The 144,179-nt window shown below is 45.2% G+C and overlaps 1 protein-coding gene and 1 long non-coding RNA gene across 2 annotated transcripts; both read left to right on the top strand.

The window, feature by feature from the left end:
* Positions 1–24,911: 24,911 nt before the first annotated feature.
* On the top strand, positions 24,912–96,245 carry LOC142923780 (uncharacterized). The gene is made up of 3 exons (XR_012940834.1): positions 24,912–25,455; positions 26,336–26,414; positions 96,146–96,245. It is a non-coding gene; the product is annotated as an uncharacterized LOC142923780 (long non-coding RNA).
* Positions 59,384–61,616, top strand: LOC142923760 (exosome complex exonuclease RRP44-like). Its single transcript, XM_076064744.1, has 3 exons — positions 59,384–60,133; positions 60,485–60,675; positions 61,511–61,616. The coding sequence occupies exons 1-3, from the start codon at positions 59,996–59,998 to the stop codon at positions 61,614–61,616; spliced, it is 435 nt and encodes a 144-aa protein (XP_075920859.1). The 5' UTR covers positions 59,384–59,995.
* Positions 96,246–144,179: the final 47,934 nt, after the last annotated feature.

Genomic DNA, 144,179 nt, shown 5'->3' with positions numbered 1-144,179 from the left:
GCGCCAGCAGTAGTGCACAAAAAACAAACGCTCGCCGCATCGGAACGTCAGCGGGCCGAAAATTAATGACACAAGCCACAGCATAGCGCTTGTTGCCATGCAACCCAAACTGTGGGACCGTATAGTAAACCCATAGAGACACAGAGATACATAGGAGATACAGAGAGACCCATTATGATTCCTAGAGATTCATAGAGACTCATACAGATACATAGCAGTGCATTAAAAACAAGCTCCTGTACGATTGTGGCCATGCAACCCAAACTATGGACCACATTTTACACCACTGTAGTCTGCGCTCCTTCAATGGAGGGGGTGGCAAGATGACACAAACTCTCTCCTTAGGCTCTCCCGTGGCTATCAGACCCATCCATTGGCATTTAGCCCCTGAACTTAATACCCTTATAACACAGGAATAAAATATAAACTCCGGTCTTGGATGGAAAAAATATATGTATAGCTAGCATTTTGAGCTGCAGTCTGTTGTCCTATACCTCCTGTAACTGGCAAATTGGATATAACGCGATGATGAACGTATGAGGGAACGCATTTTTTTGTATAACGCGGATCTGAACTGGATTTAACTCGGTTGAATGAATGGAACTACGTCGCGCGATTAGGAATAAGCGGTTGTGTAACGGCTGCCTCGGCGTAGCATCACACAAGGCGGGATGCTGCTGGATGCTTCTAGATGCTACCCACGTTCCTTAGTCTTTGTTCAGCCTGTGTTACGCATCTCACGCGTTATTGCGGAATGCGCTTTACCCCATATAATATATTATTTATTATAACACGATTTTTCCAAAACGCGGTGTTCTTGAGGTACGCAACTACCGTATTATAGAACAGACTGTATATCCAAAGACTATGGGACACTATCCCTACCTATATCAGTTGTGACTGTTCGTGTGTTTAAATCCAGCTTGAAAACGTCGTTATTAATTGGCTTTTCCTGGATTCTGATTGGTTATTACTGTGAGGGGAATCATTATGATTAGCTTTTATTGCATTTTGTATGCTGTGTAAAGTGTCAGTATCACTGTCATTATTGTTATTATCGGCTTTTACTTTATTTCTATTGGCTTGTATCTATACTTGAGTAGTTTTTTAATGTCCAGTGCTTTTTTGAGATATTTCGATATCCAAGGTGCTGTATAAATTAGATTTTTATTATGGCCCTAGTTCATTGCACAAGAAGGGCCATTATCTGTAACGTGACCTATTTAAATGATCGTTTGGGGCTGTTGTTGATGAATGCGAGTTCTCAAAATACCAAGCTAAGTCAGGGTGTGGGAGCCTTGGTAGATATCAGATGTCTTAACAAAACTCCATGAGTCTGTTCTGCATGGGTTTCCTCCGGGTTCTCTGGTTTCCTCCCATATCTAAAAAGAATCATGCATTGAAACTGGTATTAAGGTAGTTTACGTATCGCCATGGGCGGCAGGGTGGCACATTGGTAAACCCCTGCGTCTTGCAGCAAGAAAACTGGGTTTGATTCCCAACTAGAGTGTTACTGTGTGGAGTTGTCATCTTCTCTCCCCCTGTTCCTCAAAAGTCTTCAGACTTGACGAAGTTTTTCAGTGTTAATAAGTGTAATAATAACGTATCACTTGTGTTGGAAATACTCGCATGTGTGTGTGTGAGAGCATTGGTGTAGTGGTTAGCACGCTGCGCTATGAACCCGGCAACCCAATTCCCACTCACCGCCAACACCAGTGAGGATTATCTGAACTGCTGTTTTGCCTACCCAAGGTCAACTCTTTCTTAAATGAGTACCTGGTGCAGTGTGTAAACATCAGCACTGGGGAGAGGTGTTGGCCACTTACCCCCTCGTGGGCCATGCCGCCTAACAGCAGCACAGTCTGTTAAAGGCTTATTTGGGTGACTATCTTCGTTGTACGTTTGTGCCATTTGTGTGTCCGCTGTCACAGATTCCAGGCTACAACCCTGCGGAGTCCACCCCATGGGGCTCGCCTTCTCCCCGGCCTAAGAAACCCAGACAGCACTAGTGTATCGTGGATGCGGTGTCAACAAGATGTCGGAGGAGGTGCATGAGTGGGCACACACTCTGGGTTTTACATCTGCAGAGTTAATTAAGTGTACATTGTGCTCGCAAGCAGAGGTGAACAATTGAAAAAAAAGCAGTGGCGGTTATGAGAAATGTTACCCTGAAGTAACAGACGGTTTGCACTCTGAACTTGCAATCCAGAGGTCACCGGTTCTTCGTTCTCTTGTCGCAGCGGTTCAAATGGTAGTACAATCAGCCAATGAAGGTGTATACGCGTCAAGATGTATGAAAGGTTTAGGATATCTTATGCCCCACTTCTTTGCCAGCCAAGACACTGACCCCCTTGTGATGAAGGTGATTTCACAAAAATATTGGTTACTGAATCGGTGGTGTTTATTGACTAACGCAGCAGTGTCCAACCCACAAAGCACTGTGATCCATTCTGGTATATCTCAACATGTTCCGTGATCTACCAGCAATATATGACCAACAGTTACCCGGATGGATTTAACCGACTAATAGAACACTGTAGACATGCCAAGTGCTAGTGCGATCTATTGGTTTAAGATATATATTATTAATCCATTAATTCTTAGTCGGGGATTTTGTTTTGCCATCTGCTATAACAAGAATTGCTTTATATTAGAGGTGTTAATTCCTATTTGTCCAGAGATCCACAATCAAATCTTTTGCGATCATCCACCCATGGATCGCGATTCACATATCGGCTACCACTGATCTAACAGTTGAAAACCAGTTTAACACGTAGGCTTTCGCGACCAATATCCATAACACAGGTTTTTTGGGTTAGATCGCGTAATAAATATTTAAATGTGTCGGTAAACCCACCACCACCCGACACAGCCAATTCGAAAGGTTTGTCACATTAACAGAACGTGCCAATTCGTTACTAGTAACATCACACCAGTGTCTTGGAGAGCAAAGCCCCAACATTTACAATCTGAGTACAATGTTTCACCAGTAATTACAACCAGCTTCATCAGGCGACAGCCAGATTCGTGGAGAATCCTCGTTCCTTAATGCGCATGCATAATGTGTGTTGATTAACATATAAATAACCCAATCGTCAATGGATACCCGTAGTCATATGCATTCATTGATTCCCCTCCCAATTCGCGAAAGAAGTGCTCACAAGTGATGGCTGTCGCTTGATGAAGCTAGTTAGTGCTGGGGAAATGTTGTACTTAGATTGTAAATGGTGTGGCTTTGCTCTCCAACACACTGGTGGACTGTACTAGTAACGAATTGACATGTTCTGTTTATGTGACAAACCTTACTAATTGGCTGTCGGGTGGTGGTGGGTTCAACAACACATTTATATATTTAAACGATCTAACCCATAAAACGTGTATTATAGTTGAAAACCTACAATTGTGCCAAGTTTGGCCTGTCGGAGTGGGCCATTAGGGTGGCCACTCGGAGGGCAAAGCTCTGGGGAATCCGAGCAAGAGCTTCGAAGTATGATTGTGCACGGTGACACCCGCAGGGGTCTCGTGATGGATGGCAAATGGAAGATATTTTTTTATCGCGAGAGGATTCCCTGCAAGGGATGTTAGGTTACTTATTCTTGTGAGGATGCCATTTACTGTATGAAGGGGCAGCGGTCAGCTGCATAGAACAGAGTATAAAATTCCCCGAGCTGTTGCTGTTTAAATCGTCGGTTTAATGAAGAATTTCACCTTAGGTATTTTTTACACAGCTACCCCACCCCTCATCAGACTCTGTGCAATCACACAAGGAATGTTTTTGGAAAAGATGTCGGTGTCAGAAAAATCGTTTACAAATGCGCATTTCGTTACAGCTTCTCTTGTCCTTTAGACGTGCAAAGATAATTTCTGACAAAATATTGACACGTTTTCAAATTGTTTCGTAAATGGTTATAACTTTGCTCACGTATATACAGTACTTGGGCAATAATTCTGAGCTCCTGGAGTAGTGGTAAAGATTTAAGGGAGTTGATGTCTTTGCGACTTTGTGTAAATGTGTTTTACATTTTTTAGCTGAATCGTATATTCACAAGCATGTACACATGAGTTATACGCGTTTATATACAAAATTAAACCGATTTCTTTTCCATGCATCTTCTGTTATTTTGGTTACTTTAAGTTACGTTTTCCACTGCTGGATGAACATCTCGCCACGTGATGTTGGATGTCAGGTTTAGTTTGACCATACTTCACCATGCTGGTCACTGTTGGATGATAATAATGTCCACTTGCAATGCACCACCGCGCAGTATTCACTCGCCTTCGAATCGAGTCCTGCACCGCCGTTTCACATGCAAATTTGATTCTCAATCCCTGGGCCAACTTGCTCCTGATTAGCATGCGATTTGCCACATTTCGATCTCGGAGGTGATTAAATGCGCCGGCTTCCAGGCTTGTTGAGCCGCTCGGAGCTCAATTAACGAAAATTGTTGCCAAAGCAAAAGCGTGAGCTCGAATGTTTGTCCGTGTTCTTTTCAAACCACCAGTCGAACGCCGGCCTCTGCCCACTCCGACCGTGCGCAGGCCCTGGCCGTCGGGGAGGCCCTCATGGTGCCTCACGGCAAACGTGGGGCCCGGGTGGGCGCGTCGACGGTTGATCGCGTACAGGCGGTGCAACTCCCACAAATGAAACATCACACCTTGCTGATCTCGTGTCCAGGAGCATAAACGATCATCACGCAAACTCCGGTCATCCTCGCAGCAGCAGCTCTTGGCCATCGAACAAAGACGATCACCGCTTCCTTCCAATATTAGAAGCCACGAGCTATGAACGACTCGGAGGTTCGAGCAACCACAGCCGAGTGGGAAGGCAGCAGCAGCCCAGGCGGTGAGCCAGCTCCAAAATCCCCCAAGCACTGAAGTTCTCAATTTAGTACATTGAAAAACACGACGGTAAGTGAAACAACGTAAATCGAAACCAATTTTGCCATTCACTTGAGGGGCCGTCCATAAATGACGTCACGCAATTTTTGACCTCTCGTCACTCGGCGTCACAAAAAGTCAGACCCCCCCCCTCAAATATGACGTCACAAAGCTCTGCCCCCCCCCCCAAAACCATATTTCCATTTTGAAAATAAAACATGCTTCAACTATTGTCATTGTAGTGCGTGGCGCTGTACTAATGTTGTAGGAGTGTTATAACAATTAGTGTTATAACAATTCTATACTTAAAGTTGCGCATTTTGATGTGACGTCACATTTCTCGAACCCCCCCCTCCCCCTCGTCACAAATGTCTGAACCCCCCCCCCCCCCGAGGTGCATGACCGCGTTACCGTGTTCATTCTGTGGTGAAGGGATGAGGAAAAGGAAGAGGGAAAAGCATCCAGTGTCGCCGCACGCAGGCAACGTGTTTATTACACAGTGGTCAAAATATAAAAATACATATATGTAGTGGGTTCCACGGACACTGGAGACGTCTTTAGAGGCAACACGGTTTATTTGTAACTTTGAACAGAACTCCCCTTAACTCCCACTATCTAGGGAGGTACAGCCTTCGGGCTAGCGTGCCCTCGCACTGATCAAACCTGGCTCTCAGCCCTCTGGCTATCTATGCCCTAGGGGAGGCTAACTGACCCGACCCAGCCAAGGTACGGGTCCTGACCACTGGTCCGAGCTCGGCCCAGCCCTTACAAGGACGTCGGACTCGAGGTCCCAGGGTCCTAGCTAGGGAGGCTACTCTGACCCGACCCAGCCAAGGTGCGGGTCCTGACCACTGGTCCCCGCTCGGCCCCGACCCTTATAAGGATGTCGGGTCCCAGTGTCCTAGCTAGGCTGGTCTTCTGTTCTTCGTCTTCGGAGCACTGCCCCGAGCTGTCCCAGAGGTGCCCCTTTAATACACCTCTCGGGGGCTCTCCGCCCCCGGTACCGCCCCCTCTCTAGAACCTTCCAGGGGGCTCTGGAAGAACCCCCCAACCCCTCACCTGGGGCCTGGCTGAGGGTGGCACCCCCTATGGGCTTGTGCCCGCAAATGCAGGTAAGTATACCGACGGTATAGGATGTGCATTTATGACGCTACATATATGCGAGAGAGTTTGTGGACAAGAGTCTGCTCTGCGGGAAGCAAGCATTGCCATACGAATGAGATGAGCTCGCGTTTGATGCGGGCAGTCTTGAGGACGACTGTCGACAGGCACGCGTGGAGGCACGCCGTGGTCACAGCGCAGCGCCGACTCGTGTAGGTGGTGATGGCCCAGTTGTAGAGAGGAATGCCGGAACTTGGAGCAGATGTAGCCGAATGTAGGATAGAGCATCTTGAGGAGCGTTGCCCTCGACCCCCTCCGGGAGGCCGTATGGTTTACTTGGCACTCCCGTCCCTTAGAGTCCAGTCTGATGTAGGCCTCCTCAGGTTCCAGCAGCCTGGCTTCGTAGGTCTTCATTGCACCGCTCTGCTCGTCTAGCATAGTCTGAAGGGTCATATGTGACTGCCTCCTGAAACTTCACCGTCCTGCAAACCTTACTCGACATCTCGTTGAGGACCCGAAGAAGGGCAGTATTCTCTTTGTTTTGTTTTTTACAAAAGGGCTTGTAAGAGCTCTCGTTCCTCCCACCGCGATCTGTGGTGTCAACTTGAACGGGGGGGGGAGGGGAGACAAAGCTATGGCTTTTTTCCCAGGGGATCTGTCTTCCATGGAGCACAAAGATACAGGCGGAAGGTCCCGTTGGCCTAGCCATGAGGTGAGGCTCGAGTTGCTTACTGAGGACCCTACACTTAAGGAGGCTGTGGATCGTCCTAGGAAGCTCCAAAGTAGAAAACCAGCTTTCCAAGGCCCCCTATAAAGTGCCTGAGTCCAGGTAGAAAAATAGGAAAACTATCAAACAGGAAAGCGAGTGGTTATGTTGGGTCGAAAAAGGTAATGTTCTAATAATGTAGGGGTTGGAGCGGTCATTGCTGCTTACTCGGCCATGACGTCACTGCAACTCGTTTGATTAACACTTTTAAAATAAAAAATCACGACGCGTACTGAACATATTATTCCGAATCGGTTTTACCACCACTACCACCATGACACAGTGGCAAGGCTGGCACATCGCAGTGCAGCTGCTACGCTGAATCATATGAATAAATATAATCAAATCTAGAAATATCCTTTCTGTACCCAGGAGAGCCACATTGAGTCTCGAGACTCATTATTAGCTCCGTGCTGCATTGAGATGTTTGGACAATTTCAAGCATCAGGGTTCGGCACGTAGGAGGAAACCGGAGAAACGCGCAAATGTTGTGAAGCTGGCTTGGTGGTAGAAGTCAGTCCAGAACATTTGGCCCCACACCTATCACTGTAACGAATCAGTGTTCTACGGGGGCATTCTAAGCGAGGACTGATTGTATTAAAATCTACTTTGATCTACGAATCGTAATGTATCAATAATGTTAACGTGTAACATGCCCCACGGTTTTTCTTAATCTGGAAGGAGAGAACAACGGATGATCTGTATGCTGATGATGTTGGTGATGATCTCGTAATGGCTGTTCACTTCGAGGAGTGGGAGAGTCTGATGGTGAACCTGGATCGTGCCAATAAGAGGTAGGGCCTTACCATTTGCCCTACCAAATAAATCAAAGCAGTACCTGCCTTGATATTTTGTATGTCTTCAAGGACTCCACCCCCTCAACTCCGCATGATAGGTAGTTGTGGAAAGAGTGGAGGTATTCCCATATCTGGGCAGTTGTTTATGACCAGCTCCGATTTCAGAGCGGAGGTCTTACTCTGAATTAGTTCAGTGGCATATCCTTTTTTTCAGCTGTTTAGCGCCGTATAAAAGTTACATGGCCTATCACTTCATACAAAGCTCTGGTTCTTTTCTGCCAAACTTGTCCTCTCCCTCCCAGCTATAACCTCCCGAAAGCAACATGTGACCTTTGTTTTGGCGTGACAAACACCAGTGAAAGCAAAACACCGAAAGTGTAATGACTACACATAATGCAAGAATCTCAATTGTATTTCTCAACGGGTATTGAATATGAAGTCCCAGGAGTGGTGAAGGTGCATCAGCCTGCAGACCCACAGGTGGCAGCGGTGGATTGGCTTGCAGACGTTAGGGTGGTGGTGGATTGGCCTGCAGACGTTGGGGTGGTGGTGGATTGGCCTGCAGACGTTGGGGTGGTGGTGGATTGGCATGCAGACGCTGGGGTGGCGGCGGTAGATCGGCCTGCAGACGCAGGGGTGTCGGTGGTGGATCGGCCTGCAGATGTAGGGGTAGCGGCGGTGGATCTTCCAGCAGTAGCCGACCAGTGAAGTTCTCGAATAAATTTACGCAATTTGCCGAACCTGGTGGCTTTGGCACAGGCGGTGGTGGTGGTGGATCTCCCAGCAAAAGCTGGGGAGGCAGTGGTGCATCTGCCAGCATGAGCTGGGTTGGGATGACAGCGTTGGATCTCCCGGCAGCAGCCGGGGTGGTGGTGGCGGTGTTGGAGATGCCAGCAGCAGCTGGGGTGGCAGCGCTGAATCTGCCAACATCAAGCGCCATGGCGGTGGGGGTGAATAATATGCCAGAAGCAGTCGGGGTGGGGGTGGCGATGCATCTCCCAACAGCATCACTGGTGGTGGCGGCGGAACTGCATGTGGCTGCCAGGATGGCGTTGGAGGCAGTGGTGGTGTTGGTGGAGACCGTGGCCGTGGCTTTCTCCAGCTCCTTGAGCTATCGACGCATCATTTCCAACTGCAGATGGCGCTCCACATTCTCCCGTTTGTATACTTGAGTGCAGGGAAATCATCGACAGTTTGGTCAACATTAGCCCCTACACGAGCCTTCTAATCATCGCAACTCTTCAAACTATATCGCTTATATAATGTACATAATTTCAGTCACAACAAAAATTACATATAACACATCGGGGCTGTGAAAATTACGGCTTCGTATTGTCATGCGAACGGTGAGGAATCAGCCCAGAACTACACGGGAGGATCTTGTCAATGATCTCAAGGCAGCTGGGACCATAGTCTCCAAGAAAACAATTGGCAACACACTACGCCGTGAAGGACTGAAATCCTGCAGCGCCTGCAAGGTCCCCCTGCTCAAGAAAGGTCATATACATGCCCGCGTGAAGTTTGCCAATGAACATCTGAATGATTCAGAGGACAACTGGGTGAAAGTGTTGTGGTCAGATGAGACCAAAATGGAGCTCTTTGACATCAACTCAACTCACCGTGTTTGGAGGAGGAGGAATGCTGCCTATGACCCCAAGAACAGCATCCCCACCGTCAAACATGGAGGTGGAAACATTATGCTTTGGGGGTGTTTTTCTGCCAAGGGGACAGGACAACTTCACCGCATCAAAAGGACGATGGACGGGGCCATGTACCATCAAATCTTGGGTGAGAACCTCCTTCCCTCAGCCAGGGCATTGAAAATGGGTCGTGGATGGTTATTCCAGCATGACAATGACCCAAAACACACGGCCAAGGCAACAAGGGAGTGGCTCAAGAAGAAGCACATTAAGGTCCTGGAGTGGCCTAGCCAGTCTCCAGACCCTAATCCCATAGAAAATCTGTGGAGGGAGCTGAAGGTTCGAGTTGCCAAACGTCAGCCTCGAAACCTTAATGACTTGGAGAAGATCTGCAAAGAAGAGTGGGACAAAATCCCTCCTGAGATGTGTGCAAACCTGGTGGTCCAACTACAAAAAACGTCTGACCTCTGTGATTGCCAACAAGGCTTTTGCCACCAAGTACTAAGTCATGTTTTGCAGAGGGGTCAAATACTTATTTCCCTGATTAAAATGCAACTCAATTTATAACATTTTTAACATGCGTTTTTCTGGATTTTTTTGTTATTCTGTCTCTCACTGTTCAAATAAACCTACCATTCAAATTATAGACTGATCATTTCTTCGTCAGTGGGCAAACGTACAAAATCAGCAGGGGATCAAATACTTTTTTCCCTCACTGTATGTGAGGAGTCTGTGGGTCGCAACATCACGTACGGCTGGAAGTAGGACATTCCAGACTAAGAGGGTTCATGATGGCAATGTCAACGACACTGAACCAGCCAGCACAACTCACTGCCAATAACACATATCACATAATTCACTCTTAAGCAATTGTTCAATCAATTAATTTAATCACTACAATTAAAACCAAAGAATCTCCCAGAACAAACACTTCGCACTCTCCTCCGTCAGCCACCTGCATCGACAATAAAAACGCATCAGTCCAGCAGTGGATAAAACCTGGTGTGGGAGGTATGGGGGGGGCGGCTTACACTTGCGGTGGACAGCAGGGGGGTGTCTGGATGCAGTAGCCATCGCAGATCAAGCGGTAGTACTTGTCATCGACTGCCATGCGCCAGGGTAATGGGCCTCTCCTACACCCACACACATCACACATCCAGCGGCACGCACGTCACACCGAGGAACACGCACGTCACACACCGAGCAGGTTGCACAGGGCTCCTTTATCAAGACAAACGTGGAGCAGATTACAACTACAACTCTTCTACGCCTGTCACAATGCCCCCCTTTCCCCCCCTCCCCAGTTTATGGGGTGGCGCGGGCCTCACTCCCCCCTTCGCGTCAGCCCCTACTAATAAATGGTCCGGTTGCATTGTGAATGCACCACTCGAATGACGTGCAGTCCCGTGGCGCACTGTAACGGGCTCGTGATTTACTCACTAAAATTCAATGTAAAAAAATGAAAACGATCCCAAGACATTATGTAAAATAAAGGATGGCCATCGTTTGTCAGCATCACAGGCGAAAATTGGCATGTAAAAAAACTTCAATGGGAATCACTCAATTGGGATTGCTCGCAGCAAACAGCACTTGACCTGCTTGCAGGTTAGGTGCTGAATAACCGTGTGTCACACAGAGAACAGTTGCCACTGAGGGTGCCCTTTTCAAATGTTTGAGATGATATGTGATTATCGGGTGTAACTGTGCACACTTAAAAAATTATAAGCGAACTATTATCGTTTCAGGTGGCAGGGTGGTGCAGCGGTGATCTTTGACCCTCGCAACAAGAAGGGCCTTGGTTAATTATCCGACTGGCACTTTGCGGAGTTTTCTACGTTCTCCCCTTTGTTCTGTATGGGTTATCCAGTTTGCTCACGTAGCTAGAAAACACACTATCACAATGTAACTGGGTATTGGCCAAGGATCCCAATGCTAAAGTTACCTGCAAATTACTTCACTGGGATGACACTCGGCAGCAGAGCCGGATGATGGCTTGCTGGGGCCCTATGCCATTGTCAAGCTTAAGAGGCCCCTTCTATGAATGCCTGTATATTTTTGTAAGCAGAATGAAAATCACTGCTTTGGAGAGTCTTTTTTTCTCACCGATCTTAATTTTTTTAAACAATTATGTTAAAACTCAAAACCTTGAGTCCATTTCTTGTTTCGTATTTAGAGCCCCCCCTCTTAATGCGAGGCCTTAAGCTGTAAGTGTAGCCGGTGTGAGCTCGCCTGTGATGAATCACACGTATAATTGTGCACTCTTATTTTCTATGGGTGGCCAGGAGAATTTATTATTATTCAAGTGAATGCAATGGTGATCAGGGGATTGGACCCAGAGCCCCACGTACACAGTAGAGTACAAGGGAACGCCCACAGTACAGATTTGAGCTGACCTCCAGATTGAGAAATTGAACTGTGTTATGACTTGGAGGGTGTTTCTGAACGCGATTGTTACCGACCCATCCCGAAGGGAGGAGAGGGGACAGGGTGGACCGGCTGCATGAGCTTACTCTTTGGCACTGCACAGCACAACATCGCCTGCCTACTGCAAAAAACTCGGCAGGACCTTCCTGAAAATAAAAGTCTTCGGAATCAGTGAGGCCTGTCCTTCGGAGGACAGGCGTAGTCTTGGTCGTCACAAGCGAACATTTGTTTCTCCACATTAATTTGTATCCCCGGGTTACCATCAGGGCTGGGCGCTGCAAGCTTAGCTTCTGAGATCTGATGAGACTGGTAGCCGTTTTTTAAAAGGTAATTTCGGCATCTGGAGCCCAAGCATGCAACAACTTTATGCAACTTCTTGGTTCTTTCGGTAAAGTCACGTAGAATGGAAATAAAATAATAAAAATAAAACATAATAAAAAATAAAATTCTCACGACGTTTCGGCCACAACACAAGTAGCCTTCTTCAGGTGAAGGAACAGAACTGTCGGGACGACAGCGCTTCAATAACTGCTGCTAAAATTCGCAGGGTCTTTTAAGTTAGGTGGGAGAGGTAAAGCGCCTTGACAAAGGAGTTTACATATCAAACAGGATAATTTAGCATTGAAATAGCTGTGTTAAAGTGTTGGATCAGCAGGGTGTTAAAGTCAGAAATTAGCATGTAACTGGGAGATTAGCATGATGTTAATGTGAGGGATTAGCATGCGACTGGTCACGGAAATAGCTATGTTAAAGTCAAAGTTTACATATCAACAGAGGCATTTAGTATATGGACGCTAAAGGACTGCAACAACCTAACTATTATACAATGAAACCGATGTGAAAAAAAACTAAGTATAAACTACATCAATATAATAAATGTACTCAATATATTCTTCAATAAGTTGAGCTATAAACATAAAGTAACTGGGTATACACTACACTATATAATGAATACCATATAGTAAACGAATTAACAAAACTAAAATATAAACTACATCAATGTTATCAATAAACTCCATATACTCTCCAATCAGCTGAGCTACTAACAATAAGTCATTATACATTACAATGCCCTATGGCGAAAAAATGGGTGGCGGTTTTTTCCTTCTTTCCAACGTTAGCACCACGGAGAGCGACGAGCCTCGTTCAGACGGACGAGTCCATCCATGCTCGGAACGGAGGAGGGGGGAGAAACAGCCACGATGCGCTGCTCTGTCCTGTGTTGCGTTACAACCATGCCATAAACTAGACTACTATATATTGTAATGTTATACCTTCCAATCTAAACTACATTGTATTATATCGTATACACAGCCCAATGTAAGCTCTAACATTATGCAGTATATTGATATGTCTCCAACTAAAATTTTCCAACATTACACGACTATTCACCATAATATACACTACCATAGACAAACCCACCCTTGAATTATAAAATGCGTTACTTTACACTACCCTATACTTTAGACTGTAAAATGTTAGACTTGTAATATTACACTATGTATTATTCTACCAACCCTACTGTATACCACACTGCTGTATATTCACTATACAATTACGATACTATATATTGCCTTATGAATTATGTTAAACATTACAATGTTATACTATTTATTATTATATAACATGCTATAAACCATACCATTGACCGTCGTGTGAAAGGTATTAAGAGGCAGTGCCAGTGAATGGACTGCGGTCTGAAAGTCACCATAAAATACAATCAATTAAGAACCGAAATGGTTTATAACATCTTTCCAATGGTTACTAAGCCAGAATCCATCTTCTCGGTTGAAATTGTCTCTGTGTTTGTATATGTGGATGGCCTCATGAACGAATCTCTCATGGTAGCCGGATGGCTTGCAGAGAACGTCCGTCTTAGAGAAGTCAATGTCATGTGAGCCCACTGAATTATAACAGTGATCTGCCACGGCTGAGGTGTTCTTCCTACCATGTTTCAAGTCTGCTTTATGTTCACGGATGCGGTCCGAGATGTCGTTTGTTTTCTCCAATGTAACTGCTACCACAGAGGCAACTTAGTTTGTAGACGCCCGGGTACTGTATGTCTGGAACCACATCTTTTACAGACGGAACCAGATCACGGATTTTATGTACTGTGTTGAATCGCACCTGGATCTAGTGTTTATTCAGGATTTTGGAGATCTTTTTTGTGACCCCCGCAATGTAGGGTAAGGTGATGGTTTTGAATGGCTCCTCAAGAGGATTCTTCTTCATGGCTGGAGTGATGGCTTTGCGGATTGTGTAGTCGGAGTAACCATTAGCCTTGAGAGCTTGGTGTACGTGCTTGAGTTCACTGGCAATGTGTTCCTGGTCGGAAATGCATTGGGCACAATGGTATAGAGTCTTGATGAGGGAGTTCTTCTGGGATGGATGGTGGTGGGAATCCGGTTTTAAGTAAGCATCCGTATGGGTAGCTTTCCTGTAGACAGAGTGGCTCATTGAACCATCAGGTCTCCTTTTAATAAGGACATACCCAAAGGGTAGCTTGCCATCTTTTTCGACGTCCATGGTAAATCTGATGGCTGGGTGTATGGAATTGATGTGGTCGAGGAATTGGTCTAGAGCAGGCCGGCCATGTGGCCAGATGATAAAAGTGTCATCCACGTACCTCTTCCATAACGTCGGGCGTAGAGTGGCAGTCTGGATGGCATCAGTTTCAAATTTCTCCATGAAAACGTTGGCCCCCGTGGTGCCTCACCACAAACGTGGGGCCCGGTCAGCCGCGTCGACTGTCGTGATCGCGTACAGGTGGTGAAACTGCCACACATGAACCATGATACCTTGCTGATCTCGTGTCAAGGAAAATAAACCAGCAGCCCGTCGTTAGCAATGGGAATGATCGGTAAGGGAACACATTGGTCTCTACAGAGGCACTCCACTATTATACACCACTACTATACAGTAAACATTGGGCTCTATGGAGGCCTATCGTTAAGGGATTACCCGTGAACATGGGGTGGTCGTTAAGAGGGGTTCTATTGTATATAACAAGTTTAAATATTTAATAAGTTAATAGAGATTACTCAACTGAGATGGCAGAGGAGTTTGCTAAACTCACAATACAAAGGCCACTGTTCCAGCCTCTGTGGTTGGACCATCTCTAGCTCCACCCACCTACCTTGATGCACCTATCTCAGGCCTATATAAGACCTTGTCTCAGCAACTTTCTCTCTCACCTGACCTGAAGACGATTGCTTGTGTTGCGATCGAAACGTCGTGATATTTTTATTATTTTTTATCCACGTGGCTTTACCAAAGGACCCATAGAATATAATCATAAACAGGTTACGTCCTCTACATGGACCCCCCCCCCCCTCATTATTAATCATGAGCAGGTGACGTCCTCCAAATGGACACCCCCCTCCATTGATAATAATTAGCGGGTGACATCACTCCACATGGGGGGGGGGGGGGGGGCGAGGTGCCTCCTCTCCCCTCCTAAGCGTCAACTTATCAACTCACTACAAAGGCAGAACCCTCACGTAACGCGATCTCCATAACGCTATTGAGACATCTAAGTAAAAAGAACGTCATGATGAACAAGGGATTATAACCTTTAAAGGAAATAGGTCTGTCACCGCGGCCTTAAAAATTGCACACAAATGGATGCAATGAATATCACTTTGCGGTCTGCTTTGCGCTTGCAAGTTTCAGATTTACTGCAATACACCCATGCTTGGACGGGCAAAAGGCTAGTAAACAAATAATCCCCTCGCCCGCTCCCCACCACGATATCACACAATGATATAGTACTTCCTTGTACAGTATACCCAATAAAGACCAAATCTAATCCCCATGATAGGTAAATTGATATACATAGAGCTTGCCGGCGATAGGTCTAAACCACGAACTATGAACTCGTGATATTCAAGGGTCTCCCGTATTTGGAATTTGCATGTTCTCCCCATGGTCACGTTGAGATAATGACTATGAATTTTCACATAAGCCACATCGTTGAGCAATCATATGTGGCCAGGCTGCTTCTGGAAAAGAGCTATATATCTCAGTGGGCCTTACCTGGTCAAATAAAAATAGGTTGCTTACAGGAGTTGAATGGATTGCCACATCACAGGGATGTGAGGAATCGCAGCATGGAGAGGGCTTCATCCAGCAGTGGATTGAGTGTTCTTGTTGAAACGTGTGTATTTAATATTTCTCTGATGTTCTTTTAGTCTCATGCTGATCATTCGTCCTGTTTGCCCAACATAACATTTGCCACAAGTGCAGTTAATCCTGTACAAACCTTCTGTTGATAGCTTAGGTAATACATATTTTATACCAGAAGTCGAGTTCAAGAAACATAAGTACGTTTTTATTTCAACTGAAATGTATATATACATATATAAATATTCATGTCCATACAACCACGTCTCAATGTCTATGTCTGGGAGAACATGCTAGTTTCTCCCTCTGTGGAGTCTCCACCACTTCTCTTTCTTCTTGTTTCCCAGCTCCTCGTCTTGGTGCTCCTTCCCTCTGTCTCCTCCTCGTTCATTCTCCTCTTCATCTTTCTCCAGCTGCCGTGTGCAGCACATGAAGCTCCAAATTGCCCAACGCCAGAAACTGTTCTTTCTCTCTCCCTTAGTAGATGGGATGTGCTTAATCTCTTTCTTCTCTTCCTGAACACTCTCTGCCCTCCAAGATTGCTCACATCTTCCTTCCTCATTCACCACTTCCTGCTTTGTATCGTCTTCAATCGTGTCGACCTCCTTCAGCTCTACCTCATTTGCCTCTAACTCAATAGCTCCTACTTCTTTTGCGTCTACCTCTATTGCCTCTACATCATTCGCCTCTACCAAAATCACCTCACTCTCCTCCACCTCAAAATCCCTTACCTCCACTTCTACCTCAATCACCTCTATGTCATTCGCCTCTAACTCATTCGGCTCTACCTCCATAACCAGCTCCTGCTTGGCCTCTCCCTCAATCTCCTCTACCTCTTTTGCCACTTCCAGGATGGCATCTACTTCATATGCCTCGACCTCATTTGCCCCTTCCTGCTTTATTTCCTCCACCACGTTCTCAACTTTTTTTGCCATTTCCTGTTTGGCCTTTAGCTCATTCGTGTCTACCTCATTGATCAAGACCTGCATGGCCTTTTCTTCGATCGTGTCGACCTGAATTGCCTCGACCTGTTTCACCAACTCCCGCTTTGTATCTCTCTCAATCCCTTCTACGACATTGGCAACAACCTCTTTCACCACTTCCTGCTTGGCCACTGCATCTACCTCAATCACCGCTACCTCTACCTCACTCGCCACTTCCTTCTTGGGCTCTACATCATTCCCCTCTCCCTCAATCTCGTTTTCCTTCATCTCTTCTACTTCCCGAAATTTCATCTCAGTCCTTCGTAGCTTCCTATTCCTACGTTTCCTCTGAACACCATCCTCTCCTTCTTTCTTTGTCTCCACAACATTATCAACTTTCTTAGCCACTTCCTGTTTGGCTATTCCCTCATTCCCATCTACCTCACTTGCCTCTACCTCTTTCCCTAAGTCCTCCTTGGCATCTCTCTCAATCCCTTCTACGACAATGGCCACTACCTCTTTCACAAATTCCTGTGTGGCCACTGCATCTACCTCAATCACCGCTACCTCTACCTCATTTGCCTCTACCTCACTCGCCACTTCCTTCTTGGGTTCTCCATCATTCCCCTCTCCCTCAATCTCGTTTTCCTTCCTCTCTTCTACTTCTCGAACTTTCATCTCAATCCTTCGTAGCTTCCTATTCCTACGTTTCCTCTGAACACAATCCTCTCCCTCTTTCTTTGTCTCCACAATATTCTCAACTTTCTCCGCCACTTCCTGTTTGGCCATTCCCTCATTCTGATCGACCTCATTTGGCTCTCCCTCTTCTGCTAATACCTGTTTTGCATCTCTCTCAATCCCCTCTATGACATTGGCTGCTATATCTTTCACCACTTCCTGCTTGGCCACTGCTTCTACCTCAATCATCACTACCTCTGCCTCATTCGCTAATTCCCACTTGTCATCTCCTTCTAATACCTCTACCTTATTCAACTCTACCTCATTCATCACATCCTCCAAAGCCACTGCCTCAATCATCTCTACCTCAATCGTCCCAACCTCCACGACTTCCTGCATGGGCTCTCCCTCACTCCCCTCTCTCTCAGCCACCTCTTCTTTCACTGTCTCCAGGACTTTCTTCTTGTTCTTGTGTTTATTCCTATTCCTACGTTTCCTCTGAACACCATCCTCTCCCTCTTTCTTTGTCTCCACAACATTATCAACTTTCTTAGCCACTTCCTGTTTGGCTATTCCCTCATTCCCATCTACCTCACTTGCCTCTACCTCTTTCCCTAAGTCCTCCTTGGCATCTCTCTCAATCCCTTCTATGACATTGGCCACTACCTCTTTCACAAATTCCTGTGTGGCCACTGCATCTACCTCAATCACCGCTACCTCTACCTCATTTGCCTCTACCTCACTCGCCACTTCCTTCTTGGGTTCTCCATCATTCCCCTCTCCCTCAATCTCGTTTTCCTTCATCTCTTCTACTTCCCGAACTTTCATCTCAATCCTTCGTAGCTTCCTATTCCTACGTTTCCTCTGAACACAATCCTCTCCCTCTTTCTTTGTCTCCACAATATTCTCAACTTTCTCCGCCACTTCCTGTTTGGCCATTCCCTCATTCTGATCGACCTCATTTGGCTCTCCCTCTTCTGCTAATACCTGTTTTGCATCTCTCTCAATCCCCTCTATGACATTGGCTGCTATATCTTTCACCACTTCCTGCTTGGCCACTGCTTCTACCTCAATCATCACTACCTCTGCCTCATTCGCTAATTCCCGCTTGTCATCTCCTTCTAATACCTCTACCTTATTCAACTCTACCTCATTCATCACATCCTCCAAAGCCACTGCCTCAATCATCTCTACCTCAATCGTCCCAACCTCCACCACTTCCTGCATGGGCTCTCCCTCACTCCCCTCTCTCTCAGCCACCTCTTCTTTCACTGTCTCCAGAACTTTCTTCTTGTTCTTGTGTTTATTCCTATTCCTACGTTTCCTCTGAACACCATCCTCTCCCTCTTTCTTTGTCTCCACAACATTATCAACTTTCTTAGCCACTTCCTGTTTGGCTATTCCCTCATTCCCATTTACCTCACTTGCCTCTACCTCTTTCCCTAAGTTCTCCTTGGCATCTCTCTCAATCACTTCTACGACATTGGACACTACCTCTTTCACAAATTCCTGTGTGGCCACTGCATCTACCTCAATCACCGCTACCTCTACCTCACTCGCCACTTCCTTCTTGGGCTCTCCATCATCCCCCTCTCCCTCAATCTCGTTTTCCTTCATCTCTTCTACTTCCCGCACTTTCATCTCAGTCCTTCGTAGCTTCCTATTTCTACGTTTCCTCTGAACACCATCCTCTCCCTCTTTCTTTGTCTCCACAACATTATCAACTTTCTTAGCCACTTCCTGTTTGGCTATTCCCTCATTCCCATCTACCTCACTTGCCTCTACCTCTTTCCCTAAGTCCTCCTTGGCATCTCTCTCAATCCCTTCTATGACATTGGCCACTACCTCTTTCACAAATTCCTGTGTGGCCACTGCATCTACCTCAATCACCGCTACCTCTACCTCATTTGCCTCTACCTCACTCGCCACTTCCTTCTTGGGTTCTCCATCATTCCCCTCTCTCTCAATCTCGTTTTCCTTCATCTCTTCTACTTCCCGAACTTTCATCTCAATCCTTCGTAGCTTCCTATTCCTACGTTTCCTATGAACACAATCCTCTCCCTCTTTCTTTGTCTCCACAATATTCTCAACTTTCTCCGCCACTTCCTGTTTGGCCATTCCCTCATTCCGATCGACCTCATTTGGCTCTACCTCTTCTGCTAATACCTGTTTTGCATCTCTCTCAATCCCCTCTATGACATTGTCTGCTATATCTTTTACCACTTCCTGCTTGGCCACTGCTTCTACCTCAATCCCCGCTACCTCTGCCTCATTCGCTAATTCCTGCTTGCCATCTCCTTCTAATACCTCTACCTTATTGAACTCTACCTCATTCATCACATCCTCCAAAGCCACTGCCTCAATCATCTCTACCTCAATCGTCTCAACCTCCACCACTTCCTGCATGGGCTCTCCCTCACTCCCCTCTCTCTCAGCCACCTCTTCTTTCACTGTCTCCAGAACTTTCATCTTGTTCTTGTGTTTCTTCCTATTCCTACGTTTCCTCTGAACACCATCCTCTCCCTCTTTCTTTGTCTCCACAACATTATCAACTTTCTTAGCCACTTCCTGTTTGGCTATTCCCTCATTCCCATTTACCTCACTTGCCTCTACCTCTTTCCCTAAGTTCTCCTTGGCATCTCTCTCAATCCCTTCTACGACATTGGCCACTACCTCTTTCACAAATTCCTGTGTGGCCACTGTATCTACCTCAATCACCGCTACCTCTACCTCACTCGCCACTTCCTTCTTGGGCTCTCCATCATTCCCCTCTCCCTCAATCTCGTTTACCTTCATCTCTTCTACGTCCCGAACTTTCATCTCAGTCCTTCGTAGCTTCCCATTCCTATGTTTCCTCTTAACACAATCCTGTCCCTCTTTCTTTGTCTCCACAACATTCTTAACTTTCTCCGCCACTTCCTGTTTGACCATTCCCTCATTCCCATCGACCTCATTTGGCTCTACCTCTTCTGCTAATACCTGTTTTGCATCTCTCTCAATCCCCTCTATGACATTGGCCACTATATCTTTCACCACTTCCTGCTTGGCCACTGCTTCTACCTCAATCACCGCTACTTCTGCCTCATTCGCTAATTCCCGCTTGCCATCTCCTTCTAACACCTCTACCTTATTCAACTCTACCTCATTCATCACATCCTCCAAAGCCACTGCCTCAATCATCTCTACCTCAATCGTCCCAACCTCCACCACTTCCTGCATGGGCTTTCCCTCACTCCCCTCTCTCTTAGCCACCTCTTCTTTCACTGTCTCCTCCAGAACTTTCTTCTTGTTCTTATGTTTCTTCCTATTCCCACGTTTTCTCTTCATACCATTTCTCTCCCCCACTTTCTCCATCTCTTCAATCTCGTTCTCAACCTTGTTGCTATTCTGACATGTCTGCTTCACATCCTCATTATTGGTGCTGACTCCTGCCTGCTGCTGCTCTTCTGCCTTTTGCTGCTGCTGCTGCTGGTGGTGGATGATGAAGCTCTTCAGCTCGGTGCTGTTCTGGAATTGCAGCAGCTCCCGCTGATATTTGGCCTGCTGCTGTGCACAATGATCCAGCAGGATCATCTCAAGCTCCAGAATCTGGCGCTTAGCTTCTAGTCTTGTGTCAACGAGGAACCTCTTTCGCTGCCCCTTCGAGCGACGGTCTGGGGAGTCACATGGGGAGGAGAGAGCAGCACCACAATTGATTCGTTAATGGGTATTTGAGTATTTCCTGTATGATAATAGGTTTTTCCCGTTTTTACTGGCAACAAAACAGGTGTTAAGATGTTAAAACACCAAACTGAAACCTTTTACAAGGAATCATGTCTGCATTAACCATGATGCTTGTGGTCAGAATGCAAACAAAAAACATACTCTGATAATATATGCATTGTCCTTGAAACTGATTGGTCCACACCAGGGACAGCTTTCTTTTGAGCCTCGTCTCAAACGGTGTTAGACCAGAGGACGCTAAAAGGCGTATTTCCTGTATGTTATTTTGGTAAAGAAACTTGGCACCATTGACAGGAATCTAACTTAACTTGAGACCGATGTAACAATGATAACACTGTAGGGAGGTCTGGAGGTTGACTCATGTGCCGGAGACACCTCCTCCTCCAAATAACCTCATTAGGATTATGGGCTGGTTGGGGAGGCCATATTAAGTTTGCGAGGTCTGGAAACTCCAGGCCAAACATAGAAAAACTTCCGTTATCTCAGAAAAAGTAAGATGGATTTATGGGCAAGCTGTGGAGGTCTGGCTAAATTTAAAAGATGTCCATTGTTTCACAAGAGAGAACATGAATTGGATAAGAAATACACTATTAATTCTTATACACTGGTCCATTCATACAATTAGTATATTAGTGGGCTACGTTAGAAAAGATAAAGGGAGGAGAAGAGGAGGGTGAACAAAGGGGCCAGAGAGCCAGGGGCAACCCTAATGTTTATGTTGGCTGGATAGCATGTGCTCCCGTGCATGTGAGGTTGCTCTCAACAGAAGTCATTCCTTGCACGAGAATGGCTGAAACGCTGAGTAACCACTCAGAGGTATAGTGGTTAAGCAGTGGAGACGGTATAGTGGTAAAACAGTGGAGATTTTAAAAGCAAAGTTTAAGATTTGCATTTGTCACTTTATATTGAGCCGATACATATGGCAAGTGAAATTAAGAAGACTTAAAGTGAGTTTTACAGAAAGAGAGGATACATGTGTGTCTCTTGGAGAAGGAAAGGCATTGCTCAAAACTGTGCTGCAAGGTCACGTGCCATGAATCACATGAGTTTAGAAAAAACGTGACTGTAAACCAACAAGCCTGTGAATAATTATCATGGTGAAGACACCTCTATACGTTGGATACTGAAGGAAATCCATCGTGCTACACATCGTCAAAGCCCGACAACACCTGACATTCGAGAAAGTACAATTGCATCGTTCTACACATCGTCAATACCCCACCACATCTGGAGAGTCACCAGCTGCATCAAGCACCTGACTGTTGTATTGTTCGAAAGACACTGTGTGTAACGACTTTACATCCGCCGGCACTGCGGGTTTCTAAACGCCTGCCATGTCACCTTCTCAACACTAGCGTCTGAGACCGTCTGATACAGACTGAAAGCTTATTTCCTTTGTTGCACTGTTTGTCTTTTCATGAATGTCATATTGTGCACTGGGTTATGCCTTATTAACCTAAATTCTGAATTTAGCTATTCATGTATTTCTATTACAGTATCACATATTCTTTGGACCAAGTGTCAATTGCCTATTTGATGACTGGTACTCTGATTCTTTTTTTACAAATCAGGGACTTGTTTTAATTAAAATGTGTCTGTGTGTGTGGTTGAACGGTGTAACAAATCCATGCGTTACATGTGTAGTGTTGCAGCGCCGACCTGGTCAAGGCCTATGATACAATCAGTAGGCCAGGGCTCTGGATTGTTACTCGTATTTCCGGAGTCCCTAACCCTCTGCTCACAATCATTAAGTACCTTCACGATGGTGGGCAGGCCCGGATAAAGTTGCGTGCCCGGGAGTCAGAGCAATTTCCTGTTTACAGTGGGGTGCGACAGGGATCTACTCTGGCTGACACATTATTTAGCATCATCTTCGACCACATAGTTCGAGAAGTTTTTTTATGGCTGTACCGGTGGATTTTTTAATATTTGCTACAGATACAATGGGAGGCTGATTGATGCCTGGGTGAGGTCAAGGGATGGCTCCCTACTGGTCAACCATGTTATGTACACTGATCATTTGGAAGTTGATGCTCACACTGAAAAATAGTTGGAGGTTCTGCTGCTAAGCCTGGAGCGTGTGACAAAGAGGTGGTGCCTTACCATCAGCCCCACCAAAACTAAGCACCCGCCTGAGTATTTTGTGTAATTTAATACTCCGCCCCCTCAACTACTCTTGAGTGATGGGGTAATTGTAGAGAGAAGTTTACGTACCTGGATAGTGTGCTTATGCAAAAATTCTGGTTTGGCAGCAGAGGTCTCACTCCGAATCGGTCAAGTGGCATATTTTCATCAGCTTCGTAAGACTTTGGGGTATCTACCTGGTCTGTCACTCGACACAAAACGCTGGGTCTTCTTGGCCAATGATAGAATAAATGAAAAATCTGAACCAGCTTTACACTTTCAGACTGGCCTGCCTACGATCCACCCTGGGTTTAACTACGCTGGAATGTGTGAACAGCTCACAGTGAGCTCCACTGGTGGGCAGGGCTGCATTGCCTGGGTCATGTAGCCTGCTTGCTCAGCCACCGCATCCCCAAGCAGCCTCTGTTTTTCCAGATAGAGGGGGCTAAATGGGCGTGGCACGGCCTGGAGAAGAGATGGACTGATGCAGTACAGGAGGATACGGAACTAAGTGGACTTGCCAAAGACTGGTACCACTGGTGTCAAGATCTGCCTCTATGGAGGAAGCTCGTGAAGGATGCTTATGGGAAGTTGGTGGCAGTTGCCCTCAAGCAAAAAAGGAGGGTGAGAGGAGCGACGCTCACAACAACAGACGGTGCACTGGATGACTAAAACGCAGCAAGTTGGCACAGTAGGATGCAAAGGTGGTGCGTCTGCCAGTCATCTCAGTCAGTCAACCCATCGCACTGGGGTCTGTCCCCTGATCTCCTGTCGGCAAGCCTTCGACACTTCAAGTGGCCTCGGAGTGCACCAGGCCTGGCACAAGCGCCATGGTGACGTCTCCGTCACTTAGTGGCGAATGAGGGCTGTTGTTGTTATCTGAGTCGGTTAGGGGCCTCCCCTAGGTCCACTCAGCCTCAAATAAGTATCTGATACGGTGTGTAAACATCGCCACTTGGGAGACAAAGACGGACAAGTGTGGTGCTGGCAACCCACCCCTCGTGTGCGGTGCCGGCCGTCATAGGTGCTCACTAACAGCACTTGCTCCTACAGTGTTTCAAGGCTATACACAAGATTTCTGTCTTTGTTTGTGTCTATGTGCAGTGTCTGTATGAGTGGTTGGGAGCAGTTGTGTCTGTGGGGATCGACCTGAGTTCGATTCCCATTCACAACCATCAGTGACTAATAAATAAAACCGGTCGTGTGCGTCTCCTACATCTACTCAAACTTAAAATAGTACCTCGTGCAACGTATAAACATCAAATGTGGGGAGACAAAGGCATCCGGATGCGGTGCTGACCACCCACCCCATCATAGGTGCTAACTCGCTAACAGCACTTGACTCAATAGTCTGTTAAGGCTATACGGGGATCTGTCTTTGTATACAGGTGCATGTGTCTGTGTGTATGTCTGTGTGTGGAATTACAGTACTCACTTCCCGTCGGCTTGCTCATCTCTCCACCCTGCAACAAAATCACAGCAGCGCACGTGAGACTCTAATCATATCACAGCTTACAACCACCACCACCATCATCATTACCGTCCTCATCATTAAACATTTCGAACAGACACACATTCACATATAGATGTTCTCTCAGATTAATGTTATCCTGATACAGCGCGCGTGTGGATGTACTCACGGAAGACATCGCCTTGAAGGCAGAACGAGAAGTCACGGATGGCCACGTTTTGTCAATAGATTTCGTTAACTGTGTTAATGAAGTGTTCAACCTCACGGATGTTTGTCAATGAGGTTTACGAAGTAATTTAACCGCGTTATCGATGTTCACTGACAACGTTGTTGAAGTGTGCTCCCGAATGCGATCGTTAAGCACACAGAGCGCGCGTCCACCTCCGTCTGTAACGATCGACCGTTGCTAGGGAAGTGACGTCACTTGTTAAGGTAACGAACCCCGGAAACCACGTGGTCCACTGTATCCTCCAGGCCTGATTAGTTACACGACTGTCAAATTTTTACTTTAAACTTTCGTAACTTGCAGGAATTCATATTTTTGGTTCTTTCGGTAAAGTCACGTAGATAGAAAATAACATTTTAAGTGAAGGCAAAAAATCCACGAGGTTTAGGTGGCAACACAAGCGGTCTTCATCACGTGTTGCGATCGAAACGTCGTGGGTTTTTTGTTTTAATTTATTTTTATTTTATTGTTATTATTTTCTATCTACGTGACCTTACCTGAAAGAACCAAGAATATAGTAACGATTGTACCCTGGTCGCCACGGATGAAGAGGCCGAGCGGGCTCGGTTCAACTGTTGCCAGGTACCTCCACCACTCAGCTCGCAGCACACACACACACAGTGTCCACTATGTAAAAATCAGGCTAAACTAAACCTTTCTAGAAGTTACTAAAATAATGCTATAAAAACAATGCAACAGTGATCATAAGACATGTGATTGAAAGTTAACAATAGCGACATATATAACATATATTACTAAACCTAGCATCCTTCGCTAGCTGCTTGAGTCAATCCATAATAGCAGGAGTAACAATTATGTATGTTGATTAACTGCGAATAACCCAATCAATAACAGATATCCATTGTAATTTACATCAATACATTACCCCCCCCCCGTCTTCGTATCGGATCTGCTTACAAGCGACGACGTCACATTTATCCCCCGTCTACGTCTATTAAAGACCGAAACAGGGGAAGGATTTCACCACAACTCTGGCTGTCACCTGACGAGGCGGGTTGTTGTTGTAGTTACAGGCGAAACGTCACGGTACTTGAATTGTAAATGTTGTGGGTTTACTCTCCAACACACCGATGTGCTGAAATAGTCACTAATTGGCATGTTTTGTTTACGTGACAAACTTTACTAAGATTTACGCGATCTAACCCAAACAAACAAAAACACCCTCTAATCAGTAAATATTTGTATTCCACGAATGGACCTTGGCCTGGGACTGTGGGGATTGAGAAGTTATGGATGCAGCTTCTGTTTGTGCTGCCATCAGAATGACCAACAAATAAATAAATAATACACACGGATTGGTGACTACAGTACTAGACCCCCAGTGCTTTTATATTTAAAAGTGTATGTGCTTTGTGGTTGCTTTATTGCGCATGTTGTTCATACTGTGTAACACTTGTTTGAACGCAGGTGATGGGGTTGTCCATGTTGGGTGTCATTACAGCCAAAAACAAGCAGCAGTACGAAGACCAGGACGCCGTGGCAGACCATGAGGACGGAAATTGGCCTCGCCCGGTCACAACGTACGACAGCAGTACAGGTTTCCCTTCACACATGCACACACCTACGAGTTTCCCACTACAGAGACGAAGATCCCCCATATAGCCTTAACAGACTGTTGTGGCAAGTGCTGTTCGCAAGCACCAATGAAGGTCGGCATGGTATACCAGGGGGTAGGTGGCCAACACCAAACCCGGCCGCCTTTGTCTCCCAAGTGGTGACGTATTACACACACCGCTCCAGGTATTCATTTGAGGTTGAATCGACCCAGGACCAGTTCAGATAAATAATCGTTATTGGTGTTGGCCATGAGCGGGACTCCAACTCGCATGTTTGCGGGGTTCGGAGCGTAGCGTACTATCCACTGCGTCACTGCTACCCTCACATAACGCACACAGAAACAACACACACACACAGGGACCCACACGCACGGACACACAGGGACCTGCTCAACATTGAAATGTGCAGCCCTTGTGTGGCGGCCTGCGTTGAATTTGGGCGTTCATCTCGTCACCCATACAAAAGGTCTCGACAATCAATGGCAGTCCCCCTTGCCCTGCCTGGCACGCACATCGGGCCAGTCACCCCACGCACAGCGCACACAACGTGCGCGTCGCGTATGCCAAATCAAGAGTCGTCCCCGAGTGTCCGGCAAATTGGACCGACTATCCCGGGCCCCGCGCTTCGGGGGAGGCCCCACGTGTAGACATCAGTGTCACATGTAATGCTTCCGGTTTAGTTTGAAGGCATCGGGGGGGGGCCCACGCACCCCCTATGGACGGCCCTGGTCAAAGCACACGGCAGCGCGGAGCACGCGCGTCACGCGCACGGGCCACGTGCGTCACGGGTACGTGACATCTACAAGGCAAGCACCTGCATCGCGTGGTCATCACTTGTAAGGCATGCCCTTTGTGCATGGGACGTGCGTAGTGTGTGCAACACGTGGCACATGTATGTCACACATGCGCATCGCAACGTGATGTCATGTGTACGTGGACATTTGAATCGCATGTAGCTGTCTGGTGGGCAGGACGGATCTACGCGTGGGCAAGTAAGGGGGTGGCTGAGTAAGACTGATACGGAGACACGTCAAGCCACACACTCACCACACACTCACCGGCACACTCACACACACCACATTCACCGCACACTCACTTACCGGCACACTGACTGCACATTCACACACTCACTGGACCCTCACTGCACACTCACCACGCACTCACCGGCACACTTACTGCACATTCACACACACTCACCGCACACTCACTTACCAACACTCTGACTGCACACTCACACACACCGCACTCACACCGCATTCACACACACTCACACACACTCACACCGCACTCATTCACTCACACACACTCACACACGCACTCACACAAATTTACACACACTCACCGCACACTCACACACAATCACACTCACCGGCACACTCGTGTGCAAGCACACTAGTGAGCTTCCACAAAATGTGCTGCACATTAGTGAGGCCACACACCAGCAGGTTTAGACATCAGTGAGCTTACACACTAGTGTGCACACACACAGTCGTAAGCTTACAGATTAGATAGCGTACACACCAGCTCACCGGTGAGGTGAGCTACACACTGGTGAGTTAACACACCCACCTGTTTATGTGCGCAAAGCTCTTAACCCTAAACCTAACATATCCCAAATGTCATGGCTAAAGTTATTTTACACACGCACGTGCATACACACGCACGTGCATACACGCATGCGCTTATGAAGGCATGCATGCACACATACGTGCACACAATCACACATGCACGCACATGTTTAAACATATACAATTCCATGGCGTTGGACTTGAGACTCCCAGAAGTGGAATCAGGACTCCTGAGTGTGCGATATAGCTCAGTGGGCCTTTCTTGGTAAAATTGAAATAATTAGTTTAGTTTCAGGATGTAGGGTTCTGAAGATATTTCATCTTTCAGTCCTTTCTGACCGTTTGAGTGTGGGTGAGTGAGTGACAACTACTTATGCATTTTTTTTATTACAACTACAAGCATTTCCAGCTATTGACATGAAATGTATTAACTCTGGAAGATGATGGTGATACAGGTGGTGGGTAGCGGTAGTGTAGCGTTTAGCACGCTGCACTACGAACCCGGCGACCCGAGTTAAATTCTCGCTCATGCCCAACGCTGGTAACGACTCTCTGAACCGGTCATGGACCTCCCCTAGGTCGACTCAGCCTCAAATGAGTACCTGGTGTGGTGTAAACATCACTACTGGGGAGACAAAGGCGGCCGGGCGTGGTGTTGGCCACCCACCCCTCGTGTGCCATGCTGACCTTCACAGGTACTCGCTAACAGCACTTGCCCCAACAGTCTATTCGGGCTATACAGGGAGTCTTTGCTTTGGTGGTGATGATACAGATGGTGATTTATTATACAGATGGTTAGGATGATGATAATGATACATTTGGTGATGATGGTGGTGATGATGGGACTGTAAGAGTCGTCCTTGAAGATATTTACTGTGTAATATTAAGACACACTAATATAAAATGTAATCATTAAAGCACAATATATAACATTTGTAATTTCTGTTGAAAGCATGTGCTTATAATTGTGACGTGTATTTGTACGTGGTTGTGCATGAATGCACGTGTTTTTTATTTTCTGTATTAGGTGCTTGACGACAGCACTTGGCCCAACAGTCTATATTGGTTGTACAGGAAATCTTTGTGTTTTGATTCATGAATGTTCCATTCACGAAATTTAGTGAAAACGAAATTGACAAATTAAGGATACTTTTCGACTTACGAAATAGGATTTCAGCGGAAACAATATATCACATGGCACGCACCATGAGATCATCAAGCAAAAAGCTGTCATCCATCCACGACAGTGTCACGGTATCCCCATAGTGCAAAAGTAATGCCTCGTCACCTCTCCAGTCATTCCAACATGCAGATCTTTTGGTGAGTTCCTTGAAGATGTTAATTATTTTTGTTTTAAATTGATTATTATTCAACCGTTGTAATATTTGTTCTTTATTATTTTTTGCATTGTGAAATGTTGGTGTTTATTTTGGGTTTATAGTAGAAATGACTGTCTGAAACACATCGCAAGTTTTTCGTATTCAATTAATGGGAAAAGCCATTCCGATTTACGATATTTTGTTTTACGTGCGTTTTTCGAAGAACGCATCCCTTTCGTAAGTAGAGGCATACATGTACAGGAATCCATTGCCAACCGCTAATTTACCAACCACGAGATTTTAGTAAACACGGATTGACTACTGGACACCTGTTTACTAACCACGAGCATCTCGCTTTGAGTATTCGCGAGTCGCGCCGAGTCGTGAAATCAAAACAACACGATGTACCTTATGGGGGGGGGGGGGGGGGTTCTTGTATTTGTTCTTGTATTTGTACGAGCTGTTGTTTGTTTATGTTACTGATGTTTATGGGGAGCGTTAATGCAGCGGGTTAGCGAGCTGTACTATGAATCCATTAATCCTGGTATAATTCCTGCTCATGGCCAACACCAGTGGCAATTATCTGAACCATTCCTGGACCTACCCTTGGCCTCAAATGAGTACTTGGTGCATTGTGAAAACATCAGCACTGGCAGAGACAAACCCCATATGCTGTGCTGGCCTGCATAAGTGCTCATAACGGCACTTACCCAACAGTCTGTTACATGGGGGGATCTTAGTCTTGGCGTGTAAGTGAGAGTTTGTGGACTTTGCATGTTCTTCCCCTGTTGTGCACGCCGTTTTCTCAGGGTTCTCAGCTTTCAAAAAAGAACAACCAATACTAACAGTGAGATTTTACTTGCAAATTACTTAAACAGGGATTACACACCGTGGCAACATCGCCCCCTTCTGTGAAAGCTGGACAGGACCCTCCTGCAAAAGAGTGAGACTTCCCTGAATAAACAAGTGTAGCACGGTAATCTTTGAAATAATAAAATAAACTATTCACCCCTAGAGTGGACAGGGTAACGAGGGCGATCCTAGCAAGTGAGGGAGCTGTACTCAGACGGAACGGACGACGGCTCCCAGCCGACCTCTTCGCCTTTGTAGATCTTGTCATCGTTGGAGGCCGGTCTCAGCTCTGCGAGGATCGCCTCAAACGTGGGGCGCTCTAACGGCGCGTGGCTCCAGCAGTGGTGCATCACCTTGCGGCTGTGGGGTGAGGGGAAGGTGCGGTAAGGGTGCGAGGAAGGCGAATCGTGCACAAGCTCGGACTGCGCTTTCACCTCTTCCAGTGCGCGTTCGTTCTCAGAATGGTTGAATGAGTGCCGATGATGTTAATGACGTCACGGAGGGGGATGAAGGGGGTCAGGTGGCGAGGGGGGTGAGGGGGGGTGTGAGTAGGTAGAGGGTCATGAAGGCATGAAATATCTACAGTATGGATTCACACAGCGGCGTCTAAATGCCACTGCATCTCCATACGTAGTGCAGAAACACTGGTCATGTTTATCTTGTAGAGAGAGAAGAAGTATGTGGGTCTCTACAGTGAGGGAAAAAAGTATTTGATCCCCTGCTGATTTTGGACGTTTGCCCACTGACAAAGAAATGATCAGTCTATAATTTTAGTGGTAGGTTTATTTGAACAGTGAGAGACAGAATAACAACAAAAAAATTCAGAAAAACGCATGTCAAAAATGTTGTAAATTTATTTGCATTTAATGAGGGAAATAAGTATTTGACCCCTCTGCACTTGGTGGCAAAACCCTTGTTGGCAATCACAGAGGTCAGACGTTTCTTGTAGTTAGCCACCAGGTTTGCACACATCTCAGGAGGGATTTTGTCCCACTCCTCTTTGCAGATCTTCTCCAAGTCATTAAGGTTTCGAGGCTGACGTTTGGCAACTCGAACCTTCAGCTCCCTCCACAGATTTTCTATGGGATTAAGGTCTGGAGACTGGCTAGGCCACTCCAGGACCTTAATGTGCTTCTGCTTAAGCCACTCCTTTGTTGCCTTGGCCGTGTGTTTTTGGTTATTGTCATGCTGGAATACCCATCCACGACCCATTTGCAATGCCCTGGCTGAGGGAAGGAGGTTCTCACCCAAGATTTGACGGTACATGGCCCCGTCCATCGTTCCTTTGATGCGGTGAAGTTGTCCTGTCCCCTTAGCAGAAAAACACCCCCAAAGCATAATGTTTCCACCTCCATGCTTGACGGTGGGGATGGTGTTTTTGGGGTCATAGGCAGCATTCCTCCTCCTCCAAACACGGCGAGTTGAATTGATGCCAAAGAGCTCCATTTTGGTCTCATCTGACCACAACACTTTCACCCAGTTGTCCTCTGAATCATTCAGATGTTCATTGGCAGGGAAAAAAGTATTTGATCCCCTGCTGATTTTGTACGTTTGCCCACTGACAAAGAAATGATCAGTCTATATTTTTAATGGTAGGTTTATTTGAACAGTGAGAGACAGAATAACAACAAAAAAATACCGAAAAATGCATGTCAAAAATGTTATAAATTGATTTGCATTTTAATGAGGGAAATAAGTATTTGACCCCCTCTCAATCAGAAAGATTTCTGGCTCCCAGGTGTCTTTTATACAGGTAACGAGCCGAGGTTAGGAGCACACTCTTAAAGGGAGTGCTCCTAATCTCAGCTTGTTACCTGTATAAAAGACACCTGTCCACAGAAGCAATCAATCAGATTCCAAACTCTCCACCATGGCCAAGACCAAAGAGCTCTCCAAGGATGTCAGGGACAAGATTGTAGACCTACACAAGGCTGGAATGGGCTACAAGACCATTGCCAAGCAGCTTGGTGAGAAGGTGACAACAGTTAGTGCGATTATTCGCGAATGGAAGAAACACAAACGAACTGTTAATCTCCCTTGGCATGGGGCTCCATGCAAGATCTCACCTCGTAGAGTTGCAATGATCATGAGAACGGTGAGGAATCAGCCCAGAACTACACGGGAGGATCTTGTTAATGATCTCAAGGCAGCTGGAACCATAGTCACCAAGAAAACAATTGGAATACACTACGCCGTGAAGGACTGAAAGGTTCCCCTGCTCAAGAAAGAACATATACATGCCGGTCTGAAGTTTGCCAATAAACATCTGAATGGTTCAGAGGACAACTGGGTGAAAGTGTTGTGGTCAGATGAGACCAAAATGGAGCTCTTTGGCATCAACTCAACTCGCCGTGTTTGGAGGAGGAGGAATGCTGCCTATGACCCCAAGAACACCATCCCCACCGTCAAGCATGGAGGTGGAAACATTATGCTTTGGGGGTGTTTTTCTGCTAAGGGGACAGGACAACTTCACCGCATCAAAGGGACGATGGACGGGGCCATGTACCGTCAAATCTTGGGTGAGAACCTCCTTCCCTTAGCCAGGGCATTGAAAATGGGTCGTGGATGGGTATTCCAGCATGACAATAACCAAAAACACACGGCCAAGGCAACAAAGGAGTGGCTCAAGAAGAAGCACATTAAGGTCCTGGAGTAGCCTAGCCAGTCTCCAGACCTTAATCCCATAAAAAAATCTGTGGAGGGAGCTGAAGGTTCGAGTTGCCAAACGTCAGCCTCGAAACCTTAATGACTGGAGAAGATCTGCAAAGAGGAGTGGGACAAAATCCCTCCTGAGATGTGTGCAAACCTGGTGGCCAACTACAAGAAACATCTGACCTCTGTGATTGCCAACAAGGGTTTTGCCACCAAGTGCAGAGGGGTCAAATACTTATTTCCCTCATTATAATGCAAATCAATTCATAACATTTTTGACATGCATTTTTCTGGATTTTTTTGTTGTTATTCTGTTTTTCACTGTTCAAATAAACATACCGTTACAATTATAGACTGATAATTTCTTTGTCAGTGGGCAAACGTACAAAATCAGCAGGGGATCGAATACTTTTTTTCCCTCATTGTATGTGAGGAGACGGTGGGTCGCAACAGCACGTACGGCTAGAAGTAGGACATTCCAGACTAAGAGGGTTCATAATGGCCGTGTCAACGAGACTGAACCAGCCAGCACAACTCACTGCCAATAACACATCACGTAATTCACCCTTAAGCAATTGTTCAATCAATTAATTGAATCACTACAATTAAAATCAAAGAATATCCCAGAACAAACACTTCGCACTCTCCTCCGTCAGCCACCTGCATCCACAATAGAAACGCATCAGTCCAGCAGTGGATAAAACCTGGTGTGGGAGGTATGGGGGGGCGGCTTACACTTGCGGTGGACAGCAGGGGGGTGGCTGCATGCAGTAGCCATCGCAGATCAAGCGGTAGAACTTGTCATCGACTGCCATGGGCCAGGGTAAGGGGCCTCTCCTACACCCACACACATCACACACCGAGCGGTACACACGTCACACCAAGGAGCACGCACATCACACCAAGGAGCACGCACATCACACACCGAGCAGCACGCACGTCACACACCGATGAGCACGCACGTCACACACCGAGCAGGTTGCACAGGGCTCCTTTATCAAGACAAACGTGGAGCAGATTACACCTACTACAATACGCCTGTCACAATGCCCCCCTCTCCCCCCACCCCCCCAGTTTATGGGGGGGCGCAGGCCTCACTCCCCCCTTCCCGTCAGCCCCCCCTAATAAATGGTCCGGTTGCATTGTGAATGCACCACTCGAATGACGTGCAGTCCCGTGGCGCACTGTAACGGGCTCGTGATTTACTCAATAAAATTCAACGTAAAAAAATAAAAACGAGCCCAAGACATTATTTAAAATAAAGTATGGCCATCGTGTGTCAGCATCACAGGCGACAATTGTCATGTAAAAAAAAAACTTCACTGCGAATCACTCAATTGGGATTGCTCGCAGCAAACAGCACTTGACCTGCTTACAGGTTAGGTGCTGAATAACCGTGTGTCACACAGAGAACAGTTGCCACTGAGGGTGCCCTTTTCAAATGCTTGAGATGAGATGTGATTATCGCGTGTAAATGTGCACACTAAATAACCAAAAAATTATAAGCGAACTATTATCGTTTCAGATGGCAGGGTGGTGCACCGGTGATCTTTGACCCTCGCAACAAGAAGGGCCTTGGTTAATTAATTATCCAGTTTGCTCACATAGCTAGAAAACACACAATCACAATGTAACTGGGTATTGGCCAAGCATCCCAATGCTAACGTTACCTGCAAATTACTTCATTGGGATGACACTCGGCAGCAGAGCCGGATGATGGCATTGCTGGCGCCCTATGCCATTGTCAAGCTTAAGAGGCCCCTTCTATGAATGCCTGTATATTTTTGTCAGCAGAATGAAAATAACTGCTTTGGAGAGTCTTTTTTTCTCACCGATCTTTATTTATTAAGCAATTATGTTAAAACTCGAAACCTCATGTCCATTTCTTGTTTCGTATTTAGAGATCCCCCCCCTCTCTTAATGCGAGGCCCTAAGCTGGAAGCGTGGCCGGTGTGAGCGCGCCTGTGATGAATCACACGTATAATTGTGCACTCTAATTTTCTATGGGTGGCCAGGAGAATTTATTATTATTTAAGTGAATGCAATGGAGATCAGGGGATTGGATCCAGAGCCCCTCGTACACAGTAGAGTACAAGGGAACGCCCACAATACAGATTTGAGCTGACCTGCGGATTGAGAAATTGAACTGTTTTGTGACGTGGAGGGTGTTTCTGAATGCTATTGTGACCGACCCGTCCCGACGGGAGGAGAGGGGACAGGGTGGACGGGCTGCATGAGCTTACTCTCCGGCACTGCACAGCACAACATCGCCTCCCTACTGCAAAAATACTCGGCAGGACCCTCCTGAAAATGAAAGTCTTCGGAATCAGTGAGGCCTGTCCTTGGGAGGACAGGCGTAGTCTTGGTCGTCACAAGCGAACATTTGTTTCATCTTCTTTGGTTCTTTCGGTAAAGTCACGTAGAATGGGAATAAAATAATAAATTGATAAAATAAAATAACACAATAATATTCTCACGACGTTTCGGCCACAACACAAGCGGCCTTCATCAGGTGAAGGGAGCGAGACTGTCTGGTAGGACAGCGCTGGAGTGAGAGAGCCACGTTCAGATCACGGCTTTTAAGCTGTGTGGGAGGAACAAAGAGCCTTGACGAAGGAATTAGCATAAAATTTAGCATTGAAAAGGCTGAATGATTAGCTTGTGACTGGTCACAGAAATAGCTATGTTAAAAGTTAAAGCATACACATCCGCAGAGGCACCCATTGTTAAAAGGAATTAGCATAGAATTTAGCATTGAAATAGCTAAATTAAGGCATTCGCTTGTAACTGCTACAGAAATAGTTACGTTGAAGTCAGAGCATACACATTCACCGAGGCACTTAGTACAAATCAAAACAGGAGAATTTAGCATTGAAATAACTAGGCGAATTTAGCATTGAAATAACTGGGTGATTTGCTGGTGACTGGTCACAGAATACTATATACTATATAGTGAACCAATAAAAACTAAAATATAAATTACCTTCATGTTATCAATAAACTCTATATTCTCCAATCAGCTAAGCTACCAACCATAAGTCGTTATATATCACAATGCTATATGGCGAAAAAATGGGTGGATTCTTACCCTCAAATTTCCGTACCACGGATAGCTACGGGCCCCGTTCAGACGGACGAGTTCGTCCATGGTCGGAACAGAGGAGGGGGAGAGAGACAGCTGCGAAGCCCTAGTATACTCCATGTTGTAAACCATACCATTAACCGTGGTGTGAGAGGTATTAAGAGGCAATGCTGGCGAAAGAGCTGCGGTCTGAAGGTCATCGTAAAATTACAATTAATTAAGAACAGAAATGATTTAACACATCTTTCCAGTGGTTACTAAGCCTGAATCCATCTTCTCGGTTGAAATTGTCTCTGTGCTTGTATATGTGAATGGCCTCATGAACGAATCTCTCATGGTAGCCAGTTGGTTTGCAAAGAACCTCCGTCTTGGAGAAAGATGGCAAACTACCCTTTCTGGATGTCTTAATTAAAAGGAGACATGATGGTTCAATGAGCCACTCTGTCTACAGGAAAGCTACCCATACAGATGCTTACTTGAAACCGGATTCCCACCACCATCCATCCCAGAAGAACTGCCTCATCAAGACTCTATACCATAGAGCCCAATGCATTTCTGACCAGGAACACATTACCAGTGAACTCAAGCACGTACACCAGGCTCTCAGGGCTAATTGCTACTCCGACTACACAATCCGCAAAGCCATCACTCCAGTCATGAAGAAGGATCCTCTTGTGGAGCCACTCAAAACCATCACCTTACCCTACATTGCAGGGGTCACTAAAAAAGATCTCCAAAATCCTGAATAAACACAAGATCCAGGTCCGATTCAACACAGTACACAAAATCCGTGATTTAGTTCCATCTGTAAAAGATGCTCTTCCAAAAGACATATCTCGGACCGCATCCGCGAACATAAAGCAGACTTGAAACACGGTAAGACGAACTCCTCTGCCGTGGCAGATCACTGTTACAATTCAGTGGGCTCACATGACATTGACTTCTCCAAGACGGAGGTTCTTTGCAAACCAACTGGCTACCATGAGAGATTCGTTCATGAGGCCATTCACATATACAAGCACAGAGACAATTTCAACCGAGAAGATGGATTCAGGCTTAGTAACCACTGGAAAGATGTGTTAAATCATTTCTGTTCTTAATTAATTGTAATTTTACGATGACCTTCAGACCGCAGCTCTTTCGCCAGCATTGCCTCTTAATACCTCTCACACCACGGTTAATGGTATGGTTTACAACATGGAGTATACTAGGGCTTCGCAGCTGTCTCTCTCCCCCTCCTCTGTTCCGACCATGGACGAACTCGTCCGTCTGAACGGGGCCCGTAGCTATCCGTGGTACGGAAATTTGAGGGTAAGAATCCACCCATTTTTTCGCCATATAGCATTGTGATATATAACGACTTATGGTTGGTAGCTTAGCTGATTGGAGAATATAGAGTTTATTGATAACATGAAGGTAATTTATATTTTAGTTTTTATTGGTTCACTATATAGTATATAGTATTCTGTGACCAGTCACCAGCAAATCACCCAGTTATTTCAATGCTAAATTCGCCTAGTTATTTCAATGCTAAATTCTCCTGTTTTGATTTGTACTAAGTGCCTCGGTGAATGTGTATGCTCTGACTTCAACGTAACTATTTCTGTAGCAGTTACAAGCGAATGCCTTAATTTAGCTATTTCAATGCTAAATTCTATGCTAATTCCTTTTAACAATGGGTGCCTCTGCGGATGTGTATGCTTTAACTTTTAACATAGCTATTTCTGTGACCAGTCACAAGCTAATCATTCAGCCTTTTCAATGCTAAATTTTATGCTAATTCCTTCGTCAAGGCTCTTTGTTCCTCCCACACAGCTTAAAAGCCGTGATCTGAACGTGGCTTTCTCACTCCAGCGCTGTCCTACCAGACAGTCTCGCTCCCTTCACCTGATGAAGGCCGCTTGTGTTGTGGCCGAAACGTCGTGAGAATATTATTGTGTTATTTTATTTTATCAATTTATTATTTTATTCCCATTCTACGTGACTTTACCGAAAGAACCAAAGAAGATGAATCATTGCAGTCACGAAAGCTTTAAATTGGAACATTTGTTTCTCCACATTAATTTGTATCCCCGGGTTACCATCAGGGCTGGGCGCTGCAAGCTTAGCTTCTGAGATCTGATGAGACTGGCCGTTTTTTAAAAGGTAATTTCGGCATCTGGAGCCCAAGCATGCAACAACTTCATGCAACTTCTTGGTTATTTTGGTAAAGTCACGTAGAATGGAAATAAAATAATAAAACATAATAAAAAATAAAATTCTCACGACAATTCTGCCAAAACACAAGTAGCCTTCTTCAGGTGAAGGAACAGAACTGCCGGGACGACAGCGCTTCAATAACTGCTGCTAAGATTCGCAGCGTCTTTTAAGCTAGGTGGGAGAGGTAAAGTGCCTTGACAAAGGAGTTTACATATCAAACAGGAGAATTTAGCATTGAAATCGCTGTGTTAAAGTGTTGGATCAGCAGGGTGTTAAAGTCAGAAATAAGCATGTAACTGGGAGATTAGCATGATGTTAATGTGAGGGATTAGCATGTGACTGGTCACGGAAATAGCTATGTTAAAGTCAAAGTTTACATCTCAACAGAGGCGTTTAGTATATGGACGCTAAAGGACTGCAACTACCCAACTATCATACAATAAACCGATGTGAAAAAAACTAAGTATAAACTACATCAATGTTATCAATAAACTCTATATGCTCTCCAATCAGCAGAGCGCTTCAATGAACGCTGCTAAGATTCGCAGCGTCTTTTAGGCTAGGTGGGAGAGGTAAAGCGCCTTGACAAAGGAGTTTACATATCAAACAGGATAATTTAGCATTGAAATAGCTGTGTTAAAGTGTTGGATCAGCAGGGTGTTAAAGTCAGAAATTAGTATGTAACTGGGAGATTAGCATGATGTTAATGTGAGGGATTAGCATGCGACTGGTCACGGAAATAGCTATGTTAAAGTTTCCATCTCAACAGAGGCATTTAGTATATGGACGCTAAAGGACTGCAACTACCCAACTATTATACAATTAACCGATGTGAAAAAAACGAAGTATAAACTACATCAATATAATAAATGTACTCAATATGTTCTTCAATATGTTGAGCTATAAACATAAAGTAACTGTGTATACACTACACTATATAATGAATACCATATAGTAAACGAATTAATAAAACTAAAATATAAACTACATCAATGTTATTAATAAACTCTATATACTCTCCAATCAGCTGAGCTACTAACAATAACTCATTATACATTACAATGCCATATGGCGAAAAAATCGGTGGCGGTTTTTTCCTTCTTTCCAACGTTAGCACCACGGAGAGCGACGAGCCTCGTTCAGACGGACGAGTCCATCCATGCTCGGAACGGAGGAGGGGGGAGAAACAGCCACGATGTGCTGCTCTGTCCTGTGTTGCGTTACCACCATGCCATAAACTAGACTACTATACATTGTAACGTTATACCTTCCAATCTAAACTGCATTGTATAATATCGTATACACAGCCCAATGTAAGATCGAACATTATGCAGTATATTTATATGTCTTCAACTAAACTTTTTCATACATTACACGACTATACACCGTAATATACACTACCATAGACAAACCCACCCTTGAATTACACAATGCGTTACTTTACACTACCCTATACTTTAGACTGTAAAATGTTAGACTTGTAATATTACACTATGTATTATTCTACCAACCCTACTGTATACCACACTGCTGTATATTCACAATACAATTACGATACAATATATTGCCTTTTGAATTATGTTAAACATTACAATGTTATACTATTTATTATTATAACATGCTATAAACCATACCATTGACCGTCGTGTGAAGAGGCAGTGCCAGCGAATGGACTGCAGTCTGAATGTCACCATAAAATACAATCAATTAAGAACTGAAATTGTTTATAACGTCTTTCCAATGAAATTTTCTTTTAAAGCTTTCGTGACTGCAGTAATTCATATTCTTAGTTCTTTCGGTAAAGTCACGTTGAAGGGAAACAACAAAATAATAAAATATATATAAAACAATAAAAATTATCACGACGTTTCGACCATAACACAAACCAATTCCTCGACCACATCAATTCCATACACCCAGCCATCAGATTCACCATGGAGGTCGAAAAAGATGGCAAGCTACCCTTTTTGGATGTCCTAATTAAAAGGAGACCTGATGGTTCAATGAGCCACTCTGTCGACAGGAAAGCTACGCATACGAATGCTTACTTAAAACCGGATTCCCACCACCATCCATGCCAGAAGAACTCCCTCATCAAGACTCTATACCATAGAGCCCAATGCATTTCCGACCAGGAACACATTGCCAGTGAACTTAAGCACGTACACCAAGCTCTCAAGGCTAATGGTTACTCCGACTACACAATCCGCAAAGCCATCACTCCAGCCATGAAGAAGGATCCTCTTGAGGAGCCATTCAAAACCATCACCTTACCCTACATTGCGGGGGTCACAAAAAAGATCTCCAAAATCCTGAATAAACACAAGATCCAAGTCCGATTCAACACAGTACATAAAATCCGTGATCTGGTTCCGTCTGTAAAAGATGTGGCTCCAGACATACAGTACCCAGGCGTCTACAAACTAAGTTGCCTCTGTGGTAGCAGTTACATTGGAGAAACCAAACGACATATCTGGGACCACATCCGTGAACATAAAGCAGACTTGAAACACGGTAGGACGAGCACCTCAGCCGTGGCAGATCACTGTTATAATTCAGTGGGCTCACATGACATTGACTTCTCCAAGACGGACATTCTCTGCAAGCCATCCGGCTACCATGAGAGATTCGTTCATGAGGCCATCCACATATACAAACACAGAAACAATTTCAACCGAGAAGATTGATTCTGGCTTAGTAACCATTGGAAAGACGTTATAAACCATTTTGGTACTTAATTGATTGTATTTTATGGTGACTTTCAGATCGCAGTCCATTCGCTGCCACTGCCTCTTAATACCTTTCACACGACAGTCAATGGTATGGTTTATAGCAGGGGTGTCCAAACTTTTTTCCCGAGGGCCACATACAGATAAATATACGAAGGATTGGGCCACTCATTAGACGTGAGGTATACTGCCTCACTTCTCATGCACTAATATTGTCAAAATCAATCAAATGCAGGTAAATTACGTTTGATTATTGAACATGTTTGAAGAAAAAAAGCCTCCATCATAGCTCTTCATTAGTAGATTTAAATTTTATTTTTTACAAAAAGGTTGGCAGGTAATTCTCTCAGTGACAGCCTCAGATTCGTTCTTAGGGTGCTGATCCCCCTTCATTGTCCACATGAAGGGAGAGCCAAGAAGACAAATAGGGGATGTGGATATTTCAATTTTATTACACAAATACATTATTGGGCTTGTTAACACATCAACTAACGTTTGTTAAAAAAATTGTCATCAACTTTAATTGACTGAATTTATGAAGTAATTGGGCTTATTAACAAATGAAAACGGTGTGTATATTTTTAACTCACCTGTAATGGGAATAATGTTACGCTCAGTGGGAGCAGTGATGCTGCGCTTTGGTCTGAAGGATAGCTGGCAGGTCAGGAGTAAGTTTGGTGGTTGATATGCGAAGGACGTCACGGAGATGGCTGTCGGTCGTTCTGGTTCTCAGCCTGCTTTTGTTCAGCGTTAACAGAGAGAATGTCTGCTCACATATGTATGTTGAGCCGAACAGACTCATGCTCACATATGTATGTTGAGCCGAACAGACTCATCATTCGTTTTGCATGGCGTCTCGTCAGAGGAAACTTGGCCTTTTCCAACCTCCGGTAGAAGTCAGGTAGGGAGAGAAGCTGATGCTGATTCTTCAGAGAATCATCACACTGAATTTCGATCAGTTCTAATTGCAGACTCTCCTCCACTTCTTTTGCATCCATTGAAAACGGAGCCGCAAACAGTGTGATTTCCTTCTCAATGACAGAAAAATCTTGGAAGCGCTGACTGAATTCTGTCATGAGAGATGTGGTCACAGACACATATTCTCCCATTTTTGCAGAGAGCTTGGCATTTGGAAATGCGCATTGATTTCGGTCAGCGTGGGGAAGTGCGCTACATTGAAGTTGCGCAGTTGTGACTCGAAGAGACGGAGCTTCGCACGGAATGCTTTCATGTGCACATACAGCTGTGGTACCAGCTGCTCTTTGCCTTGTAGTCTCTTGTTCGGGGTGTTGAGATGATCAGTGAGATCAACTAAAAAAGCCAGGCCTGCCAACCATAAAGGGTCACTGATCTCATGGAGAGGTCTGCCCTTTTCTTTCAAAAACTTGTCGATATATGATCTCAGGGAATAAAACCACTGCAGCACGGAGCCGCGACTGAGCCAGCGCACTTGAGAATGGTAGAGTAGGTCCCCGTATTCAGCATCGACATCAGAGAGGAACGCTTGCAATTCTCTGTGGTAAAGCCCTCGGGCCATAATTTTTTTGACATTTTTCACAACTGTGTTCATCACATCGCCAAGCTGGATTATCTTGGCACAGAGGGCTTCTTGGTAGATGATACAGTGCATTTTAACAGTCTCACCTCCGCTCTCCTGCACCTTGGCACTCACCATAGAAGCCATTCCTTTGCGCTCGCCTGTCATTGCTGGAGCCCCATCCGTTGTAATTCCACACAGCTTGTCCCATTTAAGTCCAGCCTGGTTAATTGAATCTGACACAGCTTCAAACATGTCCTTCCCAGTTGTTGTCCCCTTTAGACTCCGAAGATCAAGCACTTCCTCCGTAATGCAAAAATTCTCATTAACTCCCCACAAAAATATTAACAGCCGTGCAGTGTCCGTGGCATCTGTGCTCTCATCACATGCAATCGAGTAAAAATCGAAAGCACAAGCTTTATCTGACACTTGCTGTTTTAAGCTAGCCGAGAAGTCTTCAATTCGCCGCACAACCTTATTTCTGGACATACTAACATCGTTAAAATCCTGCATTTTCTCCAGGCACATTCCCACGACTTTAGTGAGGCACTGTTTGATGAAGTCACCGTCTGAGAAAGGTTTCCCGTGTAGGGCAATGAGTTGAGCTACTTCATTGCTGGCTATTGTTGCATTTTCTTGAGCTTTGTTAGCACGGAAAAAAACCCTGCTGCTGCATTAGCAGGCTAGCTTGCCATTTGCTTTACCTTCTTTCTCCGCTCGGCGCCAGTGTAGGACGTGAAGGTCTGATGTTTCCTTTCATAATGCCGTCGTACATTGTACTCTTTCATCACGGCAACACTCTCATTACAAATCAAACAAACACACTTCCCCTTGGTTTCAATGAAAAAAAAATCATTTTTCCACCGAGTCTGAAATTTTCTGCACTCGCTTGCAATCTTGCGTCTCTTCGGTTCCGGCATTTCTGGTGACCCTGAGCAAATGTTTTCTTCGATTGCTTGCTTTCTGGAGACGCTGCCTTGTTCAAGACAATAGCGCCATCTAGTGTTTAAATTAAGAAATGCAATACAGTGGGCCATAGTCCATTATATTTTTAAACTTTGATACGGGCCAATTAAAAATGGATGGCGGGCCGCAGTTGGCCCGCGGGCCGTCGTTTGGACACCCCTGGTTTATAGCATGTTATATAATAATAAATAGTATAACATTGTAATGTTTAACATAATTCATAAGGCAATATATAGTATTGTAATTTTATAGTGAATATATGTGTGGTATACAGTAGGGTTGGTAGAATAATACATAGTGTAATATTACAAGTCTAATATTTTACAGTCTAAAGTATAGGGTAGTCTAAAGTAACTCATTGTATAATTCAAGGGTGGGTTTGTCTGTGGTAGTGTATATTACGGTGTATAGTTGTGTAATGTAGGAAAAAGTTTATTTGGAGACATATCAATATAATGCATAATGTTAGAGCTTACATTGGGCTGTGTATACGATATTATACAATGTAGTTTAGATTGGAAGCTATAACGTTACAATGTATAGTAGTCTAGTTTATGGCATGGTTGTAATGCAACACAGGACAGAGCAGCACATCGTGGCTGTTTCTCCCCCCTCCTCCGTTCCGAGCATGGATGGACTCGTCAGTCTGAACGAGGCTCGTCGCTCTCCGTGGTGCTAACGTTGGAAAGAAGGAAAAAACCGCCACCCATTTTTTTCGCCATATGGCATTGTAATGTTTAACGACTTATTGTTAGTAGCTCAGCTGATGGAGAGTATATAGAGTTTATTGATAACATTGATGTAGTTTGTATTTTAGTTTTTTTGTTAGTTTACTATATGGTATTCATTAGATAGTGTAGTGTATACCCAGTTACTTTATGTTTATAGCTCAATTTATTGAAGAATATATTGAGTACATTTATTATATTGATGAAGTTTCTACTTAGTTTTTTTCACATCGGTTTATTGTATGATAGTTGGGTAGTTGCAGTCCTTTAGCGTCCATATACTAAACGTCTCTGTTGAGATGTAAACTTTGACTTTAACATAGCTATTTCCATGACCAGTCACATGCTAATCCCTCACATTAACATCATGCTAATCTCCCAGTTACATGCTAATTTCTGACTTTAACACCCTGCTGATCCAACACTTTAACACAGCGATTGCAATGCTAAATTATCCTGTTTGATATGTAAACTCCTTTGTCAAGGCGCTTTACCTTTCCCACCTAGTTTAAACGACACTGCGAATCTTAGCAGCAGTCATTGAAGTGCTGTCGTCCCGACAGTTCTGTTCCTTCACCTGAAGAAGGCTACTTGTGTTGTGGCCGAAACGTCGTGAAAATTTTATTTTTTATTACGTTTTATTTTTTTATTTTTTTCCCCATTCTACGTTACTTTATCGAAAGAACCAAGAAGATGAATCCCTGCAGTCACGAAAGCTTTAAATCTGAACTTTACACAATTAAAAATCATAGTGTAAGATAAGACTAAAATCGTTGTCTGCTGTGAGGATCTTCTGTACTCAGGGCCCCGAATGTTTGTGGCAAGTGAAAGTTTGTCTCAGCAAAATATAAGATTTCTCACAGTAGCATACCGTATGACCACACGTCGCTCTGCACCTTGTAGAGCCCATGGAACATGCTTTCTGAAGACATCCACTTTACAGGCAGAGGCACCTAATGGACATGACCACATGGCCACATGCACAACAACAATACGTTCAGTAAATTCAGTTCAGGCCGATGCATCGCGATTCGTCATACGTTTTTTTGCGTCAGGCCACATTCATCTGGCCAAATTAGCGTCATCTAGCCCTCCACTACCCTGAAGGGTTAAATGTGTAGTGACATCACGGGATATCACTGTGTAGTGCCGGCCCTATTGACATCGCGGATACCACTCTGGTGTGGGTGTAGTACCGGCCCTAGAGGGGCTCGGTCAGTGCTGATTGATCCCGCTGGATGGCATCACGCTTGGCGTGCAGTGCCAACCCAACAGGATAGGGTGTGGGAGTGCCGGCCGTAGGAAACGGGTTACTAAATGCTATGGCACTCTGGTTGACCCGAGAGGACACGTGACCGGTTAAGTCTACAAAGGGGCCCCAAGTGGGGGCTAGGGGTGGTCACGTGGTCGGGGTCCAGATCCTGCTGCTCGATGATTCTAGAAGGTGGTCGTGGCCAAGGGCGGAGCCAGCCACGCCACAGAGAATATAAGCTGGGTCCCCCAGAGGGACCGGCGTTGTTGTTCATCCTGAAGAACCTTTGTCTACGTCTACGTTCTACCGAGTCTCCAACACATGGACTGGGACCCGAGCTGTGGTCCCGTTCTGTCGTAGCTAGTCATGTTGTAATTAGTGTAGTTAGCCTGGTGGTCACCACCACAGGTTGTTATTCTGGGCCAGTTACCCCGTGTACCACACGGGGGGGGGGAGGAGGAAGGGGATTTGTGAAATTGCATCCATATTTTTAACTGTCGGCAGAGCAGGGAGATTGAATCCAATTGCCGACCTCTGGATTGCAAGTCCAGGGTGGGAGAGCCATTGCACCACCGTGTGTGGCAGCACCACCCGCTCTTTTTTTCTTAGGAGCTGTGCAAAATAAAATAAAAACATTGAGTACAATTAAAGTGATGGGCCTTCCATTCCGATGATGGTGATGACATTGGCGATACTGATAATGATGCTGATGATGCTAAGTAAGGTGAAGGACTCACTTTGCCCTTCACCACGTAGTTGGGGTCAGTCTGGACGTTCCGTGCCAGCCCAAAGTCGCAAATCTTGGCGATGTGTCCATGCGTTACCAGCAAATTCCTCGCAGCCAGGTCGCGGTGGATGCACTAAAAAAAAGAAAATAATTCCATGTGTGGCCTTCAACAAACTTGGGGCAACTTCTGTGAAGGTCGGCCACGGTACACGACGGGGTGGGTGCCCAGCACCACGCCCGGCTGCCTTTGTCTCCCCAGTGTAGATGTTTACACACCGCACCAGGTACTCATTTGAGACTGAGTCCATCTGGGGAGGCCCAAGACCGGTTCAGATAATTGTCACTGGTGTTGGCCGTGAGCGGGAATCGAACTCTGGCCGTTGGGTTCGTAGCACAGTGAACTAACCACTGAGCGACCACTCGCCACCCAGACAGACATATTAAGGGCAACAAAGACGTGCACCACAGACACAGTCACATACAAAGACACAGTTAAACACGCACAGTCACAGGGATACAGTTAAACATACTCTTTGGTTCTTTCGGTAAAGTAACATAGGTATAAAATAAAACAAATCACGACGTTTCGGGCGCAACACAAGTGTCCCTCATCAGGTGGGAAAGCATGATCTACTGCTGAGGCAGACTGTTTTAAAAGGTTTGAAATAGGTGTAGCCCAAGGGTCATAAAGAAGTGGGCGGGGCTAGTGATGTTAATGTGAGAAATTAGCATGTAAATGTAAGATCGGAGAGCAGCCTCCTCGACGAGGGCTTCAAATCAAGACAGTTAAACACGCGCAGTCACACATGGTCAAATTGAAACACAGAGGTGAATTTCCGGAGGTTCTTAAAGATGGTCATGGCCCTGTAGGGATAGAGACAGACAGGCACGGAGATACATACAGAGAGACACAGAGACAGGTTAAAATCATCACGTATTTTCATCATTATGTTCCACCACTCTTTCAACCGAGGAGAGAGGCTCACTGCTGATTCACTCATCTCGCGACTCACGTTCTTGTGAGCGAGGAAGGCCATACCGCTCGCGACCTGCTCCGAGAAGCTCGGGAGGTTGTCCACCCCGGATGGAGTAGAGTCGCTCACGATCGCTTCTCTCTCCGACGACGACGCGTCCCAGCCTGCGGTGCACAAGGAAGCCCGGACGATTCAGAAATGCCCTAACTATAGAGTATCTATACTAGATCATCGATTATTCGGCGGCTACGGGGGGGAAGGGGACGCCAAATTTTTTTTAACAACGCCGGATATTCACTACATAATAATTTTAAAAAAGCTAATTTTTTGCACATTCTTGCATAGCATTGTTTTTAAATGTTGTGAATGTTTTGTTGTCTTTTAAATTAGTTTACTATATGAAATTGGTGTGAATAAACATACAAATACACAGAAATAAATATCCTACTGTAAAATGTAACCTATTTACTGTACCGTACTTACCAATCCAATCTCGAAGACTCTGAATCGAGTGATGTATATACGTGCAGTATTGTCATTTTTTAAAGTTGTATTTAGTGTATAATGTACCGTCTGTAATATTTAACACTGAAATGAAGTCGGTGGCCGCTCTGGTTAATACCGCGGTCTACTTTGCAGTAGACACAGTTAGAGCGAACACGTACATGATTAGAAAAAGAGAGTCGGCCAAGTGTTGTGTGGTGTAATTACCCAAATTTGAGAAATTTACTCGCAAATTATTCCATCGGGGAAGCTGCCTAATAACATCACAAACCCACTTGGCAGGGTAAAGCCCGCTTGCAAGGCTGTGGCTGCACAGGGGCAGCTGCCCCCAGTCCATGGAAACTGGTACTGATGTAGTTTACGAATCGCCATGGGCGGCATGGTGGCACATTGGTAAGTAACCCTTGCGCCTTGCAGCAAGAAAGCTGGGTTTGATTCCCGACTCGGGCGCGTTTCGGCGTGGAGTTGTCATCTTCTCTCCCCCTGTTCGTCAGAGTGTGTAAGTGCAATGAAGTGTTTGAGTGAGTGTGTGAGCAAGTGAGTTAGCGTGAATGTGTGAGTGGGTGAAGATTGTATGTTCTCCCCTTCTTCTGGGTCTCCTCCGTGTTCTCGAGTTTCCTCCCATAGTAAAAAAAATACCCAATACAACGAGTCTGGCATTGGGCAAAACATCCCAATACTGAAAAATCACCTGCAAATGACTCAATTGGGACTACACAGTGACGGCAAAAACTTCGCAGGACCCTCATGAAGAAGTCTTGAGTTTTTGCACAGTAAACAAATGTAATAATAAATCTTGACTTAAAGCTTTTGTAACTGCAGGAAGACATTCTTTGGGTCTTTCGGTAACGTCACGTAAATAGGTTCAAATGAAATAACCAAAAATAACAAAAAACTACGACGTTTCGATCACAACACAAGCTTTTGTAATTAGTAATAAAAAAAGAGAGGGGGACAGCTGCTGAGGCAGACAGTCTGCCTTATCTCAACCGGTGTTGTGCCTATCCTAGGTAAACTCTGTCTTAAATGAGTACCTGGTGCAGTGTGTAGACATGAGCACTGGGGAGACAGAGGTGGCTGCATGCGCGTGGTGCTGGCCACCCACCTCCTCGTGGGCCATGCCGCCTAACAGCAGCACAGTCTGTTAAGGCTTATTTGGGTGATCTTCATCTTTGTTGTACGCTTGTGCCATCTTGTGTGTCCGCTGTCACAGATTCCAGGCTACAACCCTCCGGAGTCCACCCCATGCAGCTCCCCTTCTCCCCGGCCCAAAAAACCCAGACAGTACTCGTGCATCATGTATGCGGTGTCAGCAAGAGGTAAGAGGTGCATGAGTGGGCACACACTCTGGGTTTTACATCTGCAGAGTTAGTTAAGTGTACATTGTGCTCGCAAGCAGAGGTGAACAATACAAAAATCAGTGGCGGTTATGAGAAACGCTACCCTGAAGTAACGGGCGGTTTGCACTCTGAACTTGCAATCCAGAAGTTACTGGTTCGTTTTCCCATCGCAGCATTTGAAACAGTATCGCAATTTTCTTAAATTTACAATTTTTACCTTTCCAACCAGTACAAACAGCCAGGTGAGGTGTATAAGCGTCACTATGTATGAATAGTTTAGGACATCTTATGCTCACAAACTCACCCATTCACGCACTCAACCACCAACTCAATCTCACTCAAACCACCAACTCACTCAAACCATCAACTCACTCAACCATCAACTCACTCAACCCATCATCTCACTCAAACCACCAACTCACTCAAACCACCAACTCACTCAAACCACCATCTCATTCAAACCACCATCTAACTCAAACCACCAACTCACTCAAACCACCAACTCACTCAAACCACCATCTCACTCAAACCACCAACTCACTCAACCATCAACTCACTCAACCCACCAACTCACTCAACCATCAACTTACTCAAACCACCATCTCACTCAAACCACCATCTCAAACCACCATCTCACTCAAACCACCAACTCACTCAAACCACCAACTCACTCAAACCACCAACTCACTCAAACCACCAACTCACTCAAACCATCAACTCACTCAACCACCAACTCACTCAAACCATCAACTCACTCAACCACCATCTCACTCAAACCACCAACTCACTCAAACCATCAACTCACTCAAACCACCATCTCACTCAAACCAGCATCTCACTCAAACCACCACCTCACTCAACCACCAACTCACTCAAACCACCATCTCACTCAAACCAGCATCTCACTCAACCATCAACTCACTCAACCCACCAACTCACTCAACCATCAACTCACTCAAACCACCATCTCACTCAAACCACCATCTCACTCAAACCACCATCTCACTCAAACCACCAACTCACTCAAACCACCAACTCACTCAAACCACCATCTCACTCAAACCACCAACTCACTCAAACCATCAACTCACTCAACCACTATCTCACTCAAACCACCAACTCACTCAAACCACCAACTCACTCAAACCACCATCTCACTCAAACCAGCATCTCACTCAAACCACCATCTCACTCAACCACCAACTCACTCAAACCACCATCTCACTCAAACCACCAAACTCACTCAAACCACCAACTCACTCAAACCACCAAACTCACTCAAACCACCATCTCACTCAAACCACCATCTCACTCTAAAAGATTGAAGGTTAAGGTGCAGGCAGCCCTGAAAATATATTGGCTCGCGCCACTGCAAGCTCCCTTCTGGAGGATATGTTGTTGAGCCAGACGTTTAGAAGAGGTGGGAGTAACCCACATTTTACCCCACCACACACGAACTGCCGATGGACTACCCATTGACAGTGCTGAGTGGACAACGGCAGGGCCAGTGAGGGGGGATTTAAGAAACGGTTCAATCACCTGCCGCGCTTGGAGGATGAACCGGCGGCATTTGGGTTGCCAAGCCCAGAGTGATAACCGTCACATTATGGCAGCATCATAATCTGAATATTTTTCCTGGATCAATCCGATGAGCTATAAAGCTTTTTTTCACAGGTGTCCAGCACCACTTCATCATTTGGATGAGGGGTTCCTGAATCAGGTGAGAGACAGATTTGTCCTCCTCTACCAGGTGAGGTCGGGCAATTTTACTTCTCACTTCACCTTCCTCACCTCAACTGGTAAGGTAGGAAAATCATTGCTCCTGAACTAGGTGAAAGCCCAATCAGGTGTGACCTGTGGTGCATAAGGGGACCACACCAATGATAAAAAAATACTAAACTAATTTTTTATTTTCTTGGTTCTTTCGGTAAAGTCTCGTAGAAGGGAAATAATAAAAATATAAAACAATACAATTCTCACGACGTTTCGACTGCAACACAAGCAATCATCATCGCTTCTACGTGACTTTACCGAAAGAACCAAGAATATGAATCCCTGCAGTCACGAAAGCTTTAAATCAAAATATATATTTTTTATTTATTTACCAAGGTCACATCTATAACAGCAGCCACTATACCTGACCAGTGTTACTCATTTCTACTGTTACCTATTATTATGATTAGTGTGTGGACCCACCACAATGCGTTATACCCCTGCTACAACTTTATCACCTTAGTTCTCATCTGATCTCCGATGCTAAGCAGAGTTAAGCCTGGGCTTGCCCTGAGCTACAGACGTGTGACTGTCAGGTGACCAGGGGATGGCAGTGCTGAGTGTTTTCTTCAGCTGCAAGCCGAATGTGGGGAGTTGTGTCGACTGACAGGCAAAGCTGTACCAGCTCAGCGCTCAGACCTCTTGAGACACACACCCACATTACGATCATATGATATAATAATGTTTAGTTTTAGGTGGAGCGCCGTTCATGCAAATTGCATGAACAATGTCACTGCAGCCAAGCGGTGAGCCAGCACCAACAATTGCCCAAGCTCTATATACCAATATATTCCAGCCAATGTATGCGTGTTTATTCACGTGGGGGGGGGCAACACTTTATCCCATACAGAAGGGACAGATAATATTAGTCCACATTTTGCTCTGCTGCCTTTTGGCATATCCAGGGTATGGCACTTCCTGCATGCTCACGGGAAAGAAGTTTCGCAACATTTGCGTGATCCATGAATCCTCGCCTCAACGGTGCTGGATTACAGGCATGCACCACCGCCGCCCCGCTAATGAATGCTCCCCTCGTGTGTACGATTGCGTGTGTGCTTGCTTCTCAGATTGACCTGCTGGAGGACCCGTGCCTGCTTAACGTGGTGATTCTATAGACGGTGATGCAGGAGATCCGCCATCGCTCCGCTCCTGTCTACAAGAGACTTCGCGACATCATCTCCACTCCGCAGAAACACTTCTACGCCTTCACCAATGAGCACCATCGGTAGGCGCAGCTCTCCAAACGGTCCTAGCCATCTCGCCAATCCAGTGTGCACGGCACACGAATTGACGCCTCTTTACTTCTGAACTGTGGCACACGGTGGCGGTTGGTGGCGCAAAGTCTCGTTGGGACTGTTTCCCAGTGCCATGAGGGCCAGCAGAGTTGGTGGCGTAGTGGCGTTGTGCATAAGGCTGCCCCTGTCCAGATGGCCAAGGATTGGTAGCTGATTTTTTCGCCAGGGCTGAAATTAATTGCACTCCCTTTATTGAATTTTGGCACTCTGTGGGGTGGGGTTTGAATTGTATGTATGTTGAACTTCCTTCACACAGTACATAGCCAACTGTGCTACGTACAGTTGAGATAATAAACTGTGCATCTGATTCGGCTCGTGGGACTGAACGCCCCCGTGGCTTGAGTTACTGAGCAGAAAGACGTTTTATAAATGTAATTCATGATTATTAAATAAATTTCTTGTCATTAAAACTGGATTCCTGAAGGCGTTTGCAGCACTCGGAGGGAAACCTCTGACATTATGCCTAACAACTCACAGGACTACATGATTTACACTTCTCGCAGAGCTGTGCTGATTTTACTGCCCCAGAAGAGGTACAAATTTCCTAGTCGACCTCTTAAGCACCATTTCAACTCCACAACTTTGTTACTGTGACTCGCGTGCAAGTGATTACACAGCAACGCCCAGTGTGATTGTCTAACAGCGCCGTAACTTGATTGTCGTGTGTTTCAGAGACACGTATGTGGAGCAGAAGCAGGGGGATCCTTCCAATGACCGTAACGACCAAGCCATCCGATATTCTGCGTTGACTATTCCACCTGAAGACGGAAGCTTGTGTTGCCTCCAAAACGTCGTGATTGAATTGTTTTCTTTCATTTTTTATTTTATCTACGTGACTTTACCGAATAAAACCAAAGAGTATGAATCCTTGCAGTCACGAAAGCTTCAAATCTTGTCACACTGCTTTTCACATGTAACAGCCCTCTTTTTGAATCCACTGCTGGGTGTGGGCCTCGTTCTGTGCGAGGTTGTGCAAGGTTGTTTGACCGTACGGTAGATCCCCGTTGAATGCGCGTTCACACTACGCGTTTTGGCTTTAACACGGTTTTACCTTTTTATGGAAAGTTTCTAGATTTTAACGCTCAACCGCGCTCGCTACATTGCAAGTATAGCGCGTGGTCACGGACTACTTTTCTGAGCAGCGTCGGTGTTAGCAGTGTTGTTGGATGATGCTGGAAGCTGTAGTACTGATGTATGCTGTGATACCCAGCGTACCTTCCTCTTCCTCGGTCTTTGTTCCAGCAGGATCTTTGTGCGCGGAGCGTCATCTTGCTCCATTATATTTTTCACTCACCATATCTCTCACTTGAGATTTAATTAAAGGAGTGTCATACTTAGCATATTGATAGAGATACTATATAAACACAACACATTTTAAAATAAACATGTAAAACAGTGTACTGTGCTATCAAAAACAATTAAATTGCGGGCTGGAACGGCACCCCCACCTTTACCGTTATTTGTTATGGGAACATTACTCCCGCTGAACACAGATTAGTTTCACTTAGCAATTGTCAGGAACGCAACCCCCGTGTTAAGCGAGGACTTGCTGTATCTCACAACTTTGGTCAGTGTGGGTTGGTGACGACGATAGCGCGGAACAAAACAATGGACATTGCTTCACCGCCATATGCTGCCCACCACAGCCTATAACAATCTGCTGCGGTCGACTTTACCAAAGGCTGCTTTATAATACTCCAATGGCATGACAACAATACGATGATAATATCCGAGTAGATGGGAGCCTCGGAAAGAACGATTTGCCCCCCAGCTTCACGATTAAATGAATACCACGGCTCGGGGCCGTGATCCCATTTAAGGATCCCTCTCTTTAACAGTGGTAAATGTAGTGCCTCTTACTCTTTGTTTTTTTTCGGTAAAGTCACGTATAAATAAGAAATAATAAAATAACATAATAGCGTACGACGTTTCGGTTGCAACACAAGCAGCCATCATCAGGTACAGAAGAGCTAAATTTACGAGAGAGAAGAAACACATAACCCCAGATGTATATACAGACACCCAAGTAGGGGGGAACTAACACAGATACAACAGGGGACACAGAGAGAAGCATACCAAACAAACAGGGTTTAGCAAAATCGCTGGTTGTAATCGCCAGGGAAACGATATACAGTCCTAGAATAAATGACTGTGCATTTGATAAGGCCACGTGAAGGTGTTGTGATCCCCGCTCTCTATTAGGGTGAGGGCTATCTCTTTGCAAACACCCATGACCTCACGACCACAACGAAGAGCATGTAAGAGATTTGTGGCTGGCCAGATGGTGTCGTACACACGTGTCATTTGGCATTGTGGTGAAACAAATTCAGCTCGATTATAATGTGACTGGACATGCTCGGGAACAATGCCCCATATAAACGTGGATGTCCAGCCAGATGAGCTGGCACGCAGCTGTAGGCTGACCCCATAGCCAGGTGATATCACACTCCTCCATAATCTTGTTGATATGCTCAGTTGAGGTGATGCCTACCTGTAGTTCTACTGATCGGAGGCTGACACTCATTGCTCATTTGAAGACGAGAACAATTCACTTTAATGGGCAACATCAAGTGCATAGATCCTCATATGCTGTTATCTAAATTTTGTATCGCCTCGGTGATTTAGTTAAATTGCAATGAAGAGAACTGGTGTATAAATCAGCCAAACGTGTGCTCAACGAGTGTACGGTTGGCAGATATAAATAGATCTTATTGTTTTCTGCTCTACTGACAAACCATGACTTTATTTACCAATATATATTTTAAAATATATATACAGATAAAAAATAGATGTTGTTGCTTGACTGCTGCTGCTTATCTTGTTTAAATTAAGCCTCTTTCATTTCTGGCCCTCACTCTCAGCAATAAAAAAAGACTTGGCACTGACTCCTGGCCCTTTACATGGGGAGATGATCTGAACACTTGCAATGAATACGTTTTCACCCTTAAATGTTAAGTGTTACGTTCACAAAATGTGTCTGTTTCCAATAATATGCGTTAATTGTGTTTTGACCGACCATCTGTTGCTTTATATGGTTTCCAAATTTTCCTAAACACTGTTTGTTTGGTATGCTTCTGTCTCTGTGTCCCCTGTTGTATCTGTGTTAGTTCCCCCCTACTTGGGTGTCTGTATATACATCTGGGGTTATGTGTTTCCTCTCTCTCGTAAATTTAGCTCTTCTGTACCTGATGATGGCTGCTTGTGTTGCAACCGAAACGTCGTACACTATTATGTTATTTTATTATTTCTTATTTATACGTGACTTTACCGAAAAAAAACAAAGAGTAATTCCTGCTGTCACGAAAGCTTTGAATCAAGTCTGAACCACTTGTACGGGGAGGTATGAGGTTTCTGTCTTTGTGTTGTCTCTGCTTGTGTGTGGGCCTTGGTGTTTCCGAGTGTGTGCTGCTGCGCCCCCTTTGCTCCATGCATACCTCATGCTAAATTGTCCCATTGTCTCTCAGCCTTACCTTCTCTGCCTATTTAAGGCGACTTCACTGTGTGCGTGTCTGTGCTGGTTCACTCTACTTGGATGTCTATGTGTGTGTGCGCGGTCTGTATTTTAAATTTCATACTTATCTTGCAATTTAGCAATCTTTGAAATAGCGTAATCAACCAGACTATGCGTTAATTGTGTTTTGACCCACCGTCTGTGTTGCTTTATATGGTTTCCAAATTTTGCTAAACCCTGTTTGTTTGGTATGCTTCTCTATCTGTGTCCCCTGTTGTATCTGTGTTAGTTCCCCCCTACTTGTGTGTATGTATATACATCTGGGGTTATGTGTTTCCTCTCTCTCGTAAATTTAGCTCTTCTGTACCTGATGATGGCTGCTTGTGTTGCAACCGAAACATCGTACGCTATTATGTTATTTTATTATTTCTTATTTATACGTGACTTTACCGAAAAAAAACAAAGAGTAATTCCTGCAGTCACGAAAGCTTTGAATCAAGTCTGTAGTGCCTCTTGTTAAACAGTGCTTCAGTTAAACAGGAAAATTAATAAATCCATCAGGCATGACTTGAAAAGTAACAAATTTACATTTTGGGTGGCACTCTAAATCGTCCGGTAAATCGTGTCGCCAATTATAATTTCTGCGTTTATCTGCGCGTGTCTGTGTACCCCCAGTGGAGGAATACGTGCGCAGCTTGCTGGACAACCCTGAGTTGATTGACCGTCTGGCACTGGCCTCAGAGCAGGTGAGACTCCGTATGCGTGCATCAGCTCTGCCCCCCCCCCTCATATTTATGGTGCGGGCCTGTACCCTTGTCCGACCCCTCACTTCCGCGTTGCATCCAGCTGCCTCACTGAAGAAAGGGACACTTGCCTTGCGCTGAGTACGACGTTTCGCTGGTTGTAATCGCCAGGGAAACGATATACTCGATTTGTAAGTGTTGTGGGTTTCTCTCCAATACACTGGCGTGCTGCAGTAGTAACTAATTGACACGTTTTGTTTTACGTAACAAACCTTACTAATTGGCTGTACCGGGTTAACTACACACATTTACGCGCTCTTACCCAAAAAACCTTTATTATGTATAATATTGGTCGCAAAAGAATACGTGTTAAACAGCTCCCTTTTAGAACATCTCATCCTCACGAGCAATGGTCAATCAATCAAATAAATCCTAGATATATGACGTGACATATTTAGCAAAAAGCAGAGACGGAAGGGTGAAACTCTAGAGGTAGCTCTATGATATCCGCTTTTGTGGAACGTTCTCTTACACGGATGGCCGTACTGATCTGAGATAAATCAGACTGGATCCTTCGTCTCGTTACGTGATGGCGGTTGCAAAATTGTTGTTGACGCGTGCATGTGCCGTGCGTGTGCTGTGTACGTGTGCAGGATGTGGTGGAGTCCCGGGTAATCTTCCCCGAACATCTCCCGCTGTCCCAGCTGCAGCAAGGTGTGCGCTCCGGCCGGTTTGTCCAGGGAACCTTCCTTGCGAGTCGTGAGAATTACCTGGAGGGGACTCTGAGGGTGCGAGGGGACGGTGACAGTGATAAAGAGGTACACGTTTCACAAGCCTGCGTCTGGAAGGAACAATGCTGTTCGATCGTATCTGTGTGAGTTTTAAAAACAAATTTATAATTAAGCAGTGGCATAGCGTTCTTGGCATGAGCAGTAGCTCTTAACCTTTACTGCAAGGCTGCAGTAAAGGTTAAGAGCTACTGGGCTAAAATATTTGTATTTTGAACGTATTTTGCACCCTACGTAGGTGTCGTAGCCTGGCACCTGCCCCCCCGGCCTTTGGGTCCTGGTGCAGTTGCACTGCCTGCACACTCGATAGCTACGCCACCACAACCACAGTATATACGTTAATTGTGACTACTTTAATAATAGGGTTTTTCCCTTTTTTTCTGGCAACAAAACTGAAACCTTTTACAAGGAATCATGTGTGCATTAACCACAATACTTGTGGTCAAAATGCAAACAAAAACACACTATGATAATATATGCATTGTCCTTGAGACTGATTGGTCCACACCAGGGACGGCTTTCTTTTGAGCCTCGACCCAATTGGTGCGAGACCAGAGGACGCCAAAAGGCGTACGCATATATTGCAAATATTATCAGTGTGTTTTTGTTTGCATTTTCACCACAAGTATTGTGGTTAATGCACACATGATTCCTTGTAAAAGGTTTCAGTTTTGTTGCCAGAAAAAAGGGGAAAAACCCTATTATTTTTCGGTACTGGCAAAGGAGGTCTAATGATAGTTGTGACTACTTTGTAAAAAAAATGAATGGTCTATTTCCACCTCCAAAATGTAACGTTAAATAACAATTAGGTACATTGGCCCTTTGTTGGAAAAAAAACCCAGTCCAGAAATTGCCCTGCTTGAACATATGTTACTGAAAAACATTGGTTTCAGAAGATTCATGGGCTCATAGTCCTACATTTTGAATTGTTTATTCGTGATATTAAAACTCTTGTACAGTAAAACCTTGGATTGCGAGCATAATCCGTTCCGGAAACGTGTTTGTAATCCAAAGCACTCGTATATCAAAGCACTCGTATATCAGTTGTGATCACGTGACGCTCGGCAGTACAAAGCTGCTCGTATTGCAAGACCCTCGCTCGTTTATCAAATTAATATTTATTAAAAATTTTGCTCGTCTTGTAAAACACTCGCAGACCAAGTTATTCGCAATCCAAGGTTTTACTGTATATGCTGCTCTCAGCACTTGGCCCAGCGGTCTGTTAAGGCTATACGGGGGATCTTTTTTGTCTCCGTGCAGGTGTTGATCCAGGGGCTGCAGCATTTAAACCGCGCGATGCACGACGACATCGTGTGCGTGGAGATGTTCCCCGAGGAGCGCTGGGTTGCCCCCTCCTCGCTGGTCCTGCACGATGAGGGCGTCGCAGGGGACGTTGCAGAAGAGAATGAGGAGGATGTGGTGAGTGGAGCGTCAACACTGCCGAACCAAAATCAAACCCAGACACCTGCAGTGTGCGTGTCTCTCTCCCCGTGGTCGCATGGATTTTTCTCCAGGTCCTCCGGCTTTTCCCTCCACAGTTACAATCTGACATGCACTTAGAGTATTTGGCTTCTATCAATTTCAAATGTGATAAGATACTTCACTGAACGATCATTTGTGGCCAGGTCACTTAAAAAGAGCTATATAGCTCTCAGGGTCCTTACCTGGTAAAGTTATTTAGTTTATAGTTTTTAAATAGTTTTAATATAGTTTAAACAAAGAATAACAACAAAGACTCAACCACTTCAAGAGAGACCTTAAACATAATGAACACCGTGTGACCAGACAACAATCCACATTAGAGATGCTGTTAGCTTGATTTTGCGTTTATTAAATGACTTTACATTACATTACTTCAAAATCAAGTCAGGAGTGCTAATTATTTCGTACTATTTTTCTATGTACGTAGGGGTTATTTGACCATACTTCGGTGCGGGTTGGTGAAGGGGGGGGGCATAGATCAGGAGCATAGAAGGACAGGACAACAGTTCATTTTGCTGTACTGCCCTCTGCTGCCAGCCATTTTGGCGCAGAGCCTATACCACCTGTTATGCATATCCAGGCTCAACACGGCGTCGCTTCCACGGTCTGAGCTCCTTTTTAATGTTTCTTTTAATTAACTTAATTAGAACTCAAGAGATCAGGACACGTATCATTTGCGAGAGTGACTTGGGTCACAGGGTGGCCTCTATATTGAAAACTAATTTCTTTAGTACTGCTTTTTGTATTTAGATTGTTGTCCTTTCCGCGCACCTCTGATTAGCATGGTTGGCTGTGTAGGGTGCGAAATAAGTTCTACATGCATACATACCACAGTGACAAAATGCAAAACATAATAAAGTACAGCAATGAAGTTAATTGAAATTGGCACGAAAACAACCGTGGTTTATGAAAAGTCGATAATATTGCACAAACATAAACAAGTGTTAGATATTAAATCGCATGTAGTGCAAGTTGGCTTGGGCAGATTATTTATAGACTGATCATTGCACAGTTATACTTATAAAAACGTTACGTAAACATTAAACACATAGAGGGTGACTGATGTGCTAAGCAGGTAAGAGAAAATGTCAATCAGTGAAATCAAAAAGAATCGAGAGATTATGCATCAGTTGTGAATTAGATGGGAGGGTAACCTTTGTTGTAGATAATATTGGTCGCAAAAGCCTACGCGGTTTTTTTAAACGTGTGGTATCTGATGGGCGTGTTCTGGTTGATTCTATCAATCGCCAGAACTGTTTTAACTTATCAATATTTACAGAGGACTCCTCACTGTGATCTTTTGTCATTTTAACAAAGCGTCAGTCTCATTATTGACATTGATGAGACACAGCATGAAACCACATCCGCAGGTTAAGCGCTATTGTTTGGATTGCTCCTTCCTCTTCAAGCCAAATTGTACTGTGTTATGCAGTGAGCTGGTTAAAAAATAGTTATTTCATTATTTTAGTGTGTGAGAGAGACGCTACTGTGGTGAGTGCTCATTTGAGTTTGCGTTGTCATCTCCCGGTGCTATCCCAGCTGCTGCTGCTGCTGTCGTCGCTCTTGCTTAGATTACCCAACACGATGTTTGTCCTTTGTTTTGGTCTCCAGCTGAAAGCCGAAAGTGGGAAGATGCGTCGGCCCACTGGCAAAGTGGTCGGCATCATCAAGCGGAACTCGAGGCCGCTGTGCGGCATGCTCATGCCCAGCCCAATCAAGGAGGTGGGCTGATCTGCATGTGTGTGTGTACGTGTGGGGAGCGGTGATGTAGCGGTTAGCGCGCTGCGCTACGAATCCTGGGACCCGAGTTGGATTATATTTATCGCTCATAACCAATAAACAGCGCCAAATGTCTGAACCTGTCTTGGGCCCTTCCCTAGGTCGACTCGGCCATAAATGAGTATCTGATGTGGCATGTAAACATCAGCGCTGTGGAGACAAAGGCGGTCGGGCATGGTGCTGGCCGTACCCACCCCGTCGTTTGCCGTACCAGCTTGAATAGGTGTGTGCTGACGGCACTCGCCCAAACAGTTTGTTGAATGCCTTACTGGGGGCTCTTTGTGCGTGTTGCAGGCCACCTGCCACCTGTTCACGCCCGCGGACCGCCGCATGCCACGAGTGCGGGTGGAGACAAGACAAGCAGCGTCCCTGCAGGCCCACCGCATCGTGGTGGCCATCGGTGGCTGGCTGCGACACTCCCGCTACCCGAACGTACGACTGCACCGTGATGCCCCGCACGCCGAGACACCTCACCCGTCTGTCCCGTGGGCGGCATCGTCGGGCTCATCCTTCTGTCACTTGACGCGCGGCCACGCGGCTCTGTATGCAATACAGCCGTCGAACCCAAAACACGAACGGTGACACGGTGAATTGGAAGTCAGGGTGGATGAAGTGGCATCACTGTGATTTTTATTTGTTTGAAAGCATGGCAAACTCACCTGTGATTCAACCAAGGTTATTAAGGTGTTGTAAGTTGATAGTCTCAGCCCAGTCACCAATAACTGCACCAAAAACGATATTAAATTTGGTCGTGCACTTCGATTGTTTAATTTCCATCTCTGAGACAACTACTGCTTTTGACTGCCATGTGATGAACATTACTTTGATTGGCAGAGTGGTTGGAAAAGCACTGCCCCCCTACAATTCGGTCCGCATTTCACTTAATTTGATCTTAGAAGTAGCTCTGTTATGTCTGCTCCTGTGGGTCGTCCTTGACCACGAAGGGTGGTATAGATTGCTTGTCTTGTGTGATACCATTAACACAGTGAGAAAAAAAATTGGTGAAAAGCTAAATATATTGTTAAGATGTATTATTTGGGTTGTATCTTTGTTTAAACAGATGCCGGTTAATATTCTACATCATGAACGTTAGGTACAAGGTTGGCATTGTGGTTGTGCTTTTCATACCTATTTGCCACTGCACAACCGAGCGGCACCATGGCTGGCACGGTTTAGTAGGCTGCAGGTTGTTTATCCACTGCAAAAGCGGATCCATGCCATGGACGGTCAATGCTTTGAACAAGTCTAGGCACATGCAGATGACGCTGTGGTGCCACGTCCCCGTGGTGTACCGACTGCCGTCACACAACGTGTCGCTAGCCCCGCCCCTGGCCCTGCTCAGCCCCCGGATAGATTTTGGATGCCTTGTGAGGCCAGCATTCTACGGTTTGGTTCCGGTTCGACACGGCAAAAAGCCAGTGGGTGACCACAGACACCTTGAGAGATCTGCGCCGTCTGGGTTCCAATGTACCAGTGGAAAAGGGATACCGGTGACGATTGGCCACGTATGTGCATATGCATGTTGAACTTCTTCCGTACCATACGTAGACAACCGTGCTAATCGTCGGTGTGCTTGTGCAGGGCCATTTTGTGCGCTCTCTGGGCGAATGTGGGGATAAGGAGACGGAGACAGAGGTGCTGCTGCTGGAGCACAACGTGCCACACCAGCCCTTCAGCCAGGCCGTACTTGCATGCCTGCCCCCTCCCACGTTCAGCATCAGCAGAGGTACGCATGAGACGTGTGTCGATATGTCAATTCATCGATTGAGTTCAATTCTTACGACTGCGGTGTGTTGGTGTGTTTGGTCGTGCATGTGAGAATCCTTTACGTCAATGTTCTTTATTACAAGGCCCACGGGCCACTGGTGGCCCCTGGGTGGCCTTTGGTGTGGCCCCCGACGTATAGGCCCCTGACAATAGACAAATGCGAAAACACCCCCCATCATCATCGTGCTGTCAAACCTCAATAGTTTCAAGATGTTTGGCCTGCGTAGAATTCCTTCTAGAGGACCTCTCTGGAGCTCTCCCTCCAGTCGAGGTCCTTCCGCTGCACTGGCATGAACGAGAAGCCACGGGGCTCTACACCTTTACCGCAGACCGTATATAGAAAAGCCGTCGACCTGAAAGAAAGTCGATGGCTCGGACACATCATCGTAAGAAGAGAGGAAATTCACATCGGAGGAAGGAAGGCGACGGACTTATGGAAGAACCAGGGCGGAGACCCGAGAGGCAGGCCTCGAGAGATGCGGATCAAAGTGGTGAGCCAGGATGTGGAGGACTCTGCAGTAGCCGTGAAGATGGTCCAGTACAGAAATGAAAGGAGCAAGGGGACTACAGACTTTTTTCCTATAACGCTGTACTTGCGTTCCTGAAGAACACCGAATTGTGGAAAAATCGCATAATAAATAATATAGGGTAAAGCACAGTCCGTGATAACACGTGAGATGCGTACGCAGGCTTAACAAAGACTTCGGGTACGTGAGTAGCATCTAGAAGCATCCAGAAGCATCCCACCTTGTGTTATGCTACACCGAGGCAACCGTACAACCGCTTATTCTGCCTCGCACAACGCAGTTCTGTTCACTCGATCGCCTTTTATCCAATTCGCATCCATGTTATGAAAAAAATGTGTTCCCTAATGCATTCATCGCATTATATCTAATTCACGATATGAAAACACGCAGAGTTATAGGAGAACGGACTGTACTTTCAAAATATTCAGTCGCCTATTGAGAAGATAGAACGCCATTAGAATGAAGTTGGTTTACCCATGTATGGCTCACCCTGTGTTTTGTTTGTTGTAAGGCAGCGTTTTGTTGAACCTGGTGCTGTGTGTGTCCCGTACAAGGACCAGGCTGGCAGGGAGGACCTCCGTGCGTTGTCCATCTGCAGTGTGGATCCTCCAGGCTGCACAGACATCGACGATGCCCTACACTGCAAACCGCTCGACAATGGGAACACCGAGGTATTCATTTGGTGGTGGTAATCGTGGTCACGGTCGCGGTAATTCGTGCCTATTCCTTTCATGGTTTTGTCAATGCTAGCGGAGGTGACAAGGGGAGTCTAGTGGCACAATGATAAGTGCACTGCACATTCATCCTGTCAAGCTGGTTTAGTTCCAGTCATGGCTAACACCGGTACAGAGTGATATCTAAAAAAACTGCCCAAGTTCTCCCCTTCACCACCTGCATTGACCATCGTAATAAAGCAAGGTCAAATGACAATCGCGACCCATTATGGCATGGAGAAGCCCTCATCCTGCAGTGGATTGACAAAGGGGTGGACAATATTCCTGTTATTAAGTTTCCAAACATTGTTGCCTTAGTGCCCGTATTCTTGGTCTCTGCTCGGCTCAGGACTGACTTCAACATGGCTCGGTTCTGGCTTGATCTGCTCCGTTGCCTCCAAAGAAGCATGAGTGGCTCAGCTGTGCCTTGGCTCAGGCTCAGCTCATGGAAATTCTGAGCATGGCTGGGAGCATGCAGGGATATACGAGGAGGCACAAGAGACACAGAGGCTCAGGGCTGGAACCATGCTTAGAGGCAGCTCGGGTTTTAAGCCTTGCTTTGATGTGGATTATTGAGAATTATAATCATAATATTTATACTGGAGGAATCCGATGAGCTATAAAGCTATTTTGCACATGTCCAGCAGAGGCGAGTAAGAACATTACAACAACAAACAGTACAAAAACATCATAGTAGTGCAAAGTACAAGAAAGATAAACAAATAACCCAAACACAAACAAATACAACGAAACCATCCCCATCCTACCAGGCAAAGCCCACTGAGGTATTGATTTATTTTTGATTAGTGACCTGGCCACAAATGAATAGCTCAACAAAGTGGCCCATCATTTGGACATTTATAGCAGCCAAAATAATAGAAATAATCTCAATGCATTTTGCGCGAGAGCCAAGCCTGAGCCAAGCCATGGCTAAGACCCCACTGGCCTAAGTGTCCACGTCACTGGCCGAATGCCTGGTTCACAATGAATGCACCAGGTAGTAATGGATGTGCATTTCATTTGACATTATTGTGCTTTGGTTGGAGTGGCTATGGTGGAGGTTATGCATGCATGTGGAGTGAGTGACTTCCGACAGACGTCTAGTAGAAGGCGTCTTATTTATTAAAAGCACACAGGGCGATACAGTTCGTAACGCGGCTACACCTAGGCTGTACAAACACGCAGCCCATCTCCGTCCTGCGTAGCTACGCTGGCTGGTTAACGAGCGTAGCGGCGGAGACAGAGCTGCTCTTGCAGAAGAACCAGCCACGTGGTCGAAGACAAAGAGATGACGACGGTAGCGACGCAACCAGGACCCATACCCCACGCTAACAGCCCCGAAGTTCTGATTCGGTGCTCTTTATATCTGCCTGGAGTGGCCAAGCTCCACCTCTGGCCACGCCCCGTTTCTAGAACCTTCTAGGCCCTTCGGAATGGTTCCCGGAGCTTCTCGACTGACTCCGCCGTTGACCTTTACCCCAGATACGCCCCTTCATAATAAGGCATTATGTAATGCAGCTATAACCTTAATTACCCTTACAGGCCGGCAGGTATCACCCTGTCATTACACATCCATGCATGTGAGGGTGGTGACGGTGTATTAATGTGTGTTCTAGGTTGGGGTACACATCGCCGATGTGAGCTACTTTATCCGGCCGGGGAATGCCTTGGATGAGGAGGCATCTCTGCGTGGTACCACAGTTTACCTGTGTGAGAAGGTGAGATGTGGATTTCTTCTTGCAACAATATCAAGTGTTTTATGACCCGCCGATTTCATCCTTTCATTCTTAACTTTACGACATGATGTAACATATTACGATGTAATGATCATCGCGGTACCAGTTTCCCCACAACTGTAATTGTAATTGACATTTTCACCACATTTTTTGCGTGCTTTTCAGTACTTCCTGTATGAATAACGATAACTTAAAATTAATTAGAATAAAAAAATGTGCAACAACAATGCTATATATCTCTCATGATGTTTTAAACAAGGTGATTTTTGTGGATTTCTTATCATATGATGTACCGTGACATCATGAGCGGCAGGCTATCGGCGCAGTGGTAACACTCGTGCCTTGCAGCAAGGAGACGCTGGGTTTGATTACTCAACTCTTGTGCCTTTTCGCTTGCAGTTTTGTTTGTTCTCCCCCCTGTTAGTGAATGGGTTTCCTCTGGATTCATCAGATTTCCTCTAAATAAAACCCATACAATCTTAACTGGCATTCACGAAAACATCCCCTTGCTGAACAGTTACCTACAGGTGACTTAATCATGTGTGGGTTTGCTTGCAAAACACTCGTTGAGTTGGTGCATATGTATATGCCAGATTGTGTTTATTGACAGAGAAGTGGTTGCATTTTGATTTAAAGCTTTCGTGACTGCAGTAATTCATATTCTTAGTTTTTTCGGTAAAGTCATGTTGAAGAGAAACAACAAAATAATAAAATATATATAAAACAATAAAAAAATTCTCACGACGTTTCGACCATAACTCAAACGGTCATCTTCAGGTGTGTTGGTTTGCATAAATTTATTTTTAAACGGCGCATTTATTTATTTATAAAAAACGTTAACGTCACGCGCAGCGATTTGGCAGTTTACCCAGGACTAGTCCATCTATATTTTGAAAAGACGAGGGGGGAGACGAAATTTTTTTTTTTATATATAGTATATGCTGTCTGAAAGCCAATGTAAGCGTGAACAATCAATTAAGAACTGAAATGGTTTATCAAATCTTTCCAATGATTGCTAAGATAGAATCCATCTTCTCGGTTGAAATTGTCTCTGTGCTTGTATATGTGCATAGCCTCATGAACGAATCTCTCATGGAAGCCAGATGGCTTACAAAGAACCTCTGTCTTGGAAAAGTCAATGGCATGTGAGCCTACTGAATTAGAACAATGATCTGCTACGGCCGAGGTGTTGGTCCTACCGTGTTTAAGGTCTGCTTTGTGTTCACGAATGCGGTCCGAGACATGGCGTTTGGTTTCTCCAATGTAACTACTACCACAGAGGCAACTTAGTTTGTAGACACCAGGGTATTGTATGTCCGGAATCACATCTTTTACAGACGGAACCAGATCACGGATTTTATGTAATGTGTTGAAACGGACCTGGATCTTGTGTTTATTCAAGATTTTAGAGATCTTTTTTGTGATCCCAGAAATGTAGGGTAAAGTGATGGTTTTGAAAGGCTCCTCAAGAGGGTTCTTCTTCATGGTTTGAGTGATAGCTTTGCGGATTGTATAGTCGGAGTAACCATTAGCCCTAAGAGCTTGGTGTACGTGCTTGAGTTCACTGCTCATGTGTTCCTGGTCGGATATGCATTGGGCTCTATGATACAGAGTCTTGATGAGAGAATTCTTCTGTGATGGATGGTGGTGGGAATCCGGTTTCAGATAAGCATCCGTATGGGTAGCTTTCCTGTAGACAGAGTGGCTCATTGAACCATCAGGTCTCTTTTTAATTAGGACATCCAAAAAAGGTATCTTGCCAGAAGTGGTTGCGTTTATGTGTTTGTGCGCCTGCAGAGGATTGATATGGTGCCAGAGTTATTGAGCTCAAACCGGTGTTCCTTGAGATCCAACGTCGACCGGTGAGATGCACCAACAACTGTGAACTCGCGAGTGCGCATATTGCAACCCATACTCAGCAGCTAACGTGCGTTGTTGCCAGGTGCACATGTAATCCCATGATGCGTGGCACTGTTAAAATGTCATGGTACGGATCCACACAAGCATGTGTACATACATAAGCAGCCAAACCAGGATGGCACAATGGTAACACGTGTCTCACAGCAAGAATGGCCTAGGATTGATGCCCGACTTGGTTGCCTTTCCATGTAGATTTTCTATGTTCTCCCCCTATTTAGCATGGGTTGACTCCAGGTTATCAGGTTTCCTCTCATCGCTAACATAAACGTGTTATTACTACTATGATCCTTAACCAAGAAAAGCCTCACTGAATCTCATCGAACAATGGTTGCTACGTATATATTCCAGTTGAGTAATTTGTAACAACCCAAACTGGTATTTGGCCAAATATCCCGATGCTGAAAGAATGACTCGACTCACAAAAACTTGGCAAGACCCTCCTGAAAAAGAGTCTCGAGACTTTGCGAAGCTTTCCTGAGTGAACACCCTGCACCACTCCAATGACGACGACTCCGCCACTCGACGGTGAATGGCCACGATGCATGTGCTGTGCGCGTGCAGGCTGGCGTTCTCGTGCATATGGGAGATGACTCCAAAGGCTGAGATCGTGAGCACACGTTTTACCAAGAGCATCATCAATTCCAAGGTGATTTCCCCCCCCCTCCCCCACAGACGTTCAGTTTTTGTAAAACTCTCGTTTGCTTTCACGTGTATTGTATCGGTGCCTTGCTATGTTAGTGCAGTTGAGGTTTCCGGATGGCTGAGAGGTCAGAGCGTTGAGCTTGCACCTCTGGGTTCACAAGTGGAGCGAGATGAACCGGGTTCACAAGTGGTAGTATGTATGTTGAACTTCTTTTGCACCGTACGTAGCCAACTGTGCTAATCGGAGGTGCGAGGTAGAACATGAAAGTAGTTAGTTGATGGTCTCTGTCCAGTCAACAATCACTGCACAAAACACAGGTTTTTTTTTAGGTCGATCGTGTAAATATGTAAATGTGTCATTAAACCCACCCCCACCCGACACAGCCAACTAATAAGGGTTGTCACGTAAACAGAACATGCCAATTCGTCACGAGTACAGCACACCGCTGTGTTGTACCAGTGACGAATTGACCACGTTCTGTTTATGTGACAACCCTTACCTGTCGGCTGTGTCGGGTGGTGGCGGGTTTAACGACACATTCATGTATTTACACAATCTAACCCAAAAAACCTGTATTATGGATGATATTGGTCACGAAAGCCTACGTGTTAAACTCACTGCACAACCCTCAGTGGTCATCGGGAGCCACGTAGACATCTGTTGAGTTCTGGCTTGGGCTTGGATCAGGCGTGGGCATTGTGTAATTGCGAGGACCCCATGGTTCACCCGTGGTGTGTTCATCGTATCCCCGCAGGCGTCTCTGACGTACGCAGAGGCTCAGCTAATGATGGACGACGCCGGGCGGAAGGACCCGGTCACCAGCAGCTTGCGTGGCCTCAACTCCCTGACCAAGATCCTCAAGCAGAGGCGCATTCAAAACGGGTAACTCACTGTCAAGATCCTCATCCCCTCCACCGCCTCTGGAGCGCTGAGCAGTATTAATGGGTGCACCACATTTAGTCGATCGGCAGGTCGCCTGTGGCGCGGTAAAGTGTGGTTATTCCCGTGTCTTCTAAGACATCCGGCCAGCGTGAAAGAGTTGGCTAAAATACATTGAGAGGGACTGTAAAAGGGTGTATCTCTAGAGGGGCCCCCTCTTATGGGAGCCCCCTTCTTCCAGCAGTGGCTTGAGCAAGCAATTGCAAGGCTGCACCTGTAGCTTTTTTTGACCCCATGATGCATGAGGCTTGGGTGAATACCATGCACAAACAAGTGTTACAGGATTCATACTCTTTGTTTTTTTTTCAGTAAAGTCACGTAGGTAAAACTATAAAATAAAATAACAACTAAATTAAATCACGACGTTTCGGGCGCAACACAAGCGTCCTTCTTCAGGTGGGACAACCACAGCCAGAAACAATTGCTGAAGTGGGCAAAAAAGGGCTGTTGTAACAAGAGGCTATATAGGTAAGAGAGTGGGGGGGAGCAAAGGGGGAGAGATAGAGAGGGGGGGTGTGGGGTAGGGGAAGTGGGGTGCTGCTAGAGGGATTAAAGGGGCGAGCACGGCAAAATGCCGGGGGGGGGGGGGGTAAGTGAGCGGGGCTGGGAGTGGGAGGCTGAAGAAGCTGGAGATGCGGAAATGAAGGCAACAATAAAGAAGTTAAGGTTTTACCTGGTTAATAACATCCTTCTAGATTGGAGTGTTACAGGCTGCTGCGGGGCTACATTGTGGGCAATAGAGGACAATGCAGTGACATAAATTGTTTTACTCTACTTAATGCTCCCATGTCTGTGCTCCCCCACCTTTGCCAATGCGTACTGACCACCACGGTTAAGTACGGTAAAACCACCCCACGACCCGCATGACATGGGGCGGCCCTCTTCCAGCAGTGGATTGACTTAACGAGCTGTGCATGTTCAACTCAAATATCTGAGTTTGTGAAGTGTCTTATATTAAGATTCTGTGTTGTTTTGGCTGGACATGATAATCGCTCATGTCCCTTCTCCACCCATAGGGCATTGACTCTGGCATCGCCTGAGGTCCGATTCCACATGGACAGCGAAACCCATGACCCGATCGACCTGCAGACCAAGGAACTCAAGTGAGTCTCGTCAAGAAGACACCTCCCATGACTGCAATCCGACTGTTGTGCAGACCTCTCTATCAGAATCAAAATATATATTTCTACTGGAAGAATCCGATGAGCTATAAAGCTCTTTTTTCACACATGTCCAGTTGGGGCAGGTCACAACGTTACAACAACAACAATACAAGCACACGTTAGGATTGCAAAGTATTGGAAAGGTAAACAAATAACTTAAACAAATATACAAATAAAACTAAACTATTTTTATCTTTCCAAGTAAAACCCTGACCACAAATGATAGCTGAACAAAGTGGCTTATCACGTGGGAAATTTATTATCAGCAAAATAATCTAAGATAAAGATTCTTGACCCTTGTGATTGATGAGTTGTGGTGGCGGAAACTGGTGCGTGTACACAGGGAGACCAACTCGATGGTGGAGGAGTTCATGTTGCTCGCCAACATCTCCGTGGCGGAGCGCATCGTAGACGAATTCCCCGAGTGTGCGCTGCTCCGACGCCACCCGGCGCCTCCGACTTCCAACTACGACATCTTGGTGAAGGCGGCGAAATCAAAGGTAGAGTTAGAACCCCTTTTAACGACCACCCTTGTTAACTAATCGCTTAACAACAGGCCTCCAATGTGTAGGCTTAACCGACCATTTCCCTGTTAATGACGGGCTGTTGTAGGTACAGTAAATATGAATTAATGCCACGTAGAAGGGAAACAATAAAATAATAAAAATATAAAACAATAAAATTCTCACAACGTTTCGACTGCAACACAAGCAATCATCATCAGGTGTGAAAACCACAACAAGAAAATTTGAAAAAAAGTCCCAGTTATTTTTAACGTTAGCACCACGGAGAGAGATTTGACAGTTTGTTCAGATGGACGAGTCCATCTATGTTCGGAAAAGAGGAGGGGGGAGACGAAAAATAATGGATGCGTTCTGAAAGCCACCTTAAGCGTGATCAATCAATTAAGACCCGAAATGGTTTATCAAATCTCTCTCCGTGGTGCTAACGTTAAAATAACCGCCACTTTTTTCACATTTTCTTGTTGTGGTTTTCACACCTGATGATGATTGCTTGTGTTGCAGTCGAAACTTCGTGAGAATTTTATTGTTTTATATTTTTATTATTTTGTTGTTTCCCTTCAACGTGAATTTACCGAAAGAACCAAGAATATGAATCCCTGCAGTCACGAAAGCTTTAAATCAAAATGAATTAATGCATTTATTAACAGTGTTTATTTTAATATGATGTGTTTATAATGTTTAGTATCTTTATGTATTAATATCCATTGTTTAAATATTATAAAGTACGTTTTTTGGGTGAACAAGGGAAACTTTCGATGCTATCGGAACGAATTAAGCTTTTAACACGTCTTTCCTATACTCGTTTAATGACCAAATCATTTAATGTCTCTAGATTGCTGTTAACCTTCCTTCAATATCATCCTCCTCGCCAGGAATTCAGAGGTCGCCGGGTGGCTCAAATTTTAGTTTGAGGTCTTTTGGTTTAACCGGGTGAGAACTCAAGAGACCATAATAGTCTCATTTGCAAGGGTCACCTGGGTCACCCTATGACCCAGAGATTACAGCTGGATCCTGGCTTCTAAATCCAGCACCCGCATTGAACATACAGTGTTATCAAGTGTAGGGAGTTGAAGGACTCGGCTCGTTTCCCAGCTACTCCACAGAAATAAGCAACAAAAAACCATCACGATAAATGTAGTACTGTATTTAATTTTAGATAAATTCCAGCACTGAAATGTTGAAATATCAGGTCGACTTATTGTGATGAACATTATGCTCAAAATGGGTGGGAATGTGCTACCCCCTACTGTGAAGCAGAGGTGTCTTGAAACGATGTCAGTATTGGCCTGAGCGAGCAGTTGCAGGGCTGCACCTTTTACCTTTATCTTAAGATGTAGCCGTATAGTTTCCACTCGCCCTTAGAGGCAGAACAACTCAAAAGCTGTGATGAACCACAGACAACGCTGGAAGGCAGCCAGGCACTGTGCCAGATGTAGATTAATCCACTTGCTGTACTGCCTTCTCCTGGCAAGCCAGGTTATGGAAACCTGAATGCCTACAGGAAGTGCGCTGAATAACGTTTTCTTTCCAATACACCACAACCCTTGCTGCTTCCCCAGCACTGATCTACAAGCCACGTGCGGGATAGTCACCTCACAAACGCCGGTGTGCCCGATTTTTTTGCGCAGAACATCGAGATCCAGGTGGACTCGGCTAAGGCGTTGGCCGAGTCCCTGGACCGGGCGGCGGTGCCGGGAACGCCACCATACCTCAACACTCTGCTGCGCATCCTGGCCACGCGCTGCATGATGCAGGCCATCTACTTCTGCTCCGGCATGGAGCCCGACACCCACCACTACGGGCTCGCCACCTCCGTCTACACCCACTTCACGTCGCCCATTCGACGGTGACGTGCTCTGGCGTCAGGCACACGCGTTAAATCGACCTTCGCGATTATTGAGGGGACTATGTTGTTGTCTTGGTGTGGTCTGGGACTGTGCTGCCTTTCCCAAGTTTAGGAATTTATTCATTAATTGATGTACTTATGCAATGTTAACTTGTCATTATGGCACACCTCCGATTAGCACGGTTGGCTACGTACGGTGCGAATAAAGTTCAACATACAACTTGTATATCTTTTTTCTATTATTTACTTTTAGTGATTTGTTTACCTTTCCTATACTTAGCACTCCTATCATCTACCTACTGGACATCTGTCAAAAAGAGCTTTTATAGCGAATCGGATTTCTCCAGGATAAAGATTTAGATTTTGACTTATTTTTCTAAAAGGTCCTATAAACGGGAAGTTTGGCCAATTCCTTAAATGGTTGTTTGGCTTGTGTTGGAGAAAAACTAGAGGATCCGGAGAACACCAACGCCTACAAGGAGGGTGACAGTGTTCCACGTGCAGAATCAAGAATCCATTGCCGTGTTGCAGCGGCGGCCAAAAGTGAATTGCAATTCTGCCATGGATCGCTAACGATTTTGTTGTGGATCTTAAATAAGAACACAGATATGAGCAGGCAGCAATTTGCGTTACATCTGATGACAAATAAAAAATCCTCAACAAAGAATTAAATTCATACATTAACAAAGATAATTTCCACCAGCAGATGGTGCTAGAACGTGGTATGTCCAGAGTACAGTATTCTATCACAGCGTTAAATCCATCTGAGTCATTGTTTGCGTAGCTTTCTGGTGGATCGTGAAACCCGCTGAGATCCACCAGAATGAATCGCGGTGCTTGGTGGATTAATACCGCTGCTCCGTTGGCATCTCGTGGCCATACCGCAGCCTGTATCTACTGTAAATTTAATCTTCATATTAAATAGAGGCTACAACAAATGTGAATATTGTTGTTGTTGTCTCCCTGTACCGTTACAGATACTCGGATGTGATTGTGCACCGGCTGCTGGCCGTGTGCGTGGGCGCCGACCCCACGTACCCGGCGCTCACCGACAAGCTGGGAGTGCACAGACTGCGTGAGTCTCGGGATCAGTATGAGACTGGGGACCATGGTGCATCATCATCAATCCATCGATTACAAGCATTTCTTGAGGCGGCCCCATACCTGCGCGATAAGTGTAACTTGGTTGCATGCAACTGAATCGGGTTAGATCGCGTAAATATATAAATGTCGTTAAAACCCGGCACCACTTGACACAGCCATCTAGTAAGGGTTGTCACGTAAACAGAACATGCCAATTCGTCACTAGTACACACCGGTGTGTTGGAGAGCCAAGCCACAAGATTTACAATCTGAGTACGACGTTTCGCCAGTAATTACAACCAGCTTCATCAGGCGACAACCAGATTTGTGGAGAAGTCCACGTGTTTCGTTCCTTATATAGAGGCATAGATGTGGTGATCACACTTCTGCGAGCCCTTTGATCTTGTCCTTCCTGTCCATTGTGTATTAAAATAGTCGTATCAACAGTAATCCCTATTGAAGTATGGTACTCTGTATAGACATGCATTTACGCAATGTATTGGCCAGTCGTAGCTAGTTTTGCTCAGAACTTCAACATTATCAAAATTAATTGAGTGTTCTTGTTGGCACGCGTGTATTTAATATTTATCTGATATTCTTTTAGTCCCGTGCTGATCATTCGTCCTGTTTGCCCGACATAACATTGGCCATAAGTGCAGTTAATCCTGTACAAACCTTCTGTTGATAGCTTCGGTAATACATATTTTGTACCAGAAGTCGAGTTCAAGAAACATAAGTACGTTTTTATTACAACTTAAATATATACATATATAAATATACATGTCCATCCAACCACATCTCAATGTCTATGTCTGGGAGAACACGCTAGTTTATCCCTCTGCGGAGTCTCCACCACTTTTCTTTCTTTTTGTTTCCCAGCTGCTGGTCTTGGCGCTCCTTCCCTCTGTCTCCTCCTCGTTCATTCTCCTCTTCCTCATCTTTCTCCAGCTGCCGTGTGCAGCACAGGAGGCTCCAAGTCCAACGCCAGAAACTGTCCTTTCTCTCTCTCTTAGAAGATGGGATGTGCTTAATCTCTTTCTTTTCTTCCTGAACACTCTCTGACCTCCAAGGTTGCTCACATCTTCCTTCCTCATTCACCACTTCCTGCTTTGTATCGTCTTCAATCGTGTCGACCTCCTTCAGCTCTACCTCATTTGCCTCTAACTCAATAGCTCCTACTTCTTTTGCCTCTACCTCTATTGCCTCTACATCATTCGCCTCTACCAAAATCGCCTCACTCTCCTCCACCTCAATAGCCCCTACCTCCACTTCTACCTCAATTACCTCTACGCCATTCGCCTCTAACTCATTCGGCTCTACCTCCATAACCACCTCCTGCTTGGCCTCTCCCTCAATCTCCTCTACCTCTTTTGCCACTTCCTGGATGGCATCTACTTCATATGCTTCAACCTCATTTGCCCCTTCCTGCTTTATCTCCTCCACCACGTTCTCAACTTTTTTTGCCATTTCCTGTTTGGCCTTTACCTCATTCGTATCTACCTCATTGATCAAGACCTGCATGGCCTTTTCTTCGATCGTGTCGACCTGAATTGCCTCGACCTTTTTCACCAATTCCTGCTTTGTATCTCTCTCAATCCCTTCTACGACATTGGACACTAACTCTTTCACCACTTCCTGCTTGGCCACTGCATCTACCTCAATCACCGCTACCTCTACCTCACTCGCCACTTCCTTCTTGGGCTCTCCATCATTCCCCTCTTCCTCAATCTCGTTTTCCTTCATCTCTTCTACTTCCTGAACTTTCATCTCAGTCCTTCGTAGCTTCCTATTCCTACGTTTCCTCTGAACACCATCCTCTCCTTCTTTCTTTGTCTCCACAACATTATCAACTTTCTTAGCCACTTCCTGTTTGGCTATTCCCTCATTCCTATCTACCTCACTTGCCTCTACCTCTTTCGCTAAATCCTCCTTGGCATCTCTTTCAATCCCTTCTATGACATTGGCCAATACCTTTTTCACAAATTCCTGTGTGGCCACTGCATCTATCTCAATCACCGCTACCTCTACCTCATTTGCCTCTACCTCACTCGCCACTTCCTTATTGGGTTCTCCATCATTCCCCTCTCTCTCAATCTCGTTTTCCTTCATCTCTTCTACTTCCCGAACTTTCATCTCAGTCCTTCGTACCTTCCTATTCCTACGTTTCCTCTGAACACAATCCTCTCCCTCTTTCTTTAGCTCCACAACATTATCAACTTTCTCCGCCACTTCCTGTTTGGCCATTCCCTCATTCCGATCGACCTGATTTGGCTCTACCTCTTCTGCTAATACCTGTTTTGCATCTCTCTCAATCCCCTCTATGACATTGGCTGCTATATCTTTCACCACTTCCTGCTTGGCCACTGCTTCTACCTCAGTCACCGCTACCTCTGCCTCATTCGCTAATTCGCTCTTGCCATCTCCTTCTAATACCTCTTCCTTATTCAACTCTACCTCATTAATCACATCCTCCAAAGCCACTACCTCCATCATCTCTACCTCAATCGTCCCAACCTCCTCCACTTCCTGCATGGGCTCTCCCTCACTCCCCTCTCTCTCAGCCACCTCTTCTTTCACTGTCTCCTCCAGAACTTTCTTCTTGTTCTTATGTTTCTTCCTATTCCCACGTTTTCTCTTCATACCATTTTTATCCCCCACTTTCTCTATCTCTTCCATCTCGTTCTCAACCTTCTTGCTATTCTGACATGTCTGCTACACATCCTCATTATTAGTGTTGACTTCCACCTGCTGCTGCTCTTCTGCCTTTTGCTGCTGCTGCTGGTGGATGATGAAGTTCTTCAGCTCGGTGCTGTTCTGGAATTCCAGCAGCTCCCGCTGATACTTGGCCTGCTGCTGTGCACAATGATCCAGCAGGATCATCTCAAGCTCTCCAATCTGGCGCTCAGCTTCTAGTTTTGTGGCACAAAGCATCCTCTTGTGCTGCCCCTTCGAGCGACGGTCTGGGGAGTAACATGGGAAGGAGAGCAGCACCACAATTGATTTTTTAATGGGTATTTGAGTATTTCCTGTATGATAATAGGTTTTTCCCATTTTTTCTGGCAACAAAACAGGTGTTAAGATGTTAAAACACCAAACTGAAATCTTTTACAAGGAATCATGTCTGCATTAACCATGATGCTTGTGGTCAGAATGCAAACAAAAAACATACTCTGATAATATATGCATTGTCCTTGAAACTGATTGGTCCACACTAGGGACAGCTTTCTTTTGAGCCTCGTCTCAAACGGTGTTAGACCAGAGGATGCCAAAAGGCATATTTCCTGTATGTTATTTTGGTAAAGAACCTTGGCACCATTGACAGGAATCTAACTTAACTTGAGATCGATGTAACAATGATAACACTGTAGGGAGGTCTGGAGCTTGACTCATGTGCCGGAGACACCTCCTCCTCCAAAGAACTTCATTAGATTTATGGGCTGGCTGGGGAGGCCGTATTAAGTTTGCGAGGTCTAGAAACTCCAGGCCAAACATAGATAAACTTCTGTTATCTCCGAAAAAGTAAGATGGATTGATGACCAAGCTGTGGAGGTCTGGCTAAATTTATAAGATGTCCATTGTTTCATAAGAGAGAGCATGAATCGGATAAGAAATACACTATTCATTCTTATACACTGGTCCATTCATACAATTAGTATATTAGTGGGCTACGTTAGAGAAGATAAAGGGAGGAGAGTAGAAGAGGAAGGCCGGGGTGCCCGGAGGACAGAGAGTGCCCAGAGGGGCCAGAGAGCCAGGGGCAACCCTGATGTTTATGCTGGTTGGATAGCATGTGCTCCCGTGCATTTGAGGTTGCTCTCAACAGAAGTCATTCCTTGCACGAGAATGGCTGAAATGCTGAGTAACCACTCAGAGGTAGTGGAGACGGTATAGTGGTAAAACAGTGGAGATTTAAAAAGCAAAGTTTAAGATTTGCAGTTGTCAATTTATATTGAGCCGATACATACGGCAAGTCAAATTAAGAAGACTTAAAGTGAGTTTTGCAGAAGAAATCTTGGAGGAAAGAGAAGATACATGTGTGTCTCTTGGAGAAGGAAAGGCATTGCTCAAAACTGTGCTGCAAGGTCACGTGCCATGAATCACACGAGTTTAGAAAAACGTGACTGTAAACCAACAAGCCTGTGAATAATTATCATGGTGAAGACACCTCTATACGTTGGATACTGAATGAAATCCATCGTGCTACACATCGTCAAAGCCCGACAACACCTGACATTCTAGTAAAAAGTACAATTGCATCGTTCTACACATCGTCAATACCCCACCACATCTGGAAAGTCACCAGCTGCATCAAGCACCTGACTGTTGTAATGTTCGAAAGACACTGTGTGTAATGACTTTACATCCGCCGGCACAGCGGGTTTCTAAACGCCTGCCATGTCACCTTCTCAACACTAGCGTCTGAGACCGTCTGATACAGACTGAAAGCTGATTTCCTTTGTTGCACTGTTTGTCTTTTCATGAATGTCATATTGTGCACTGGGTTATGCCTTATTAACCTAAATTCTGAATTTAGCTATTCATGTATTTCTATTACAGTATCACATATTCTTTGGACCAAGTGTCAATTGCCTATTTGATGACTGGTACTCTGATTCTTTTTTTACAAATCAGGGACTTGTTTTAATTAAAATGTCTCTGTGTGTGTGGTTGAACAGTGTAACAAATCCATACCTTACATGTGTAGTGTTCTAGATTTAAAGTTTTCGTGACTGCAAGGATCCATACGCTTTGAACTCGCGAATTTAAAAACAGAAGTGATATAGTCATCCTCTCAGCCGATAAAGGCAACGCTACTGTAATTATGGATAAAGATTCATACAACAACAAAATCCAGAATCTGCTCAACGATGGAAGTTACTCAAAAATTAAAAATGACCCTACCAATAGCCTAGCGATAAAAACCAACAAGATCATCACAAGTTCGACCTCCCCAATCGACCCAACTAAACGTCCCTCCCTAAAACCTTCTGCTGCAAGACCCCCTAGATTCTATGGTCTTCCCAAGATTCATAAAGAAGGCACCCCACTACGACCCATCATATCCACGATCAACTCCCCTACCTATAGACTAGCCCGTTTTCTGTCAGATACCTTGCTGCCTTTCACTGGCAAGACCGCCTCAGCAGTACTTAACTCAGCCCAATTGGTCTCTATGGTCAAAGACGTTGTACTGTCCCCTGACGATACCCTTGTCAGCTTCGATGTGGTCTCTTTGTTCACCAAGGTCCCAGTACCTGATACCATTGAAATAATTGAAAATTTGGTCCAACATGGACTAGACCCCGATACACCTGCACTGGTTAGGCACTGCCTCAACAATACCTACTTTACTTGGAATGGCTCCTTCTACAAACAAAATGAGGGTACCCCCATGGGATCCCCCTTGTCACCAGTGATAGCCAATATTTTCATGGAGAAATTTGAATCAGACGCCATCCAGACTTCCACCCTCAGACCTTCCCTGTGGAAGAGATATGTGGATGACACTTTCGTCATTTGGCCACATGGCCTCCCAGCTCTGAACCTTTTCCTACACCACATCAATTCCAGACATCCCGCCATCAAATTCACCATGGAAGTGGAGAAAGATGGCAAGCTACCATTCTTAGATGTTCTGTTTGAGAGGAGACCTGATGGCTCATTGGGGCATTCTGTCTACACGAAACCCACCCACACAGATTCCTACTTGAAACCTGATTCCCACCACCACCCAGCCCAAAATAATTCTCTCATCAAAACGTTATACCATAGGGCTCATTGCATTTCGGACCAACACCACCTGACCAGTGAATTAAAACATGTACACCTGGCCCTCAAAAGGAATGGATACTCTGACCGTACCATCCGCCAAGCTATTTCTCCCTCCATACAGAAACAACCACTTGATACTCCGGTCAAAACCATCACACTACCATATATAGCAGGCGTTACTAAATAGATTTCCAAAATTCTAAACAAACACAAGATCCAGGTCCGGTTCAATACAGTACACAAAATTCGTGATCTGATCCCATCCGTGAAGGATGTCATTCCTGACTTACAGTACCCCGGGGTTTACAAATTGAGTTGTACCTGCAGTGATTGCTATATCGGGGAGACAAAGCGACATCTCTCTGACCGAATTCGCGAGCACAAATCAGATTTGAAACACGGCAGAACGAATTAATCTGCCGTAGCTGATCACTGTTACAACGCTGTGGGTGATCACGATATAATTTTCTCCGATACCAAGGTTCTTTGCAAACCCTCGGGTTTTTATCAGAGATTTGTTCACGAGGCAATTCAGATCTACAAACACAGACACAATTTCAACCGAGAAGATGGTTTCAAATTAAGCAACCATTGGAAAGATGTTTTAAATCGAACCAAACAAACTAATTTTCAATGGTACAGTATATTTTTCAAGTAGTGGTACCCCAAACTTTCGCAGCTCTTAAAAATGCCCTTTTCACACCATCAATAGGTAAACTCCCCCTTCCCCCCCCCCCGCGCCAACCGGCATGTGCACCCGCATGTACACCACCTCTACACCGTTCATCATGCTAAGTCGGCCAATCAAATGCTAATTTTTATGCAAATTCCTTTATCAAGGCACCTTGTTTCCTCGCACACAGCTTAAAGGTCGCGGTCTGAGCGTGGCTCTGTTTCACTCCAGCTCTGTCCTCGAGACAGCCTGGTCTCTTCACCTGATGAAGGCCGCTTGTGTTGTGGCCAAAACGTCGTGATTTTTGTTGTTTTATTTTTTACCTACGTGACTTTACCGAATAGAACCAAAGAGTATGTGTAGTGTTGCAGCGCCGACCTGGTCAAGACCTATGATACAATCAGTAGGCCAGGGCTCTGGATTGTTATTCGTGTTTTTGGAGTCCCTAACCCTCTGCTCACAATCATTAAGGACCTTCACGATGGTGGACAGGCCCGGATAAAGTTGCATGCCTGGGAGTCAGAGCAATCTCCTGTTTACAGTGGGATGCGACAGAGATCTACTCTGGCTGACACATTATTTAGCATCATCTTCGACCATATAGTTCTAGAAGCTTTTTATAGCTGTACTGGTGGATTTTTTTCTATTTGCTACAGATACAATGGGAGGCTGATTGATGCCTGGGTGAGGTCAAGGGATGGCTCCCTACTGGTCAACCATGTTATGTACACTGATAATTTGGGAGTTGATGCTCACACTGAACAATTGTTGGAGGTTCTGCTGCTAAGCCTGGAGCGTGTGATAAAGAGGTGGGGCCTTACCATCAGCCCCACCAAAACTAAGCACACGCCTGAGTATTTTGTGTAATTTAATACTCCGCCCCCTCAACTACTCTTGAGTGATGGGGTAATTGTAGAGAGAAGTTTACGTACCTGGGTAGTGTGCTTATGTAAAAATTCCGGTTTGGCAGCAAAGGTGTCACTCCGAATCGGTCAAGTGGCATATTTTCATCAGCTTCGTAACACTGTTGGGTATCTACCTGGTCTGTCACTCGACACAAAGCGCTGGGTCTTCTTGGCCAATGATAGAATAAATGAAAAATCTGAACCAGCTTTAAACTTTCAGACTGGCCTGCCTACGATCCACCCTGGGTTTAACTAGGCTGGAATGTGTGAAGAGCTCACAAATCCTTGAAAGATCTGGACACATTCCCATCAGTGAGCTCCACTGGGGGGCAGGGCTGCATTACCTGGATCATGTAGCCCGCATGCTCAGCCACCACATGCCCAAGCAGCTTCTGTTTTTCCAGATAGAGGGGACTAAATGGGCGTGGCACGGCCTGGAGAAGAGATGGACTGATGCAGTACAGGAGGTTACGGAGCTGAGTGGACTTGCCACAGTTGTTTGACGGTGGGGATGGTGTTCTTGGGGTCATAGGCAGCATTCCTCCTGCAAACACGGCGAGTTGAGTTGATGCCATAGAGCTCCATTTTGGTCTCATCTGACCACAACACTTTCACCCAATTGTCCTCTGAATCATGCAGATGTTCATTGGCAGGGAAAAAAGTATTTGATCCCCTGCTGATTTTGTACGTTTGCCCACTGACAAAGAAATGATGAGTCTATATTTTTAATGGTAGGTTTATTTGAACAGTGAGAGACAGAATAACAACAACAAAATCCAGAAAAATGCATGTCAAAAATGTTATAAATTGATTTGCATTTTAATGAGGGAAATAAGTATTTGACCCCCTCTCAATCAGAAAGATTTCTGGCTCCCAGGTGTCTTTTATACAGGTAACGAGCCGAGGTTAGGAGCACACTCTTAAAAGGAGTGCTCCTAATCTCAGCTTGTTACCTGTATAAAAGACACCTGTCCACAGAAGCAATCAATCAATCAGATTCCAAACTCTCCACCATGGCCAAGACCAAAGAGCTCTCCAAGGATGTCGGGACAAGATTGTAGACCTACACAAGGCTGGAATGGGCTACAAGACCATTGCCAAGCAGCTTGGTGAGAAGGTGACAACAGTTGGTGCGATTATTCGCAAATGGAAGAAACACAAAAGAACTGTCAATCTCTTTTGGCCTGGGGCTCCATGCAAGATCTCACCTCGTGGAGTTGCAATGATCATGAGAACGGTGAGGAATCAGCCCAGAACTACACGGGAGGATCTTGTCAATGATCTCAAGGCAGCTGGGACCATAGTCACCAAGAAAACAATTGGAATACACTACGCCGTGAAGGACTGAAATCCTGCAGCGCCCGCAAGGTTCCCCTGCTCAAGAAAGCACATATACATGCCGGTCTGAAGTTTGCCAATAAACATCTGAATGATTCAGAGGACAACTGGGTGAAAGTGTTGTGGTCAGATGAGACCAAAATGGAGCTCTTTGGCATCAACTCAACTCGCCGTGTTTGGAGGAGGAATGCTGCCTATGACCCCAAGAACACCATCCCCACCGTCAAACATGGAGGTGGAAATATGCTTTTGAGGTGTTTTTCTGCTAAGGGGACAGGACAACTTCACCCCATCAAAGGGACGATGGACGGGGCCATGTACCGTCAAATCCTGGGTGAGAACTTCCTTTCCTCAGCCAGGGCATTGAAAATGGGTCGTGGATGGGTATTCCAGCATGACAATGACCCAAAACACACGGCCAAGGCAACAAAGGAGTGGCTCAAGAAGAAGCACATTAAGGTCCTGGAGCAGCCTAGCCAGTCTCCAGACCTTAATCCCATAGAAAATCTGTGGAGGGAGCTGAAGTTTCGAGTTGCCAAACGTCAGCCTCGAAACCTTAATGACTTGGAGAAGATCTGCAAAGAGGAGTGGGACAAAATCCCTCCTGAGATGTGTGCAAACCTGGTGGCCAACTACAAGAAACGTCTGACCTCTGTGATTGCCAACAAGGGTTTTGCCACCAAATGCAGAGGGGTCAAATACGTATTTCCCTCATTATAATGCAAATCAATTCATAACATTTTTGACATGCATTTTTCTGGATTTTTTTGTTGTTATTCTGTCTCTCACTGTTCAAATAAACCTACCATTAAAAATATAGACTGATCATTTCTTTGTCAGTGGGCAAACGTACAAAATCAGCAGGGGATAAAATACTTGTTTCCCTCACTGTATATGTGCTTTCTTGAGCAGGGGAACCTTGCGTGCGCTGCAGGATTTCAGTCCTTCACGGCGTAGTGTGTTACCAATTGTTTTCTTGGTGACTATGGTCCCAGCTGCCTTGAGATCATTGACAAGATCCTCCCGTGTAGTTCTGGGCTGATTCCTCACCGTTCTCATGATCATTGCAACTCCACGAGGTGAGATCTTGCATGGAGCCCCAGGCCGAGGGAGATTGACAGTTCTTTTGTGTTTCTTCCATTTGCGAATAATCGCACCAACTGTTGTCACCTTCTCACCAAGCTGCTTGGCAATGGTCTTGTAGCCCATTCCAGCCTCGTGTAGGTCTACAATCTTGTCCCTGACATCCTTGGAGAGCTCTTTGGTCTTGGCCATGGTGAAGAGTTTGGAATCTGATTGATTGCTTCTGTGGACAGGTGTCTTTTATACAGGTAGCAAGCTGAGATTAGGAGCACTCCCTTTAAGAGTGTGCTCCTAATCTCAGCTCGTTACCTGTATCAAAGACACCTGGGAGCCAGAAATCTTTCTGATTGAGAGGGGGTCAAATACTTATTTCCCTCATTAAAATGCAAATCAATTTATAACATTTTTGACATGCGTTTTTCTGGATTTTGTTGTTATTATTCTGTCTCTCACTGTTCAAATAAACCTACCATTAAAATTATAGACTGATCATTTCTTTGTCAGTGGGCAAACGTACAAAATCAGCAGGGGATCGAATACTTTTTTCCCTCATTGTATGTGAGGAGTCTGTGGGTCGCAACAGCACGTACGGCTGGAAGTAGGACATTCCAGACTAAGAGGGTTCATAATGGCCGTGTCAACGAGACTGAACCAGCCAGCACAACTCACTGCCAATAACAGATCACGTAATTCACCCTTAAGCAATTGTTCAATCAATTAATTGAATCACTACAATTAAAATCAAAGAATATCCCAGAACAAACACTTCGCACTCTCCTCCGTCAGCCACCTGCATCCACAATAGAAACGCATCAGTCCAGCATTGGATAAAACCTGGTGTGGGAGGTATGGGGGGGGGGCGGCTTACACTTGCGGTGGACAGCAGGGGGGTGGCTGCATGCAGTAGCCATCGCAGATCAAGCGGTAGAACTTGTCATAGACTGCCATGCGCCAGGGTAAGGGGCCTCTCCTACACCCACACACATCACACACCGAGCGGTACACACGTCACACCGAGGAACACGCACGTCACACACCGAGCAGGTTGCACAGGTCTCCTTTATCAAGACAAACGTGGAGCAGATTACACCTATTACAATACGCCTGTCACAATGCCCCCCTCTCCCCCCCCCTCCAGTTTATGGGGGGGCACGGGCCTCACTCCCCCCTTCGCGTCAGCCCCTACTAATAAATGGTCCGGTTGCATTGTGAATGCACCACTCGAATGACGTGCAGTCCCGTGGTGCACTGTAACGGGCTCATGATTTACTCAATACAATTCAACGTAAAAAAATAAAAACGATCCCAAGACATTATTTAAAATAAAGTATGGCCATCGTGTGTCAGCATCACAGGCGAAAATTGGCATGTAAAAAAAAAACTTCACTGCGAATCACTCAATTGGGATTGCTCGCAGCAAACAGCACTTGACCTGCTTGCAGGTTAGGTGCTGAATAACCGTGTGTCACACAGAGAACAGTTGCCACTGAGGGTGCCCTTTTAAAATGCTTGATGAGATGTGATTATTGCATGTAAATGTGCACACTAAAATAAAAAAAAATTATAAGCGAACTATTATCGTTTCAGGTGGCAGGGTGGTGCACCGGTGATCTTTGACCCTCGCAACAAGAAGGGCCTTGGTTAATTAATTATCCAGTTTGCTCACATAGCTAGAAAACACACAATCACAATGTAACTGGGTATTGGCCAAGCATCCCAATGCTAAAGTTACCTGCAAATTACTTCATTGGGATGACACTCGGCAGCAGAGCCGGATGATGGCATTGCTGGGGCCCTATGCCATTGTCAAGTTTAAGAGGCCCCTTCTATGAATGCCTGTATATTTTTGTCAGCAGAATGAAAATAACTGCTTTGGAGAGTCTTTTTTTCTCACCAATCTTTATTTATTAAGCAATTATGTTAAAACTCGAAACCTCGTGTCCATTTCTTGTTTCGTATTTAGAGATCCCCCCCCTCTCTTAATGCGAGGCCCTAAGCTGCAAGTGTGGCCGGTGTGAGCTCGCCTGTGATGAATCACACATATAATTGTGCACTCTAATTTTCTATGGGTGGCCAGGAGAATTGATTATTATTATTTAAGTGAATGCAATGGTGATCAGGGGATTGGATCCAGAGCCCCACCTACACAGTAGAGTACAATGGAACGCCCACAATACAGATTTGATCTGACCTGCGGATTGAGAAATTGAACTGTTTTGTGACGTGGAGGGTGTTTCTGAACGCTATTATGGCCGACCCGTCCCGACGGGAGGAGAGAGGACAGGGTGGACCGGCTGCATGAGCTTACTCTCCGGCACTGCACAGCACAACATCGCCTCCCTACTGCCAAAATACTCGGCAGGACCCTCCTGAAAATGAAAGTCTTCGGAATCAGTGAGGCCTGTCCTTGGGAGGACAGGCGTAGTCTTGGTCGTCACAAGCGAACATTTGTTTCTCCACATTAATTTGTATCCCCGGGTTACCATCAGGGCTGGGCGCTGTAAGCTTAGCTTCTGAGATCTGATGAGACTGGCCGTTTTTTAAAAGGTAATTTCGGCATCTGGAGCCCAAGCATGCAACAACTTTATGCAACGTCTTGGTTATTTTGGTAAAGTCACGTAGAATGGAAATAAAATAATAAAAATAAAACATAATAAAAAATAAAATTCTCACGACGTTTCTGCCAAAACACAAGTAGCCTTCTTCAGGCGAAGGAACAGAACTGTCGGGACGACAGCGCTTCAATAACTGCTGCTAAGATTCGCAGCGTCTTTTAAGCTAGGTGGGAGAGGTAAAGCGCCTTGACAAAGGAGTTTACATATCAAACAGGAGAATTTAGCATTGAAATCGCTGTGTTAAAGTGTTGGATCAGCAGGGTGTCAATGTCAGAAATAAGCATGTATTTGGGAGATTAGCATGATGTTAATGTGAGGGATTAGCATGTGACTGGTCACGGAAATAGCTATGTTAAAGTCAAAGTTTCCATCTCAACAGAGGCGTTTAGTATATGGACGCTAAAGGACTGCAACTACCCAACTATAATACAATTAACCGATGTGAAAAAAAACTAAGTATAAACTACATCAATATAATAAATGTACTCAATATGTTCTTCAATATGTTGATCTATAAACATAAAGTAACTGTGTATACACTACACTATATAATGAATACCATATAGTAAACGAATTAATAAAACTAAAATATAAACTACATCAATGTTATTCTTAGTTTTTTCGGTAAAGTCACGTTGAAGAGAAACAACAAAATAATAAAATATATATAAAACAATAAAAAATTCTCACGACGTTTCGACCATAACTCAAACGGTCGTCTTCAGGTGTGTTGGTTCGCATAAATGTATTTTTAAACGGCGCATTTATTTATTTATAAAAAACGTTAGCGCCACGTGCAGCGATTTGGCAGTTTACCCAGGACTAGTCCATCTATATTCTGAAAAGAGGAGGGGGGAGACGAATTTTTTTTATAATGTATGCTGTCTGAAAGCCACTGTAAGCGTGAACAATCAATTAAGAACTGAAATGGTTTATCAAATCTTTCCAATGATTGCTAAGATAGAATCCATCTTCTCGGTTGAAATTGTCTCTGTGCTCGTATATGTGGATAGCCTCATGAACGAATCTCTCATGGAAGCCAGATGGCTTACAAAGAACCTCTGTCTTGGAAAAGTCAATGGCATGTGACTAATGAATACCATATAGTAAACTAATAAAAAAACTGAAATACAAACTACATCAATGTTATCAATGAACTCTATATACTCTCCATCAGCTGAGCTACTAACAATAAGTCATTATACATTACAATGCCATATGGCGAAAAAATGGGTGGCGGTTTTTTCCTTCTTTCCAACGTTAGCACCACGGAGAGCGACGAGCCTCGTTCAGACGGACGAGTCCATCCATGCTCGGAACGGAGGAGGGGGGAGAAACAGCCACGATGTGCTGCTCTGTCCTGTGTTGCGTTACAACCATGCCATAAACTAGACTACTATACATTGTAACGTTATACCTTCCAATCTAAACTACATTGTATAATATCGTATACACAGCCCAATGTAAGCTCGAACATTATGCAGTATATTTATATGTCTTCAACTAAACTTTTTCCTACATTACACGACTATACACCGTAATATACACTACCATAGACAAACCCACCCTTGAATTACACAATGCGTTACTTTACACTACCCTATACTTTAGACTGTAAAATGTTAGACTTGTAATATTACACTATGTATTATTCTACCAACCCTACTGTATACCACACTGCTGTATATTCACAATACAATTACGATACTATATATTACCTTATGAATTATGTTAAACATTACAATGTTATACTATTTATTATTATATAACATGCTATAAACCATACCATTGACCGTCGTGTGAAGAGGCAGTGCCAGCGAATGGACTGCAGTCTGAATGTCACCATAAAATACAATCAATTAAGAACTGAAATTGTTTATAACGTCTTTCCAATGAAATTTTGATTTAAAGCTTTCGTGACTGCAGTAATTCATATTCTTAGTTCTTTCGGTAAAGTCACGTTGAAGGGAAACAACAAAATAATAAAATATATATCAAACAATAAAAATTCTCATGACATTTCGACCATAACACAAACCAATTCCTCGACCACATCAGTTCCATACACCCAGCCATCAGATTCACCATGGAGGTCGAAAAGATGGCAAGCTACCCTTTTTGGATGTCCTAATTAAAAGGAGACCTGATGGTTCAATGAGCCACTCTGTCGACAGGAAAGCTACGCATACGAATGCTTACTTAAAACCGGATTCCCACCACCATCCATGCCAGAAGAACTCCCTCATCAAGACTCTATACCATAGAGCCCAATGCATTTCCGACCAGTAACACATTGCCAGTGAACTTAAGCACGTACACCAAGCTCTCAAGGCTAATGGTTACTCGGACTACACAATCCGCAAAGCCATCACTCCAGCCATGAAGAAGGATCCTCTTGAGGAGCCATTCAAAACCATCACCTTACCCTACATTGCGGGGGTCACAAAAAAGATCTCCAAAATCCTGAATAAACACAAGATCCAGGTCCGATTCAACACAGTACATAAAATCCGTGATCTGGTTCCGTCTGTAAAAGTGGTTCCAGACATACAGTACCCGGGCGTCTACAAACTAAGTTGCCTCTGTGGTAGCAGTTACATTGGAGAAACCAAACGACATATCTGGGACCGCATCCGTGAACATAAAGCAGACTTGAAACACGGTAGGACGAGCACCTCAGCCGTGGCAGATCACTTATAATTCAGTGGGCTCACATGACATTGACTTCTCCAAGACGGACGTTCTCTGCAAGCCATCCGGCTACCATGAGAGATTCGTTCATGAGGCCATCCACATATACAAACACAGAAACAGTTTCAACCGAGAAGATGGATTCTGGCTTAGTAACCATTGGAAAGACGTTATAAACCATTTTGGTACTTAATTGATTGTATTTTATGGTGACTTTCAGATCGCAGTCCATTCGCTGCCACTGCCTCTTAATACCTTTCACACGACGGTCAATGGTATGGTTTATAGCAGGGGTGTCCAAACTTTTTTTCCCGAGGGCCACATACAGAAAAATATACGAAGGATTGGGCCACTCACTAGACGTGAGGTATACTGCCTCACTTCTCATGCACTAATATTGTCAAAATCAATCAAATGCAGGTAAATTACGTTTGATTATTGAAGAAAAAAAGCCTCCATCATAGCTCTTAATTAGTAGATATTAATTTTATTTTTTACAAAAAGGTTGGCAGGTAATTCTCTCAGTGACAGCCTCAGATTGGTTCTTAGGGTGCTGATCCCCCTTCATTGTCCATATGAAGGGAGAGACAAGAAGACAAATAGGGGATGTGGATATTTCAACCTTATTACACAAATAAATTATTGGGCTTGTTAACACATCAACTAACGTTTGTTAAAACAATTGTCATCAACTTTAATTGACTGAATTTATGAAGTAATTGGGCTTATTAACAAATGAAAACGGTGTGTATATTTTTAACTCACCTGTAATGGGAATAATGTTACGCTCAGTGGGAGCAGTGATGCTGCACTTTGGTCTGAAGGATAGCTGGCAGGTCAGGAGTAAGTTTGGTGGTTTAGATGCGAAGGACGTCACAGAGATGGCTGTCGGTCGTTCTGGTTCTCAGCCTGCTTTTGTTCAGCGTTAACAGAGAGAATGTCTGCTCACTTATGTATGTTGAGCCGAACAGACTCATCATTCGTTTTGCATGGCGTCTCGTCGGAGGAAACTTGGCCTTTTCCAAACTCCGGTAGAAGTCAGGTAGGGAGAGAAGCTGATGCTGATTCTTCAGAGAATCATCACACTGAATTTCGATCAGTTCTAATTGCAGACTCTCCTCCACTTCTTTTGCATCCATTGAAAACGGAGCCGCAAACAGTGTGATTTCCTTCTCAATGACAGAAAAATCTTGGAAGCGCTGACTGAATTCTGTCATGAGAGATGTGATCACAGACACATATTCTCCCATTTTTGCAGAGAGCTTGGCATTTGGAAATGCGCATTCATTTCGGTCAGCGTGGGGAACTGCGCTACATTGAAGTTGCGCAGTTGTGACTCGAAGAGACGGAGCTTCGCACGGAATGCTTTCATGTGCACATACAGCTGTGGTACCAGCTGCTCTTTGCCTTGTAGTCTCGTGAGATCAACTAAAAAATTCCAGGCCTGCCAACCATAAAGGGTCACTGATCTCATGGAGAGGTCTGCCCTTTTCTTTCAAAAACTTGTCGATATTTGATCTCAGGGAATAAAACCACTGCAGCACGGAGCCGCGACTGAGCCAGCGCACTTGAGAATGGTAGAGTAGGTCCCCGTATTCAGCATCGACATCAGAGAGGAACGCTTGCAATTCTCTGTGGTAAAGCCCTCGGGCCATAATTTTTTCACATTTTTCACAACTGTGTTCATCACATCGCCAAGCTGGATTATCTTGGCACAGAGGGCTTCTTGGTAGATGATACAGTGCATTTTAACAGTCTCACCTCCGCTCTCCTGCACCTTGGCACTCACCATAGAAGCCATTCCTTTGCGCTCGCCTGTCATTGCTGGAGCCCCATCCGTTGTAATTCCACACAGCTTGTCCCATTTAAGTCCAGCCTGGTTAATTGAATCTGACACAGCTTCAAACATGTCCTTCCCAGTTGTTGTCCCCTTTAGACTCCGAAGATCAAGCACTTCCTCCGTAATGCAAAAATTCTCATTAACTCCCCACAAAAATATTAACAGCCGTGCAGTGTCCGTGGCATCTGTGCTCTCATCACATGCAATCGAGTAAAAATCGAAAGCACAAGCTTTATCTGACACTTGCTGTTTTAAGCTAGCCGAGAAGTCTTCAATTCGCCGCACAACCTTATTTCTGGACATACTAACATCGTTAAAATCCTGCATTTTCTCCAGGCACATTCCCACGACTTTAGTGAGGCACTGTTTGATGAAGTCACCGTCTGAGAAAGGTTTCCCGTGTAGGGCAATGAGTTGAGCTACTTCATTGCTGGCTATTGTTGCATTTTCTTGAGCTTTGTTAGCACGGAAAAAAACCCTGCTGCTGCGTTAGCAGGCTAGCTTGCCATTTGCTTTACCTTCTTTCTCCGCTCGGCGCCAGTGTAGGACGTGAAGGTCTGATGTTTCCTTTCATAATGCCGTCGTACATTGTACTCTTTCATCACGGCAACACTCTCATTACAAATCAAACAAACACACTTCCCCTTGGTTTCAATGAAAAAAAAATCATTTTTCCACCGAGTCTGAAATTTTCTGCACTCGCTTGCAATCTTGCGTCTCTTCGGTTCCGGCATTTCTGGTGACCCTGAGCAAATGTTTTCTTCGATTGCTTGCTTTGTGGAGACGCTGCCTTGTTCAAGACAATAGCGCCATCTAGTGTTTAAATTAAGAAATGCAATACAGTGGGCCATAGTCCATTATATTTTTAAACTTTGATACGGGCCAATTAAAAATGGATGGCGGGCCGCAGTTGGCCCGCGGGCCGTCGTTTGGACACCCCTGGTTTATAGCATGTTATATAATAATAAATAGTATAACATTGTAATGTTTAACATAATTCATAAGGCAATATATAGTATTGTAATTTTATAGTGAATATATGTGTGGTATACAGTAGGGTTGGTAGAATAATACATAGTGTAATATTACAAGTCTAATATTTTACAGTCTAAAGTATAGGGTAGTCTAAAGTAACTCATTGTATAATTCAAGGGTGGGTTTGTCTGTGGTAGTGTATATTACGGTGTATAGTTGTGTAATGTAGGAAAAAGTTGATTTGGAGACATATCAATATAATGCATAATGTTAGAGCTTACATTGGGCTGTGTATACGATATTATACAATGTAGTTTAGATTGGAAGCTATAACGTTACAATGTATAGTAGTCTAGTTTATGGCATGGTTGTAATGCAACACAGGACAGAGCAGCACATCGTGGCTGTTTCTCCCCCCTCCTCCGTTCCGAGCATGGATGGACTCGTCAGTCTGAACGAGGCTCGTCGCTCTCCGTGGTGCTAACGTTGGAAAGAAGGAAAAAACCGCCACCCATTTTTTTCGCCATATGGCATTGTAATGTTTAACGACTTATTGTTAGTAGCTCAGCTGATGGAGAGTATATAGAGTTTATTGATAACATTGATGTAGTTTGTATTTTAGTTTTTTTATTAGTTTACTATATGGTATTCATTAGATAGTGTAGTGTATACCCAGTTACTTTATGTTTATAGCTCAATTTATTGAAGAATATATTGAGTACATTTATTATATTGATGAAGTTTCTACTTAGTTTTTTTCACATCGGTTTATTGTATGATAGTTGGGTAGTTGCAGTCCTTTAGCGTCCATATACTAAACGTCTCTGTTGAGATGTAAACTTTGACTTTAACATAGCTATTTCCATGACCAGTCACATGCTAATCCCTCACATTAACATCATGCTAATCTCCCAGTTACATGCTAATTTCTGACTTTAACACCCTGCTGATCCAACACTTTAACACAGCGATTGCAATGCTAAATTATCCTGTTTGATATGTAAACTCCTTTGTCAAGGCGCTTTACCTTTCCCACCTAGTTTAAACGACACTGCGAATCTTAGCAGCAGTCATTGAAGTGCTGTCGTCCCGACAGTTCTGTTCCTTCACCTGAAGAAGGCTACTTGTGTTGTGGCCGAAACGTCGTGAAAATTTTATTTTTTATTACGTTTTATTTTTTTATTTTTTTTCCCATTCTACGTTACTTTATCGAAAGAACCAAGAAGATGAATCCCTGCAGTCACGAAAGCTTTAAATCTGAACTTTACGCAATTAAAAATCATAGTGTAAGATAAGACTAAAATCGTTGTCTGCTGTGAGGATCTTCTGTACTCAGGGCCCCGAATGTTTGTGGCAAGTGAAAGTTTGTCTCAGCAAAATATAAGATTTCTCACAGTAGCATACCGTATGACCACACGTCGCTCTGCACCTTGTAGAGCCCATGGAACATGCTTTCTGAAGACATCCACTTTACAGGCAGAGGCACCTAATGGACATGACCACATGGCCACATGCACAACAACAATACGTTCAGTAAATTCAGTTCAGGCCGATGCATCGCGATTCGTCATACGTTTTTTTGCGTCAGGCCACATTCATCTGGCCAAATTAGCGTCATCTAGCCCTCCACTACCCTGAAGGGTTAAATGTGTAGTGACATCACGGGATATCACTGTGTAGTGCCGGCCCTATTGACATCGCGGATACCACTCTGGTGTGGGTGTAGTACCGGCCCTAGAGGGGCTCGGTCAGTGCTGATTGATCCCGCTGGATGGCATCACGCTTGGCGTGCAGTGCCAACCCAACAGGATAGGGTGTGGGAGTGCCTGCCGTAGGAAACGGGTTACTAAATGCCATGGCACTCTGGTTGACCCGAGAGGACACGTGACCGGTTAAGTCTACAAAGGGGCCCCAAGTGGGGGCTAGGGGTGGTCACGTGGTCGGGGTCCAGATCCTGCTGCTCGATGATTCTAGAAGGTGGTCGTGGCCAAGGGCGGAGCCAGCCACGCCACAGAGAATATAAGCTGGGTCCCCCAGAGGGACCGGCGTTGTTGTTCATCCTGAAGAACCTTTGTCTACGTCTACGTTCTACCGAGTCTCCAACACATGGACTGGGACCCGAGCTGTGGTCCCGTTCTGTCGTAGCTAGTCATGTTGTAATTAGTGTAGTTAGCCTGGTGGTCACCACCACAGGTTGTTATTCTGGGCCAGTTACCCCGTGTACCACACGGGGGGGGGAGGAGGAAGGGGATTTGTGAAATTGCATCCATATTTTGAACTGTCGGCAGAGCAGGGAGATTGAATCCAATTGCCGACCTCTGGATTGCAAGTCCAGGGTGGGAGAGCCATTGCACCACCGTGTGTGGCAGCACCACCCACTCTTTTTTTCTTAGGGGCTGTGCAAAATAAAATAAAAACATTGAGTACAATTAAAGTGATGGGCCTTCCATTCCGATGATGGTGATGACATTGGCGATACTGATAATGATGCTGATGATGCTAAGTAAGGTGAAGGACTCACTTTGCCCTTCACCACGTAGTTGGGGTCAGTCTGGACGTTCCGTGCCAGCCCAAAGTCGCAAATCTTGGCGATGTGTCCATGCGTTACCAGCAAATTCCTCGCAGCCAGGTCGCGGTGGATGCACTAAAAAAAAGAAAATAATTCCATGTGTGGCCTTCAACAAACTTGGGGCAACTTCTGTGAAGGTCGGCCACGGTACACGACGGGGTGGGTGCCCAGCACCACGCCCGGCTGCCTTTGTCTCCCCAGTGTAGATGTTTACACACCGCACCAGGTACTCATTTGAGACTGAGTCCATCTGGGGAGGCCCAAGACCGGTTCAGATAATTGTCACTGGTGTTGGCCGTGAGCGGGAATCGAACTCTGGCCGTTGGGTTCGTAGCACAGTGAACTAACCACTGAGCGACCACTCGCCACCCAGACAGACATATTAAGGGCAACAAAGACGTGCACCACAGACACAGTCACATACAAAGACACAGTTAAACACGCACAGTCACAGGGATACAGTTAAACATACTCTTTGGTTCTTTCGGTAAAGTAACATAGGTATAAAATAAAACAAATCACGACGTTTCGGGCGCAACACAAGTGTCCCTCATCAGGTGGGAAAGCATGATCTGCTGCTGAGGCAGACTGTTTTAAAAGGTTTGAAATAGGTGTAGCCTAAGGGTCATAAAGAAGTGGGCGGGGCTAGTGATGTTAATGTGAGAAATTAGCATGTAAATGTAAGATCGGAGAGCGGCCTCCTCGACGAGGGCTTCAAATCAAGACAGTTAAACACGCGCAGTCACACATGGTCAAATTGAAACACAGAGGTGAATTTCCGGAGGTTCTTAAAGATGGTCATGGCCCTGTAGGGATAGAGACAGACAGGCACGGAGATACATACAGAGAGACACAGAGACAGGTTAAAATCATCACGTATTTTCATCATTATGTTCCACCACTCTTTTAACCGAGGAGAGAGGCTCACTGCTGATTCACTCATCTCGCGACTCACGTTCTTGTGAGCGAGGAAGGCCATACCGCTCGCGACCTGCTCCGAGAAGCTCGGGAGGTTGTCCACCCCGGATGGAGTAGAGTCGCTCACGATCGCTTCTCTCTCCGACGATGACGCGTCCCAGCCTGCGGCGCACAAGGAAGCCCGGACGATTCAGAAATGCCCTAACTATAGAGTATCTATACTAGATCATCGATTATTCGGCGGCTACGGGGGGGAAGGGGACGCCAAATTTTTTTTAACAACGCCGGATATTCACTACATAATAATTTTAAAAAAGCTAATTTTTTGCACATTCTTGCATAGCATTGTTTTTAAATGTTGTGAATGTTTTGTTGTCTTTTAAATTAGTTTACTATATGAAATTGGTGTGAATAAACATACAAATACACAGAAATAAATATCCTACTGTAAAATGTAACCTATTTACTGTACCGTACTTACCAATCCAATCTCGAAGACTCTGAATCGAGTGATGTATATACGTGCAGTATTGTCATTTTTTAAAGTTGTATTTAGTGTATAATGTACCGTCCGTAATATTTAACACTGAAATGAAGTCGGTGGCCGCTCTGGTTAATAACGCGGTCTACTTCGCAGTAGACACAGTTAGAGCGAACACGTACATGATTAGAAAAAGAGAGTCGGCCAAGTGTTGTGTGGTGTAATTACCCAAATTTGAGAAATTTACTCGCAAATTATTCCATCGGGGAAGCTGCCTAATAACATCACAAACCCACTTGGCAGGGTAAAGCCCGCTTGCAAGGCTGTGGCTGCACAGGGGCAGCTGCCCCCAGTCCATGGAAACTGGTACTGATGTAGTTTACGAATCGCCATGGGCGGCATGGTGGCACATTGGTAAGTAACCCTTGCGACTTGCAGCAAGAAAGCTGGGTTTGATTCCCGACTCGGGCGCGTTTCGGCGTGGAGTTGTCATATTCTCTTCCCCTGTTCGTCAGAGTGTGTAAGTCCAATGGAGTGTTTGAGTGAGTGTGTGAGCGAGTGAGTTAGCGTGAATGTGTGAGTGTGTGAAGATTGTATGTTCTCCCCCTCTTCTGGGTCTCCTCCGTGTTCTCGAGTTTCCTCCCATAGTAAAAAAAATACCCAATACAACGAGTCTGGCATTGGGCAAAACATCCCAATACTGAAAAATCACCTGCAAATTACTCAATTGGGACTACACAGTGACAGCAAAAACTTCGCAGGACCCTCATGAAGAAGTCTTGAGTTTTTGCACAGTAAACAAATGTAATAATAAATCTTGACTTAAAGCTTTTGTAACTGCAGGAAGACATTCTTTGGGTCTTTCGGTAACGTCACGTAAATAGGTTCAAATGAAATAACCAAAAATAACAAAAAACTACGGCGTTTCGATCACAACACAAGCTTTTGTCATCAGGAAGAAAAAAAGAGAGGGGGACAGCTGCTGAGGCAGACAGTCTGCCTTATCTCAACCGGTGTTGTCCCTATCCTAGGTAAACTCTGTCTTAAATGAGTACCTGGTGCAGTGTGTAGACATGAGCACTGGGGAGACAGAGGTGGCTGCATGCGCGTAGTGCTGACCACCCACCTCCTCGTGGGCCATGCCGCCTAACAGCAGCACAGTCTGTTAAGGCTTATTTGGGTGATCTTCATCTTTGTTGTACGCTTGTGCCATCTTGTGTGTCTGCTGTCACAGATTCCAGGCTACAACCCTCCGGAGTCCACCCCATGGGGCTCCCCTTCTCCCCGGCCCAAAAAACCCAGACAGTACTCGTGCATCATGCATGCGGTGTCAGCAAGAGGTAAGAGGTGCATGAGTGGGCACACACTCTGGGTTTTACATCTGCAGAGTTAGTTAAGTGTACAGTGTGCTCGCAAGCAGAGGTGAACAATAAAAAAAAATCAGTGGCGGTTATGAGAAACGCTACCCTGAAGTAACGGGCGGTTTGCACTCTGAACTTGCAATCCAGAAGTTACTGGTTCGTTTTCCCATCGCAGCGTTTGAAACAGTGGCGCAATTTTCTTAAATTTACAATTTTTACCTTGCCAACCAGTACAAACAGCCAGGTGAGGTGTATAAGCGTCACTATATATGAATAGTTTAGGACATCTTATGCTCACAAACTCACCCGTTCACGCACTCAACCACCAACTCAATCTCACTCAAATCACCAACTCACTCTCACTCAAACCACCAACTCACTCAACCATCAACTCACTCAACCCACCATCTCACTCAAACCACCAACTCACTCAACCATCAACTCACTCAACCCACCATCTCACTCAAACCACCAACTCACTCAAACCACCACCATCTCACTCAAACCACCAACTCACTCAAACCACTATCTCAAACCACCATCTCAAACCACCAACTCACTCAAACCACCATCTCACTCAAACCACCATCTCACTCAAACCACCATCTCACTCAAACCACCATCTCACTCAAACCACCATCTCACTCAAACCACCAACTCACTCAAACCACTATCTCAAACCACCATCTCAAACCACCAACTCACTCAAACCACCAACTCACTCAAACCACCATCTCACTCAAACCACCATCTCACTCAAACCACCATCTCACTGAAACCACCAACTCACTCAAACCACCAACTCACTCAAACCACCACCATCTCACTCAAACCACCATCTCACTCAAACCACCACCATCTCACACAAACCACCAACTCACTCAAACCACCATCTCACTCAAACCACCATCTCACTCAAACCACCATCTCACTCTAAAAGGTTGAAGGTTAAGGTGCAGGCAGCCCTGAAAATATATTGGCTCGTGCCACTGCAAGCTCCCTTCTGGAGGATATGTTGTTGAGCCAGACGTTTGGAAGAGGTGGGAGTAACCCACATTTTACCCCACCACACACGACCTGCCGATGGACTACCCATTGACAGTGCTGAGTGGACAACGGCAGGGCCAGTGAGGGGGGATTTAAGAAACGGTTCAATCACCTGCCGCGCTTGGAGGATGAACCGGCGGCATTTGGGTTGCCAAGCCCAGTGTGATAACCGTCACATTATGGCAGCATCATAATCTGAATATTTTTCCTGGATCAATCCGATGAGCTATAAAGCTCTTTTTCACAGGTGTCCAGCACCACTTCATCATATGGATGAGGGGTTCCTGAATCAGGTGAGAGACAGATTTGTCCTCCTCTACCAGGTGAGGTCAGGCAATTTTACTTCTCACTTCACCTTCCTCACCTCAACTGGTAAGGTAGGAAAATCATTGCTCCTGAACTAGGTGAGAGCCCAATCAGGTGTGACGCGTGGTGCATAAGGGGACCACACCAATGATAACAAAAATACTAAACTATTTTTTATTTTCTTGGTTCTTTCGGTAAAGTCTCGTAGAAGATAAATAATAAAAATATAAAACAATACAATTCTCACGACGTTTCGACTGCAACACAAGCAATCATCATTCCTTCTACGTGACTTTACCGAAAGAACCAAGAATATGAATGCCTGCAGTCACGAAAGCTTTAAATCAAAATGTATTTTTTATTTATTTACCAAGGTCACATCTATAACAGCAGCCACTATACCTGACCAGTGTTACTCATTTCTACTGTTACCTATTATTATGATTAGTGTGTGGACCCACCACAAAATTTCATACTTAACTTGCAGTTCATCAATCTTTGTAATAGCGTAATCAACCAGACTATGCGTTAATTGTGTTTTGACCGACCGTCTGTGTTGCTTTATATGGTTTCCAAATTTTGCTAAATACTGTTTGTTTGGTATGCTTCTCTCTCTGTGTCCCCTGTTGTATCTGTGTTAGTTTCCCCCTACTTGTGTGTCTGTATATACATATGGGGTTATGTGTTTCCTCTCTCTCGTAAATTTAGCTCTTCTGTACCTGATGATGGCTGCTTGTGTTGCAACCGAAACGTCGTACGCTATTATGTTATTTTATTATTTCTTATTTATACGTGACTTTACCGAAAAAAAACAAAGAGTAATTCCTGCAGTCACGAAAGCTTTGAATCAAGTCTGTAGTGCCTCTTGTTAAACAGTGCTTCAGTTAAACAGGAAAATTAATAAATCCAGCAGGCATAACTTGAAAAGTAACACATTTACATTTTGGGTGGCACTCTAAATCGTCCGGTAAATCGTGTCGCCAATTATAATTTCTGCGTTTATCTGCGCGTGTCTGTGTACCCCCAGTGGAGGAATACGTGCGCAGCTTGCTGGACAACCCTGAGTTGATTGACCGTCTGGCACTGGCCTCGGAGCAGGTGAGACTCCGTATGCGTGCATCAGCTCTGCCCCCCCCTCATATTTATGGTGCGGGCCTGTACCCTTGTCCGACCCCTCACTTCCGCGTTGCATCCAGCTGCCTCACTGAAGAAAGGGACACTTGCCTTGCGCTGAGTACGACGTTTCGCTGGTTGTAATCGCCAGGGAAACGATATACTCGATTTGTAAGTGTTGTGGGTTTACTCTCCAATACACTGGCGTGCTGCAGTAGTAACTAATTGACACGTTTTGTTTTACGTAACAAACCTTACTAATTGTCTGTGCCGGGTTAACTACGCACATTTACGCGCTCTTACCCAAAAAACCTTTATTATGGATAATATTGGTCGCAAAAGAACACGTGTTAAACAGCTCCCGTTTAGAACGTCTCATCCTCACCATCAATGGTCAATCAATCAAATAAATCCTAGATTTATAACGTGGCATATTTTCCAAAAAGCAGAGACGGAAGGGTGAAACTCTAGAGGTAGCTCTATGATATCCGCTTTTGTGGAACGTTCTCTAACACGGATGGCCGTACTGCTCTAAGATAAATCAGACTGGATCCTTCGTCTCGTTACGTGATGGCGGTTGCAAAATTGTTGTTGACGCGTGCATGTGCCGTGCGTGTGCTGTGTACAAGTGCAGGATGTGGTGGAGTCCCGGGTAATCTTCCCCGAACATCTCCCGCTGTCCCAGCTGCAGCAAGGTGTGCGCTCCGGCCGGTTTGTCCAGGGAACCTTCCTTGCGAGTCGTGAGAATTACCTGGAGGGGACTCTGAGGGTGCGAGGGGACGGTGACAGTGATAAAGAGGTACACGTTTCACAAGCCTGCGTCTGGAAGGAACAATGCTGTCCGATCGTATCTGTGTGAGTATTAAAAACAAATTTATAATGAAGCAGTGGCATAGCCTTCTTGGCATGAGCAGTAGCTCTTAACCTTTACTGCAAGGCTGCAGTAAAGGTTAAGAGCTACTGGGCTAAAATATTTGTATTTTGAACGTCTTTTGCACCCTACGTAGGTGTCATAGCCTGGCTCCTGCCCCCCCGGCCTGTGAGTCTTGGTGCAGTTGCACTGCCTGCACACTCGATAGCTACGCCACCACAACTACAGTATATACGTTAATTGTGACTACTTTAATAATAGGGTTTTTCCCTTTTTTTCTGGCAACAAAACTGAAACCTTTTACAAGGAATCATGTGTGCATTAACCACAATACTTGTGGTCAAAATGCAAACAAAAAACACACTATGATAATATATATTGTCCTTGAGACTGATTGGTTCACACCAGGGACGGCTTTCTTTTGAGCCTCGACCCAATTGGTGCGAGACCAGAGGACGCCAAAAGGCGTACGCATATATTGCAAATATTATCAGTGTGTTTTTGTTTGCATTTTGACCACAAGTATTGTGGTTAATGCACACCTGATTCCTTGTAAGAGGTTTCAGTTTTGTTGCCAGAAAAAAGGGGAAAAACCCTATTATATTTTGGTACTGGCAAAGGAGGTCTAATGATGGTTTTGACTACTTTGTTAACAAAATGAATGGTCTATTTCCACCTCCAAAATGTAACGTTAAATAACAATTAGGTACATTGGCCCTTTGTTGGAAAAAAAAAACCCAGTCTAGAAATTGCCCTACTTGAACATATGTTACTGAAAAACATTGGTTTCAGAAGATTCATGGGCTCATAGTCCTACATTTTAAATTGTTTATTCGTGGTATTAAAACTCTTGTACAGTAAAACCTTGGATTGCGAGCATAATTCGTTCCGGAAACGTCCTTGTAATCCAAAGCACTCGTGTATCAGTTGTGATCACGTGACGCTCGGCAGTACAAAGCTGCTCGTATTGCAAGACCCTCGCTCGTTTATCAAATTAATATTTATTAAAAATTTTGCTTGTCTTGTAAAACACTCGCAGACCAAGTTACTCGCAATCCAAGGTTTTACTGTATATGCTGCTCTCTAACAGCACTTGGCCCAGCGGTCTGTTAAGACTATACGGGGGATCTTTTTTGTCTGCGTGCAGGTGTTGATCCAGGGGCTGCAGCATTTAAACCGCGCGATGCACGACGACATCGTGTGCGTGGAGATGTTCCCCGAGGAGCGCTGGGTTGCCCCCTCCTCGCTGGTCCTGCACGATGAGGGCGTCGCAGGGGACGTTGCAGAAGAGAATGAAGAGGATGTGGTGAGTGGAGCGTCAACACTGCCGAACCAAAATCAAACCCAGACACCTGCAGTGTGCGTGTCTCTCTCCCCGTGGTCGCATGGATTTTTCTCCAGGTCCTCCGGCTTTTCCCTCCACAGTTACAATCTGACATGCACTTAGAGTATGTGGCTGCTATCAATTTCAAATGTGATAAGATACTTCACTGAACGATCATTTGTGGCCAGGTCACTTAAAAAGAGCTATAGAGCTCTCAGGGTCCTTACCTGGTAAAGTTATTTAGTTTATAGTTTTTAAATAGTTTTAATATAAATTTTGATTTAAAGCTTTCGTGACTGCAGTAATTCATATTCTTAGTTTTTTTTCGGTAAAGTCACGTTGAAGGGAAACAACAAAATAATGAAATATATAAAACAATAAAAAAATTCTCACGACGTTTCGACCATAACTCAAACGGTCGTCTTCAGGTGTGTTGGTTTGCATAAATTTATTTTTAAACGGCGCATTTATTTATTTATAAAAACGTTAGCGCCACGCGCAACGATTTGGCAGTTTATTTAGGACTAGCCCATCTATATTCTGAAAAGAGGAGGGGGGAGACGAAATTTTTTATAATGTATGCTGTCTGAAAGCCACTGTAAGCGTGAACAATCAATTAAGACCTGAAATGGGTTATCAAATCTTTCCAATGATTGCTAAGATAGAATGCATCTTCTCGGTTGAAATTGTCTCTGTGCTTGTATATGTGGATAGCCTCATGAACGAATCTCTCATGGAAGCCAGATGGCTTACAAAGAACCTCTGTCTTGGAAAAGTCAATGGCATGTGAGCCTACTGAATTAGAACAATGATCTGCCACGGCCGAGGTGTTGGTCCTACCGTGTTTAAGGTCTGCTTTGTGTTCACGAATGCGGTCCGAGACATGGCGTTTGGTTTCTCCAATGTAACTACTACCACAGAGGCAACTTAGTTTGTAGACACCAGGGTATTGTATGTCCGGAATCACATCTTTTACAGACGGAACCAGATCACGGATTTTATGTAATGTGTTGAAACGGACCTGGATCTTGTGTTTATTCAGGATTTTGGAGATCTTTTTTGTGAACCCCGCAATGTAGGGTAAAGTGATGGTTTTGAAAGGCTCCTCAAGAGGGTTCTTCTTCATGGTTTGAGTGATAGCTTTGCGGATTGTATAGTCAGAGTAACCATTAGCCCTAAGAGCTTGGTGTACGTGCTTGAGTTCACTGCTTATGTGTTCCTGGTCGGATATGCATTGGGCTCTATGATACAGAGTCTTGATGAGAGAATTCTTCTGTGATGGATGGTGGTGGGAATCCGGTTTCAGATAAGCATCCGTATGGGTAGCTTTCCTGTAGACAGAGTGGCTCATTGAACCATCAGGTCTCTTTTTAATTAGGACATCCAAAAAAGGTATCTTGCCATCTATTTCGACTTCCATGGTAAATCTGATGGCTGGGTGTATGGAATTGATGTGGTCGAAGAATTGGTCTAGAGCAAGCCGGCCATGTGGCCAGATGACAAAAGTGTCATCCACGTACCTCTTCCATAAGGTTGGGCGCAGAGTGGCAGTCTGGATGGCGTCAGTCTCAAATTTCTCCATGAAAATGTTAGCTATAACTGGAGAAAGGGGGGAGCCCATTGGGGTGCCCTCAGTTTGTTTGTAGAAAGTTCCATTCCAAGTGAAGTATGTATTGGTTAAACAGTGTCTCACCAGGGGGGGTACCTCAGTGTTTAGTCCTTGATGAACCAAGTCTTCAATGATTGCAATGGTGTCAGGTACAGGAACCTTGGTGAATAAGGAAACTACATCAAAACTGATAAGCAGGTCGTCTGGGGACAGGGAAATACCCTTGATTGTCGATACCAGGTGAGTCGAATTTTGTACCACAGAGGTGGTCTTTCCAGTGAAAGGACGCAGGATTTCAGACAAAAAACGAGCTAGTTTGTAGGTGGGGGAGCCGATAGTAGAGACTATGGGACGAAGGGGTGTATCTACTTTATGTATTTTTGGTAAGCCGTATAATCTTGGTGGCCTGGCAGCAGAAGGTTTCAACGAAAACTGTTTAGATTGATCAATTAATGCGGTTGAATCAGAAATTATTTTGTTGGTTTGTGTGACGAGGCTGTTGGTGGGATCTCTTTTTATTTTTGTATAACTACCATCGTCAAGTAATTCTTTAATTTTGTTGTTGTATTCTATTTTATCCATGATGACAGTAGCATTGCCTTTGTCAGCTGAGAGGACTACAATATCATTCCTCTTTTTTAATTTATATAATTCAAAACGCTCATCTTTGCTGAGGTTGCTAGCTGGCATCTTAGCGTTTTTGAGGGTTGCAGCGATTTCAGATCTTGCTACGTCTGCAGCGATGTGACCCAGGCCCCTGAGAGCAACGTCTACTTGGGCAATTATATCATTAACTGGTATGTGTTTAGGTGTGACTGCAAAGTTTAGACCTTTAGCTAAAACGGATTTCAGACTATCGGAAATAGAACTGTTACTGCGATTAATTACGACTTTGTTAACGTCTAACTATAAATGCACCGTTTAAAAATAAATTTATGCAAACCAACACACCTGAAGACGACCGTTTGAGTTATGTTCGAAACGTCGTGAGAATTTTTTATTGTTTTATATATATTTTATTATTTTGTTGTTTCCCTTCAACGTGACTTTACCGAAAAAAAACTAAGATTATAGTTTTAATATAGTTTAAACAAAGAATAACAACAAAAACTCAACCACTTCAAGAGAGACCTTAAACATAATGAACACCGTGTGACCAGACAACAATCCACATTAGAGATGCTGTTAGCTTGATTTTGCGTTTATTAAATGACTTTACATTACATTACTTCAAAATCAAGTCAGGAGTGCTAATCATTTCATACTATTTTTGTATGTACGTAGGGGTTATTTGACCATACTTCGATGCGGGTTGGTGAACGGGGGGGGGGCATAGATCAGGAGCATAGAAGGACAGGACAACAGTTCATTTTGCTGTACTGCGCTCTGCTGCCTGCCATTTTGGCGCAGAGCCTATACCACCTGTTATGCATATCCAGGCTCAACACGGTGGCGCTTCCACGGTCTGAGCTCCTTTTTAATGTTTATTTTAATTAACTTAATTAGAACTCAAGAGATCAGGACACGTATCATTTGCGAGAGTGACCTGGGTCACAGGGTGGCCTCTATATTGAAAACTAATTTCTTTAGAACTGCTTTTTGTATTTAGATTGTTGTCCTTTCCGCGCACCTCCGATTGGCATGGTTGGCTGTGTACGGTGCGAAATAAGTTCTACATGCATACATACCACAGTGACAAAATGCAAAACATAATAAAGTACAGCAATGAAGTTAATTGAAATTGGCACGAAAACAACTGTGGTTTATGAAAAGTCGACAATATTGCACAAACATAAACAAGTGTTAGATATTAAATCGCATGTAGTGCAAGTTGGCTTGGGCAGATTATTTATAGGCTGATCATTGCACAGTTATACTTATTAAAACGTTACGTAAACATTAAACACATATAGGGTGACTGATGTGCTAAGCAGGTAAGAGAAAATGTCAATCAGTGAAATCATAAAGAATCGAGAGATTAAGCATCAAATTGTGAATTAGATGGGAGGGTAACCTTTGTTGTAGATAATATTGGTCGCAAAAGCTTACGCGTTTTTTTTTAAACGTGTGGTATCTGATGGGCGTGTTCCGGTTGATTCTATCAATCGCCAGAACTGTTTTAACTTATAAATATTTACGGAGGACTCCTCACTGTGATCTTTTGTCATTTTAACAAAGCGTCAGTCTCATTATTGACATTGATGAGACACAGCATGAAACCACATCCGCAGGTTAAGCGCTATTGTTTTGGATTGCTCCTTCCCCTTCAAGCCAAATTGTATTGTGTTATGCAGTGAGTTGGTTAAAAAAATAGTTATTTCATTATTTCAGTGTGTGAGAGAGACGCTACTGTGGTGAGTGCTCATTTGAGTTTGCGTTGTCATCTCCCGGTGCTATCCCAGCTGCTGCTGCTGTCGTCGCTCTTGCTTAGATTACGCAACACGATGTTTGTCCTTTGTTTTGGTCTCCAGCTGAAAGCCGAAAGTGGGAAGATGCGTCGGCCCACTGGTAAAGTGGTCGGCATCATCAAGCGGAACTCGAGGCCGCTGTGCGGCATGCTCATGCCCAGCCCAATCAAGGAGGTGGGCTGATCTGCATGTGTGTGTGTACGTGTGGGGAGCGGTAATGTAGCGGTTAGCGCGCTGCGCTACGAATCCTGGGACCCGAGTTGGATTATATTTATCGCTCATAACCAATAAACAGCGCCAAATGTCTGAACCTGTCTTGGGCCCTTCCCTAGGTCGACTCGGCCATAAATGAGTCTCTGATGTGGCATGTAAACATCAGCGCTGTGGAGACAAAGGCGGTCGGGCATGGTGCTGGCCGTACCCACCCCGTCGTTTGCCGTACCAGCTTGATTATGTGTGTGCTGACGGCACTTGCCCAAACAGTTTGATGAATGCCTTACTGGGGGCTCTTTGGGCGTGTTGCAGGCCACCCGCCACCTGTTCACGCCCGCGGACCGCCGCATGCCACGAGTGCGGGTGGAGACAAGACAAGCAGCGTCCCTTCAGGCCCACCGCATCGTGGTGGCCATCGGTGGCTGGCTGCGACACTCCCGCTACCCGAACGTACGACTGCACCGTGACGCCCCGGACGCCGTGACACCTCACCCGTCTGTCCCGTGGTCGGCATCGTCGGGCTCATCCTTCTGTCACTTGACGCGCGGCCACGCGGCTCTGTATGCAATACAGCCGTCAAACCCAAAACACGAACGGTGACACGGTGAATTGGAAGTCAGGGTGGATGAAGTGGCACCACTGTGATATTTTTTTGTTTGAAAGCATGGCAAACTCACCTGTGATTCAACCTAGGTTATTAAGGTGTTGTAAGTTGATAGTCTCAGCCCAGTCACCAATAACTGCACCAAAAACGATATTAAATTTGGTCGTGCACTTCGATTGTTTAATTTCCATCTCTGAGAAAACTACTGCTTTTGACTGCCATGTGATGAACATTACTTTGATTGGCAGAGTGGTTGGAAAAGCACTGCCCCCCTACAATTCGGTCAGCATTTCACTTCATTGGATCTTAGAAGTAGCTCTGTTATGTCTGCTCCTGTGGGTCGTCCTTGACCACGAAGGGTGGTATAGATTGCTTGTCTTGTGTGATACCATTAACACAATGAGAAAAAAAATTGCTGAAAAGCTAAATCTATTGTTAAGATGTATTATTTGGGTTGTATTTTTGTTTAAACAGATGCCGGTTAATATTCTACATCATGAACGTTAGGTACAAGGTTGGCATTGTGGTTGTCCTTTTCATACCTATTTGCCACTGCACAACCGAGCGGCACCATGGCTGGCACGGTTTAGTAGGCTGCAGGTTGTTTATCCACTGCAAAAGCGGATCCATGCCATGGACGGTCAATGCTTTGAACAAGTCTAGGCACGTGCAGATGACGCTGTGGTGCCACGTCCCCGTGGTGTACCGACTGCCGTCACACAATTAACGTGTCGCTAGCCCCGCCCCTGGCCCTGCTCGGCCCCCGGAGAGATTTGGATGCCTTGTGGGGCCAGCATACTACGGTTTGGTTCCGGTTCGACACGGCAAAAAGCCAGTGGGTGACCACAGACACCTCGAGAGATCTGCGCTGTCTGGGTTCCAATGTACCAGTGGAAAAGGGATACCGGTGACGATTGGCCACGTATGTGCATATGCATGTTGAATTTCTTCCGTACCATACGTAGACAACCGTGCTAATCGTCGGTGTGCTTGTGCAGGGCCATTTTGTGCGCTCTCTGGGCGAATGTGGGGATAAGGAGACGGAGACAGAGGTGCTGCTGCTGGAGCACGACGTGCCACACCAGCCCTTCAGCAAGGCCGTACTTGCATGCCTGCCCCCTCCCACGTTCAGCATCACAGCAGAGGTACGCATGAGACGTGTGACGATATGTCAATTCATCGATTGAGTTCAGTTCTTACGCCTGCGGTGTGTTGGTGTGTTTGGTCGTGCATGTGAGAATCCTTTACTTCAATGTTCTTTATTACAAGGCCCAGGGGCCACTGGTGGCCCCTGGTGGCCTTTGATGTGGCCCATGACGTGTGGCCCCCGACGTATAGGGCCCCGACAATAGACAAATGTGAAAACACCCCCCATCATCATCGTCGTGCTGTCAAACCTCAATAGTTTCAAGATGTTTGGCCTGCGTAGAATACCTTCTAGAGGGCCTCTCTGGAGCTCTCCCTCCAGTCGAGGTCCTTCCGCTGCACTGGCATGAACGAGAAGCCACGGGGCTCTACGCCTTTACCGCAGACCGTATATAGAAAAGCCGTCGACCTGAAAGAAAGTCGATGGCTCGGACATATCATCGTAAGAAGAGAGGAAATTCACATCGGAGGAAGGAAGGCGACGGACTTATGGAAGCACCAGGGCGGAGACCCGAGAGGCAGGCCTCGAGAGATGCGGATCAAAGTGGTGAGCCAGGATGTGGAGGACTCTGCAGTAGCCGTGGAGATGGTCCAGTACAGAAATGAATGGAGCAAGGGGACTACAGACTTTTTTCCTATAACGCTGTACTTGCGTCCCTGAAGAACACCGAATTGTGGAAAAATCGCATAATAAATAATATAGGGTAAAGCACAGTCCGCGATAACACGTGAGATGCATACGCAGGCTTAACAAAGACTTCGGGTACGTGAGTAGCATCTAGAAGCATCCAGAAGCATCCCGCCTTGTGTGATGCTACACCGAGGCAACCGTACAATCGCTTATTCTGCCTCGCACAACGCAGTTCTGTTCACTCGATCGCCTTTTATCCAATTCGCATCCATGTTATGAAAAAAATGTGTTCCCTAATGCATTCATCGCATTATATCTTATTCACGATGTGAAAACACGCAGATTTATAGGAGAACGGACTGTACTTTGAAAATATTCAGTCGCCTATTGAGAAGATAGAACGCCATTAGAATGAAGTTGGTTTACCCATGTATGGCTCACCCTGTGTTTTGTTTGTTGTAAGGCAGCGTTTTGTTGAACCTGGTGCTGTGTGTGTCCCGTACAAGGACCAGGCTGGCAGGGAGGATCTCTGTGCGTTGTCCATATGCAGTGTGGATCCTCCAGGCTGCACAGACATCGACGATGCCCTACACTGCAAACCGCTCGACAATGGGAACACCGAGGTATTCATTTGGTGGTGGTAATCGTGGTCACGGTCGCAGTAATTCGTGCCTATTCCTTTCATGGTTTTGTCAATGCTAGCGGAGGTGACAAGGGGAGTTTAGTGGCACAATGATAAGTGCACTGCACATTCATCCTGTCAAGCTGGTTTATCCAGTCATGGCTAACACCGGTACAGAGTGATATCTAAAAAAACTGCCCAAGTTCTCCCCTTCACCACCTGCATTGACCATCGTAATAAAGCAAGGTCAAATGACAATCGCGACCCATTACGGCATGGAGAAGCCCTCATCCTGCAGTGGATTGACAAAGGGGTGGACAATATTCCTGTTATTAAGTTTCCAAACATTGTTGCCTTAGTGCCCGTATTCTTGGTGTCTGCTCGGCTCAGGACTGACTTCAACATGGCTCGGTTCTGGCTTGATCTGCTCCGTTGCCTCCAAAGAAGCATGAGTGGCTCAGCTGTGCCTTGGCTCAGGCTCAGCTCACGGAAATTCTGAGCGTGGCTGGGAGCATGCAGGGATATACGAGGAGGCACAAGGGACACAGAGGCTCAGGGCTGGAACCATGCTTAGAGGCAGCTCGGGTTTTAGGCGTTGCTTTTATGTGGCTTATTGAAAATTAGAATCAGAATATTTATACTGGAGGAATCCGATGAGCTATAAAGCTATTTTTCACATGTCCAGTAGAGGCGGGTAAGAACATTACAACAACAAACAGTACAAAAACATCATAGTAGTGCAAAGTACAAGAAAAATAAACAAATAACCCAAACGCAAACAAATACAACGAAACCATTCCCATCCTACCAGGCAAAGCCCACTGAGGTATTGATTTATTTTTGATTAGTGACCTGGCCACAAATGAATAGCTCAACAAAGTGGCTCATCATTTGGACATTTATAGCAGCGAAAATAATAGAAATAATCTCAATGCATGTTGCGCGAGAGCCAAGCCTGAGCCAAGCCATGGCTAAGACCCCACTGGCCTAAGTGTCCACGTCACTGGCCGAATGCCTGGTTCACAATGAATGCACCAGGTAGTAATGGGTGTGCATTTCATTTCACATTATTGTGCTTTGGTTGGAGTGGCTATGGTGGAGGTTATGCATGCATGTGGAGTGAGCGACTTCCGCCAGACGTCTAGTAGAAGGCGTCTTATTTATTAAAAGCACACAGGGCGATACACTTCATAACGCGGCTACACCTAGGCTGTACAAACACGCAGCCCATTTGCGTCCTGCGTAGCTACGCTGGCTGGTTGACGAGCGTAGCGGCGGAGACAGAGCTGCTCTTGCAGAAGAACCAGCCACGTGGTCGGAGACGAAGAGATGACGACCGTAGCGACGCAACCAGGACCCAGACCCCACGCTAACAGCCCCGAAGTTCTGATTCGGTGCTCTTTATATCTGCCTGGAGTGGCCAAGCTCCACCTCTGGCCACGCCCCCTTTCTAGAACCTTCTAGGCCCTTCGGGATGGTTCCCGGAGCTTCTCGACTGACTCCGCCGTTGACCTTTACCCCAGATACGCCCCTTCATAATAAGGCATTATGTAATACAGCTATAACCTTAATTACCCTTACAGGCCGGCAGGTATCACCCTGTCATTACACATCCATGCATGTGAGGGTGGTGACGGTGTGTTAATGTTTGTTCTAGGTTGGGGTACACATCGCCGATGTGAGCTATTTTATCCGGCCGGGGAATGCCTTGGATGAGGAGGCATCTCTGCGTGGTACCACAGTTTACCTGTGTGAGAAGGTGAGATGTGGATTTCTTCTTGCCACAATATCAAGTGTTTTACGACCCGCCGATTTCATCCTTTCATTCTTAACTTTACGACATGATGTAAAATATTACGATGTAACGATCATCGCGGTACCAGTTTCCCCACAACTTTGTAATTGTATTTGACATTTTCACCACATTTTTTTGCGTGCTTTTCAGTACTTCCCGTATGAATAACGATAACTTAAAAATGAATTAGAATTTAAAAAATGTGCAACAACAATGCTAAATATCTCTCATGATGTTTTAAACGAGGTGATTTTTGTGGATTTCTTATAATATGATGTACCGTGACATCATGAGCGGCAGGTTATCGGCGCAGTGGTAACACTCGTGCCTTGCAGCAAGGAGACGCTGGGTTTGATTACTCAACTCTTGTGCCTTTTTGCTTGCAGCTTTGTTTGTTCTCCCCCCTGTTAGTGAATGGGTTTCCTCTGGATTCATCAGATTTCCTCTAAATAAAACCCATACAATCTTAACTGGCATTCGCGAAAACATCCCCTTGCTGAACAGTTACCTGCAGGTGACTTAATCATGTGTGGGTTTGCTTGCAAAACACTCGTTGAGTTGGTGCATATGTATTTGCCAGATTGTGTTTATTGACAGAGAAGTTGTTGCGTTTATGTGTTTGTGCGCCTGCAGAGGATTGATATGGTGCCAGAGTTATTGAGCTCAAACCTGTGTTCCTTGAGATCCAACGTCGACCGGTGAGATGCACCAACAACTGTGAACTCGCGAGTGTGCACATTGCAACCCATACTCAGCAGCTAACGTGCGTTGTTGCCAGGTGCACATGTAATCCCATGATGCGTGGCACTGTTTAAGTGTCATTGTACAGATCCACACAAGCATGTGTACATACATAAGCAGCCAAACCAGGATGGCACAATGGTAACACATGTCTCACAGCAAGAATGGCCTAAGATTGATGCCCGACTTGGTTGCCTTTCCATGTAGATTTTGTATGTTCTCCCCCTATTTAGCATGGGTTGACTCCAGGTTATCAGGTTTCCTCTCATCGCTAACATAAACGTGTTATTACTACTATGATCCTTAACCATGGAAAGCCTCACTGAATCTCATAACTTCGAGAGGGTACTGCAAAGCTTTTGCAGTCGAACAATGGTTGCTACATATATATTCCAGTTGAGTAATTTGTAACAACCCAAACCGGTATTTGGCCAAACATCCCGCTGCTGAAAGAATGACTCGACTACCAAAAACTTGGCAAGACCCTCCTGAAAAAGAGTCTCGAGACTTTGCGAGGCTTTCCTGAGTGAACACCCTGCACCACTCCAATGTCGACGACTCTGCCACTCGACGGTGAATGGCGACGGTGCATGTGCTGTGCGCGTGCAGGCTGGCGTTCTCGTGCATATGGGAGATGACTCCAAAGGCTGAGATTGTGAGCACACGTTTTACCAAGAGCATCATCAATTCCAAGGTGATTCCCCCCCCCCCCCCCCACAGACGTTCAGTTTTTGTAAAACTCTCGTTTGCTTTCACGTGTATTGTATCGGTGCCTTGCTATGTTAGTGCAGTTGAGGTTTCCGGATGGCTGAGAGGTCAGAGCGTTGAGCTTGCACCTCTGAGTTCACAAGTGTAGCGAGATGAAACGGGTTCACAAGTGGTAGTATGTATGTTGAACTTCTTTCGCACCGTACGTAGCCAACTGTGCTAATCGGAGGTGCGAGGTAGGACATGAAAGTAGTGAGTTGATGGTCTCTGTCCAGTCAACAATCACTGCACAAAACACAGGTTTGTTTTTTTAGGTTAGATCGTGTAAATATGTAAATGTGTCATTAAACCCACCCCCACCCGACACAGCCAACTAATAAGGGTTGTCACGTAAACAGAACATGCCAATTCGTCACGAGTACAGCACACCGGTGTGTTGTACCAGTGACGAATTGGCCACGTTCTGTTTATGTGACAACCCTTACTAGTCGGCTGTGTCGGGTGGTGGCGGGTTTAACGACACATTTATGTATTTACACAATCTAACCCAAACAACCTGTATTATGGATGATATTGGTCACGAAAGCCTACGTGTTAAACTCACTGCACGAAAGACCACCAAATTACATTGCACTAAATTTGGTTAAATTCCAGCTTTGAGAATTAAAAAAATATATCAATTTTACTTTCTTTGGGTGAGCGTAACCCTCAGTGGTCATCGGGAGCCACGTAGACATCTGTTGAGTTCTGGCTTGGGCTTGGATCAGGCGTGGGCATTGTGTAATTGCGAGGACCCCATGGTTCACCCGTGGTGTGTTCATCGTATCCCCGCAGGCGTCTCTGACGTACGCAGAGGCTCAGCTAATGATGGACGACGCTGGGCGGAAGGATCCGGTCACCAGCAGCTTGCGTGGCCTCAACTCCCTGGCCAAGATCCTCAAGCAGAGGCGCATTCAAAACGGGTAACTCATTGTCAAGATCCTCATCCCCTCCACCGCCACTGGAGCGATGAGCCGTATTAATGTGTGCACCGCATTTAGTCGATCGGCAGGTCGCCTGTGGCGCGGTAAAGTGTGGTTACTCCCGTGTCTTCTAAGACATCCGGCCAGCGTGGAAGAGTAGGCTAAAATACATTGAGAGGGACTGTAAAAGGGTGTATCCCTAGAGGGGCCGCCTCTTATGGGAGCCCCCTTCTTCCAGCAGTGGCTTGAGCAAGCCATTGCAAGGCTGCACCTGTTGCTTTTTTGACCCCATGATGCATGAGGCTTGGGTGAATATCATGCACAAACAAGTGTTACAGGATTCATACTCTGGTTTTTTTCGGTAAAGTCACGTAGGTAAAACTATAAAATAAAATAACAACTAAATTAAATCACGACGTTTCGGGCGCAACACAAGCGTCCTTCTTCAGGTGGGACAACCACAGCCAGAAACAATTGCTGAAGTGGGCAAAAAAGGGCTGTTGTAACAAGAGGCTATATAGGTAAGAGAGTGGGGGGGAGCAAGGGGGGAGAGATAGAGATGGGGGGTGTGGGGTAGGGGAAGTGGGGTGCTGCTAGAGGGATTAAAGAGGCGAGCACGGCAAAATGCCGGGGGGGGGGAAGTGAGTGGGGCTGGGAGTGGGAGGCTGAAGAAGCTGGAGATGCGGAAATGAAGGCAACAATAAAGAAGTTAAGGTTTTACCTGGTTAATAACATCCTTCTAGATTGGAGTGTTACAGGCTGCTGCGGGGCTACATTGTGGGCAATAGAGGACAATGCAGTGACATAAATTGTTTTACTCTTCTTAATGCTCCCATGTCTGTGCTCCCCCACCTTTGCCAATGCGTACTGACCACCACGGTTAAGTACGGTAAAACCACCCCACGACCCGTATGACATGGGGCGGCCCTCATCCAGCAGTGGATTGACTTAACGAGCTGTGCATGTTCAACTCAAATATCTGAGTTTGTGAAGTGTCTTATATTAAGATTCTGTGTTGTTTTGGCTGGACATGATAATCGCTCATGTCCCTTCTCCACCCGTAGGGCATTGACTCTGGCATCCCCTGAGGTCCGATTCCACATGGACAGCGAAACCCACGACCCGATCGACCTGCAGACCAAGGAACTCAAGTGAGTCTCGTCAACAAGACACCTCCCATGACTGCGATCCGACTGTTGTGCAGATCTCTCTATCAGAATCAAAATATATATTTCTACTGGAAGAATCCGATGAGCTATAAAGCTCTTTTTTCACAGATGTCCAGTTGGGGCAGGTCACAACGTTACAACAACAAACAATACAAGCACACGTTAGGATTGCAAAGTATTGGAAAGGTAAACAAATAACTTAAACAAATATACAAATAAAACTAAACTATTTTTATCTTACCAAGTAAAACCCTGACCACAAATGATAGCTGAACAAAGTGGCTTATCACGTGGGAAATTTATTATCAGCAAAATAATCTAAGATAAAGAATCTTGACCCTTGTGGTTGATGTGTTGTGGTGGCAGAAACTGGTGCGTGTACACAGGGAGACCAACTCGATGGTGGAGGAGTTCATGTTGCTCGCCAACATCTCCGTGGCGGAGCGCATCGTAGGCGAATTCCCCGAGTGTGCGCTGCTCCGACGCCACCCGGCGCCTCCGCCTTCCAACTACGACATCTTGGTGAAGGCGGCGAAATCAAAGGTAGAGTTAGAACCCCTTTTAACGACCACCCTTGTTAACTAATCGCTTAACAACGGGCCTCCATAGAGCTCAATGTGTAGGCTTAACCGACCATTTCCCTGTTAACGACGGGCTCTTGTAGGTACAGTAAATATGAATTAATGCCACGTAGAAGGAAAACAATAAAATAAATATAAAACAATAAAATTATCACGACGTTTCGACTGCAACACAAGCAATCATCATCAGGTGTGAAAACCACAACAAGAAAATTTGAAAAAAGTGGCAGTTATTTTTAACGTTAGCACCACGGAGAGAGATTTGACAGTTTGTTCAGATGGACGAGTCCATCTATGTTCGGAAAAGAGGAGGGGGGAGACAAAAAATAATGGATGCGTTCTGACAGCCACCTTAAGCGTGATCAATCAATTAAGACCCGAAATGGCTTATCAAATCTCTCTCCGTGGTGCTAACGTTAAAATAACCGCCACTTTTTTCAAATTTTCTTGTTGTGGTTTTCACACCTGATGATGATTGCTTGTGTTGCAGTCGAAACGTCGTGAGAATTTTATTGTTGTATATTTTTATTATTTTATTGTTTCCCTTCTACGTGAATTTACCGAAAGAACCAAGAATATGAATCCCTGCAGTCACGAAAGTTTTAAATCAAAATGAATTCATGCATTTATTAACAGTGTTTATTTTAATATGATGTGTTTATAATGTTAGTATCTTTATGTATTAATATCCATTGTTTAAATATTATAAAGTACGTTTTTTGGGTGAACAAGGGAAACTTTCGATGCTATCGGAACGAATTAAGCTTTTAACACGTATTTCCTATACTCGCTTAATGACCAAATCCTTTAATGCTCGTGTTCGTGGAACCAATTACCGTCTTTAAGAGGGGTTCTACTGTCTCTAGATTGCTGTTAACCTTCCTTCAATATCATCCTCCTCGCAAGGAATTCAGAGGTCGTCGGGTGGCTCAAATTTTTGTTTGAGGTCTTTTGGTTTAACCGGGTGAGAACTCAAGAGAACATAATAGTCTCATTTGCAAGGGTCACCTGGGTCACCCTATGACCCAGAGATTACAGCTGGGACCCTGGCTTCAAAATCCAGCAGCCACATTGAACATACTGTGTTATCAAGTGTAGGGAGTTGAAGGACTCGGCTCGTTTCCCAGCTACTCCACAGAAATAAGCAACAAAAAACCATCACGATAAATGTAGTACTGTATTTAATTTTAGATAAATTCCAGCACTGAAATGTTGAAATATCAGGTCGACTTATTGTGATGAACATTATGCTCAAAATGGGTGGGAATGTGCTACCCCCTACTGTGAAGCAGAGGTGTCTTGAAACGATGTCAGTATTAGCCTGAGCGAGCAATTGCAGGGCTGCACCTTTTACCTTTATCTTGAGATGTAGCCGTATAGTTTCCACTCGCCATTAGAGGCAGAACAACTCAAAAGGTGTGACGAACCACAGACAACGCTGGAAGGCAGCCAGGCACTGTGCCAGATGTAGATTAATCCACTTGCTGTACTGCCTTCTCCTGGCAAGCCAGGTTATGGAAACCTGAATGCCCACAGGAAGTGCGCTGAATAACGTTTTCTTTCCAATACACCACAACCCTTGCTGCTTCCCCAGCACTGAACTACAAGCCACGTGCGGGATAGTCACCTCACAAACGCCGGTGTGCCCGATTTTTTTGCGCAGAACATCGAGATCCAGGTGGACTCGGCTAAGGCGTTGGCCGAGTCCCTGGACCGGGCGGCGGTGCCGGGAGCGCCACCATACCTCAACACTCTGCTGCGCATCCTGGCCACGCGCTGCATGATGCAGGCCATCTACTTCTGCTCCGGCATGGAGCCCGACACCCACCACTACGGGCTCGCCACCGCCATCTACACCCACTTCACGTCGCCCATTCGACGGTGACGTGCTCTGGCGTCAGGCACACGCGTGAAATCGACCTTCGCGATTATTGAGGGGACTATGTTGTTGTCTTGGTGTGGTCTGGGACTGTGCTGCCTTTCCCAAGTTTAGGAATTTATTTATTAATTGATGTACTTATGCAATGTTAACTTGTGATTACGGCACACCTCCAATTAGCACGGTTGGCTACGTACGGTGCGAATTAAGTTTAACATACAACTTGTATAACTTTTTTCTATTATTTACTTTTACTGATTTGTTTACCTTTCCTCTTCTTAGCACTCCTATCATATACCTACTGGACATCTGTCAAAACGAGCTTTTATCGCGAATCGGATTTCTCCAGGATAAAGATTCAGATTTTGAGTTATTTTTCCAAAAGGTCCTATAAACGGGAAGTTTGGCCAATTCCTTAAATGGTTGTTTGGCTTGTGTTGGGGAAAAACTAGAGGATCCGGAGAACACCAACGCCTACAAGGAGGGTGACAGTGTTCCACGTGCAGAATCAAGAATCCATTGCCGTGTTGCAGCGGCGGCCAAAAGTGAAATGCAATTCTGCCATGGATCGCTAACGATTTTGTTGTGGATCTTAAATAAGAACACAGATATGAGCAGGCAGCAATTTGCGCTACATCTGTTGACATAAAAAATCCTCAACAAAGAATTAAATTCATACATTAACAAAGATAATTTCCAACAGCAGATGGTGCTAGAACGTGGTATGGCCAGAGTACAGTATTCTATCACAGCGTTAAATCCATCTGAGTCATTGTTTGCGTAGCTTTCTGGTGGATCGTCAAACCCGCTGAGATCCACCAGAATGAATCGCGGTGCTTGGTGGATTAATACCGCTGCTCCGTTGGCATCTCGTGGCCATACCGCAGCCTGTATCTACTGTAAATTTAATCTTCATATTAAATAGAGGCTACAACAAATGTGAATATTGTTGTTGTTGTTGTCTCCCTGTACCGTTACAGATACTCGGATGTGATTGTGCACCGGCTGCTGGCCGTGTGCGTGGGCGTCGACCCCACGTACCCGGCGCTCACCGACAAGCAGAAGCAGCAGCAGCTCTGCAACAACCTCAACTACCGCCACAAGATGGCGCAGTACGCCCAACGCTCGTCTGTAGCTTTCCACATGCAGGTGGGAGGCGGAAGTGTGGGCCACGTGGAGCTTGCACGGCGTGTGCTTAGGCACCTGATAATGCGTCCATTCGTCTCTTGAAAACCATTTTTAAGGTCACGAAAGCAGGCATCGTATTGTGCGTGTAGTAAGAATCAATTGTTTTCTATTCGCACGCTTACGTGTGGTGGTGCCGTGGCTGTACTGGTTGGCTACACTTGACATTGCTTTTCAGCATTCTTCTGTGTTTGCTGAAAAACCTGGTTACTTGGCACATTTGCCCATGATGTGACAACTTTATTTGATTGGCTCTGTCAGGTGATGGAGGATTATAGTCAATACAATTGACATTGTACCTTCACGATTGAACTCAAAATAATCCCCATGACATGATGCCAATAGCACAACTGGAATTAATTAGCGGGGGGATGCAGAAAAATACCTTAAATTTTGTTAAATAATTGTGGGCCTGGTAAGTGATGCGCGTGTGTCTCCTCTTGGCAACGTAGCGGTGATTAACGGCTTCTGTTGTTGTGGTCTTAGTTGTTCTTCAAGAGCAAGGGAGTGGTGAGCGAAGAGGGCTTCATGCTGTTTGTGCGCAAGAACGCCGTGGTGGTGCTCATTCCCAAGTACGGCTTGGAGGGGACGGTTTTCTTTGACTCCAAAGATCTCAAGCTCAACGTTACCTTCGACGAGGAGGTAGGGCATGTGTTCACTTAACCGGGAGGCATTGGCATTTCCCGAACGGCTGAATTCTGCATTTAAACCCAGGACTGGCTTAATGCACTGGGACCCAAGCCCCCTGACCATCTCTCTACGATTAGGTTTCTATCAGACACACAGACACTTGGTTTAAGGTGGAAGAACGCAGTGAGATACGAAGCTCCGTTTTTTTGCCATTTGGCAGTGTGGACTATTACAGAGGAAGTTACACCGGTGGATACATTAGAGCCGGATGGCTCACAGGGCTATACCAAAATAAACTGAAACTGAATTTAATGATGTAAATGCGTTTCAATTATAAAACGGTCACAATTAAATATGCTTTGGAAATAACTGTCATGACGGAGCCCGTATTGTCACGGAGAGGACATCAGATTAAAAATACAGTAAAATCCCTCAGATCCGGAAGAATTATAGAGAAAATCTAATGCTTTCTGTAAACAATGAGAAACTCAAAGGGCAGAAAAGTACTTGTAGAATAAAAACAAATGAGGGAAATAGTAGTTGATGCAAAAAGTGATCTCTAGATGGCAAAAAGCACATGTGTGACCAGTGGATCCGGTCCTTTCCAGCATGCCTTGCATGCCGCATTACATTGTCACTCTGCGTGGATAATGCACACAGCCTAATTTGGACCAGAAGCTCAAAAGGGCTTCTCATGCCTGGTTTTCAGCTCGCGCTGAGGTGGCCCAAGCGGTATTGCATTCGCTGTGTGTTGTGGAGGTTTGCGTTTCAAACTCGGTGGCCACTCCGGTTAATACTGTGGTGTGTATTAAGCGTAAAATATTTACAGGCTATCCGCTTTAACAGTGTACGTTAAAAGATCCTGTAACGTTATTCGTGTGCCAGCATGATGGTCCAAGGTTGGCAAATTACATGCAAATTACTTATTTGGGGAGCACATATCAATCGTTCGCCTCCTTTTACAAAGACGTAGCAGTGACCTTGAATGCAAACGTTTTGAGAATCAGTGAGGCTTTTCTGAGTGACCCATGTAATAGTATGAATAATAACGTTGGGTTTACGTCAATCTGTGCTTGTGTGCAGGGCACTTGGCAGAGAGCAGTCAGCGGTAGTGTAGTGGTTAGCGCTCTGCACTACGATCCCGGCGACTTGGGTTCAATTCCTTCGCACGGTCAACACCAGTGATGATTATCTAAACCGGTCCTGGGCCTCCCCTAGGTTGACTCGGAACTCAATTGAATGCCTGGTGCGGTGTGTAAACATCGCCACTGGGAAGACAAAGGCGGCCGGGCATGGCGCTGGCGACCCACCCCCTTGTGTGCCGTGCCGGCCTTCATCTGTCCTCCTCGCCAACAGCACTTGCCCCAACAGTCTGTTAAGGCTACATTGGAGATATGTCTTTGTGTTTTGTGTAGGGCCCCACGCTGTGCGTGGAGGGCATCGCGCTGAACATGTTCGACCGCGTGTGCGTGCGCGTGTCGCTGGATTCGTCCAACCTGCAGCACCAGCGGATCCGCATGCACCTCGTCCGCCCGGAGGTACTCACCGTGCGGCGCGACGCGCAACCTCGGAATACCACCGAATTGTATTGTGACCATGCTGCTGTTGCTGCTTGCTGCGCCAGCAGTAGTGCACAAAAAACAAACGCTCTCCGCATCGGAACGTCAGCGGGCCGAAAATTAATGACACAAGCCACAGCATAGCGCTTGTTGCCATGCAACCCAAACTGTGGGACCGTATAGTAAACCCATAGAGACACAGAGATACATAGGAGATACAGAGAGACCCATTATGATTCCTAGAGATTCATAGAGACTCATACAGATACATAGCAGTGCATTAAAAACAAGCTACTGTACGATTGTGGCCATGCAACCCAAACTATGGACCACATTTTACACCACTGTAGTCTGCGCTCCTTCAATGGAGGGGGTGGCAAGATGACACAAACTCTCTCCTGAGGCTCTCCCGTGGCTATCAGACCCATACATTGGCATTTAGCCCCTGAACCTAATACCCTTATAACACAGGAATAAAATATAAACTCCGGTCTTGGATGGAAAAAATATATGTTTAGCTAGCATTTTGAGCTGCATTCTGTTGTCCTATACCTCCTGTAACTGGCAAATTGGATATAACGCGATGATGAATGTATGAAGGAACGCATTTTTTGTATAACGCGGATCCGAACTGGATTTAACTCGGTTGAATGAATGGAACTACATCGCGCGAGTAGGAATAAGCGGTCGTAACGGCTGCCTCGGCGTAGCATCACACAAGGCGGGATGCTGCTGGATGCTTCTAGATGCTACCCACGTTCCTTAGTCTTTGTTCAGCCTGTGTTACGCATCTCATGCGTTATTGCGGACTGCGCTTTACCCCATATAATATATATTATTTATTATAACACGATTTTTCCAAAACGTGGTGTTCTTGAGGTACGCAACTACCGTATTATAGAACAGACTGTATATCCAAAGACTATGGGATACTATCCCTACCTATATCAGTTGTGACTGTCCGTGTGTTTAAATCCAGCTTGAAAACGTCGTTATTAATTGGCTTTTCCTGGATTCTGATTGGTTATTACTGTGAGGGGAATCATTATAATTAGCTTTTATTGCATTTTGCATGCTGTGTAAAGTGTCAGTATCACTATCATTGTTATTATCGGCTTTTACTTTATTTGTATTGGCTTGTATCTATACTTGAGTAGTTTTTTAATGTCCAGTGCTTTTTTGAGATGTTTCGATATGCAAGGTGCTGTATAAAATAGATTTTTATTATGGCCCTAGTTCATTGCACAAGAAGGGCCATTATCTGAAACGTGACCTATTTAAATGATCGTTTGGGGCTGTTGTTGATGAATGCGAGTTCTCAAGATACCAAGCTAAGTCAGGGTGTGGGAGCCTTGGTAGATATCAGATTTCTTAACAAAACTCCATGAGTCTGTTCTGCATGGCTTTCCTCCGGGTTCTCTGGTTTCCTCCCATATCTAAAAATAAGCATGTGTTGAAACTGGTATTAAGGTAGTTTACGTATCGCCATGGGCGGCAGGGTGGCACATTGGTAAACCCTTGCATCTTGCAGCAAGAAAACTGGGTTTGATTCCCAACTAGAGTGTTACTGTGTGGAGTTGTTAAGTTTTTCAGTGTTAATAAGTGTAATAATAACGTATCACTTGTGTTGGAAATACCCGCATGTGTGTGTGTGAGAGCATTGGTGTAGTGGTTAGCACGCTGCGCTATGAACCCGGCAACCCAATTCCCACTCACCGCCAACACCAGTGAGGATTATCTGAACTGCTGTTTTGCCTACCCAAGGTCAACTCTTTCTTAAATGAGTACCTGGTGCAGTGTGTAAACATCAGCACTGGGGAGAGGTGTTGGCCACTTACCCCCTCGTGGGCCATGCCGTCTAACAGCAGCACAGTCTGTTAAAGGCTTATTTGGGTGACTATCTTCGTTGTACGTTTGTGCCATTTGTGTGTCCGCTGTCACAGATTCCAGGCTACAACCCTGCGGAGTCTACCCCATGGGGCTCGCCTTCTCCCCGGCCTAAGAAACCCAGACAGCACTAGTGTATCGTGGATGCGGTGTCAACAAGATGTCGGAGCAGGTGCATGAGTGGGCACACACTCTGGGTTTTACATCTGCAGAGTTAATTAAGTGTACATTGTGCTCGCAAGCAGAGGTGAACAATTGAAAAAAGCAGTGGCGGTTATGAGAATTGCTACCCTGAAGTAACAGACGGTTTGCACTCTGAACTTGCAATCCAGAGGTCACCGGTTCTTTGTTCTCCTGTCGCAGCGGTTCAAACGGTAGCGCAATTTTTTTTTTTATTTAGAATTTTTACCTTGCCAACCAGTACAATCAGCCAATTAAGGTGTATACGCATCAAGATGTATGAAAGGTTTAGGATATATTCTTAGCTCTTTCGGTAAAGTCGCGTTGAAGGGAAACAATAAAATAATATATATTTTATTATTATTACGTTGAAGGGAAACAATAACATAATAAAATATATATTTTATTATTATTTTATTGTTTCCCTTCAACGTGACTTTACCGAAAGAACTAAGAATATGAATTACTGCAGTCACGAAAGCTTTAAATCAAAGGTTTAGGATATCTTATGCCCAACTTCTTTGCCAGCCAAGACACTGACCCCCTTGTGATGAAGGTGATTTCACAAAAATATTGGTTACTGAATCGGTGGTGTTTATTGACTAACGCAGCAGCGTCCAACCCACAAAGCACTGTGATCCATTCTGGTATATCTCAACATGTTCCGTGATCTACCAGCAATATATGACCAGCAGTTACCCGGATGGATTTAACCGACTAATAGAACACTGTAGACATGCCAAGTGCTAGTGCAATCTATTGGTTTAAAATATATATTATTAATCCATTAATTCTTAGTCGGGGATTTTGTTTTGCCATCTGCTATAACAAGAAATGCTTTATATTAGAGGTGTTTATTCCTATTTGTCCCGAGATCCACAATCAAAATCTTTTGCGATCATCCACCCATGGATCGCGATTCACATATCGGCTACCACTGATCTAACAGTTGAAAACCAGTTTAACACGTAGGCTTTCGCGACCAATATCCATAACACGGGTTTTTTGGGTTAGATCGCGTAATAAATATTTAAATGTGTCGGTAAACCCGCCACCACCCGACACAGCCAATTCGAAAGGTTTGTCACATTAACAGAACGTGCCAATTCGGTACTAGTAACATCACACCGGTGTCTTGGAGAGCAAAGCCACAACATTTACAATCTGAGTACAATGTTTCACCAGTATTTACAACCAGCTTCATCAGGCGACAGCCAGATTCGTGGAGAATCCTCGTCCCTTAATGCGCATGCATGTTTGTTGATTAACATATAAATAACCCAATCGGAAATGGATACCCATAGTCATATGCATTCATTGATTCCCCTCCCAATTCGCGAAAGAAGTGCTCACAAGTGATGGCTGTCGCCTGATGAAGCTAGTTAGTGCTGGCGAAATGTTGTACTTAGATTGTAAATGGTGTGGCTTTGCTCTCCAACACACTGGTGGACTGTACTAGTAACGAATTGACATGTTCTGTTTACGTGACAAACCTTACTAATTGGCTGTCGGGTGGTGGTGGGTTTAACAACACATTTATATATTTAAACGATCTAACCCATAAAATGTGTATTATAGTTGAAAACCTACAATTGTGCCAGGTTTGGCCTGTCGGAGTGGGCCATTAGGGTGGCCACTCGGAGGGCAAAGCTCTGGGGAATCCGAGCAAGAGCTTCGAAGTATGATTGTGCACGGTGATACCCGCAGGGGTCTCGTGATGGATGGCAAATTGAAGATTTTTTATCGCGAGAGGATTCCCTGCAAGGGATGTTAGGTTACTTATTCTTGTGAGGATGCCATTTACTGTATGAAGGGGCAGCGGTCAGCTGCATAGAACATAGTATAAAATTCCCCGAGCTGTTGCTGTTTAAATCGTCGGTTTAACGGAGAATTTCACCTCAGGTTTTTTTACACAGCTGCCCCACCCCTCATCGGACTCTGTGCAATCACACAAGGAATGTTTTTTGGAAAAAATGTCGGTGTCAGAAAATTTTAAGGTTTAATCGTTTACAAATGCGCATTTCGTTACAGCTTCTCTTGTCCTTTAGACGTGCAAAGATAATTTCTGACAAAATATTGACACGTTTTCAAATTGTTTCGTAAATGGTCATAACTTTGCTCACGTATATACAGTACTTGGGCAATAATTCTGAGCTCCTGGAGTACTGGTAAAGATTTAAGCGAGTTGATGTCTTTGCGACTTTGTGTAAATGTGTTTAACATTTTTTAGCTGAATCGTATATTTACAAGCATGTACACATGAGTTATACGCGTTTATATACAAAATTAAACCGATTTATTTTCCATGCATCTTGTTATTTTGGTTACTTTAAGTTACGTTTTCCACTGCTGGATGAACATCTCGCCACGTGATGTTGGATGCCAGCTTTAGTTTGACCATACTTCACCATGCTGGTCACTGTTGGATGATAATAATGTCCACTTGCAATGCACCACCGCGCAGTATTCACTCACCTTCGAATCGAGTCCTGCACCGCCGTTTCACATGCAAATTTGATTCACAATCCCTGGGCCAACTTGCTCCTGATTAGCATGCGATTTGCCACATTTCGATCTCGGAGGTGATTAAATGCGCCGGCTTCCAGGCTTGTTGAGCCGCTCGGAGCCCAATTAACGAAAATTGTTGCCAAAGCAAAAGCGTGAGCTCGAATGTTTGTCCGTGTTCTTTTCAAACCACCAGTCGAACGCCGGCCTCTGCCCACTCCGACCGTGCGGAGGCCCTGGCCGTCGGGGAGGCCCTCATGGTGCCTCACGGCAAACGTGGGGCCCGGGTGGGCGCGTCGACGGTTGATCGCGTACAGGCGGTGCAACTCCCACAAATGAAACATCACACCTTGCTGATCTCGTGTCCAGGAGCATAAACGGTCATCACGCAAACTCCGGTCATCCTCGCAGCAGCAGCTCTTGGCCATCGAACAAAGACGATCACCGCTTCCTTCCGATATTAGAAGCCACGAGCTATGAACGACTCGGAGGTTCGAGCAACCACAGCCGAGTGGGAAGGCAGCAGCAGCCCAGGCGGTGAGCCAGCTCCAAAATCCCCCAAGCACTGAAGTTCTCGATTTAGTACATTGAAAAACACGACAGTAAGTGAAACAACGTAAATCGAAACCAATTTTGCCATTCACTTGAGGGGCCGTCCATAAATGACGTCACGCAATTTTTGACCTCGTCACTCGGCGTCACAAAAAGTCAGACCCCCCCCCCCTCAAATATGGCGTCACAAAGCTCTGCCCCCCCCCCAAAACCATATTTCCATTTTGAAAATAAAACATGCTTCAACTATTGCCATTGTAGTGCGTGGCGCTGCACTGATGTAGGAGTGTTATAACAATTAGTGTTATAACAATTCTATACTTAAAGTTGCGCATTTTGATGTGACGTCACATTTCTCAAACCCCCCCCCCCTCCCCCACGTCACACATCGTCACAAATGTCTGACCCCTGACCCCCCCCCCCCCCCCCCGAGGTGCATGACCGCGTTACCGTGTTCATTCTGTGGTGAAGGGATGAGGAAAAGGAAGAGGGAAAAGCATCCAGCGTCGCCGCACGCAGGCAACGTGTATATCACAGTGGTAAAAATATAAAAATACACATGTAGTGGGTTCCACGGAGACTGGAGACGTCTTTAGAGGCAACACGGTTTATTTGTAACTATGAACAGAACTCCCCTTAACTCCCACTATCTAGGGAGGTACAGCCTCCGGGCTAGCGTGCCCTCGCACTGATCAAACCTGGCTCTCAGCCCTCTGGCTATCTGTGCCCTAGGGGAGGCTAACTGACCCGACCCAGCCAAGGTACGGGTCCTGACCACTGGTCCGAGCTCGGCGCGGCCCTTACAAGGACGTTGGGCTCGAGGTCCCAGGGTCCTAGCTAGGGAGGCTACTCTGACCCGACCCAGCCAAGGTACGGGTCCTGACCACTGGTCCGCGCTCGGCCCCGACCCTTATAAGGATGTCGGGTCCCAGGGTCCTAGCTAGGATGGTCTTCTGTTCTTCGTCTTCGGAGCACTGCCCCGAGCTGTCCCAGAGGTGCCCCTTTAATACACCTCTCGGGGGCTCTCCGCCCCCGGTGCCGCCCCCTCTCTAGAACCTTCCAGGGGGCTCTGGAAGAACCCCCCAACCCCTCACCTGGGGCCTGGCTCTCTCTGTCCTTCCCCAGCTCAGGGTGGCACCCCCTATGGGCTTGTGCCCGCAACTGCAGGTAAGTATACCGACGGTATAGGATGTGCATTTATTACGCTACATCTATGCGAGAGAGGTTGTGGACAAGAGTCTGCTCTGCGGGAAGCAAGCATTGCCATACGAATGAGATGAGCTCGCGTTCGATGCGGGCAGTCTTGAGGACGACCGTCGACAGGCACGCGTGGAGGCACGCCGTGGTCACAGCGCAGCGCCGACGAGTGTAGGTGGTGATGGCCCAGTTGTAGAGAGGAATGCCGGAGCTTCGAGCAGATGTAGCCGAATGTAGGATAGAGCATCTTGAGGAGCGTTGCCCTCGACCCCCTCCGGGAGGCCGTATGGTTTACTTGGCACTCCCGTCCCTTAGAGTCCAGTCTGATGTAAGCCTCCTCAGGTTCCAGCAGCCTGGCTTCGTAGGTCTTCATTGCACCGCTCTGCTCGTCTAGCATAGTCTGAAGGGTCATATGTGGCTGCCTCCTGAATCTTCACCCTCCTGCAAACCTTACTCGACATCTCGTTGAGGACCCGAAGAAGGGCAGTATTCTCTTTGTTTTTTTTTTTACAAAAGGGCTTGTGAGAGCTCTCGTTCCTCCCACCGGGATCTCTGGTGTCAACTTGAACGGGGTGGGGGGGGGGAGACAAAGCTATGGCTTTTTTCCCAGGGGATCTGTCTTCCATGGAGCACAAAGATACAGGCGGAAGGTCCCCTTGGCCTAGCCATGAGGTCAGGCTCGAGTTGCTTACTGAGGACCCTACACCTAAGGAGGCTGTGGATCGCCCTAGGAAGCTCCAAAGTAAAAAAAAAACAGCTTTCCAAGGCCCCCTACAAAGTGCCTGAGGCCAGGTAGAAAAATAAGAAAACTATCAAACAGGAAAGCGAGTGGTTATGTTGGGTCGAAAAAGGTAATGTTCTAATGTAGGGGTTGGAGCGGTCATTGCTGCTTACTCGACCATGACGTCACTGCAACTCGTTTGATTAACACTTTTAAAAGAAAAAATCACAACGCGCACTGAACATATTATTCCGAATCGGTTTTACCACCACTACCACCATGACACAGTGGCAAGGCTGGCACATCGCAGTGCAGCTGCTAGGCTGAATCATATGAATAAATATAATCAAATCTAGAAATATCCTGTATGTACCCAGGAGAGCCACATTGAGTCTCGAGACTCATTATTAGCTCCGTGCTGCATTAAGATGTTTGGACAATTTCAAGCATCAGGGTTCGGCACGTAGGAGGAAACCGGAGAAACGCGCAGATGTTGTGAAGCTGGCTTGGTGGTAGAAGTCAGTCCAGAACATTTGGCCCCACACCTATCACTGTAACGAATCAGTGTTCTACGGGAGCATTCTAAGCGAGGACTGATTGTATTAAAATCTACTTTGATCTACGAATCGTAATGTATCAATAATGTTAACGTGTAACATGCCCCATGGTTTTTCTTAATTTGGAAGGAGGGAACAACGGATGATCTGTGTGCTGATGATGTTGGTGATGATCTCGTAATGGCTGTTCACTTCAACGAGTGGGAGAGTCTGATGGTGAACCTGGATCGTGCCAATAAGAGGTAGGGCCTTACCATTCGCCCTACCAAACAAATCAAAGCAGTACCTGCCTTGATATTTTGTATGTCTTCAAGGACTCCACCCCCTCAACTCCGCATGATAGGTAGTTGTGGAAAGAGTGGAGGTATTCCCATATCTGGGCAGTTTATGACCAGCTCCGATTTCAGAGCGGAGGTCTTACTCTGAATTAGTTCAGTGGCATATCCTTTTTTTCAGCTGCTTAGTGCTGTATAAAAGTTACATGGCCTATCACTTCATACAAAGCTCTGGTTCTTTTCTGCCACACTTGTCCTCTCCCTCCCAGCTATAACCTCCCGAAAGCAACATTTGACCTTTGTTTTGGCGTGACAAACACCAGTGAAAGCAAAACACCGAAAGTGTAATGACTACACGTAATGCAAGAATCTCAGTTGTATTTCTCAACGGGTATTGAATATGAAGTCCCAGGAGTGGTGAAGGTGCATCAACCTGCAGACCCACAGGTGGCAGCGGTGGATTGGCCTGCAGACGTTGGGGTGGTGGTGGATTGGCCTGCAGACCTTGGGGTGGTGGTGGATTGGCCTGCAGACGCTGGGGTGGCGGCGGTAGATCGGCCTGCAGATGTAGGGGTAGCGGCGGTGGATCTTCCAGCAGTAGCCGACCAGTGAAGTTCTCGAAAAAATTTACGCAATTTGCCGAACCTGGTGGCTTTGGCACAGGCGGTGGTGGATCTCCCAGCAAAAGCTGGGGAGGCAGTGGTGCATCTGCCAGCATGAGCTGGGTTGGGATGACAACGTTGGATCTCCCGGCAGCAGCCGGGGCGGTGGTGGCGGTGTTGGAGATGCCAGCAGCAGCCGGGGTGGCAGCGCTGAATCTGCCAACATCAAGCGCCATGGCGGTGGGGGTGAATAATATGCCAGAAGCAGTCGGGGTGGGGGTGGCGATGCATCTCCCAACAGCATCCCTGGTGGTGGCGGCGGAACTGCATGTGGCTGCCAGGATGGCGTTGGAGGCAGTGGTGGTGTTGGTAGAGACCGTGGTCGTGGCTTTCTCCAGCTCCTTGAGCTATCGACGCATCATTTCCAACTGCAGATGGCGCTCCACATTCTCCCGTTTGTATACTTGAGTGCAGGGAAATCATCGACAGTTTGGTCAACATTAGCCCCTACACGAGCCTTCTAATCATCGCAACTCTTCAAACTATATCGCTTATATAATGTACATAATTTCAGTCACAACAAAAATTACATATAACACATCGGGGCTGTGAAAATTACGGCTTCGTATTGTCATGCGAACGGTGAGGAATCAGCCCAGAACTACACGGGAGGATCTTGTCAATGATCTCAAGGCAGCTGGGACCATAGTCTCCAAGAAAACAATTGGCAACACACTACGCCGTGAAGGACTGAAATCCTGCAGCGCCTGCAAGGTCCCCCTGCTCAAGAAAGGTCATATACATGCCCGCCTGAAGTTTGCCAATGAACATCTGAATGATTCAGAGGACAACTGGGTGAAAGTGTTGTGGTCAGATGAGACCAAAATGGAGCTCTTTGACATCAACTCAACTCACCGTGTTTGGAGGAGGAGGAATGCTGCCTATGACCCCAAGAACAGCATCCCCACCGTCAAACATGGAGGTGGAAACATTATGCTTTGGGGGTGTTTTTCTGCCAAGGGGACAGGACAACTTCACCGCATCAAAAGGACGATGGACGGGGCCATGTACCATCAAATCTTGGGTGAGAACCTCCTTCCCTCAGCCAGGGCATTGAAAATGGGTCGTGGATGGTTATTCCAGCATGACAATGACCCAAAACACACGGCCAAAGCAACAAGGGAGTGGCTCAAGAAGAAGCACATTAAGGTCCTGGAGTGGCCTAGCCAGTCTCCAGACCTTAATCCCATAGAAAATCTGTGGAGGGAGCTGAAGGTTCGAGTTGCCAAACGTCAGCCTCGAAACCTTAATGACTTGGAGAAGATCTGCAAAGAAGAGTGGGACAAAATCCCTCCTGAGATGTGTGCAAACCTGGTGGTCCAACTACAAAAAACGTCTGACCTCTGTGATTGCCAACAAGGCTTTTGCCACCCAGTACTAAGTCATGTTTTGCAGAGGGGTCAAATACTTATTTCCCTGATTAAAATGCAACTCAATTTATAACATTTTTAACATGCGTTTTTCTGGATTTTTTTGTTATTCTGCCTCTCACTGTTCAAATAAACCTACCATTCAAATTATAGACTGATCATTTCTTCGTCAGTGGGCAAACGTACAAAATCAGCAGGGGATCAAATACTTTTTTCCCTCACTGTATGTGAGGAGTCTGTGGGTCGCAACATCACGTACGGCTGGAAGTAGGACATTCCAGAATAAGAGGGTTCATGATGGCAATGTCAACGACACTGAACCAGCCAGCACAACTCACTGCCAATAACACATATCACATAATTTACTCTTAAGCAATTGTTCAATCAATTAATTTAATCACTACAATTAAAACCAAAGAATCTCCCAGAACAAACACTTCGCACTCTCCTCCGTCAGCCACCTGCATCGACAATAAAAACGCATCAGTCCAGCAGTGGATAAAACCTGGCGTGGGAGGTATGGGGGGGCGGCTTACACTTGCGGTGGACAGCAGGGGGGTGTCTGGATGCAGTAGCCATCGCAGATCAAGCGGTAGTACTTGTCATCGACTGCCATGCGCCAGGGTAATGGGCCTCTCCTACACCCACACACATCACACATCCAGCAGCACGCACGTCACACCGAGGAGCACGCACGTCACACACCGAGCAGGTTGCACAGGTCTCCTTTATCAAGACAAACGTGGAGCAGATTACAACTACAACTCTTCTACGCCTGTCACAATGCCCCCCTTTCCCCCCCTCCCCAGTTTATGGGGTGGCGCGGGCCTCACTCCCCCCTTCGCGTCAGCCCCTACTAATAAATGGTCCGGTTGCATTGTGAATGCACCACTCGAATGACGTGCAGTCCCGTGGCGCACTGTAACGGGCTCGTGATTTACTCACTAAAATTCAATGTAAAAAAATAAAAACGATCCCAAGACATTATTTAAAATAAAGGATGGCCATCGTGTGTCAGCATCACAGGCGAAAATTGGCATGTAAAAAAACTTCAATGGGAATCACTCAATTGGGATTGCTCGCAGCAAACAGCACTTGACCTGCTTGCAGGTTAGGTGCTGAATAACCGTGTGTCACACAGAGAACAGTTGCCACTGAGGGTGCCCTTTTCAAATGCTTGAGATGATATGTGATTATCGGGTGTAACTGTGCACACTTAAAAAATTATAAGCGAACTATCATCGTTTCAGGTGGCAGGGTGGTGCAGCGGTGATCTTTGACCCTCGCAACAAGAAGGGCCTTGGTTAATTATCCGACTGGCACTTTGCGGAGTTTTCTACGTTCTCCCCTTTGTTCTGTATGGGTTATCCAGTTTGCTCACGTAGCTAGAAAACACACTATCACAATGTAACTGGGTATTGGCCAAGCATCCCAATGCTAAAGTTACCTGCAAATTACTTCACTGGGATGACACTCGGCAGCAGAGCCGGATGATGGCTTGCTGGGGCCCTATGCCATTGTCAAGCTTAAGAGGCCCCTTCTATGAATGCCTGTATATTTTTGTAAGCAGAATGAAAATCACTGCTTTGGAGAGTCTTTTTTTCTCACCGATCTTAATTTTTTTAAACAATTATGTTAAAACTCGAAACCTTGAGTCCATTTCTTGTTTCGTATTTAGAGCCCCCCCCCCTCTCTTAATGCGAGGCCCTAAGCTGTAAGTGTAGCCGGTGTGAGCTCGCCTGTGATGAATCACACGTATAATTGTGCACTCTTATTTTCTATGGGTGGCCAGGAGAATTTATTATTATTCAAGTGAATGCAATGGTGATCAGGGGATTGGACCCAGAGCCCCACGTACACAGTAGAGTACAAGGGAACGCCCACAGTACAGATTTGAGCTGACCTCCAGATTGAGAAATTGAACTGTGTTATGACTTGGAGGGTGTTTCTGAACGCGATTGTTACCGACCCGTCCCGAAGGGAGGAGAGGGGACAGGGTGGACCGGCTGCATGAGCTTACTCTTTGGCACTGCACAGCACAACATCGCCTGCCTACTGCAAAAAACTCGGCAGGACCTTCCTGAAAATAAAAGTCTTCGGAATCAGTGAGGCCTGTCCTTCGGAGGACAGGCGTAGTCTTGGTCGTCACAAGCGAACATTTGTTTCTCCACATTAATTTGTATCCCCGGGTTACCATCAGGGCTGGGCGCTGCAAGCTTAGCTTCTGAGATCTGATGAGACTGGTAGCCGTTTTTTAAAAGGTAATTTCGGCATCTGGAGCCCAAGCATGCAACAACTTTATGCAACTTCTTGGTTCTTTCGGTAAAGTCACGTAGAATGGAAATAAAATAAAATAATAAAAATAAAACATAATAAAAAATAAAATTCTCACGACGTTTCGGCCACAACACAAGTAGCCTTCTTCAGGTGAAGGAACAGAACTGTCGGGACGACAGCGCTTCAATAACTGCTGCTAAAATTTGCAGGGTCTTTTAAGTTAGGTGGGAGAGGTAAAGCGCCTTGACAAAGGAGTTTACATATCAAACAGGAGAATTTAGCATTGAAATAGCTGTGTTAAAGTGTTGGATCATCAGGGTGTTAAAGTCAGAAATAAGCATGTAACTGGGAGATTAGCATGATGTTAATGTGAGGGATTAGCATGTGACTGGTCACGGAAATAGCTATGTTAAAGTCAAAGTTTACATATCAACAGAGGCATTTAGTATATGGACGCTAAAGGACTGCAACAACCCAACTATTATACAATGAAACCGATGTGAAAAAAAACTAAGTATAAACTACATCAATATAATAAATGTACTCAATATATTCTTCAATAAGTTGAGCTATAAACATAAAGTAACTGGGTATACACTACACTATATAATGAATACCATATAGTAAACGAATTAACAAAACTAAAATATAAACTACATCAATGTTATCAATAAACTCCATATACTCTCCAATCAGCTGAGCTACTAACAATAAGTCATTATACATTACAATGCCCTATGGCGAAAAAATGGGTGGCGGTTTTTTCCTTCTTTCCAACGTTAGCACCACGGAGAGCGACGAGCCTCGTTCAGACGGACGAGTCCATCCATGCTCGGAACGGAGGAGGGGGGAGAAACAGCCACGATGCGCTGCTCTGTCCTGTGTTGCGTTACAACCATGCCATAACCTAGACTACTATACATTGTAATGTTATACCTTCCAATCTAAACTACATTGTATTATATCGTATACACAGCCCAATGTAAGCTCTAACATTATGCAGTATATTGATATGTCTCCAACTAAAATTTTCCAACATTACACGACTATTCACCATAATATACACTACCATAGACAAACCCACCCTTGAATTATAAAATGCGTTACTTTACACTACCCTATACTTTAGACTGTAAAATGTTAGACTTGTAATATTACACTATGTATTATTCTACCAACCCTACTGTATACCACACTGCTGTATATTCACTATACAATTACGATACTATATATTGCCTTATGAATTATGTTAAACATTACAATGTTATACTATTTATTATTATATAACATGCTATAAACCATACCATTGACCGTCGTGTGAAAGGTATTAAGAGGCAGTGCCAGTGAATGGACTGCGGTCTAAAAGTCACCATAAAATACAATCAATTAAGAACCGAAATGGTTTATAACATCTTTCTAATGGTTACTAAGCCAGAATCCATCTTCTCGGTTGAAATTGTCTCTGTGTTTGTATATGTGGATGGCCTCATGAACGAATCTCTCATGGTAGCCGGATGGCTTGCAGAGAACGTCCGTCTTAGAGAAGTCAATGTCATGTGAGCCCACTGAATTATAACAGTGATCTGCCACGGCTGAGGTGTTCGTCCTACCATGTTTCAAGTCTGCTTTATGTTCACGGATGCGGTCTGAGATATGTCGTTAGTTTTCTCCAATGTAACTGCTACCACAGAGGCAACTTAGTTTGTAGACGCCCGGGTACTGTATGTCTGGAACCACATCTTTTACAGACGGAACCAGATCACGGATTTTATGTACTGTGTTGAATCGGACCTGGATCTAGTGTTTATTCAGGATTTTGGAGATCTTTTTTGTGACCCCCGCAATGTAGGGTAAGGTGATGGTTTTGAATGGCTCCTCAAGAGGATTCTTCATCATGGCTGAAGTGATGGCTTTGCGGATTGTGTAGTCGGAGTAACCATTAGCCTTGAGAGCTTGGTGTACGTGCTTGAGTTCACTGGCAATGTGTTCCTGGTCGGAAATGCATTGGGCACAATGGTATAGAGTCTTGATGAGGGAGTTCTTCTGGGATGGATGGTGGTGGGAATCCGGTTTTAAGTAAGCATCCGTATGGGTAGCTTTCCTGTAGACAGAGTGGCTCATTGAACCATCAGGTCTCCTTTTAATAAGGACATACACAAAGGGTAGCTTGCCATCTTTTTCGACTTCCATGGTAAATCTGATGGCTGGGTGTATGGAATTGATGTGGTCGAGGTGGCGGCGGAACTGCATGTGGCTGCCAGGATGGCGTTGGAGGCAGTGGTGGTGTTGGTGGAGACCGTGGCCATGGCTTTCTCCAGCTCCTTGAGCTATCGACGCATCATTTCCAACTGCAGATGGCGCTCCACATTCTCCCGTTTGTATACTTGAGTGCAGGGAAACATTCGACAGTTTGATCAACATTAGCCCCTACACGAGCCTTCTAATCATCGCAACTCTTCAAACTATATCGCTTATATAATGTACATCATTTCAGTCACAACAAAAATTACATAAACACATCGGGGCTGTGAAAATTACGGCTTCGTATTACCAATATCTTGCCTGTCCAGAGAAGCCCATGAACTAACGTTGTACATACAAACTCATAGACTCAGAGGCCCATAGACTGAGTCACAAATAGCAGTGGATAGGGCCCGGAACGGTGTGGTGTTAGTGAAAATATGAACCCAACTGCGTCCTTTTCAATGGAACCAGGGACCCAAGTGTCATCATAGGCTTTCCCTCGCAATCGAGGATTGCCTTCCAGAGAAAATTTGGATTTTCTGTGGGTCCAAAGATGGCTGAAGAGACCAATCTGGGATCGACAGATTCTGCCGCAACTCTGGCACATGTGTCCAGAAATAGTGGTGGGTGGAACTGCATTAGTCGGGCTGCAGGCTGTTGTTTCCGCCATTCCCACTTTTTCTGTTTCTGCTATTAAGTTTTAAAATGTTTGGCTTCTTGAAATAGACTGTCTCCATCTGAGGTGATCCTGGGAAAGATACTCCCTTGAGTTAGTGTCGATGGAGCACTTCTTCATGTTGGACTTGAGGACATCCTTGAAGCACTTTCTCTGACGAACTACATTCTCCCACTTTTGGTTAATCAAGTTTGACAGTTTTTCATTGAGGCATTGGTGGAAGAGGTCTTGCTTAATGGAGTCCTATAAAGCTTCAATGTTAATCTTCTGTAGACATCTCTTCTGATGAAGCCGTCACTTGCGAGCCAGTTTTATGAGCATGGTTGAGCAGATGAGTCAATGATCAGTCCAGCCACCAGCAGCTACTAGAACAGCCTGGATGATGCAGACATCTTTGGGATCCTGTTCATGGACAATGACGTAATCGATCAAGTGGCGGTGCTTAGATCACGGATGATGCTATGATGTTTTGTATTTGTTTTTTCTGGCGTAACAGGGTGTTGATGATGATGACTCCATTTTCCGTGCATTTAGTCAAGGGAAGAATGCCGTTGGAATTGACTTTACCCACTCCTTCTTTCCCGATGGTTCCATTACAGAGGTTTATGTTTCTTCCAACTCTGGCATGCATATCACCGAGCAGAATAAGTTTGTCTCCCACAGGAACAGTAGAAAGAACCCGATCAAGGTTGACGTAACATTCATAATCGGAGTGAAGAATCAGGGCATATACGCTGATGACAGTAGAATATTGGCTCCCCACCAGTTGAGACATAGAGTCATGAGGCGCTCACTCATCAAGTAAATTCTTGATGGAGAAACCAACTCTGTGCAGCCGCCGCTGTTCTTCCTGTCTGCCTTTCCAGAAGAGGGTACAGCCAGCTCCTTGTTCCTTGAGCTGCCCCTTCTCTTCTCGTCGAGTATCATTGAGGGCAGCTACGTCAGTGTTGTGTCGTCTGAGTTTCCGGGCCACGATTAAGGTGCAGCATTCTGGGCGTTCACTTTTAGTCTTGTCCATAAGGGTCCTGACATTCCAGTTCCCAAAGGTAATTATCTGACTTTTAGTTTTGTTTCCACCACAGTAATGGGGATCCTTCTGAACGTGGTTATCCAGTCCGGAAGAAGTGAGACAGACTATGTTTAGGGCCACTTTCCTAGCTCCTTCCCCACGTGGGGTGAGCAGAGTGGATCATTTGAAAGGACTTCTTAGTCGCAGGTACAGCTGCAGAAACACACTCTTGTTTCTGCTGAGTGTTAGACGACCTTCTTGTAGCTGCCACTAGAAGCTTCCAGACTTCACAATCAAGCTCCCGTCGTCACTAGCTGGTCACCAAAAACACTGTATTGAATGGGCCAGAAGATGTTGTTCCTTTAATGAAACACGCCTGTGCATGATTTATTTTATTGTGGAGAAGCTAATAATTGTTTTTTTACCCTGTTATCTGGCAACAAAACTGACACCTGTTTTTTACAAGGAGTCATGTTTGCATTGACCACAATACCCGCGGTCGGAATGCAAACAAAAAACATAACTCTGATAATGTATGCACTGTCCTTGAAATTGATTGGTCCACACCCGAGACAGCGTTCCTTAGAGCCTAGTCTCACATGGTGTTGGACCAGATGACGCCAAAAAGCTGTTGTACAGTAGCTTCCACACAGTTCTTGAGAGAATGGGACCATGAATCCAATGGCAAGGAGACCAGTACGATTGGAGATATCGTTCTGCTGCAGTCTTGGTCCGCCTTCACAGCTGTTGAGATGTTAACATCTTCTTCCTCCTGCTCTGCTGTTGAGGACTTGTTAACCCATGGCTGGTGGCAGACATGCTTATTATAATGGCGGCCTATACTCGCCATGTGGAAGCAGCGTTAAAGGGTATATGTCGCTTTTCAAGAGGAAAACCATTGGCATTTTCAGTCCTAACCACACCCTGGTGGTGCTGTCACTGCTTGGTCCACAACTGCTTATCCGCCAGGGTTGCCGCTGCTTATTTTGCAGCTAAAGTTCACAGAAGGTCGTTCCACTATCCACCACCTGCGGATACGCTGGGTCCCTGATATACAATACCCTGGCGTCTACAAACTAAGCCGTGTCTGTGGCAGTAGTTACATTGGGGAAACTAACCGACATGTCTCGGACTGTGTTCATGAGCATAAGGAAGATTTGAAACACGGTAGGACCAACACGGTAGCCTTGGCTGATCATTGTTTTAATGCGGTTGGCTCACACGCCAATTGATTTCTCTAAGACGAAGGTACTTTGTAAGCCCACTGGCTATCAAAAAAATTCGTTCATGAAGCCATCCACATATACAGACACAGTCACATTTTCGACCAAGACGATGGGTACAAACTCAGCAATCATTGGAAGAACGTCATCAACCAGTTTAAGTCATAACTGGTGTTGTTCTCATCCTGCCACCTTCCGATGTTAGTTTTTATTTTCCCCGTAGGTTCGGCTCTCCGATCTTACATTAACAGGTGAAACAAATTTCACACCAACATAGCCCCTTCCGCATGCTGACCTAGACGTGGCGGCAGCTCTGCGATCTTACATTAACATGCCAATCTCTCACATTAACCTAACCACCTCCGCGCCCTCGTCATGAAGGCCGCTCTCCGATCTTACATTAATGTGCTCATTTCTCACATTAACATCACTAGCCACGTCGTTTATGACCCTTGGGCTACACCCATTTTCAACCTTTAAAACAGTCTGCCTCAGCAGCTTTCCCCCTCTTTCTTATTCCTGATGACGATCACTTGTGTTGTGATTAAAACGTCAGAGCTTTTTTGTTTATTTTATTTTTATTAATTTGAACCTATCTACGTGACTTTACCGAAAGACCCAAATAATATGAATTCCTGCAGTCACGAAAGCTTTAAGTCAAGATTTATAGTAATAACTCTTCCTCAGATCTAATTAGATGAAATCATTACCAGATGTATTTGCACCATTCCTACAATGCAAGGCTCTCACGAAGGTGATATGTTTTACAGACGGGTAGAGTGTGCCATGGTTTCACATTAAGGGCAATGCTGCTCTGTGGTTTTAACCAATTGGATAATTGGAAAGTATTATTTAAAGTCTGGTAAATTTGGACTGTGGCACTGACGCAAATGGCCGGCTCTTTTTTGAATAACAACCACCATTAGTTTAACAAGCCTAACTGATGAAACCCAAATGGGAGCCGGTATAATTATATTGCTTAAAACAAATGCTGCTGGGGAATGTTGGTGGGAAAAGCCATTAGGCTGATGTATTTAAACATCGTATTCTGATTTATGTGGAGACACAAAAAGCGAGTTATGCTTCTACAGTATTTGCTTGTGCAAAGCATGGACAATCATTGCCACAGAGACTGAATCAGCTCGGTGGCTAGGAGATGTTAACTACCTCACCTGGTATGGAGGAGGCCGAGGGTTTGATCCCGACCCTGATGTCTTTATAAGGAGTACCTTGGATATCGAGGTGGTTACATTTTTGGAAAGTGTAGCAAAAGCCAAAAGCGTGATATTCAATACTTAAGCTTGACCTAAATAATGAGCTTACATACACGCAACCAAAAATAGACACATCACAATGGAAATGTGCTGTACTGAATGCCAAATTTACTACTATAATGAGCCAATAATGTCTGTGTCCCGCACGTGACGTCACTCCACGTCGAGCAGGCCCCCTCATTAATACTCATGAATAGACTAATCTCTCACAATACAAAGGCCACTGCCACAGCCATTGGCATGCTAATCTTACAATACAAAGGCCACTGCCCCAGCCTCTGTGGTTGGACCATCTCTAGCTCCACCCACCTACCTTGATGCACTCATCTCAGGCCTATATAAGACCTTGTCTCAGCAACTTTCGGGTGACGTCACTCCACATGGGGGGGGGGGGGGCGAGGTGCCTCCTCCCCCCTCCTCAGCGTCAACTTAGAAACTCACTACAAAGGCAGAACCCTCACGTCACGCGATCTCCCTAACGCTATTGAGACATCAAAGTAAAAAGGACGTCATGATGAACAAGGGATTATAACCTTTAAATGAAATAGGTCTGTCACCGCGGCCTTACAAATTGCACACAAATGGATGCAATGAATATCATTTCGCGGTCTGATTTACTGCAATAGATTTACTGCAATACACCCATGCTTGGACGGGCAAAAGGCTAGTAAACAAATAATCCCCTCGCCTGCTCCCCACCACGATATCACACAATGATATAGTACTTCCTTGTACAGTATACCCGCTAAAGACCAAAACTAATCCCCATGATAGGTAAATTGATATACATAGAGCTTGCCGGCGATAGGTCTAAACCACGAACTATGAACTCGTGATATTCAAGGGTCTCCCGTATTTGGAGTGTGCATGTTCTCCCCATGGTCACGTATCCTTTTCTCCAGGTCCTCTGTTTTTTTTCCCCACATCTAAAAACATGCGTTAAGATAATTACTGCTATAAATATTCACAAAAGCCACTACGTTGAGCAACCATATGTGGCCAGGCTGCTTCTGGAAAAGAGCTATATATCTCGGTGGGCCTTACCTGGTCAAATAAAAATAGGTCGCTTACAGGAGCTGAATGGATTGCCACATCACAGGGACGCAAGGAATCGCAGCATGGAGAGGGCTTCATCCAGCAGTGGATTGATCCTGGTTTATGTTTTGCAAATAGTAAACGTAAGCGTGCACTTCCAAATGAAGGTGTTTAAAGTATCTGTTTATCTTCTTTGGTTCTTTCGGTAAAGTCACGTAGAATGAGAATAAAATAATAAAATAAAAATAAGACAATAAAATTCTCACGACGTTTCGGCCGCAACACAAGCGGCCTTCTTCAGGTGAAAGAACATAACTGTCGGGACGACAGTGCTTCAATGAGTGCTGCTGAGATTCGTGGCGTCTTTAAGCTCGGTGATAGGTGTGAATGACCTAGAAAGCAGGAGAATTTAGCATTGAAATAGCTAGGGATTAGCTTGTGACAAAAAATAGCTGTGTTAAAGTCAAAGTTTACATATCAACAGAGGCATTTAGTATATGGACGCTAAAGAGCCTCCAACTACCCAACTATCATACAGTAAACCAATGTGGGAAAAAACTAAGTCTATATTACATCAGTATAATAATTGTACTTGATATATTCTTCAATAAGCTGAGCTATTAATCACAAAGCAACTGGGTATACACTACACTATATAAACAGGTCCCTGCAGGGTGGGCTGGTAGGAACATTGGAATTTTGTCTATTGCAGGTTGGTACACTCAGTTTACAACTTCGTTCCTTCCAGTATTAATATCATATAGTAAAACCAATGAAAACCAAAATATAAACTACCTCAATGTTTTGATTTAAAGCTTTCGTGACTGCAGTAATTCATATTATTAGTTTTTTCGGTAAAGTCACGTTGAAGGGAAACAACAAAATAATAAAACATATATAAAAAAAAAATTCTCACGACGTTTCGACCATAACTCAAACGGTCGTCTTCAGGTGTGTTGGTTTGCATAAATTTATTTTTAAACGGCGCATTTATTTATTTATAAAAACGTTAGCGCCACGCGCAACGATTTGGCAGTTTATTTAGGACTAGTCCATCTATATTCTGAAAAGAGGAGGGGGGAGACGAAATTTTTTATAATGTATGCTGTCTGAAAGCCACTGTAAGCGTGAACAATCAATTAAGACCTGAAATGGTTTATCAAATCTTTCCAATGATTGCTAAGATAGAATCCATCTTCTCGGTTGAAATTGTCTCTGTGCTTGTATATGTGGATAGCCTCATGAACGAATCTCTCATGGAAGCCAGATGGCTTACAAAAAACCTCTGTCTTGGAAAAGTCAATGGCATGTGAGCCTACTGAATTAGAACAATGATCTGCCACGGCTGAGGTGTTGGTCCTACCGTGTTTAAGGTCTGCTTTGTGTTCACGAATGCGGTCCGAGACATGGCGTTTGGTTTCTCCAATGTAACTACTACCACAGAGGCAACTTAGTTTGTAGACACCAGGGTATTGTATGTCCGGAATCACATCTTTTACAGACGGAACCAGATCACGGATTTTATGTAATGTGTTGAAACGGACCTGGATCTTGTGTTTATTCAAGATTTTGGAGATTTTTTTGTGATCCCCGCAATGTAGGGTAAAGTGATGGTTTTGAAAGGCTCCTCAAGAGGGTTCTTCTTCATGGTTTGAGTGATAGCTTTGCGGATTGTATAGTCGGAGTAACCATTAGCCCTAAGAGCTTGGTGTACGTGCTTGAGTTCACTGCTTATGTGTTCCTGGTCGGATATGCATTTATAAATAAATAAATGCGCCGTTTAAAAATAAATTTATGCAAACCAACACACCTGAAGACGACCGTTTGAGTTATGGTCGAAACGTCGTGAGAATTTTTTAGTGTTTTATATATATTTTATTATTTTGTTGTTTCCCTTCAACGTGACTTTACCGAAAAAACTAAGAATACCTCAATGTTATCAATAAACTCTATATACTCTCCAATCAGCTGAGCCACCAACAATAAGTCGTTATATATCACAATGCCATATTGCAAAAAATGGCGGTTTTTCTTCCCATCAACGACCAGCACCACGGACAACGAACGAGCTTCGTTCAGACGGACGACTCAATCCATGCTCGGAAACGGAAGAGGGAGAGAGACAGCCATAATGCGTTGTTATACTCCATGTTATAAACCATACCATTAACCGTGGTGTGAGAGGTATTAAGAGGCAATATCAGCGAAAGAGCTGCGGTCTGATGGTAACCGTAAAATACAATTAATTAAGAACCATTGTAAAGATGTTTTAAACCATTTCGGAACTTCATTAGATTTATTGGCTGGTTGGGGAGGCTATATTAAGTTTGCGAGGTCTGAAACTCCAGGCCAAACATAAACTTCCGTTATCTCCGAAAAAGTAAGATGGATTGATGACCAAGCTGTGGAGGTCTGCCTAAATTCATGAGATGTCCATTGTTTCACAAGAGATAGCATGACTCGGATAAGAAATACACTATTAATTCTTATACACTGGTCCATGCATACAATTAGTATATTAGTGGACTACGTTAGAGAAGGAGAAGATCAAGGGAGTAGAGGAGAAGAGGAGGGCCGGGGTGCCCGGAGCCCAGAGAGTGCCCAGAGGGGCCAGAGAGCCGGGGGCAACCCTCATGTTTATGTTGGCTGGATAGCATGTGCTCCCGTGCATGTGAGGTTGCTCTCAACAGAAGTCGTTCCTTGCACGAGAATGGCTGAAACGCTGAGTAACCACTCAGAGGTATAGTGGTTAAGCAGTGGAGACGATATAGTGGAAAAACAGTGGAGATTTCTGAAATATAGAAGACTTAAAGTGTGTTGCTAAAAAAATCTTGGAGGAAAGAGAGGATACATGTGTGCCTCTTGGAGAAGGAAAGGCACTGCTCAAAACTGTGCTGCAAGGTCACGTGCCATGAATCACATGAGTTTAGAAAAAAACGTGACTGTAAACCAACAAGCTTGTGAATAATTATCATGGTGAAGACACCTCTATACGTTGGATACTGAAGGAAAACCATCGTGCTACGCATCGTCAAAGCACAACAACACCTGACATTTGAGAAGTACAATTTCATCGTTCTACACATCGTCAATACCCTACAACACCTGGAAAGTCACCAGCTGCATCAAGCATCTGACTGTTGTATTGTTCGAAAGACACTGTGTGTAACGACTTTACATCCACCGGCACAGCGGATTTCTAAACGCCTGCCATGTCACCTTCTCAACACTAGCGTCAGAGACCGTCTGATACAGACTGAAAGCTGATTTACCTTTGTTGCACTGTTTGTCTTTTCATGAATGTCATATTGTGCACTGGGTTATGCCTTATTAACCTAAATTCTGAATTTAGCTATTCATGTATTTCTATTACAGTATCACATATTCTTTGGACCAAGTGTCAATTGCCTATTTGATGACTGGTACTCTGATTATTTTTTACAAATAAGGAACTTGTTTTATTTAAAATGTGTATGTGTGTGTGGTTGAACAGTGTAACAAATCCATGCGTTACATGTGTAGTGTTGCAGCGCCGACCTGGGCAAGGCCTATGATACAATCAGTAGGCCAGGGCTCTGGATTGTTATTCGTGTTTTCAGAGTCCCTTACCATCTGCTCACAATGAGTAAGGACCTTCACGATGGTGGGCAGGCCCGGATAAAGTTGCGTGCCCGGGAGTCAGATCAATTGCCTGTTTACAGTGGGGTGTGACAGGGATCTACAGTGAGGGAAAAAAGTATTTGATCCCCTGCTGATTTGTACGTTTGCCCACTGACAAATACATCATCAGTCTATAATTTTAATATTAGGTTTATTTGAACAGTGAGAGACAGAATAACAACAAAATCCAGTAAAACGCATGTCAAAGATGTTATAAATTGATTTGCATTTTAATGAGGGAAGTGAGTATTCGACCCCCTCTCAATCAGAAATATTTCTGGCTATCAGATGTATTTTATACAGGTAATGAGCTGAGATTAGGAGCACACTCTTAAAGGGAGTGCTCCTAATCTCAGCTTGTTACCTGTATAAAAAACACCTGTCCACAGAAGCAATCAATCAATCAGATTCCAAACTCTCCACCATGGCCAAGACCAAAGAGCTCTCCAAGGATGTCAGGGACAAGATTGTAGACCTACACAAGGCTGGAATGGGCTACAAGACCATTGCCAAGCAGCTTGGTGCGAAGGTGACAACAGTTGGTGTGATTATTCGCAAATGGAAGAAACACAAAAGAACTGTAAATCTCCCTCGGCCTGGGGCTCCATGCAAGATCTCACCTCGTGGAGTTGCAATGATCATGAGAACGGTGAGGAATCAGCCCAGAACTACACGGGAGGACCTTGTCAATGATCTCAAGGCAGCTGGGACCATAGTCACCAAGAAAACAATTGGCAACACACTACGCGTGAAGGACTGAAATCCTGCAGCGCCCGCAAGGCCCCCCTGCTCAAGAAAACTCATATACATGCCCGTCTGAAGTTTGCCAATGAACATCTGAATGATTCAGAGGACAACTGGGTGAAAGTGTTGTGGTCAGATGAGACCAAAATGGAGCTCTTTGGCATCAACTCAACTCACCGTGTTTGGAGGAGGAGGAATGCTGCCTATGACCCTAAGAACACCATCGCCACCGTCAAACATGGAGGTGGAAACATTATGCTTTGGGGGTGTTTTTATGCCAAGGGGACAGGACAACTTCACCGCATCAAAGGGACGATGGACGGGGCCATGTATAGTCAAATCTTGGGTGATAACCTCCTTCCCTCAGCCAGGGCATTGAAAATGGGTCATGGATGGGTATTCCAGCATGACAATGACCCAAAACACACGGCCAAGGCAACAAAGTAGTGGCTCAAGAAGAAGCACATTAAGGTCCTGGAGTGCCCTAGCCAGTCTCCAGACCTTAATCCCATAGAAAATCTGTGGAGGGAGCTGAAGTTTCGAGTTGCCAAACGTCAGCCTCGAAACCTTAATGACTTGGAGATGATCTGCAAAGAGCAGTGGGACAAAATCCCTCCTGAGATGTGTACAAACCTGCTGGTCCAACTACAAAAAACGTCGAACCTCTGTGATTGCCAACAAGGCTTTTGCCACCAAGTACTAAGTCATGTTTTGCACACGGGTCAAATGCTTATTTCCCTGATTAAAATGCAAATC

Source organism: Petromyzon marinus, unplaced genomic scaffold (genome assembly GCF_048934315.1).
Source record: "Petromyzon marinus isolate PM22_M1 ecotype Great Lakes invasive population unplaced genomic scaffold, UKy_Petmar_22M1.pri1.0 PM_Scaffold_7, whole genome shotgun sequence".
NCBI lineage: Eukaryota > Metazoa > Chordata > Hyperoartia > Petromyzontiformes > Petromyzontidae > Petromyzon > Petromyzon marinus.
The sequence above is the reverse complement of the archived record's forward strand: the minus strand, read 5'-3'. Positions and strand labels throughout refer to the sequence as shown.

Bases quoted from the DNA above. Each gene is read 5' to 3' on its own strand.
- LOC142923760 (XM_076064744.1), top strand. From the start codon at position 59,996: ATGTTTGTCCTTTGTTTTGGTCTCCAGCTGAAAGCCGAAAGTGGGAAG. The intron at 60,134-60,484 runs GTGGGCTGATCT...TGCGTGTTGCAG, and splicing joins TGCCCAGCCCAATCAAGGAG to GCCACCTGCCACCTGTTCAC. The intron at 60,676-61,510 runs GTGGGCGGCATC...ACGTGTCGCTAG, and splicing joins ACACCTCACCCGTCTGTCCC to CCCCGCCCCTGGCCCTGCTC.